The sequence below is a fragment of the Euprymna scolopes genome, chromosome 25 (assembly GCF_053919585.1).
Source record: "Euprymna scolopes isolate OS-2025 chromosome 25, ASM5391958v1, whole genome shotgun sequence".
Classification (NCBI taxonomy): domain Eukaryota; kingdom Metazoa; phylum Mollusca; class Cephalopoda; order Sepiida; family Sepiolidae; genus Euprymna; species Euprymna scolopes.
The window spans coordinates 34,634,820-34,778,998 of record NC_136506.1 but is presented as its reverse complement, the minus strand read 5'-3'; the positions used below and the strand labels follow the sequence as shown (position 1 = coordinate 34,778,998).

The 144,179-nt window shown below is 33.9% G+C and overlaps 4 protein-coding genes across 14 annotated transcripts in view; 3 read left to right on the top strand and 1 right to left on the bottom strand.

Moving 5' to 3' along the window:
- Nucleotides 1–6,708, top strand: part of LOC145247326 (uncharacterized) — a 489,868-nt gene extending 483,160 nt beyond the window's left edge. For all 10 annotated transcript variants that reach the window (XM_080108978.1, XM_080108981.1, XM_080108973.1 and 7 more), the window contains one exon: nucleotides 1–6,708. This exon is cut by the window's left edge and continues 10,044 nt beyond it. The gene's annotated coding sequence lies outside the window, so the exon portion shown is untranslated.
- Nucleotides 6,709–29,574: 22,866 nt separating this feature from the next.
- Nucleotides 29,575–92,728, bottom strand: LOC145247324 (glutathione reductase, mitochondrial-like). Of its 2 annotated transcripts, XM_080108971.1 has the most exons (13): nucleotides 92,592–92,728; nucleotides 82,932–83,220; nucleotides 79,329–79,444; nucleotides 73,728–73,797; nucleotides 66,637–66,769; nucleotides 63,596–63,650; nucleotides 61,235–61,334; nucleotides 55,108–55,194; nucleotides 48,298–48,432; nucleotides 43,513–43,624; nucleotides 38,645–38,779; nucleotides 33,685–33,818; nucleotides 29,575–29,807 (listed from the first exon to the last, which is right to left on the bottom strand). In XM_080108971.1, exons 2-13 carry the CDS (start codon nucleotides 83,082–83,084, stop codon nucleotides 29,658–29,660), a joined length of 1,380 nt encoding a protein of 459 aa, XP_079965097.1. In that variant the 5' UTR covers nucleotides 83,085–83,220; nucleotides 92,592–92,728; the 3' UTR covers nucleotides 29,575–29,657. The 2 variants fall into 2 exon arrangements, with proteins under 2 accessions (XP_079965097.1, XP_079965098.1); XM_080108972.1 differs by lacking the exon at nucleotides 48,298–48,432.
- Nucleotides 92,729–98,445: 5,717 nt separating this feature from the next.
- On the top strand, nucleotides 98,446–99,069 carry LOC145247161 (uncharacterized). The gene has a single exon (XM_080108801.1). It carries the CDS (start codon nucleotides 98,446–98,448, stop codon nucleotides 99,067–99,069), a length of 624 nt encoding a protein of 207 aa, XP_079964927.1.
- A 1,372-nt stretch (nucleotides 99,070–100,441) lies between these two features.
- Nucleotides 100,442–121,535, top strand: LOC145247323 (putative transcriptional regulatory protein Cthe_2075). The gene is made up of 5 exons (XM_080108970.1): nucleotides 100,442–101,034; nucleotides 106,108–106,214; nucleotides 106,461–106,591; nucleotides 113,475–113,643; nucleotides 121,265–121,535. Exons 1-5 carry the CDS (start codon nucleotides 100,683–100,685, stop codon nucleotides 121,472–121,474), a joined length of 969 nt encoding a protein of 322 aa, XP_079965096.1. The 5' UTR covers nucleotides 100,442–100,682; the 3' UTR covers nucleotides 121,475–121,535.
- Nucleotides 121,536–144,179: the final 22,644 nt, after the last annotated feature.

Here is a 144,179-nt window from a genome sequence, read left to right as displayed (position 1 = left end):
TTTAATTTTATATAGTGAACACAAGTTTATGTTGAAAGATTAATTTGAATTATCAAGTTGAGTTGGAGGGTGTGTGAATGATTGGGTTATTATATTTTTTAACATATTTTTGAAAGAAATTGGATTGGGGGGGTATTTTAAAATTTTATTTCTCTTACTCTAAATAGTAAATGAATAAAAAAAAAAGTCAATGGTATGCAAATCGATGTGTTATACAAATTGATATGGTAACAGAACTTTCAAAAAAATTTCAATAAAGCCGTTAAATTTTTCACAGTATCTAATGACACCACTGAAATTTTCCCTCGATTCCATCTGGTGTCACTGGGGGCAATAAATATAAAATAAATGAAATAACTGAAATATATAAGAAAGTTAAAAGAGCGAAATTCGTTTTTAAAAATAGATTTACTTTGTTTTGTAAATCAAGCAAAGAATGTTTTAAAAAAAGGTTTAAACATTTAAGTAATTATTGGTATTTTTAAGATTTAAAATAGGTAAACAATTTGACTTTATTTTTTTTATAGGATTTTCTTTTCAGATAAAGACTTGGAACACTTTCATTCTTTTGTTTTATTTGTAAAGTAATAGTTAACTCAACACCGTTGACAAATCGATTATTGATTTAAATTCATCCAAACAGAACTTTTTTAATGAAAATTTCAAACACGGTTATCTGGTGTTTTATTTTTTAAAGCAATTCTTTTCTTGCGATCATTACATTAACAAATCGACTGCTACTGTTGAAATTAAATTCAAACAACTATCAGGATCTTTTTCCATGTATGGTTTTAATTTTTGAAGTAACAACCACTTCTGTATTTTAGGATTTTTTGTTTTTATTTTTCCAAGTTCGACTCTGAACAAGAGGAGCCAATTTTCCAAATGAATTAAAATTTCCAAATAATTTTAAACAGTCACTAATAGAAAAAGTGTTTTCTTTTTGTTTTTTTTTTAAACAGTTTTTGTAATAAATTAAAATTTCGAAATAAATTAAAACAATGAACAAGTTCCAGAAAATTAAGATTTATAAATAATTTAAAACTAATGTAAAAAAATTTTTTTTAAATAAAATGGAAAAATATGATTTAAAAAAAAAAAAAAAAAAAAAAGCAAACATTTTTTGTGATAAATTAAAATTTCGAAATAAATTAAAAACAAAAAACTGTTTGTTTACAAAGAATTACGTCAACTTCCAGAGAAATTCTTGACTAAAGTTCAATAAATTTTGTGATGGTCTCCCTTTGTTCTGAGTTGAACTCTTCAAAAATGAAAACATAAAAAAAAAAAACTAAAACGCAGAAGTGTCAAAATCGACTAATATTTTAAGCATTATTTTTCAACCTAACCATCGGGCAATTTTAATTGCCAATAAAAAAGGTTTATTCTTTTTTTTTTTTTCTAAAATTCTTCTTGGGATGTAAGCATTTATTAAGGGAGTAGTGTCAGAATTTAAATAGGAATTTAAATATTCTGTAACAGACATAGAAAAAAAGGGGATAAATGATATGCTGAATGACCAAACAGATTCTTTGGCAGTGGGGTATCACATGCATTAAATGCAAAACACCTTGAATTTACATTTGGGTAATATTTTTGGGGAAAAATATTTTTTGTACAACGTTTTGGGAGAAAAAAGTGTTCAAATTATGCAAAAATATTGCCTGGTGGTCTTTTTATTTTTATTTTATCGTTGTATATTTTTTTTACTATGCTCTTTCTTTATTTACTAAATTATTAAAACTATTAAAAAAATAGGATAAAAATAAAATTTAATAATTATGGTATTATTGGGTTATGTTTGGTCATATTCCTAAACTATAATGAATTTTGTTCTGATAATCCTTTAAGTTTTTGCATGTAAATAGCTACCAAAACCTTTTAATCCATAAGGATTTGTTAAGAATTTTAACATGTAGCATGACTGTCTTTCTATTCGACATATTAAATGCTTTGGAAGGGTTACAGAGTACAGGGCTCTACATTGCGAGTGAAATAATGAAACGCTTATTCTTTGGCGATTGTAATACTTTCACTGACAATCTTCCAAAACTCACTACTGAGTAAAAATTATCTTTGTTCGTTTTATTTAAAAAAAAAAAAAGTTAAATTGTTTAAACAATAAAAGTTTAATGGAACAATATACGGAGGCTGTTTAAACAAATATCTGAAGAAAACAATGTTTATATCTTCAAGTATCAACATAAAATTTGTTGTATATTTAGAATTACACTTATTAAAACACACACACAAAAAAAATCTTTATGATGTAATACTCGTCACAGAACGAAGATGTCATATTCTAAAAATCAATATTTAGTTGTCAAAGGTCAACTAAAGATAAATTCGTTTGTAGAGCCCTGGAGTAGTTAATCTTTATTTTTCATCTATTAAAATAAATTAGAACGGTTTACTGGTTTATAAATAAACTGAAATGCATTCTGGTAAATTAAAATTATATAAATAAATTATTTTTAATAGGATTTTAAAAAAAATCGTTTCATTTTACATTATTACATATTTCAATTAATAAATTAAGAGTAAATTCAAGGTTTGATTATCAAAGCTACCTTGATCTGAAAATAGTCATATAGAAATTAGTGTTGAGACTATTAATCAGGAATCAGAAAAATCAAAACTTTTTGGAGAATCGATATCAGAATCGGAAAATTCGTGCCTATTTTCCGATGCCAAAAACGATTCCTTTCATTATCTTTTTTTTATTTGATTTTATTTAAAACAAAATCTTCTACTGCTGATTTATTTTATTGATTTAAACTTCCATTATAACAAAAATCTATCGATCACCCCTTTCCTCCTCACAAATGTATTTTTACGTTTAAGGAAATATGTGCACATGTAAGATGTGTTTTTACAGTATTTGGGACAAAATAACCATTATAAAGAATCGGAATTGGTAATTGCATCGGAATCGGGAAAGATATTGGAATCGTCCCATCACTAATAGAGATACAACAATTTTAGCTTTTCCTTGTAAATTCTGCTCTTCTCAATTGTTGAAGAGTTTATAAAACAGTTAATAGCAAAGGTTGTTTTTTTTTTCTGTCTCCATTTTTTTTTTAATATGCGTAACATTACTTTTCAAAATGTCAGCTTTATAAACCTCTTTAAATTCACTTTTGCTTGTTTAATATGTTAACATGAAATGTCTCATCGAAAAATTTCCTAAGTCCAGTATTTCGGAAATTACTAAAAATATGACTAGAAAATTGTTTTTTTTGTTTTTTTTTTTTTATCTAGATATGTATACTGTTTTTACTCCAGAAAAGAATAACCGGAAAGGCTTTATTCAAGTAACAATTCGTTTTCTGTTTTTTTTTTTATCTCCCCAACCTTCCCTAAATATCTTAAATATAAGTAGTATTTTCTTTGAGATGATTTAAACTATTATTTATTTATTTCAAATTAGTTAACACATCTGTTTTATTTCTTTATTTTTCAGTATAGGACATGCGGAAGAGTAAACTTTGATGGTACGCTCATGTTGAAAGAATAGATGAGAGATGTAGAACAGTTGGGTTAGCAGGTCCAGTTCACAGGGGGGGGCATCTGAAAACACGGGAGAAAGTGATAAAATTAGACATGAGGAAAAGAGGGATAAATAAAGACCTGGCCAGAGATAGGTTAGTTTGGAAATCAATTTCTTAAAGATGTCCAATACATGTCAGCGTGTAAAACTGATGTTAAATCGATGATGATGATGTTAAATCGATGATGATGATATCCTAACTTTCTAATTTGGGGTTGTTAGAATAAACGTTATTAATTTAGATATAAAAATGCAAAAAAAAAAATGGTTATAGTTTTATTACACAATAACTTGCCATGGTGTCGACTACACAACATATACCCATCCCTCCCACACATACATTTTGTTGTTCTTCTCCTTAAGTCTGATTTACTGTAAATATTTAAGCAAATGTAATCCCTTAATGTTAATCTTTGTCCAAGAATACCGTATATTATTCTTTATCTTTTAATATCTATTCATGTCTGATTATAAAGTGGATTTTGGCCATTTTGAATCCTGTTTTTGGACAAGTTCTGATAGTTGGCATATAATATATAATATGGTAAAGTTTTAATTCAAAAATATGTTATTACTGACTTCTACCATCATTTGAGAAGATTAATTTAGAAACAAAATTGAAATACTAGATGGGACCAAAATACATGTTAAATCAAAGAAATTTTTTTTTATTGAATTTAATAGTTCTCGCTTAATAAAGTTTTTTTTTTTTTTCCTTTATTAAGCCACTAGCCTCGTTGCACGGAGATGTGTGTTGAGCAAAAAAAAAAATGGTAGTAGGCAGGCTCGAATCTGTGAAGCAAAGGTGGAAAAGAAAGTGAAAGAAAATCTGACGTCTTACCGCTACTCCATGACGCGATCGGAAGTTCGGAACGTTAAAATTAGGCAATGTCAATCCAACCAATATGATGACTTGCAAAAATGGCTCACAAAAAATCGACTCCTCCTTGTAGAAAAGTGCCCAGTTGAGGTTGAAAGAATTACTGTTGTTGGCCAATTTTTCTGATAGTTGTCGTCCAAGACGTTGAACTTCAAAATAATACCAATCTTGTTAAAATCCGTTGCCTCTGTTGAAAGTTTTAGGCAGACATACATACATACATACATACATACATTTAAACAGACGGGCGAGATTTATATTATAGATGGTCATGAAACCGTTAGCAATAGACAGAGGCTACTAAGCTAATTAGGGAATGCATAAGAATCTCACGATAGTTAGCCAATACAGAACTCTGAAAATGTGACAGTGATACATGTTCATTCACACAATGCGAAAAGAGATTGCTGATACATCTCTGAGCAAACACCATGATTATGCAGAGGGTCTAATATGAATGTATATCGTTGCAGGTTTGGTCTGTTCAGCCTCAGCACAGGGCGTTATTTAAACATTGCGGTGGAGCAAGAATCGTGAAATAATCTGTAGGCAACAGAAGCAACTGTTACATTTCGGCGAATAGACAGCATATCTAATCCAAGCAGATCATATACTCCAGAGGGAACAGGGTCGTGGCAGGGAATATGTAGTATATAGCTGATGGCACGATGCTGTAGGCGCTCAAGAGATTCAGAACACTTTCCAAACTCTGTAGTACAATTTTATTATAGTTTAATCAATGTGCAATTCACGCATTATTAAAATTAATGACAAGAAAGATTTAATTAACAGGATTTATTATAAAAGTAGCTACTTTTTTTTCCAACAAATATTGAAAAGAATCTGTTTTAATGGGGTTTTCTATTTGTAGTATTTCAAACCGGTAATCAAGATAAACACATGGTATATTTAACAAAAAAGTGTATTAGCAAAATTATGTTACAGACGTACACGTCATGATTCTGGAGCCATAACTGCCATGAATACCTATTCAATATGTTTTATATTTCAGCACAGTATTGCAGAAGAGTAAACTTTGATGGTATGATCATGTTGGAAAAAAATGAGTTCTTGGGTTAGTAGACGTAAAACAGTTGAGGTAGCATATTTATTTATTTATAGTCTTTGGGTAAGTCTATTATTCCTAAATTGGGTAGATCAGCTTATCTCATAAAACTATTAAACTGGATGTTTTTATTAAAAAAAAAAAATCACTCCATTTCCCATTAACCTGAATTAATGTCCGAATTAAGGGAAACTTTTAGATGTAAATGTAGATATTTTTGAGCCTCTCATTAATTGCAAACTGGCAGGTAATAGATTAAATATTGAAAATGTTTTAATGAATATCCTATTAAACTAAGTTTCTTATCAAAGTAGCTTGTTTTTTTTTTTTTCTCCTTTCTGCCAGATATTGAAACGAATTAGTTTTAATAGGTTTTTCCATTAAAAATAGTTTGGTATCAAAATAACCTATTTTCTCTGCCAATTATTGAAGAATTAGTTTAATTGTAACATAGCGTGGATACAAATGCATGCAAAGTGACGTCACTGGTGGTGGTGTGGGGGGGAAAGGACTATAACAAAAGAGAACGATCATGAGATAACGTTCGAGATCACTTAGGTGACGTCACGGCTGTACCACTGAGGAAATAAATGTTGTTGTTACAAAGAACAAGCTAGTTAGTTATTCCCTATTGTTTGTCTTGGTCTCCTTTGTGATTGAAACTGCATACAACATGTGTTGGTCCGCGGACAAGGTTACATAATGAACATTTCCATAAAACTAAGTTTATTATGAAAATAGTTAAATTTTCGATTATGTATTGAAAAGAACCAGTTTTAATGGCGTTTTTCATTAAACTGTGTCCATTATTAAAATAACCCAATACTTTTATTAAATACCGAAAAATAGTGTTGCTTCATTTTTTTTTTTTTTTTTTTTTTTTTTTTTTTTTTTACTTTTGTTTGGCTCAAATGATGGTAAATGATTCTAAGATTGTGAAAAATTTTCTTTGATAAAAATCTGTCAACTATCTTGACTTATTCAAACTTGATTTGAAAAAAAAATCTGTAAAATCAAGTTTTAATGTATAATAAATGCCCTTTTTTAAATCAAAAACTCCGCGTCCCACTCCTATGTGTCACTAATTATTTAATCACTTGCACAAATCTGTCTTCTTTGTAATATTTAGTTTTGTGATGAGCAATGTACAGTGTGTATTTAATTATTTATTTTTTTTGAAAACTCAATACAATATTGGATGTGAAACTATTATTTTTTGTTGGCGTTTTGCTTTATGATTTTTTTTTTTTTTTGAGTTATGTTTTTTTTTTTTTTTTTTTTTACTGAGATGTTGAAATATTCTGGAAAAAGCTCATTTGTAGACATTTATGCAGATGACACGACAATCTGTGGTGACACTTCAAAGGCTAGCAATGACAAAGGTCTTTCTAATTCTCTCTCTTCTGATATTGAGAATGTGATGCAATGGGGAAAAAGGTGGTTGGTTAATTTTAATGCATCAAAAACCAAACTTCTCTTCTTTCATCATAATTGCTCTAATCCCTACCATGCCTGACCTGAAATGAATGGCTCTTGTCTTGGAGAAGCCCTGTGTCTTGACAGTCATCTGGGATTGACTTTCACTCCTGATCTGAAATGGAACACATACATCAAATTGGTTGCCAAGATCGCTACAAAGATGGTTGGATCACTCTACCACTCCACTCACTGTACAAGAACTAGGTGTGCCCTACAGTGGAGTACTGTTGCCACATCTGGGCAGGAGTTGCTCGGCACGCCATATTCTGCCTTGATAGAGTTCAAAACTGGCTTCGAAACCTTCCTTGCAACCTCTTTCCCACAGAAGAGATGTCGCAAGCCTGTCTCTGCTCTATCGCTATTTTCATGGTAGGTGCTTGTCTGAACTCCGATCTATGGTTCTCACCTTGCCAAACTTTCACAAAAACACTCGACTAGCTAAAACCATTATGTACGATTTTCGCTACTCTATCTGTGCCTAAATGTAAATGCAGATTCCATGAACAAAGCTTCTTTCCCAGAACTACTCGCCTTTGGAACACTGTTCCGCTGGTATGCTTCCCGGCTAAATACATGGTAGCCTTCAAATCTAATGTAAACAAGTTCCTGTTAAATCGTCCTCATAAATAATCAAATTCCACCCAATTTACATCGTTAAGGATTACTTCACTACCATCTTACATTCATTAACCCTTATCCTCGAGTAGCCTTCAGGCCTTGATAAATGGTGACCTTCAAGTAAAAAAAAATGGCAAATATGATTATGATAATTGACTAGAGTTCAAATCAAATCTGTAAAAAAAAAATAAATAAATAAATTAAATAGCCAAGTGCAACAAGTCCTATAAAGAGATTTCAATACGTACTTGCTTAGTAGTAAAATATGCTTAAATATGATATTTTAGTTTATGCGGATTTCGTATTCTTTATTATAGAGCCAATTCTCTATTGATTATTATATTGTACCCAATATATAGTAGTGATTTCAAAAGTTTTAAAAAGAAATATGACTTGGGTGGCATTGCTGGAATCGAAACCAAAACATTTAGCTATCGGGTAAGTGCTGTATTTAAACACTAATGTATTAGTTACAACATGCATCATGCAGGCGTCTTAGCTAGATTTAAATGTGATAAATACATTAAGAATTAAAATTAAATTTACAAGCCAAAAGATTCTGTTGACTTACAGCAAATATTAATATTTATATAGTAATCCCAACCAAATAAAAACACTCAATACAACCAAAATAGGAAATAGAGTTTGTCATTAACAAACATAATTTAAGACTGTAAGTTATACTAGTCTTAAATTGTGTTATATCTATATTAGGCTGGTACAAAAATAATGTTTTTTGACGCTCAACTATATATATATATATATATATATATATATATATATTACTATAATAATTAAATACCTACAGACACTAGTGTTTCATTCTTTTGGGAATATTCAGTGCAGGGTGTCACAATTAACACCAGCCGAACGATTAAAACTCGGCAACACGAGACATCTCTAGCTCGATTAGCAAAGATCATATCCATTCGGCTACCATTAACCGCATGAAATAACGTTGAATTTAAACATTTTAATTTTAAATGTTCTTTACGTAAGTTAGACAGTAATCTAATCGTTATATGATGATCTATGCATAAGAGCTAAATTGACCGACTTAATTCAACTGAAAGTGCTCAACGATAAGAAACGAGTTTCTTAAAGGGGCTGTCATAAATACATATATAGTGGATAATTATATTTTAAAAATAATATATATACCGCTCCCCATGTGGGGGGGTACCAAATTGGTTAAAGGGAAAATTATTCCCAACTCGCATTTAGGTAAAAATGTACTTTCGTAAATAATTGAATTCATTCAAGACATATCGCAAAAACAAATTATATATATATATATATTCAAGCAAGGACGCCCAGATGGTACACATAGTTTCATAATTATTAAGTTACAATCTGAATGTTTGTTCAGGGTTACTTGGTGCTTTTACTTAGATGTTGAAGTATTCTTGAAAAAAAAAATAGGCGAACATGATTATAATATTTGACTATATTTCAAATCAAACCAGATTGTAAAAAAAAAACGAAAAATTAAATAGCAACGTGCAACAAGTCATATAAAGAATGGAGTATATTTACATGCATATACAGTGTGAATGTTACTTTATACCTGAATATAGTAGTTATTGTCATGACTAACACAAACAAAGGAAGTTGCCTTTCTTCTATTAAGAGGAAAGCAATGATGATACACATTTTGTGAGTGCTCAGCAGAAACTGCCATTTGGCACTGAGGCAAAAAAACAAAAAACAAAATTCCTCCCATGACTGAGGCAGCTGAAATAAATATTTCACGACAGTAATTAAAAACGAAATCATTGAATTTGAAGAATGGAACTTTTATGGATTTTTTGGCGTTGCTTTCTCTTCTACCTAAAGTGAGGGGGAGGGGGTTCCGGGCTATAAATATTTGGAACCCCCTTCACCCCTTTCATTTATCATTGATCCTAAATAATTCTCTACGCGTGTGGCTCACTATTAGACTTCAAGCCAACTGTCTACTTCTATCATCACTCCCCATCCTTTGTGAGCCATGTTATGTCACGTCCACTTTTGGCTGGTTAAGCTGACATTTTCACTGACTCAATGATACCAATATGCTGTATACGTTTGAACTCTGCACTGGGAAGCCAAATCATCAGCAATGTATCGATTACTATTTAACATATCCACCTTTTACTTGGACTTTTTTTACAAGTCTCCAAGCTTGGCAGTTTTTATGACCAATTCCATTTTTTTTCCATTGATCCTTGTTAATAGCTTGAATTCATCTTTTCTTGGGTGATCCAACTTTCCTTTGGTCTTGCATCACATTATTTTAATCAAGAATTGCTCCTCTCAGCATGGTTGAATCAACACGACCATCTGGAACTCCTCAAGCTTTGACATATTCGACCTTGCCAACAGAATTTGATGCGACCCAACATTGCATATCAATCTGATTATTGCTCTATCATTACAACTGAAGATGGGCGAGTGAGAACTGAGAACCTAGCACTCACCAGGACACAGCATTCTAAGACAACTGCTATACATCCTATCCTCTGGTAATGACAAGGATATCTCGTAATGTTAGTACTGGTTGAAATATAACATGCCCTTGTCGATTTTACCCTAATGGTAAACTTGCCACCATCTTCAGCACTCAGCATATTCCCAAGATAACAAAAAAAAAAAAAACCCACCATTTCACCTAACATCAATCTCTATATGCGATACATAGATAATCAAATATTCCAGTAAAGGTATCCTTTACCTCTCAAGCACTAAGTTAGTAAAGAAGTTGAGAACATAATTTTCCTATCCCCAATCGACCATTTCAAATATTCTTGGGGTCTCTTGGTCTTACTGGATTTCAAGACAAGAATTTCCCTTGTCTGGTGGAGTATCCAGTTTCATGCTGTCACTTAAGCTAACATCACTTGGAAAAGGTGCAACAGTCCTCGAAAAAGCCAGTGTTGGCTAGCCATACTGATATTTTTATCTGGCTCGCAAATACTATGTGATTTTGAATATTTAGTCAGGGTTTACTTGTAGGGAAAAATATTCTCATGTTGGGTTGTTAGAGACGTTAGATACTCGAGGATAGTATAGAGTATGCTTTTAAGCTCTCTCAAGTATATAATACTAGCTTGGGTACCTGGCATTGCCCGGGTGTTTGGAGGTGTGTGTTGAACAAAAAAAAAGTAGGCAGACTCGAACCCATACTGTGAAGGAGGAAAAGAATGTGAAAAAAAAAATGTGACGTCTTTGCCGTTGCATCCAGTACTCAACCGAGAGTAGCGAAGGTTTAAATTAAGGCTAGTCAATCGAAAAGAGAGGATGACGTTCGAAATTGGCAGCAGAAAAAAAAGCAAGCCTTCCCTGTAGAAAAGTGCCGAGTTGAAGGTGAATGAACTAATGTTTGTAGCCAAATTTTCGATATTTGTCATCCAAAGGGTTGAGCTTCAAAACAATGCTGATCGCAGAAAAATCTGTCGCCTCTGTCGAAGTTTTAGGCAGACATATAAACATGCATCCATATACATACATACATTTAAACAGACAGGTGAGATTTATATTATAGAAGTATAAAAAATAAACATACAAATAAAAAGCATAGCATGAAGATATTCTTCGATTCGTGTTGTTGACAGAAGAGAGTCTCAATAACAAAAGGTGGTACAACTCTTACCTGTTATTGGTATATCTGTTACTAGCGGGGGTGTCTGGTGTTGCCCAGGTGTTTGTAGGTGGGTGAAAAAAAAAGGAAAAAGTATTAGTAGGAAGGCAGGCAGGCTCGAACCCGTGACACGAAGGCGGGAAAGAACGTGAAAGAAAACCTGACACCTTACTGCTACGCTATGACGAGACTGGAAGTGAAAAGCGTTCAAATTTAGCGATATCAATCCAAAAGTTGACTTGCACAAATAAGTTAACAATCACGCACATGCAGAAATAGATACGATGTGTGTTCACAAATTGCAGATATTATAATCTAGGGAGCATATAAAAAGTTCTAAAACATAGTAATATATATATATAAAGATAGATAGATAGATGTTTTTTTTAGAGATAATGGACTTCTATATTCATCCTACTTTTTATCTTTAGATTCAAATATTAATAACTACATTTTATTTCAGTATTTAATTTATATATTTATTTTCTGATTGCTTTATTTAATGCTAGCGTTTTTCTCGCCCATAAATGTTGTTTATTTATCTTACAAGTTGATTGCTAAAATAGATTAGGTAATTGTATTCATTTTTAATTCGTGAGAGGAATCTATCACCATACTTTCCCTTAAACATGCCAGTTGGAAGTACAATGGTTAATAATTTTTTTAATTTTTTAATGGAGAGTAGAAAACGCATTGTGGATGCGTTATCGGCAGCTCCCATTACTCTCGCTTCTCTCTATTTGTCCCTCAGTCCTCATTTTTAAAATGAGTGATTTTTCTGACAAAGGGAGAAGAAAAAGCTGTATTCTAGGTTGGCAGTATTTTGCGTGAACAGTCGGCAGAGATGGCGGAAATTTTCTGTTTCTATGTCTATCCTTGTAGCCATGTCACTAGTAAGGGTGCTGGAGGTAAACGTTTTATTCTGGGCTGACGTTATTTGCCTGATAGTCAGGGACCTGAACCTTGGATTAACCACTAAGGAGGCTGTCCTATCAGCAGGTGCAAAGTACTGGGGCTGCTGTATTGCCATTTGGTGAATGGATTCTGGACCATGCAGTAGCTTCTGGTGGGGCCTCTTGATGCCATATTAGTGGGTAATTGGTACGGCTTTACCTTATGTTCTACAAAAAAAAAATTCTTCGTTTCTTTTTCTCTATTAGTTTTCCCTCTCTGTCCTGCTCTAAGCAAATCTGACGACCTAGTCCACAAATTCCAAAATTTCATCATGACAAGTTTCAAGAAAAAATACACAATTAAACCGGGATCTCCAACTTCCAACATAGACCACTACTACCATGTCTCCTTCTCCAACACCAGGGGTCTACGTTCTAACCTTCCAGAAGTTGAAACCCAATTACAGGAGACTAAACCAGACCTTTTATTTTTAAGTGAAACTAGCATTGGACAGGCTATTTCCCTAGATAAGTTCGCAATTAAAGGATACTCTAACTTAACTTCTAAATCTGACCCCCAAAATCGCCATGGGCATGGAATATGTACCTATATAATAGATGGCTTTCCATGTGGTAGGGACATCTCCAGAGAAGATCCTAACTTACCTTATATGTGCTTCCGGGTTGTTTTAGCTCACACTACTGCATTTATATTTACTCTCTATCGCCCCCACAACAGCGGAGTTACTATCTTTAAAAGCATATCTGAGAAAATTGACCAAGTCCTATCTGCTTATCCTTCAGCTAACATTCACGTATGTGGAGACTTCAATGTTCACAATGTGGAATGGTTGACCCACTCAAACAAGACTGATGATGAGGGGGGTTCTGTCATGATTTCTCCATTGCTTATGATCTCACTCAGATTGTTCACGAACCCATCTATGTGCCCAACAATTACGGCCAGTATGCGAGTCTCCTAGACCTTTTTCTCACAACTTGCCCTGAACTATGTTCAGTTTCTGTTCTGTCTCCTCTTGGATCTTCCGACCACTCTGTTGTATCAATTAAGATAACAATGAAATGTAATATGTCCCCAGACGTACCTCTCCATCGTACAGTGTATCGATACACTATAGCTGACTGGGATAGCTTCCGTACATTTATATCGGATCTACCTCTGCGTTCCATTTAAAAAGGATGTATCCTCTATAGTATTAGACCTAACGGAATGGTTAATTGTAGGTATAGACCGTTTCATACCCTCGAAAAAGTTCCAGCAAAAACCTAACAGCCAGCCATGGTTCTCTCTAGAATATGCTGCGGCCATTGCACAGAGAAATCACTTTTTCCACTGCTTCCAACGTACTAGATGTATGGAAACTAAAGCCACTTTCCGGACTGCTAGCCACCATTGTAAGAAAGTAATAAAGAACGCAAGAGAGTTGTATGCTCAGTCCGTAAAGTCCAAAGTAGCTTAGCAGCGGCTTGGTTCCCACCAGTTTTGGCAAATAGCAAACAGAATCCTGAACAGAAGCGTGTGCTCTATCCCAACTATCATCAATGGACCTGAGGTAATCTTGTCAGCATCAGACAAAGCCAAACGCCTTGCCAAGAACTTTGCAGTTAATTCTACCCTTTGCGACTAAGGCCGCCAACCCTCAATATTTCCTCCTGTATCAAAAAACACGCTATGTGATATACATATATCTGTACATGATGTTGCCAAGCTAATCAAAAACCTTGATTCCAGTAAAGCAACTGGCCCTGACGGTATTCCAATTATAGTACTCAAAAAACTTCAACTAGAGCTAGCGCCCATACTTACAAAACTGTTTAAACATTGTCTTAAGGAGAATTGCTTCCCATCACTCTGGAAAATCTCATCAGTATGCCCTGTATTTAAGAATTCAGGTGATCGTTCATCCCCCTCTCAGTACAGGCCAATAAGTTTCCTGTGCGTCATGAGTAAGTTACTGGAAGCTGTGTTAAATACAGAAGTAATCAACCATCTCAGCAAAAATAATCTTCTTAGTGACACAGTATGGTTTCCGTTCTGCTAGATCTACAGCAGATGTGCTTACAGTTATATCTCATAGGATTAGCAAATCTCTCGACAGAGGCAAACTTTCTAGGTCAATTGCTCTTGACATATCTCAGGCCTTTGATAGGGTATGGCATAAAGGTTTACTTCACAAGATCTCTAGCTATGGTATATCTGGAAATGTCTTCTCAATTATTAAATCATTTCTTTCCAATAGGTTCATAAGAGTAGTAGTTGATGGGCAAAAATCAGAAGCTCACAGTATTAATGCTGGAGTCCCTCAGGGGTTCATCCTGGGCCCAACTCTTTTCCTGATCTACATTAATGATCTTCCAAATCACATCCTTACATCATTTGTAGACATTTATGCTGATGACACTACCATTTATGGTAGCACATCTAAGACAGTAAACGACCAAGTTCTCTCCGATTCTCTCTCCTCTGATCTTTAGCACATGGTACAATGGGGAAAGGAGTGGCTGGTTACTTTTAATGCATCTAAATCCAAGCTTCACTCTTTACATCATAAACATTCTGATCCACATCTGGCATCAATTGAAATGAATGGCTCGCTTATTGAGGAGGCCTAAAGTTTTGACAAGCTTCTGGGCTTGACCTTTACTCTCGATCTTAAATGGAACTCGTACATCAAATCTGTTGCCAAGGCCGCTGGAAAAATGGTGGGATCCTTCTATTGATCCAGTAGATATCTCACTGCTGATGCAATTCTCTATCTATATAAGAGCCAGGTACATCTAAGGATGGAATACTGTTGCCACATCTGGGCAGGAGCTGCTAGAAAGGACTTGTCCTGCCTTGATAGGGTTCAAAATAGACTTCGTAGCCTCGTAGGAGATGTCCTTTTCTCTTCCCTGCAACCTCTATCTCACAGAAAAGATGTTGTGAGTTTGTCTCTGCTTTATCGTTATTTTCATGGAAAGTGTTCGACTGAGCTTCAGTCTATGGTCCCTCTCGCCAAACTTTCACAAGAAACACTCGTCTAGCTGAAAACACTATTAATAACTCCCCCACTCTTTATCTGTGCCTAAACCTAAACGTAGATTCCATGAACAAAGCTTCTTTCTTAGAACTGCACGCCTGTGGAATTGTCTTCCGTTTTCCTGCTTTCCAGCTGACTACAATATATTTGTCTTCAAGTCTAATATAAACAAGTTCTTGATTAGCCGTTCCACTTGTTAACAAATTTACCCAATTTCCATTTACTGACGATTACTATATTGTCCAATTTCTACTGTCCACTCCTTCACCCTTATCCTACTCTACACTCTTTAACCATTATCCTCGAGTGGCCTCTTGGCCTTGATAAGTGGTTATGCCTATGTAAAAAAAAAAGATAGATAGATAGATGGGTATAATCATATGGGAGTACATGCCTATTATCATTCATGGCTTCCATCCAGTCTTGATAAACGATGGATATCCCCTGTAAGAGTGTCTGCAAGTGTAATTGTTAAGCAAGGGTTGCACAATCCCTAACCACATTTGATACTAGTAGCAAGTCCAGGATGACTGAAAACAATGCTGAGACATGTCAAGAGCGCATCAAGAACCTGCTATTCCTAAATGGTCACCCATTTAATACTGACAAGGATCAAAGTTGCTTAACTTTACTGATCTAATGGGAACTGGTGTATCGACGTAATTATGCCGTGTATCCAATTAACATAAAAGGAAAAAATAAAATCTAACTTTATATTAAGTTCGATACTTGGAGCAATGCCGTTGAAAATTAAGGTCGGAGAATACAAGTTATCAAGGCCAAAGTGATGCTCAGTGTTGGTAAGTTTCCCAGTGTTGGGAAGATAGTCAACAGATAGAGTTTTTTTTAATATGTCAGTTTAAGCAAAAACAACTTCTGTCGAAAATATTAATATATACAAAAATTCATCGAATTACTGCTATTGTGGTTTTAGTAGAAAAAAAAAAAAACTCCATCGTTATGGTCTTAAAAAAAGTTTACCATTAAAGTGTCGAAAAGGTAGATAAGTATTCCCCTGTATTTGCAATCCTAAAGGTGTTTACATCTAGATAAAAGCAATTCCCTGAATTTTCCGTAAAAAAATACTTTTAACTATCAATAACTTTCTCCTTGATGAATTCTCATAATTTTTTTTTATATATTACTATTTTCGTCATGACAAGTAAGTACTGTTGTTTTTGTTTAATACTTAATAACAATCAATCTGTTGACTCTTTCTAAACAAGTACCAGTTTCCCTTTCTTGATTTATAGGAAGTTAGTTGGTAACGACTGGATTTTGTAGAAAGTGGCGTGCAACCACAGGTTGAGAGATGATGAGCAGTTTATCTACAAGAAGTGTTAGACAATAAACACGGATGAAAACTCTTGTGTGGAGAAAAGAGAGTTGGATGGAAAAACTATTGAGGTTGTTCAGAAATATTACATGTGTGACTAAATAAATTTTAGCTATCTAATAAGGTTTTTTTTTTGGAGGGGGCAGATCTTAGGTTAGTGCTGTCCATTGCTCACATTCCACACTGTAATTCCGCTTTAGTACATCATTAATCTGAGATGCAGACAACCAACAGGCCGAGTACCTTCTTTCAAAACACCATGTAATACATCGTGAGGTAGGCGTTCACATGATATTTGGTTTACATGGCTTGCCCACTGAAGTCTCATAAACTTAAGTCTTAAGGAAAGTGCACCTGTTCATCAAGAGCTCTTTGTTTGTCATTCTGTCCTCCTATGACACGCTAATGATTGATCTGAGACATTTTTTATGGAAGGCATTTACCTTGGACTTCTGAGGTCGATACGCAGACCACTTCACAGCCAGATAGACGACACTCAACACACGCTTTGTACACACAGACTCTCAGCATTATGGTCAGATGCTTGTTCTTCCAAACGTGCTGCATGAGCCTCTCTAATGTGGTAGAGGACAAGTCGTGTGCTAAGTTCAGGTCAAGAGTAATGTTTTTGGTGATGGTTGCACCAAGGTATACATATTCTCCAGTTTTGTATTATCTATGACAAAATTAACACTCTCTTCTGATGATTGGGAGAGAATGACGGTTTTCTTAAAACTGATTGTTAGTCCGAAATGTCTACATGAGTTTGAGAAAGAATCTAGAAGTCGTTGAAAATCCTCAACGGAAAATGTGCAAAGAGCATCATCATCAGCATAGAGGAGATCCAGTTCCTGAACACTCGATTTGGCTTTGTATCGTGAGAGGGTAAAGAAATTCTCATCTTCACGGGTAAGGATGAAAACCCTACAGAATTATCGACATTCTGATATGCTTGTTTGAAAACAAAGGAGAAGTACATCCCAAACAGGGCTGCGGCGAGCACACGGCCCTATTTGACTCCACGATTGATAGGAAACTGGTCAGACAAGTCTCCCCCATACTGAACTCGCCCATGCATGTTCTCGTGAAATGCTTTGACGAGTGACAGCAGGGTAGGGGGACAGCGTGCTTTCTCAAGGACGAGGAATAGAGCTCCTTTGTCGACCATGTCAAATGCTTTTGTCAGATCTATGAACGTCGTATGTAATCATTGTGGCTGTTCTTGTGCCTTCTCCTGGAGCTGTCTCACACAGAAGATCATGTCCGTAGTTGCCCGACCTGCCCTAAAACCACATTGCAATTCAGGATACACGGTTTCGGCAATTTTCTGTAGACATGAGAAGAGCAGACGGGCCATCACTTTCCCCAGTTACATTGAGAAGTGGGATGCCACGGTAATTGTTGCAATCCACTCTTGAACATTTGTTTTTGAAAAGTGTAATTTTTGCATCTTTGAAAACTTGTGGAACAGTTTTGTGGGCCCAACAGCTGATGATAAGCCGATTGATACGTATGTATACAAGTATACATATATATGCATGTGTACATATGTGTATATATGTATACATATGTATATATGTATGCATATGTATACATATGCATGTGTGTATATATATGTATATATGTATACATATGCATGTATATATATGTATACATATGCATGTATATATATGTATATATGCATGTATATATATGTATACATATGCATGTGTATATATATATGTGTATATATGTATACATATGCATGTGTATATATGTGTATATATGTATACATATGCATGTTTATATATATATGTGTATATATGTATATATATATGTGTATATATGTATACATATGCATGTGTATATATATATATGTGTATATATGTATACATATGCATGTGTATATATATATGTGTATATATGTATACATATGCATGTGTATATATATATGTGTGTATATATGTATACATATGCATGTGTATATATATATGTGTGTATATATGTATACATATGCATGTGTATATATATATGTGTATATATGTATACATATGCATGTGTATATATATATATATATATGTGTATATATGTATACATATGCATGTGTATATATATATATATATATATGTGTATATATGTATACATATGCATGTATATATATATATATATGTGTATATATGTATACATATGCATGTATATATATATATATATGTGTATATATGTATACATATGCATGTATATATATATGTGTATATATGTATACATATGCATGTATATATATATGTGTATATATGTATACATATGCATGTATATATATATGTGTATATATGTATACATATGCATGTATATATATATGTGTATATATGTATACATATGCATGTATATATATATATATGTGTATATATGTATACATATGCATGTATATATATATATATGTGTATATATGTATACATATGCATGTATATATATATATATGTGTATATATGTATACATATGCATGTATATATATATATGTGTATATATGTATACATATGCATGTATATATATATGTGTATATATGTATACATATGCATGTATATATGTATACATATATGTGTATATATGTATACATATGCATGTATATATATATATATATATATATATATGTATATATGTGTACATATGCATGTATATATATATATGTATATATGTATACATATGCATATATATATGTATATATATGTGTATATATGTATACATATGCATGCATATATATATGTGTATATATGTATACATATGCATGCATATATATATGTGTATATATGTATACATATGCATGCATATATATATGTGTATATATGTATACATATGCATGCATATATATATGTGTATATATGTATACATATGCATGCATATATATATGTGTATATATGTATACATATGCATGCATATATATATGTGTATATATGTATACATATGCATGCATATATATATGTGTATATATGTATACATATGCATGCATATATATATGTGTATATATGTATACATATGCATGCATATATATATATGTGTATATATGTATACATATGTATATATATATATGTGTATATATGTATACATATTCATGTATATATATATATATATATGTATATATGTATACATATGCATGCATATATATATGTGTATAAAAGTATACATATGCATGTATATGTATATATGTATACATATGCATGTATATATATATGCATACGTATGTATATATGCGTATATATGCATATACACATATGTATACATATACATATGCATGTATATATGTATACATATATATATGCATGTATATATATATAGATATGTATAAACTGCATCAATCACTTTATTGCAGATTAGTAAAATATCAATATTTCACTAAATATACGTCACAACCAAATGAACATTTTATCATTAAATGACTGCTTTACTGTTGGTTATTTCCAAAACTTTTATCCAAATTCATACGATATTCACGAACTTATGACATTTTATTCTTTATCGTTGAATTTCCAATGTCCATCGCTTTATTGCAAGTTTTTAAAATGTTGTTTTAAGGCAAAAATACAATGTCTTATCATGCAAACTTTATTTTTTTATATTTTTCTGACAAAGAATAATGAGAAAAAGCACATCCTAGGTGCTAAGCCTGAACTAATTAATTAATTATCGACATATCCACTATTTTTTAGATAACTTAAAACAATTGTTTGTTCCCCCGGGCAGTCAATTGTTTGATCTCAAAAAGGAGTTATGGCTCTAGCAATGTCAACTATGTTCTCCACAAGGCATCTTTTGAAGTAAATTGTTCTCCTCCCTCATAAACACCTCTTTTTAATATTGACCAGAGATATTCAACGGGGTTAAGGTCTGGACAACACGGTGGTTAGGTCATGAGAGTTTCTCCAAAGAAGCCCATAGATTCAAGGAAGGCTGCAGTCGCCCTAGCAGAATGGGATGGTGCATTGTCATGCATAAAAATCATCTGAAAGCCACGTGACAATGGTAGGTTATCCAGCCATGGAGACAAATGTTTATCCAAAAAGGCCGTGTTTGCATTGCTGGTAAGTTTTATCCCCTCTGGAACTCGGAATGGTCCAACCAACTTATCCCTAATTATTCCTGCCCAAACATAATTCCACCTCCTCATTGGCGATGAATTCTTAAAGGGGTTGGAGTTCTGTTAGAGTTCCAAACTTTGGCCCATCCACCCGGACCGTCAAGAGTAGCACGGATCTCATCTGTAAATAGGACACAGATATCCATTTTCATGTAATTCTGTGCCCAAACCTTTCGTTTTTCCTAATGTTGTTTGCTCAATGGAAGCCTTGGAATAGTTTTGATCTTCCTTGCCGTCTCATTCAACATATTAAATCGAGCCTGTCTGGATCTTGGAGCGATTCCAGCTCTTGCAAAAATGGAAGCAGTGGTGCTGTTTGAGTTCTGGTTTATTTCCCTACAAATCTTCCGAATATCAGGATGTGAAAGATTTCTCCTAGTGTCTTTATACTTTCTGGATTTGGTGTTGAGGTTGTTCATGAATGAAATCAAAGTTCTTGGATCCCTTTCCAGCTCCATAGCTAAATCTTTGATGAACAATCCTTCTGCGAGTCCAGCAACAATCCTTTCCTTTTCGATAATCGTTAATCGCCCCTTTTTTTGCATTTTAAAAGACATGCAATAAAGCGATGGACAATATAAATTACTTGATAATAAATAAAATGTCATAACTTCGTGAATATCGCATGGACTTGAATAAAATTTTGAGAAATAACAAACCTTGAAACAGTCATTTGATGATACAATTTGCATTTTTGTGTGACGTATATTTAGTGAAATATTGATATTTTACTAATCTGCAATAAAGCGATTGACACAGTATATATATGTATACATATATATACATATGTATGCGTATGTATGCATACGCATACGTATACGTATCTATATAACATATATATATACATATGTATGCGTATGTATGCATATGTATACGTATACGTATCTATATAACGAGTATTTCTGTTCAGAGCACAACTGAAGCATGATATTTGACTTTTGCATTTTAAACTTTAATTCAAGCTTGTATATATAAAAAATAATTTTATAAAATCAACAGTAGGTTCTCTACACTGCAATATGGACTACAATAAATTGTGAACTATTTCTTTTCCCACGATGGGTCCCCAACTAGAACAATCAATCAATTTGATTGAAAAATGGTCGATTTCACAGATTACGTTGATAATAAAAAACATGGGAGTGCGAAACATTCGCGGATCATTATTCAATCCTGAGTAACGTTGGGTCTCCCTGCTAGTTAATGGTAAATTACTAATTAGAACAATGAAAACAGATTATTTTTTTTGTTTTAAACATAACACAATTCCAAAACTAATGCATATTTCAGTTTTTGTGTTTATAGTACATAAAAAACAAGCATTAATGAACAATAAGTTTTAATGAACTGCAATTTAATTTTTTTCATGTGTTTTATTAACTTTTTTTTTTTTTCGTGATATTATAAGACAAAAATGAATAAAACAAAACGAGGAACCAATGTCTAATCCTGATAGCCAGGGTGGGAATGATAAAAGAACACTGAATAATCTCTATTTATCTATAAATACTATACTTTTTATTTATCTGTTAATTTATCTGCTTTTGTTTTTTTTTTTAATTTTCACTCAAACAATTCAGTTGGTTAATGCAAAAAAAAAAAAAAAAAAAAAAATCGGATTTATGTGAGCTTTACAAAACCAAGGCCACAAGAGCAGATTAATTACATTGACAATTTAAGATGATTATACTAATCGCGATTTTGGTGTGGTTACTTTTGGACAACGAGGGAAACAAATGGTGCTTCTCAACTTCAACGAGACAAATTAAAATCTATAGGTTACTAAAAATCCGTGGAACGTGTCATCTTGCTTGTTTCCGTGCACTCTGAATGACATCACATAGGGATTACATTATTCATTTAAAAATGGTTGAAGACACTCAAAAGATTCTTTATGACGTCATAAATGTTGAAATAATAAAAAGATAATGTTCCTAATTACTTGTCTCCCCACAAGGCCGGTTTTTAATGTGGGGAAACTTCAGCTCCCAAAAAGGCGGGTACTCTGGATAGGAGCAAAAATAAAAATTGCCTCAGTCTAGAAGAAAAATAAATGAAGTGTAGCATCAGAACAGATACTACACTATGCCTTTAAAACAAGGATTGTTGATGAACCAGGACCTGAATGTCGATTAGACCTCTATATGGACAGTGACATATGCACATTAATCGGAGAAATCCTAATGACTAAAGAAAGGATCAGTTCACAAACATAATTGGTCCCTTGAAAAAGGAGGGATTTTTGGTCCCTTGAAAAGGAGGGATTGTTAGTCTCCCGACAAAGGAGAGATTGAACCTAGTAATTCACTTTCGTTCGTTTGTTCAAACTTTTCTCAATAACCACGACTTGTTTTTTTTTTTTTAATTTTGCACAAACAGTAGTCATGATGAAAGTAAATTTTTGCCAGAATGGATTTTCCAGGATAATTCTGGTTGCCTCCAGTAGGGGGCATTATCGGCGTAAAATTGACCCCAAATCATTTGTCCATTCGTTTGTTTGCACTTTTCTCAATAACCATGCCTTGGACTTTTTTGAAATTTTGTGTAAACATTAGTCATTTAACTTGTGGAGGGGGGACCGTCGGGTTGCTTGTTTTATTGTTATTTCGACAAAAACCTATATATATATATATATTTTTTTTTATAGGCAGGCAAGAAAAAATATTTATATATATTGATAAACTGTTCTATTCAAAGAATTAATTTTACCCTTTAAAGGAAGGTGTTTATATCTATCCCGTCTCTCTCTCTCTCTCTCTATATATATATATATATAGAGAGAGAGAGAGAGAGGGGAGCAGTAAGTAGTAATATATACAGGTATGATTTAAGACTGCAGAGTTTTCGCGTTTCCTAATTTTTTTTATTACTTCCTTGACACAGTGAGCAAGTTTTTAGGTTTCTAGTGTACTTTTGGCAGGCGAAGACGAAAACAAACCAGAGAAAATAATAAACACACAAAACAATAACAAACTTATGAAATAAAAACCAAAAATCTCCTAACGACGATTGAAAGCATTTGAGATGGTTGACAAAAAAAAAAAAAAAAAAAAAAACCCTCGGAGCCGTACTAAACCAATTACTAACTCTAAACCCAGCAAGAAATTAAGACACTTCTGCATGTCAATGACACGAGACGTCCGAGATGAGTTATCGACCCGTTCTTTGAATGCCCTCTGTCGGCCGTTCTGTGAACCTCAAATATAAACAAATGTCTCCGAGAATACAAAAATATATAACAACGAAATAAAGAACAATAGAATATATGACAAAACATTTATTGTGTAAAAACTGTAAATAGTATTTCTTTACATGAGTGATTTATAACTGAAAAAAAAAATATGTAAAGAACATGAAACATTTACAGATTGTTTTTAGAATCATTTTTTTTATAGTATAAAAATATATTAAATATAATTTTATTTTGTCAATGGAGCAAAATATAATTTTAAAAACATGAAACATTTATTAGAATACTTTTTTTGCATAGAAAGTTTTTTTTTTTTCACATTAAAATTGTATAAACATCAAAATATAATTTGTTTGTCAATGTAGCAAAATTGGTTCAATTTTTATGATATTTTCAGGGTCAATGTGAAATTTTATGCTCTTTCCAATAAACCAAATATAATATTTTAGACAAACGTTTTTTTTTTTCAAATCTCCGCCCCCATTTTGAAATGTCTATTAAAATTTTAATAATTAATTTATGCACCAAAATTTTATATATCACAAATTGAAGATAAAAGATCAATAAAGAAAATATTCTAATTTAAAAAAAAAAAAGAATAGTTTTTTGGAAATTTACCTGTAAGGTACAAAGTGTAAAACCTTTTTAAAAAAAAAAAAAACATGTTGATTTTTACGCTGACGGCAAATTTTTCTATTTCATTCAATGTTTTCTTTTTTTAGATATTTAAAAAAAAAAAAAATTAGTCGATAAAAAGTATTAAAATATATGATTCAAAAACTCGTGTATTTCATTAAGAGAATAAAAAAAAAATCGGTGAACTGGATTTTTTGTTTTAGGGGGAAAAACTTATAAGTGAATGTGCGTTTCTTTTTAACTAGGGAGGACGAAAAATACTAATTTTGGTTAACACACGCAATAAAAAAGAGACATTATTTATGTCCCTTTGACGAATATTTGATAAATTTCATAGTAGCAGAAGCTCTTTTAATCTTGGCGCTAACCACGTTACGAAAATGCAATTTTCTACAACCCTCGCTTTAAAAAATCCTTTTATTTAAAATTGATTTAAAATATAAATATGGATAAATTCTTAACAATGAAGAATGGAACTACCCATTTAATAGTATTTTTTTTTAGGTAAGTTATTTTTTGGCATTTATATATATATATATACATACATATATTTATAAGCAAGTCAGAATATGTTCATTTTCTTTATATATTTTTTTTTTAAAGAAAACCGCTTTAAAAAACAAATATTGCATAATTTGCTATTAAACCTGTTATTTTTTTAAAATCTGGTCTTTGCTCCTTTAATTGAAAAAAAAATAGGGTTTGAATTACATTTTTCAAGTAGTTATAAGCTTTGAAAAAGAGTAAGTTGAATTATTAAAGTTCTGATCATCATTTTAATGGCCACTTTCTGATACACTTACAGACACACACACACATTTTCACTTTTATAGATTTATAGATAATTTTAGTTTATCAATGTCACAAAATACAATTTTAAAAACATGAAATATTTATAGAGGTCTAAGAATATATATTTTTGTACAGAAATTTTTTTTTTCCACAGTAAGATTGTAAACGCCTTCTACTGGCCATTCTTGAAACTAAAATGCATACATTCGCCTCATGTTATTGATATGCAGAAGTGCCGAAATTAATTTTTAAAAGAAATTATGAAATTCAAAAACTTAGTAGCCTTCAAATAGTATGCACGCGTTTTCAGCGTTTAATATTACTTAATTGGTCGAAAGAAAAATTACTGGTTAAAATCTACATTCACTGCGGTTTCTACTGCCTCCTCGAATGATGTAATTTTGAAACCCAAAATTTTCTTTAATTTGTGTTATTCTATGTCTTGGATCTCAGACAGTTTAAAGTTATGGTCAATCTTGATTCTAGAAAAATTATAAAAATAGGTAGGAAAAAAAGTTAATGGTTAAAAAGCAAAACTCATTAATTTGAATTGTACATGTGAAATACTGAAGTAGTATTTTTGTCGGTCTTAAAAGAATGACGTCATGCTGAAATATATGAAAATATGATATATTTGAAAATGTTTGAAAAAAAAAAAAAAAAAAAAAAAAGTCACAAAAATATTTTATTAAATGATTGAAATCAATTTTTTTTTATTTGAGACTTTAGATATAAGACATCTTCAAAGAATTTTTTTTTTCTTTTCATTTTGCTGGTAGTATGAACCCTGATGGGTCAGTCCTGCATGGAGTGAGGAAATGATGTGCTTGATGTTATTGACAGTTGTTTTCAGTCTGAAATCGATAGTTGATGTGAATTTTGAAGCAGGAGTCTGGTCACGTCTTTGAAAATATTTCGTAAGGTTAATTTGAAAATTTTAGAAAACCAAATAATGTTATAAAATACTAGCAGAGGCGCCTGGCCTTGCTCGGTCGCAAAATATGTTTAAATATAATATTTTAATTTAGGCAGATTTCATAATATTACATTGTCAATTCTCTATTAATTATTATATTGTACCCAATTTATAGTAGTGATTTTAAAAGTAAAAAACAAATATGACTTGGGTACCATCAGCTAGAATCAAAACCTGAACCAAAACTTATGAAGAATTTTTGGTAAAATTATTTATTACAAGATTCAAGCAAGGACGCTCAGACAATCCAGAGTTTTATAATTATATATATACTAGCAGTTCATCCCAGCTTTGCTCGGGTCCTATGTACTGTTCATAACTTGCCCTACGTGTGAATATACTTTATGTAAGATTTCAAATTTTTAGACCAAAATTTGTCTGAGTAATTTCGTAAAGACTGCAGAGGTCAATTTTTTTTTTAAATTTTGACCCCTGAACATTTAGTATTTTGGTCTCAAATCGAAATACAAAGTTTTACCCATATCCAAGTTCATCTAAAATTTCAAGTCTTTAAGACTCCAAATTGGCAGAGAAATTTGGTAGAATCTGCAAAGATCAACTCTTTCAACTTTGACCTTGTGGCACCCAAATTTTCGCCCCAAAACTGATTAAAATGCTTGCCACATGTCTGAATATCTGTTATGCATTTCAAATGTTTAGACCTAAACTTGGCTGAGTAGTTTGCTAGACACCGCTAAGGTAAAATCTTTTGAACTTTGACCCCTTGGCAGCTCAAATTTTCGATCCAAACCGATTAAAAAGCTTAACCTATCTCTAAATACCCTTTATGTAAAATTTAAAATGCTTGGATCAAAAATTGGTTGAGTAATTTGGTAGAGACCGCAGAGGTCAATTTTTTTAACTTTGACCCCATAACATTTATTTTTTGGGGGCGCAAATCAAATTAAAAAGTTTGATCCATGTCAAAGTAACCTACATTTCAAATTCCAAGTGTTTAGACCCAAAATTGGCAGAGAAGTTTATTAGGTCAAATCGTTAAACTTTGACCCCTTGACAGTCAAATTTCTTAAAATTAAAACCGATTTAAAAGATTTTTCCAAATCTCAATACTCCTTATGTCAAATCTAGAGTTTCTAGGCCGAAAATAGACAGAGTTATTTGTGAAATGTACACAGACAGACATTTTCACTTTTATTTATATGCATATATATATATATATATATACTAGCAAAAGTACCCGTTATTGACTGGGTTCAACAGCAGCCTACAGAAAATAGACTCTGGTTTACGAAAGTATGATAGGTTATGAAAAGGAAGGGTTGTAAATTTGGGTTGAATTTGGGGGTATCGAAACCAAAGCAAAATATGATGAAAGTAAAAATAAAATAGATAAACCCCATAATTTATTATACCATACCTGTTCACACTGAAACACTTATCATAATATTCTGTGGATCTATATTAAAAAAAACCTTGTTAAACCTTGTGACATATTTCTATTCTATGGAGGTCAGGTGCGAACGAACACTCCATAATTTTATTATACCATATTTCTTCAAACTGAAACATAATTATCAAAGTATACTTATGCAGATAGATATGAAAAGTCTTTATTAAAGTTTATGCCTATTTCCATTCTATGGAGGCCAGGCACGAATGCAGACCCCACTATTTTATTATACCATCCCTATTTAAGTTAAAACATACTTATCAAAGTATTCTTATGTACATCTATATCAAAAACACTTGTAAACGTTTTTTTTAAATTTTTTATTTCCATACTTTGTGGACCAGGCACGAACGCAGACCCCACAACCTTAATGAACCACTGTTCTGCCAGATCAAACATACCCGTTCCTGTGTCTCGATACATCTTCTATCATTATATGTAATCAGTTTTTTAAAATAGTCAACCATATAGGAGCCTATTCGTGACCACACACACACACACACATTCAGCTTTATATTATAGATATATATAAAAGTTTGTCAATGTGGCAAAATATAATTTTAAAAACATGAAACATTTATAGAGGCTTAAGAATACTTTTTTTCTACAGAAAGATTTTTTTTTTCACAGTAAGATTGTATAAACAAATATATATATATATATATTTCCCCAAAACCTGATTTTGTTTATTGTTGTTGCGGTCATCGCATAGTGATGAGCTCCTCGGCTGAAGTGGGATGTATCGCCACAGTTTGGTCAAATTGTGCTTTTGTAGCACCCATATTTACGGCAATACTTGATGGAGAGGTGACAAAAACTTACTGCTATTATGGAAGTAGGGTACGATTATGAATATCTCCAATATCAAATAAGCGTTATACACTGTGAAATTTAATTTATGTATGAAAACCAAAGAGAGGAGATATAGCATATGAGAAATATTTGAAATAAAATCTCCCCTTGCTGTTATTTCAGATCATTTGAAACTAAAGCAAGTTTTTGTCTCCCTCCTCCAACCCATCAAAGCCAGAGATTTGAGGTAAATGTCAGATATTTTGTAATTAATATGCAAAACTAGGAAAACAAATGACTATGAAGTATTGGCAAAGATGCAGTATCTTTCCACCCACGGAAAATCCTTTAAAATTATCACTATTGTATGTTTTTGAGGATGTTGAAAACGAAAATAACAGTAAAAAAACCCAGGAAACAAGTAGTTTCCAAAATATGAAGAAATTATTAAGTGGGGGATCACTTTTCTATATTAATTTTACATAAAATTTATATCCACTTTATAGCCAAAGTGGCCATAAAGTGGGTGCTCATTTTACGTAAAATTAATATAGAAAAGTGATCCCCCACTTCTTTAAATAGTAATGTGCGACCTTACGGGCAAATGTCACATAGCTCACTACACAATTCAGGCCATTAGCTTTCCAACGAGACTTCATTTGTTAAATTCTAACCAGTAGTTGCCGAGATTTCCAACTTAAAAAATTGCCCAAAACCGTGGTATGCATATATTTATACTTGTTGCCAAATTGAATATTGAAATGTTCATATCTTTCGATCTATGGGCCGAAACCATGTAATACTATTTTATGGTTAAAATTTTATGAAAATTGGTAAAAAAGAACTTGGATTTTCAAACCAATAAAATATGCCCAAATTAGCATACATTTATATATATAATGTCATAGCAAGCCAGCTTTAGATTTGCTGCTTTGGAATGAATTTTGCTTCAGATTTTTTTGCTTGCTTGTCTCCCTTGTGGCCTTGCCAAGCCACTAATAATATACACTAGTGGGACCTGTGGAGTTTTTTAAAACTCATAAACATCATGCACCTCAAATGTTTCTTGAGTAATATCATGTTTTAACGGCTTTCACCACCTCAAACAAAACTGTGACATTAATCATAGCGTCATAGATAACTCGAGAGAAAATCAAAACAATAAGATTAATTTTCAAACTATCCACAATTGTTAAAAATATTTATTGAAATAAATTTTCCATCTTCAGACCGAGTGACTAAATAACGATTTTGTTTATTGTTGTTGCGGTCATCGCATAGTGACGAGCTCCTCAGCTGAAGTGGGATGTATCGCCACAGTTTGGTCAAATTGTGCTTTTGTAGCCCCCATCTTTACGGCAACAGCAAATCCCTGCAGCATTTCATCACTTGCCAAGCCGACTATGTGCAAACCAATTACCTGAAGAAAAACAAACATATAAAAAACAGTGACATTGTATGCACATGTCTGTGATATGAAAATAAAAAGTCTCTTTTTGTCCAAAGTTGGAATATTGCTGCCACATGTGGAGAGGTGCCATACAGAGCACTTTTTCCCGCCTTAATCTATTAGACACATGGAGGAAGAAAAGATGAGTTTTTGCTGAGTGTCTTTCATGGAGGAATGATAGACTGGAGCTTAGTACAGTACCTTCTATGGAAATAATGATAGAGTACCTATTTACTTGGCCTCCCCACGGACAGAGTTAGACACCAGGGTCATTTTTTAACCTGGAGAAAAGGAACAAAAATAAAAATTGTCTCAGTCGTGAAGGATTTCTCCTCCACCGAAAGAGAACAAGAAATGGAAGTGCAGCATCTGAAGAACAAATGGCATTTATTTGCTTCCCACGAAATCAACTTAGACACAAGGTCGTTTTTTTAATGTGGGGGAAAACAAGCTCCCCCAAAAAGGGGGCACTCTAGCAGTGTCCAAATAAATAGTAATTGTCTCGGTATGGAGGGTATCCCTACAATGACCAAGGACACATTAACTTAAGTGAAGCATGAAAACATACTACACTTTGATCTATTAAATCTTTTATTCAGGCAATGTAAATTCAACATGAACAAAAAACTTAGGCACAAGGCCAACTGAAAAGGAGGGAAAATGGGGGTCGTTGGTCATTGTTATCACTCCAGAACTAAACAAAAGTTTCTCTTAGCTAGTATCTTCTTCCACCATAATACCGCATTCACCCTTTTGTACTGGGAGACGTCCTACTTAGAATCCAATTGTTTAAAACATTTTTTAATGATGTGTAAAAACAAAAAAGATAATAATGATAATACAATACTACACATTGATTCTGGCCCAAAGGCGAAGAACAAAATAATGATGCAGTAGAAAGAAAGGTGAGAGAAGAAATCACTTTTTCCTGCTTTAATAATAAAGTATAAAATAGACTTTGAAATCTAGTGGGAGATGTGATTTCTCTTAATTAAATAATCAGTTTTCTAGAGGATGAAGATTCAAACTTAGATACAAGTGATACTAAGAATATAATTAAGAAATACTTGAGAATTCTACTTGGTCATGGCTGATAGAACAAGAACAATCTATCCCAATAGATTAATTCCCTTATTTTGTATTTTAGTCCTCACATTCTATGAGCGATGTTTTTTGCAAACGAGGAAGAATTTTTGTTTTATGGATTGAAATCTATCCATCTAACACTGACCCATGGCTAGTTTTTGACCTTGAAACAGTATTTAAAATTTTTTTTTTTTTTACATCAAGTGGCTTCATGCATTGTCTAGAACAATTTTTGTAAACATATTACATTATACATCATTATTCTTTGAGGGGTACAAGATTTATATAATGCAATCATGAAAGGAAGACTTAAATTCACAATTAAAAATATTTAAAATAAAGTCAACATTTAAAATAAAGTTCACGGGGTGAAGAGAAGAGAAGAAAAAAAAAATGGGGGAGTCAGCTGACCAGTTTCGCCCTCACTTTATCAAAGCTGTATCAAGGGATTTGTTTTGGAGAAAAATAAAAACGAATGGGAATCGAAAATATGTACAAATAAAATCACATTGCGTTACGTTATGTATGGGGCTCCCCCTTTTTTTCTTCTTTTCTCTCCACCCAGTGAACTTTATTTTAAACGTTTTTACTCATGAATTTAAGTCTTCCCTTCATGATTGCATTGCATATATATATATATATATATATATATATATATATATATATATATATATATATGGATTCAGTTTGAAATTCCATGCAGATTCCAGAGTTCAACGAGATGCACGTATAGAAGGTCATAAGTTACATCAGCCAGAACATTATGAGATAAAAACACTAGATTCAAATACTACAAATTTCATTGGGCAACAATTTTTTTTTTTTTACTTATCAAGGCCCGAAGGCCACTCAGGGATAATGGTTATTGCGTGTACAGTAATCAATGAGATAGTATTGTAGTAATCATTAGTATTGGGGGTTTTGATAGAGTATCTTACTTAAGGGGGCGGTTTGTCAGGAGTTTGTTTATGTTGGACTTGAAAACATCCAAGTTGTAGTCAGGTGGGAAACAGGCAAGCGGCAGAGAGTTCCACTGGCGTGCAGTTCTAAGAAAGAAGCTTTGCTCATGGAATCTACGTTTGGATTTAGGCACAGATAAAGAGTGGGGAAAATTATTGACAGTAGTTTCAGCCAGACGGGTGTTTCTCGTGAAGGATTGGCGAGGGGGGACGAGGGATTGGAGCTCAGACGAGCACCTGCCATGGAAATAGCGATAAAATTTTGCTATGTTTGGAATGTTGTTTAGATTTCTACAACTGGTTTAAGATATTTTGCACTGATGAATCGGGAAATGGCATCCGTTTCTCTCCATCAGGTCAAGTTGATTTTGAAAAGGAAAAAAAAAAAAAGATTATCAACGCGTTTTTCTCAACACATTTTATCCTAAATATGTTTTTAAGAGAACAAAATGTTTTGCCAACAACATGTATTGATTACCTGATAAGAAACATTGGTAAAGCCAAGTACATGTAAATTGCATGTTCAAACTTCACGGCTTAAATTCCCGTTTCTTCGAACTCCTGGAATGCTCAGTAGCAGTGACGTCTCTCTTCAGATTCCAACAGTAGTCAGCCATCATGACTGCATCCCAGCGAACCTGATACCTGGTCTCCATCTCTTTTAGATCGTGATGGAATCTCTCTCCCTGCTCATCACTCATTGAACTCACATTCTCAGGAAATCGTTCCCTATATGAAAATAGGTAGTGCATCTTGACGCTCATGTTGCAGCCTAGGTTTCTGAACGCAGTCAGCAAGTTGCTAACAAGTTCTGCATAGTTTCTGGCCTTATTGTTGCCAAGAAAGTTTCCAAACTTTGGATCTCTGATGAGCTGGCGGATTTTAGAACTTTCAAAGATGCCAGCTTCCAACTTCCCCATGGCCAATCCTGGAAAAGCCAGGCACAAGTAAGTGAAGCAGTCACCATCTTTGTCCAGAGCCTTGGTGAACTGCTTGATTAAAACTGAGCTTGATGTGCAACGGATGGAAGAGTCCAGGAGAGGGTCGTTGATGACATTCCTTTCTTTGCATTAATTCCTCTCACACAGGCCAGTCCTTCTTCGTGTAATGCTGAGCACCAATTTTTGGAAGATTTTGAGGTTTTATGACTTCGAACTGATCCCTTTTCGAGATAATCACTCAAAACTATCAGACCTGAATATTTCTTGTCATAAAAATAATCATTTCCAATCAAAACATGGCATTTTACCTCCACCAACTTCTTCTAAAATGCTCCACGCATACATACATGTAAACGAAATCTTAAGAAAATGACATATGGCCATAATTAAAAAAAGAAAATAGACTTTATTGAGCAAAATGAATGTGATTTTTGGATTCAGTGCATCAGATTTGTCTCGAGTCAGCTGAAAAATGCACACAACAAATTTGTTGACCCGTGTTATCAATTTCCATCTGAAAAATTTAAAAACAACTTTCTATTATTTTAATTGGAATTCATTATTGCCCATGCCAAAGTGTATAGAGACGTTGAATCTCAACAGTTCAAGGTGAGAATTGTCTGAAGATAGCGGTTTCAATCCTAGCCAAAGCTGGCCAGAGGCTTACTTGGCCAAAACATGGTGAGACGACAACAACTATGGAAGGCAGTAATTGCTGAGAATGCAGTTAGGAGATTCGGAGTTCCTATCCGGTTGCGGTTACCACCTGACGAAGGCCAGAGGAATATTTGGCCGAAACGTTGTGAAAAAAACAACAAATAAAGATGAGGATATTAGTCTGCAATAAATGAATAAACTTACTTTCTCTTCTGGCAAAAGACAAACCAATTTCATGTGGCATTTCTCCTTCCTTTCAGTAATGGCAAAATACATTGGTGTGAAAGCAGAATGATAAATCTTGATGTTCTCTCGACCATATTTGCTTTCAGCTTCGCCTGGAAAAACATCACAAAGTATTTACCATATAACAACATATTTGCCATTTTACAATCAGGCTGAATACATTAAAAGATCTTTGAAATGTTAAAAAAAACAACTGTATACATGTTAAAAATAGATTCATAAATTTTGAATAAACAGAAATTGCCTTCAAAGCCATGTTTAAGATGAATATCTTTTATTAAAAAAAATCATTAATTTAAAAAAAAAAATCATTAATTTAAAAAAAAATCATTAATTTAAAAAAAAATCATTAATTTTAAAAAAAATCATTAATTAAAAAAAAAAATCATTAATTTAAAAAAAAAATCATTAATTTAAAAAAAAATCATTAATTAAAAAAAAAATCATTAATTTAAAAAAAAAATCATTAATTTTTTTTTGAACTTGACATTTTTTTTTGTGTTGTGATGGAGACAGTTGGGTTAGATGTTGTGACACATTGTAAGGTGGATAACATCTCTTTGCTATGAAGTTTTTTTTTTTTTTTTTTACTTGCCTCCCCACGAAGGCAAAGGTCTTTTAATGGGGGGGGGGGGGGCAATCTGGTTAGTAACAAAAATAAAAAAATGTATCAGTCATGAAGGGTTTCTCCTCCATTCACCGAGTCCAAAGAAGTGTAGTGCAGCATCAGAACAGATACTACACTTTGATCTTGATCTAAAGGCCAAGAAAGAAAAGAAAGGCAACTTTTTTTTCTTTTGATTAGGTTGGTGCAAAAATAATGCTTTTTATCCGATACATATATACATAAAATAACGACATTATTTTTGCACCAACCTAATATTTGCTATGAACTGTTTTTAGCCGCGTTGTTGTCATGGTAGCGTAATGAGATTTGGTAAAAGCTCTTAGAAGATGCTTCACGAAATTTCAATAAACAGACAAAATGCTATTAAAACAACATTTAAGATGCAAGTAATTTATTAAAAATCATTAGATTTTTTAAAACTTAACTGTTTTTTATCACTGTATATTTTGGCATATAAGACAACCCTTAAAGTTACAAAATCATCTTTAAAAACCAATATTTCATAAAATACTGGGTATTGCAATCTCTACCTAGGCTTAACAAACATGGTTTCGTGATTTAGCAGTCGTCTTATACAACCGATATATGATAAACTTATTAAAATTTGCTTCAATTTTGTACCTTGTCTTATGCGCCGAAATGTATGGTATTAATTTTAGTTAGTAAAATATCAATCGTAAATTTGTAAAAGATGCTATTAAAAACTTTTGCCAAATCTCATTTCATGACATCATATATTAATAAATTATATATATATAGGCATGGCTCAGAGGCTAAGGAATGAGGGTGGAGAGTTGTATGTTTTGGTTTCGATTCTTGCTGATGGCACCAAAGTCATATATATATTTTTTTTTAGTTTTGATTATTAAATTATTATATTATATAATATTATTATATTAATTAAATATATATTAATCAAATATATATTAATAAATTATATTAATTAAATATACATTAATTATACATTAATTAAATATAAATTAATTAAATATACATTAATTAAATATACATTAATAAAATATACATTAATAAAATATATTAAATATATATTAATTAAATATATATTAATTAAGTATATATTAATTAAGTATATATTAATAAAATTATATATTAATAAAATATATTAAATATATATTAATTAAATATATATTAATTAAATATATATTAATTAAATATATATTAATAAAATTATATATTAATAAAATTATATATTAATAAAATTATATATTAATAAAATATATGTTGCTTCATTTGGAAAATTTGTTTTTGGATCAACTAGTTTGATAGTGTTTGACTCCTACGTCAGTGTTGTATCTTAATAATGGTAATAATCTGTGGACCGTTCTTACTTGCTTGAATCTTGTCTTCGACAATCAAGCGATTCCATCTTTTAAAAAAGGAATGATAGGTAAATTTATACATATAGGTATGGCTCAGAGGCTAAGGAATGAGGGTGGAGAGTTGTATGTTTTGGTTTTGATTCTGCTGATGGCACCGAAGTCATATATATTTTTCTTTTTTAGTTTTGATCTCACTATTATATATTAAATTTTAATATAATAATTGATAGAGAATTGTCTCTCTCTATAATAATACATACATAATCTGCATGAATTAAAACTATCATATTAAAGCATATTTATGACTGGGCAATGCCAGACAGCCTGCTAGCATATATAAACACACACACACACACACACACACACACACACACACACACACACACAGAGGGTGGCCCACTTAAAGGTAGCCTGATCTCTCTAATCTTTCTCTTAACGACCAACTGACACCACAAGACAAAATGCAATTCTTTTTCCAACAAGATGGCGCTACATGCCACACGTCTCACAGATCACTGACATGAGTTCATGACATGTTTACGGAAAAAAGAACAATATGCAAAGAATTATGGCTACCATGTTCCCCGGACTTGTCATCATGTCATTTCTATTTTTGGAGAACTTGAAAACAAAAAGTTTATGCAAATAATCCTCACAATCTAGACCAACTAAGGGAGAACATTACCAACGCTATCAGGAGAATCACCAGAGAAGATCTACAAGCAGTATCTGCAAATGTGAAACGTGCCCAGAAACGCATAGATGTCAGCACTACAGGTAATTTAAACAATAAAAAAATGTTCCTTCTCTCTACTACATTTTCTGGGCTACTTTTAAGTGGGCCATCCTGTATATGTGTGTGTATATATATGAGAAGAAATTGGTTGATCTTGTCAGGTGACTAGATAGAAATTTGATAATTAAAAATATGCAGTTTGGAGGTTGAAAAAAATCTAATGAAGAATTTCTTATTTTTATATCCACAATACATAAAAAAAACAAAAAAACTGGTCTCTGAAAAGAAAAAAGAAACATCTAAATATCTGTGCATCACAATTCCTTTAAACATAATAAATAATAAACATGTTGCAGAATTTGTCTCATTTCGAAATATCAATATATTTCAGAATAACCACATTTCAAAAATGAGAAATATTGTATTAATAGAAAATAATAAGTTCCTCACAAATAAAAAGAATGCCATGACTGGAAAATAAAAGCTGAAACCTTATTTTCAGTCTGAGATTCTATCAACTGACTTATTTAGACTTTCTCATGAATAAAATTTAAAACCTTAACAAAATAATTATGTATTCAGCATTATGTCATAGATTTATGATTTATGTCATGTTTCAAAACATGAATTCAAATATATAAAAAAAAAATTAATGGATAAACATTATCAATAGTGTTGGAATTTATTTGAATTGTATAAAACAATTTATTTTGCTTTAATTATGTATTGGGATTAAAAACAATTTAATATTTACTAGAATCTGAACACCTAATTATAATACATTTAAAAATAAATTCATAATATTAAGCAACATACAAGTGTACACCATCTGTCAATAAATGATGTAAAAAAAAAAAAAAAAATAAATAACAAAAAATGCTTTGCCTGTGTTTGCACTTGCTATTTATCTAAATATATTACTGAAATAAAATATCTGGAGAAAGGTGAATAGGCATCTTCTGTCTTTGCAGTAATTATCCATTGTTCTTAATTAACTCTTTACATAAAGTGGTTTTATGCCTTGTCTGGAGCAATTTCCATAAAAATAAAAAAAAAATAAAAATGAATAAAAGATAAGTCGTATTTAGTTGATGACCGTTATCGATTTTTATTATTTCTAGGATTTTAGTTAAAATGTGTTTTGGCATTTTTTTTTGTACTTAACGGATCACCATTTATCAAAACCCAAAGAGGCATTTGAGAATAAAGTCTAATGGGATTGTCAGTTCGATGATGAACAACATCACGAGAGGATTTAGGAACAGCGGGTAGAATTAGCAAAATTTGATTATTTAAGAGGATAGCTTGACAAGAATTTGTTGACATTAGAATTCAAGACATTCTCAATACACTGCAGCCATTTTCAACCTTTCCTCCATCATTGACCGCTTGGCTTTATGTATTTCTCCCCCCCCCCCATTTCCATACAAAAATTCATAGCCATCAAAAAGTGACAAAAAAACAAGGTAAAAAAGAACTTTTTTATTGTTTAGGATTTTAAGTTTTTATTTTATAAAATTAGTTTTATACATTTGTATCGCAAAAAAAAAAAAAAAAAAGAAAATCGAACTTTTTTCTAAATAGAAAATTATAAAGTTAATTTGTATTGCATTTCTTAAACATGACAAAATCTGAACAGAAATAATTATTCTTAAATTATCAGGTACTCGACTATATAATTTTTTTACCCCTAAGTTGAGAACCTTTGCTATACTGCCTCCACTTAATTCCGTGGATCCATTGGAACTATTTCTGTCTCCAGTACACAAATCTGGACATGATGCAGGATGCTCCCTCTTAACCAATTGCTTTTAAAGACATTGTTGGTTTGGCCACACTGGATGCCACGATACAGGTAGAGTTCACCCATGAAGCAATAACTCCAAGATTAGTGAAGACGTGGTTACACATCATCAAAGCTGATGTTGAATCTACCTGTAGTCCACAGTGCTCGCTACTGGTTCCAGGACTGGCTGGCCATAGCTATCTTCATTGTTGTGGGCTGTCACGCATGGTCTGCTTTCATTCCTGATGCTGTGTGTTGCATGGGAGGAACTGGCTTAACCCATTCCGGGTAAATACTGCCAAAATTACAACTAAAAAGAAGACATTTTAGATGCTGTTTCTTAATTTTTAATTGAATTCTTAAAAAAAAAAAAAAAAAAAATGATTTAAACAAACAAACAAACAAAAATAAACTCATGTTGATCTGACCTTGTGAGATTCCGATTGTTCCTACGGGAGGATGAGAGAAAATCACTGTTGGAATATCACTGTAATCCATTTTCACATGTTCCTTGCCTTTGTCAAAAAGACGATGAGCTAACAGACGTCCTGCTGCTATTGCAACTGAAATAGAAAATTATTTCATTAAAAAAAAAAAAATGACAATTAAGACACAAGAATCTTTCTATTAAACTCAGAAATCTTTAAGTGGAACCCATAGCACAATGGATAAAGTATTTAGTAAAATTCATAACATTCCTGGAGATTGCAGGTTCAATCCTCAGTGTGGGCAACCCAAAAATACAACTGCGAATTAGGCTGATGGAACGAAAGCATGCTAATCCCATGGATTAAATAAATGGTTTCGTTTGAAATTTTGTGCAGATTCCTGAGTTCAACAAGATACACCTAAACAAGAATGGAGGTTACATTGACTCAAACGTTGCGCAAATAACAATCGGGATGAGAACAGTAGTTCAAAGAATCGAAATGATAGAAATTAACGAATTGCTTATAACTTTTACCCGATCATGACTGACAGAACGAGAGCAATCTACCTTGTAGATTAAATAAAAGGTTCATTTCAAATTTCCATACAGATTCCAAAGGTTAAAGATCCGAGAGTTCAGCAAGATGTACTTGAACAAGCTTCGAGGTTACATCGTTCGAAGCGTCGAGAAAATAACATCAAAAATAGAAGTAGGCTGAATAATCCAAATAACACTTTCGGTTAGGAGCAAAGTGTAGCATCTGTTTTGAGATCACATTTCATTTATTCTGCGTTTGGTCAGCGAAGATGAAATACTTCTAGATTAAGGTCATTTAAATTTTTGTTCCAATCCAGAGTGCCCCTTTTGGGGAGCTGGATTTTTCCCCACATTAAAAACTGACCTCGTCAGGAGGCAAGTAAATAGGAACACAAATAATTTTTACTGTCAACATATTAAATGAAAGTCGAAACGAAGTTGAAATAACTTTTTATATTTTACCATAGTTATCGCCCTTTGATCAAGATTGACGAGTTATTGCCCTTTCATGTATTAGCATTAAGTAATAATTTCCAATTTTGAAACTGTACGGGCTTAGGTTATCATAATCGTAGGAGACAAAATATTTTATTGTTTACCCGATACTTTCTAGTCAGAATTCTTTCTAGAAAGACATTGGGCATTTACAAGAGGGGCCGCAAGAAGGTTGTAAAAATGATTTTTGTGGAACGAACTGGATTCAAACTTGTTTAGGGGAATTTTTTTAGATGTTTTAATTTGGGTGATGTATTTTAGGATGAGTCGGTTTTGAAGAAATATTTTCAATGAAAAAGGTTTATAGGGTTTATAATTAAATGCGAAAAAACGAGAGACATGTTATACAATAAATAAAACAAAATAATGAGTTCAGAAGACAAATTCACAAAAGAGATATTTTATATGCGTTTAAAATGAAAGGTTTACAGCAATAAAAAAACAATGTTCATGAATATTTTTAGAATTCTCATAAAAAAAAAAAAAGAGGGTTCATTAGTTGAGATATCGAAAAAGTCAGAGATGATATTTAAGAGCCGTGCATTACAGGGGTCAGAAAATCGTAATCAAAACTTCTCCGCTCAATTATATAAATTATATTTCATTAAAAGTTGTTAATAAGAATTAATGCTCATTGTTTTTAAGGTCAGTGAATATTTCAATGCAAGAGTTGGTTATAGATGATAACTAAGGGATTAAAGAAGTTTCTGTGTGTTTGTGTGTGTGTTGTGTTTTGTAAGTGTGAGCATGTGTTAGTTGACATGCCAACTAGCTCAAAAGTATAATAGCGACACACCGAGGATGCTGGTCCGTGGATTCTGGATCAACCAGTTTATTGAAGAAAAATCTGGCTTTTTAAGGGATCGAAGTGGCTCCCAGAAAGACCATTTCGAATAAATTGAGAAAGTTTTGAGTGGTTCAAAATTATTTGTTTCATTCAGGATAGTAGACAGACGATGTGCTTACAAATGAGTTTATACATTTTGATTTTGGACGCTGAGGGGTAAACATCGGTGACCCGACTTGGAACACTCAGGTCATCAGTATGCGTTATTAACCAGTAGACCATCGTCACCTACCATTGACATTAGTATCAACGCCAAACATCTTGACGACATAATTGATATACTAATGAGCATTGGAGAAGACAAACGACTCTGGAGAGAGACAGTGAGGACACTTAGACAACAGAAAAATGTGAAAGAACAATAATTTTGTTGTCTCTGACCTAATCCACACTCACCCTCAAGGGCTGATTGCAATACAAGGTCAATGACTATGCTTGGCCTTAGTAAGAGAATCCTAGAGTTTTTTTGTCTTTTGTGTGTGCGTATGCTTATTTTTACTGTTCAGTCGCCCGTTATCAAAGCCAAGAGCCACTCGAGGATAAATGTCCATGAGATGATAGAAAGACTGTCAATCGAAAGATTAAAAGAACAATTAATGGTATTAACGAAATTTTATTAATAATGGAGATGTTTATGACAACATTTATTGACAGTGGATTTGGAGACAACTGATGCAATCTGTAAGGAAGCAGTCTCATGATAATGTGTTTCACAGACAGTATACCCTTGCAAAGAAGCTCTGTCCATGAAAATGTTCATGTGACACTAGACACATGAAGAAACAAAATCGAAAATCATTTTCTGTTGTGATAGAAAGAAGAGTTATTGCTGTGAATATCTTACCAGAAGGAACCAGAGATTTGAGCTCCAAGATGCTGACTCGCCACTTTTTTTTTTCACATTGGCCGCATCAATTGTTTTATTTTTATATTGGAAGGACATAATCCACTCTCCAAACTTCACACCCCATTTTATTTCCTTCTACTCTAATTTAAAGATCACTTGTTTTCGGTTCTAAACAAACTGGAAAACAGTAAGAATCATATTCTAACTCCTCAGGTTTTTGCTGTTACACTTTCTATTTTGGTTGTTGTTGTTGTTGTTTTTGTTTTACAGCATATCAACCTTTTTGGGTTTTTTAATACCGTATCCAGTGATTTTGAAGAACAATTTTTTAATAGAGTATATTTGTTTTTTAAGTCAGTTTCTATTTGTAGCAGAAGTAGCAATAACTAAAATGAGGGAAAAAAGAGCTTACCTCGAGTACGTCTGTTGTGTCACCGGTTGGGGGGAAAAGAGAATTCCAAGATGGCGTCCAGGGGGTTTTATTAGCGTTTACCCCATGCAACTCTCGGAAAATCACGTTTCTTTCTCATGTGATTATGCAAATAGATAATTCCCGGCCACTATAAAAGCAGGAGGCTAGAAACGAGTCGGCAGTGTCCTGCAAATTGTGTGTGTGGGTGTTTCTGGCGATTGGAGTGTGTCTTCTTTTACCACAGTTATCATGGACAGGAGTTCCCTCTCTTCTGGAGGTGGGCGATATTGACTATTTTGAAGTTGTACTGTTGCTGACAGAACATTTATTTATTTTTTTTTTGCCTACCACATTTTTGTTTCACTATTTAACCCATAGTTGGGACCCTAACAGGTCCTACCACTCTGGGTCAGAGTGGACCTGGGAGCAATGGCAATTAAAGGGTGGCTCCACACTCCCCAAAGCCCGCAAGCTGGGGCCTCACCATCGGATATAGATTAAGGTCATATCCAGGACCTCCACTTTCTATTTTATTCTAATGAATTTGTGTGTGTGTGTGTATATATATGTCTTGGAAATTTTTCAATGTTTAAAACTAATATATATCTCCAAGTAGTCATGCGAGATGGTCCAGTAGTAGGAAAGAAAGATTATAAACATTGAACAAAAACTCATGATGGGGTCCCGATTTCGAATCTTGCTAGATTCAGCCACTCTGATGAGTCATAGACGACAAAACACATGTCAGTGAATAATTATATTTTAAAAACAATATATATAAAAACCTTCTATCCCAAGACCTCCTTTGCCAATTAATCTATTAGCCATCACTCCTCAATGTCACTAAACACTTATCAAAGAAAGGTCCTCATTAGTAATCACATTTTATTCATTCCATTAATCATTTTAAATTCTCACATAATATTCTTCATCATTCAATTGACGATTAGCCTTGATTAGTGTGTAGTGATTTATCATACGGATGGATCCACTATTTTTGAACAGTCAAAGGGAGATAACCTAATCAAAATTATTTTCAAGGCGTCAGTTCTAAGAAAAATACTACTTCACCCACGTAAAACAAATGGCGCAGTGTTCAATGCATTCTCTGTCTCAAACCCGTGTAAATACTATATGAACTAATTTTTATCTATGCGCATATGGATACTGTAAACAGGCCAGAACATTTGAGAATGTTGTAATCGCGACTATAAATACCATTTCGCAGGAAAAAACAAATCTAGCTCTATCGTAAGATGTAAAAAAGTTTTACCATAGATTTTGCATGTCCCGAAATTAATGCACAAGGACGATTACCTTACCAGGAATTTCTGCCTTATCAACAATTTTCTTCCAAATTTTTCTCTTTTATCCTGATACAGGATTTGTTCGTGAACTTCATTAAATATTTACTAAATATTTCTGGACATTCTCTAAAAAATATGGACTTTAAACAAAAACTATCCTTACTAATCTTATAATCGTCTGGGTAACCAAAAAAGAGTCTATACTCCATCTCTATATCCAATAATTATTGTCGTAAATCATTTTTTCATACATATGAACAAGGTAGTTTGAGTTGATTGATATTTGTTGGTGTTGTCCTTGAGTGTTGCATTTTATTTTACTTTTTTAATTATAAAGAGTCTATGATATTTGAATGAATACTTAAATATCATCGATACCCCCTTTATAGGTGGTTACTCATTAATAAATTAAAAATTTTACCTGGTGTGAGGAGAAATTTTCCGCAGACGTCACCCAGGGCGTAAATATTTGGGTTTTTTGTATTCTGGTATTCATCGACAATAATATGCCCCTGCTTGTCACATTCAACAGTCTACAAGAATAAAAGTGTTCTTTTTTAATTTTGAAGATATTTTGGTCCATCAACATATGTATGGGTTATATAGCACCGTGCATAAATATTAAATGAAAAGTGTACATCTGTTACATAACAAGTATGTCTCTTGCAATGTATGTATAAAAGACAGTATGGCTGTGTTTATTAAATAAATGACAAATTCTTTTATGTATAAAAACAATTGCACTATATTTTACAACGGAAGTGTGCTCTTTTTGAAACATGTGGCATCACCAGGGAGTTTTGTTACTTCAATTCTTGTTTATTCCAGCTGATCCATTATTTAACACATACTCCATCAAAAATGACAAAAAAAAAATCCTCTTTATCAATCGGTACACTAATATTTATATTGATACAAGCAGCTCTGCATGTTTTTGGTGTGTGTATAATTTTTCTATATGCTTCTATTTCCTTTTCACTGTAATTTTAATGACACTACACACGTGTTTGAAGTGTGGCTGTGTTTATCACACAAATGACAAATTCTTTTGTCTATAAAAACAATCACACTTTATGTTACAACCAAAGTGTGACATGTGGTGGAGAGAGAGAGATTGGCAGTGACTCTTTGTTTTTATTACGATTGCATAACTCTGCATCTACTGTTCCTTTGTTTAGCATTGATGTTTCCAACTTGCGTTATAGGACAGAATGTGAGCTGCTTTTTTCCACACTTGCTCTTTTTAGGGCATCCGGCATCGCCCCGGAGTGTTATTACTTCAATTCTTATACTTGGCCAGTCTGGCATATGGCTGGTCCCATTATTTAACATATTCTCCATAAAAAATGACAAGATTAAATCTCCTTTTACAATCGGCATACTAAGATTTATATTGATACTAGACGAGGTACCCTATGTTGCGCAGGGCAAAAGTGTAATATATTTCTATTAAAACATCTCTCTACTTCTCCTATTTATTCCTCTCTCTCCCCAAATCCACTTTCTCCTCTGCCCAGCCCATTCCTGGATAAACACACACTAACATAGAGGCAACTTTCCTTTATGTAGTAGATTCCTTGTAGGATTAGCCAGCATTTTTTTTTTCCAAATTAATAATAATAGTAAAAAACGAACCCTTCCCGACAAAACCTGACCCATTAACTCACCAGAGAAATAATATTTTCTAAAATTTAAATGAGAAATTTGAAAACTTTGAAGTATCAGAAATAATGAGAAAATCATTTTTATTTACTTTTTTTTGTTGTAAGCCCAATATTTCACTAAAAATAGCTTTTCATGAGGGTAGGAAGTTCGGTCCGTGATTTTTTTTTTACTTTTCTTCATTTTGGTGTTATGGAGGAGATAATGTCTTGGAGTAGAAGAGAAGAAAAATATATGTGTTGTTCCGGTGGTTCCACGTGTGTTTTGCTCCAGTGTCGAGCGGGAAATTTAAAGTAAAAGAAGTGTCTTTTAAAAGTGTGTGCCCACCTTTTACTTTAAATATTTTCTAAATTTTAAATATTATTTATCAAGGGTAATGCCAAAGAAGAAGAATACCAACTTAGTAGGTGTGTAACATAATGCATGTGAGAGTGTGGGAAAGTATCAGCAGCAGCAAAGAATGACTGCTTGCAAAGAGATTAGCAGCAGCAGCCAAAAACGTGCATATGCAAATTAGGAAATGTGCGTGAGAAAAAAAAAAAGGAAAATAAAAAAAAAAGAACAGCACCTGCTCAGGGAGAAACAGAGTCAGCGTAAAAAAAAAATGGGTGTGTAAAGATGCAGGCGAGAAATGGCTGGATACGGCTGCCATGAAGTCGCAGAAGCAAAGTGCATGTGGAAGAAAATGGACATGTAAAAGCAAGGACGACAATGGGCCGGCTGTGACCAGCAAGCGGTCGGAAGGAAGGAGAACCGTGTTCCAGCTAAACGGACATGTGGCAGTGAGAGACTTTATAAGTGGTGCCAAAAGTAATGGTAATAAAAATGTTTTGTAAAAACGAAAAAAAATGCTGACCTGGATTTTTATTTATTTCTCTTCTCTTGTTTGTATGTAATGGCAAAATTACAGGTATTTGCTTTGTAGTTTTTGATTTTTAGCTGGACATACAAATATACACATACATTTATCCTTTATGTAATAGACAAAATGATTTGGTTCTTGTCTACATTAAGAAAAAACCCTAAAAATATGGAAAAATTAGTATGATGTAGGCACCCATGACAAAATGAACACATCATATTTAAAAAATCCTGTAAATTGATCTAATAGTTTTATTTTTAAATAAGAAAATAAAACTTTTATGAGAAAGAGAAGAGCAACGTTCTTGCATCATAATCTTGAAAATAATCTCAAGAAACAAAGGAGATAATTCAACAATAATTTAAACTTTCAAGATTGTAATTCTAAGAATTATCATTAATCACTTAAAAATGATCATCTTTATAAAATAAAACCACTTGATTATGGAGTTATCTCCCTTGTTTAAAATATTTTTTCCACCTCCCAAAATGACAGGCACAACAGTTACTCCTCCAATACTCCTAAAATTTGATTTTCTTATCCTATATATAATATTTTGATTGCAGAAATTCCCCTCTGGACCAAATTACCGTAGATTTGCAATAACAAATGCCATATACAATTTTATTACGTCTAAACCCATCATCTTATGTAATTTTTTAACGCCGTTACATACACATTCAGTCGTGATATTAAAATACCACATTTCATCCGTGGAGAACAACCATCACAATCGCAATATTATAAGAGGAAGGATCCCTGCATATCTCTCTATATATTTAGTCCGAGCAGTGCTACCAGTTGTCACCTGGTACTATCCTGCATTTTTCTACTACAGTGAGATTACACCCTCCGTAACTCAATGCTTACATACACAGCACTAACATATTCCTTCCAATTATCTGAATCGAAATTAATAACTTCTCCCTGACAATGTTCCAGCCATTACGATTGGCTGAAACTGGACATTCTCATATTTCAGAATGAACAGAATTCCTATCTAAACGAACATGTCTAAAAGTTGCCAAACATGGCGTCTCCCTCCACTAAAGCTAACAAGAACAACACTTAAACAATATTACCACCCAGAATCCGACATTTACATATTGCTAGCCTCATATAACGCAACAGTCACAGATAATAACTTGCATAACTATGGTCATACTTTCATACATCGATTACCTACGCTTATGTTGCTATCCACAGGACACACTAGCGAGCGCTAAAGAAAATGTAAACTATTAACCGCTCATAAACATACAGTTAACTACTGATAGCATTATTATATTGAACTAACATGTGCAAGTACATTCACAGTCTTTTCCATCTATGCTTCCACATCAGGAAATCTTGAAACAAATCTGAACACACACATCGTTTACAAATGTAAACATATTCGGGTGATTGTCGATATCGGATTACCCTGGTCAAATCATTGATAAAAAAATCATCCACGTCCATCATCATACTTAAACATTTAATCGGAAACTAAAAAAAAAAAAAATATAAATGCAATGACCTTCATTTTTATTATGAGAATTTGCTAAGAATTGTAAAGCCATGACTTCTTATTCGACAGTTTAAAGGAAGGAGTCATGAAGTAAATATTAGCAAATGATTAAAATATGTTTACAAAAAATAAACGAAATAGATGAAGTCTTTAAACTGTCAAATAAAAAGACATGACTTTAAAATTTCTAGCAAATTTTCATTTAATTAAAACATTGAAAGTTTTGGGAGCTTTTTTTTCATTAGCCTTCGGACGAAGATCACTTAATTCTTGTTTATTACTTATTTGTTGTGTTATTTGACCAATAAGGTCCTTTATTTATTTATTTCATTTACTGTAAATTTTTTTCAGGTACGCATGAAAAAAAAAAAAAAAAAGAATTAATAATTATGTTTCATTTCAGTGAGAAAGATAACAAATTAGTAATTCGGTATTACTAAAACAATAACAAGGAAAATGCATCTATTTTAGTAATAATAAAAATAAAGTTCATTTTATTTTGTTTTCCAGTTTCCAATTCAATGTTTAAGTTTTATAAACACGGATGATATTTTTAGCAGTGATTTGGCCAGGGTATTCCGATATCGACATTTACCCATGCCTGCCACATTTGTACTTGTGTGCACAATACAAAAATCCACTTCTCTCTTATCGACACTGTCACCAACCATATCATTTGCAGGTGGGTATACTGCCTACGATTTTCACGATTAAATTTGTATGATTTGTTTATCTACCACCCTCAATGTCTATTCTGAAAGCCGTTCTTAACATGGGGAGTTTCCATCAATCTAAACAGTTCATATACAGTGCGAATCCCTAAATTCTAAAAATTCTGTTTATATTTTCTATTTTTATTTTAAATGGACCATTTTTCCTAATTTTATTATTGCATACAGATTCACATATTCCCTTATTTGCTTTTTTCAGATTCAAACAGTACCTGCAGGTTATCAACAACTTTAGTTTACTTTTTTTGTGAGGGAGGGGGAGAGGCTTCCACCGGGCAATGCTGGTTAACAGGTCCTGCTAGTTTAAAAATAAAACTACTTCATTAATTTACATAAGTTTTGGGACATGATATTTTCACTTTGTCATGAGTACATACATCATACAGATCTCTTTCTTTATTTTTTAATATAGGAGAAATTCTGAATAAGTATAAAACTTACCAGATTTTCTAAACCAAGACTCAAAGTGTTCGGTTGCCGTCCGATTGCCCACAATAAACAATCGACGTCATTTATCTCACCATTATTTGTCTCAATTGTTAAAAGACCATCGGATTGTTTCTTTATATTTTTGGCCTGAAAGAAAAAAAAAAGATTAATTTTTATTTATTAACTAGCGGGGGGGGGGTATCCATCCTTGCAGAGTCATAAAATACACTTAAATATATTTTAATTCTCTACTGAATAATATATTACAACTAATATATAGTAGGGAGTTCAAAAGCTTAACCCCCCCCCCCAAAAAAAACCGATTTGGGTGTAATCAGTTAGAATCAAAACCAAAACATTTAGTGCTCCAGCTGAGTCTCCTATTGATGTAACTATCAAGAGATAGGTAAAAAAGACTTAATATTATGCGACTTGAAAAAAATGAATTGAATTTGGGCATGTGCAGAAATAAATATCAAATATGTCGGCAACTTGAAATGAACATTTTGCATTTTAACTTGTCGATATATGTCTATACGTGTCTGTATGCATTATTCATCCATCCAAACAAAGATTTTACTTGTTATAAACCATCATTGGTATATGATTACTGTTTCCTGTTAATTTCAGTGTTATGTGACCAGTAGTTTAAGAGTTTATTGGTTAAATATTTACACACATACACACATATACATCTACTATTTTATTTATATAGAAATAAAATAAAAATTTATATAGAAATACAATAAAAATAAAATATTTATATAGAAATAAAATAAAATAAAAATATTGACTATTCATATTAAAATTGAACAAGCTGAGCATGTGGGGTCCCCCTCTATGAGTGAAAAATTTACTTTCACCATGACTAATATTTGTGCAAAATTTTTTAAAAATCCAAGATGTGGTTATTGAGAAAAGTTTGAACAAATGAACCGACGAACAATTTTGGGGCAATTTTACCCCTATAATGCCCCCTAGGGGGGTAACCAAAGTTATCCTGGAAAATCTGTTCTGGCAAAAAATTACTTTCACCATGACTAATGTTTTTGCAAATTTTCAAACAAATCTAAGGTGTGGTTATTGAGAAACATGTGAACAAACAAACGGACAAACAAAATGACTCCAATGACGTAGACAAAATGATGTAAATAGTAGTGATGGGACGATTCCAATATTTTTCCCAATTCCGATACAATTCCCGATTCCGATTCTTTATAAATCTCTAATTATTTAATTATAAGATTTTTGTAAAAGCACATGTTAAATATGTTCAAAATACACTTATGGAGGATGATCTATCGATTTTAGCTTTACTTGTATTTTAAAATCAATAAAAATTTACTAATTTATCAATATTACTAGCAATGGAAGATTTTACTTTGAACAAAATCAAATGAAAAAGACAATTAAAAGAATCGATTTGGCATCGGAAAATCGGCACCAATATTTCCGATTCCAACACCCCCAAATGTTCCGATTCCGATTCTGATTACTCTTCATAACAATTCTTGTATGGCGGACCCTTGAGGCATATTTCTTTACTCATGGTCACCTCTAACAAGGCATATCACGACTTGGATGTAAGGAGCTATTATTTGAGTCCATGTTAGGAAAAATTAACAAGATGTTGATTTATGTTACATTTAAACTTCTGCATATCAGTACAGTCAAGGAAGCAGGTAGTAGGAAGGGAATTCCAAAGTCTAGCTGTTTGAGGAAGAAACTATAAGAGTAGAAAGCTGTCTGGAATTTAGAGACCTCAACAGTGAAGGGGTGTGATTTTGTTGCTAAGCAGGTTTGTTGATGTAAAATGTTTTTGACTTCTAATGGGGTATGAGACGAATGGATTCGCCAATCATTTTTATAACCAACGGCTGTGCTAAACAACCAATGAAAACGTCCCAAAATTATTATAAAAATTGTCGAATTTTGGATTCAATCAGTTCGCTATTTACTACGTCACGGACTGCATTTAATTCTTCGCCGCCATCTTGGTTACTGATCTGAACCACGCCGCCATCTTTGTTCAACACAATATCTCAGAACTTAAGAGGTTAACTACGGCACGGACCGCATTCGATTCTTGGTCGCCATCTTGGTTACTGATCTGAACTACGCTGTCATCTTTGTTCAACACAATGTCTCAAAACTTAACAGTTAGGGATATGTACATCAAGGGGGCACAGGTGCAGTGAGTTTATCAGAGCACATTCCACTAAAATATTTGTAAAACAGGTACAGAGATGCAACATTGCGGCGATGGAACAAGGGGTGGAGCTTAGTTGACAAAGTGGGATATATTAGATTGAAGACTATTTTGTACCCATATCCAAGAGGGAGTGACTAGTGGTAGATACATGAGCCCAGATGTGGCAACAATACTCCATGCATGGGCAAATAGTGGCCTTGTAGAGGTACAGGATACTTTCAGGTGTGAGTATTCTTCTAGCAAGATAGAGGGAACCCACCTTCCTTGCAGACCAAAACATATGCAAAATGCATAAAACTGACATTATCATGAACACACAAACACATATGAACTTCTAACTCTCTCACACAAATACAAATTTTCAAGTACAGACACAATTACCCTCAATATTTCATGTAAATATACTCTTCAGTTTCAACTTTGTGTCATAAAATCAAGTTGCCGTCATTATTACAAAAATACATGAAAGTTCATGATTATCAGCAATATCTTACTAATCTATTGTTCTTAAATGCACTCTTGTGTTATCCTTCCAGACTGAGGGAATCTTTTCCTGAAATCAAAATTCCTTGTTTATATTTCTAAAAGGACTAAAACTGATGGAAGATAGAAGTTTTATTCAACTTGATCTTTATTCAAACTCATGGAGCAGTGTGGTAAGGGGGGGGGGTGATGGAAAAAAATCGATAATCACTAATTAGTTATATTTTATCAACTCATCGACTATCTCATAAATATTACATTAGATATTCAATGCATTTTCTGGTGTTGCGTTTCAATTTCTTTTCATTATTATAAAAATACAAAGTTACATAGTTTGTTAACTGCTTGTTCTTGTATAGTGGCGCAGATTGCTGAAACGACCATTCACTTGGTGCTTGTATCACTAAGTCAAAGATTCTTATGGAATATTGAGATAACCTGCCCCACTATATACGTACTCTCTCTATGATCCTTTCAAACTAAGAGCTTGTCATTGTAAAGATAAAGCTCATTTATACTTTTAAAAGGATCAAGTCAAGACAAAACTGGTGGAAAACAGAGGAGATTTCTTCGATTTGATCTTCGTTCCAAATAAATGATCAGTGAGAGACAGAGAGAGATTAATATTCACTGTTTAATCATCCATGTCAATGCATTGCATTTTTTTATGTTCACACTTTTGCTTGCTTCCAAGGAAATAACTCTTTCCCTCTATTTGAGTCATGTGATGTCATATCAATTTCTATAAATTCCCTCTCTCTCTCTCTTTGATTAAATGGTTATTACTGACCAGCCACAGTACTCTTCATGAATCATCATCAATGATTCTGTGCCTTTGTGAGCAATTCAGCCATGCTAATGTCCGTGATGTCCTTCATGTTGTCTGACATTCTTGTTTTTGGTCTTCCACATCCTCTTTTGCCAGGGGTTATACCAAAGAGCAGATCTTTTGTTATGCTGTTTGTCCAGCATTCTTCAACAGGGTTCAATCAACTCATTCGTTTGTATGTTTGTCCAACCAGTTTACACGATGAAGTCTACGGTAGCACCACAATTCAAAATCAGCAATTTTCCTCTTGTCGACTTTCTTCAAGACCAAACATTCTGCTCCATATGTTGCTATTGAGAATACCAAAGCTTGCAGGAGTCGTTTCTTTGTGTGTTGTGAAATGGATCTGCCTTTCCAGATATTGTTAGTGTAATCATTGCTGTTTGTGTCATTGCAATACGTCGTCTTACTTCTTTAGTGCCATCTACTTTGTTTGTGAAAACTGCACCTACGTAGTTGAAATCTTCTACATCTTGAACATTTTGATTGTCCACAATTAGGTTTTTATCCATTATCTTTGTTTGGCTCGACACTGCTAATAAATTCCGACAGTGCAATAATTCTAACCTCTAGTTCAGCAAGTTGACCCTGTTTGAACTTGCATTTTCTATTATTTACAACTAATCAGTGTATATACTAGTGGATCTCTTCTCTCCCAATATCTATCACACCGAGGGATATGCATGTATAACCGATACTGAAGCAATATTCTCCCGAAGTGGGTTAAACCAACTTCCTCCAAAGGAGGAAGTTTCATAGGAGTATAACATTCACAAGTGGTTCCCCAGCTGCATGTAATTCCCATTAGAGGAGATGATAAAATTAGGTTTTGCAGCTTTTGCTTAGAGATGTCAACGTCCTCCTACATACAGTGTCTGGTATTCCTAAATGGTCACACATCTGGTACTGACTGCTTAATTTCGGTGAATATGCCGTATAAACGTATAAGCACATGGATTAATTACTATCAATTTGCCAAAACAGTTTACGACATGTAGCATTTGCTTCTTTGCTTCCAATTATGTTTCCGGTAGCAACTGATATTATCTCAATCACAGTAGATGCAGAACAGCTAAATGGTAGAGGAAGGCGAACTAAAACACAGGAGAAAGTAATAAGAATGAATTTAAGAGGAAGAGGGCTAAATAAAGATCTGGCCAGAGATACGTTAGTTTGGAAATTAATTTCTAAAAGCCGCCCGACACATGCCAACATGTAAAACAGATTTTAAACTGATGATGATTTAAGGTTAGAAGCTTACTAAACAAGTAATATTGCAAATAAGGTGCAGGACAATCATAGGATAGGTTTTCATAGTGACTTATTCAGCCATGTTAGATTTAGTGCAATGTTGGTTGGTTGGTTGTTTTTGTTTTACGGCATATCAACCCTTTTCGGGTTATTTAATGCCGAATCCAAAGATTTTGAAGAAAAAATTTTTAATAGAATATATTTGTTGTTTTCAAGTCGGTTTCTATTTAACCCATAGTGGAGACCCTAACAGGTACTACCACTCCAGGTCAGAGTAGACCTGGGAGCAATGGTAATTAAAGGGTGGCTCCACATTCCCCAAAGCCCGCAAGCTGGGGCCTCGCCACTGGATATAGTTTAAGGTCATATCCAGGACCCCCATTGAGGGACTTTTACCCTCTGCAGGGAGGCAGTCAGTGTATTCTAATGCCCCACCAACAGGTCCGTAGTGCAATGTTATGTGGGAAAATCTTCCAATCGCAACAGATTGTCAGTCAGTTTTGTCAGTGGAAGTTTTGTAAACACATTGATAGTTGCAGAAGTCATCATCATAGTAAGTTCAATTGACCTGCATCATTTTTTTCTCTCTTCATCTTCTCTACTGTTAAAAGCGAACATCATAGTTGTGACGATGTGTGTGAGGATTGCTTTCTTCTACATTGTTTAATAATCCAATCACCACTGCAAAGAAACTTCCTTTCTTCATGTACTTAACATCAAATAAAATTTTCATGTGCTTAGTTAATAATTTCTATTTCATGAAAGTAAATTATTTAAAGTTGAAAGAGCACACAGAATGGCCACTTTGTATTCATGCAGCTAGCCAGTTTATTTTCTTCTGTTTTTTTCTATTTTTTTTTTTTTTTTTTTTTTTTTTACACGGTGGTCACCACTTATCAAGGCCCGGAAGCCACTCAGGGACGAGGGTTATTGCAAGTACAGTACGTTAGTGTGAAGATTTAATGAAGTGTTTACTTAAGGGGGCGATTCATTAGGAATTTGTTTACGTTGGACTTGAAGACATCCAGGTTGTAGTCAGGTGGGAAGCAGGCAGACAGAACAGAGTTCCACAGGCATGCAGTTCTAAGAAAGAAGCTTTGTTCATGGAATCTACGTTTTGATTTAGGCACAGATAAAGAGTGGGGAAAATTATTGACAGTAGATTCAGCTAGACGGGTGTTTTTCGTGAAAGATTGGCGAGGGGGAACCAGAGATTGGAGTTCAGACGAACACCTGCCATGGAAATAACGATTTAATAATTTCTTTTTTTCAACAACAGGAAAGACGTTTACTCTTAGTATTAGCAGCAGCAGTAATTCTTTCTTCTCTTCACTGACAATCCAAACAAACAAAAGATAAACTGACATAGGTTTAAAACACATGCAGATGACGTGGAAGCAAAAAATGAACTCATCTCTGAGCAAAAATCTCAGTCCTTTGACTTAGCCATTCTGGACTGCCAACGGCATCCCCCTTTGCATAATCATGACCCTCACCTCAAAATTCAAACGGTTCCAGATTTGTGGTCATAATTTCCTTACGGCAGGCACATGCTAATTGTGTCCACATATCCCTTGGTCTTTCTGCATTGTCATAACAAAAAAAAAAAAACAAACAAAAAAACACCTCGACATGGTTTCAGGCTTGCGCCCACTGTTTCCTTGCAGCAGAAAAATGCTAATTGTCTCAACTTATCCCTTGGTCCTTCTGCACTGTCATAACAACAACAAGAACAACAACAACAACAACAAAAAACACACCTCGAAATCAAATGGCTTCAGGTTTGTGTGTGTGCAGTCCATTCTCTTACAGTAAGCACATGCCAATCATTGTCGCTCTTCTTTGATGGCTACAACTTGGTAATCTTCAAATGCTATGTCAATAAACACTTGTCACAAATTGTTCCATTAACTAATCAAATCATATCACTTCATTATATTCAACCCTCTCATAATATCATCCTGACAATATATTTATCGCATTAAATTTATCCTTGAGTGAATTTTAACATTGATAAAATGTGACTCATCAAGTAAATGGTTCTTACATGGGTTTGTTTGTAGATATGGATGCCCGATTCTTCAGCATGTGTAGTTACAGAAGTACTGATCATGTCATCAAACGACCTGAGGACCTAGAAAATAAAATAAAGATCATTTAATGATATGCAATCTACAAAGTAAAGAAAATAACTTTTTTTAAATCCAGTGAATAAGAAAGGTTCCCTGTCAAAAAAAAAAAAAAAATCACATAAAAATGTCTATATAATAAAAATGTCTATATAATAAAAATATCTATATAATAAAAATGAATGTACATGTCACTACAAAAATCAAGTGTGCAGTTCTAGTTTTCATGAGTAAACAAGTGGCAGCTTAATCTTAATAACATCTAATAATAATAAAAAAGAAAGAAAAGAATAATCATGGCTGCGAATTTAATTTATGAGAAAAGAAAGAGAGGCTTAAACTTAATAACTGATAATAAAAAGAAAGGAAAGAAAATTTTCTCTTATTATTAGTAGTAATAGTAGTATTGTTAGTAGTAATAGTAGTATTGTTAGTGGTAATAATAATAATAAGAGCAGTAATATTATTATTAGTAGCAGTAGTAATAGTTGTCAGTGGTAATATTAATATTATTAGTAGTAATTTAATTATCTTCTTTTACTTTTAATATAGATACAAAAATATTCCCTCATTATCAGTTGTAATAATAGTATTGTTAGTAATAATATTATTATTAGTAGTAGTATTAGTAATTTAATTTTTCTCGTTTTTCTTATCGATTAGTTTTATTCTATGGGACTTATCTAGTTTATGATACAATCTCTGACAACTTTGTGTTGGCATCTTCCGGCAGGTTACATAAGCAGCTAGAAGATGCCGAAGTAATTATACAATTAGTTGTCAGAAGACAACAAGTTTCAATGAAACTGTGAAATTCATTTAATGAAGAAAAATTTTTTAAATCAAAAATCACTTTCAACATGCTATGTCCATGTGAGATCTCTCCCCTAACTCATGTTAAGAATGGCTTTCTAAATAGAAGCCCATTCTTAACATGGGGAATGATGTGTATTGAATTAATTATTTACCAATCTTTGTTTCAGCATCTTGCAGCTGCTTACATAACCTGCCAAACACAAAATTGCTTGGATTATAAATTGGATAAATACCTGTCAATTAGTGTTTTTATCCGTTTTCTTATTGATTAGTTTCATTTCGATGATTTCAAGTAGTTAATAGGAATTAAATTGTCGCGTGATAATAAAAAGAAAGGAAAGAAAATATTCTCTTATTATTAGTAGTAGTAGTAGTAGTAATAGTGAACAACTGAAGCCGGCTAGTTTTGGATTGCAATAGAAAAATGCGAGCATGAAAAGTAATATGGTTAAGCTTAAACATGGAAGTTGGTTGTTTTTGTGTTATGGTATTGTCGTGACTCAGTCTTTCTTTATCGCCCTCACCCTTCCCTTTCTTTGGAGGGGACAACTTGTGAATCTTCACCGCTAACACCGGGAACTGGCCTTTCTCACTTTTCCATGGGTTGACAACCTCGAGGGTGTAACTGCTATTCGCCTCCACCTTTCTGTCCGTGACGTCAGACCTCCGCTGTAAGTTTTATCCTTTATTTTGTTTCCACATTAGGACTTTGATTAATTCTCATTTTCTATTTTGTTAGTATTTTGGACTTATTCAATTTCGACGTATTTTAAGCACTTTCTGCTTCCCCCTTCCACACTGAACTAACCTCACACTAATACTACTTTATTCTTTCTTTCTGTTTTTCAGTTTTTACCTTCTTCATTGTTAATAAACCTGTTGATTCAACGGCAAAATGTCTTCAGAGTTTTAATTTTGGAGAAGTGTTTATACTTTCCCTCGTAAGATTTAAAACACTCTAAACAATGGAGTACATGGTCTTTGCGGGATGGAACAGGTATATAAATCCTTTTCAGATTATTTAATGCCGAATCCAGTTATTTTGAAGAAAAAATTTTTAACAGAAATTATTTGTTTTTTTCCAAGTCAGTTTCTATTTAACCCATAGTTGAGAACCTAACAGGTACTACCATTCCGGGTCAGAGTGGACCTGGGAGCAATGGCAATTAAAAGGTGGTTCCACACTCCCCAAAGCCCGCAAGCTGGGGTCTCACCATCGGATATAGTTTAAGGTCATATCCAGAACCTTAAACATGGAAAAGTAAAGGACTAGTTGTTAAAGCTGGGAAAGCAAAGGACAAGATATTCTAGTAAAAAATATAATAAATTTATAACTTAAAATATTGCAGCATTAAGAATTGATTATATAACGTTCAATTGAATTAAAAAAAATTCTAATGCTGCAATATTTTAAGTTATAAATTTATTATATTTTGTACTAGAATATCTTGTCCTTTTCTTTTCCAGTTTTAACAACTAGTCCTTTACTTTTCCATATTTAAGCTTAACCATATTACTTTTCATGTTCGCATTTTTCTATTGTAATCAATGATTTTCCAGACTTCCAGTAAATTCACTTGCTCTTTGTTTTATTTCAGTCTTTTTTTTTTTGCCCCATAAACATAACATACACATGTAAAACAATGTATGGCACTCGTCTGCTTTCATTCTCTCTGTTTCACTTGTTACTTCTCTTTTTATGACAGCAGTGAATTAGTAGTAACATTAGTCACTGAAGCGACATTGTTGCTATGGAAACCAGTCATAAAAAACGTCGCTCAACTTCTTACAAATTTTTACGATTTTGAACACCAGAAAATTCATCATAACTTTTGTTTTACTGAACGAAAATTAAAAATTTTTTTTTCACAATATAGCTGAGAAGGTGATCTATAATCTGTAATAATTGTTTGAAATTTGGTCAAAAAATGAGTAAGCGGTGAAGCTTTAAAGCAGTTCTAAATGACTAAAACTGCCACTTAACCACGTGTTTGAATGATTAAGTACATTTTAACATTTTAATTCATACGTGTTGAATCCTGAGGAAATTCCACAATTTATTTTCTTCTATTTGCATGATTTACTGTTAATGATAATATCTGAAATAATTGTAATGCATGAAAGTACTGCTTATACTCTGGATTTCCATAGGACAACAAATGCGATGTACAAAAAGCCAAATGTTAACCCACTTTTTAGCAACCTTTAGCTAACTCAAACTTTGAAGGATTTTTTTTTTTTTTTTTTACATGGGGGTCATCACTTATCAAGGCCCGAAGGCCACTCAGGGATAAAGATTATTGCATGTACAGTAATCAATGAGATAGTATTGTAGTAATCATTAGTATTGGGGGTTTTGATCGAGTGTCTTACAAAAGGGGGCGGTTTGTCAGGAGTTTGTTTATATTGGACTTGAAGACGCCCAAGTTGTAGTCAGGTGGGAAACAGGCAAGCGGCAGAGAATTCCACTGGCATGCAGTTCTAAGAAAGAAGCTTTGCTCATGGAATCTACGTTTGGATTTAGGCACAGAGAAAGAGTGGGGAAAATTATTGACAGTAGTTTCAGCCAGACGGGTGTTTCTTGTGAAAGATTGGCGAGTGGGGATGAACGGATCAAGTGCTACAAGTCTTCAATAAAAACCACCTTTAATAAACACCATCTTCACCAGTCATCGTAACTGAGAGTAAGCTTACAACAAAAGCCGGCTATAACCGAGCAACAGACACCAAACCGAGAGAATGGCTCAAATATGCCTGTTTATATAATTTGAGTCCAAATTGTGATTGTTTACTTTATTCATTTATTTTTTTTTTAACTTTAGTTCACCCCCAAAACAAGGCAAGTTTCACCGAGGCGTAAAGACATGAATTAAAGGAAATATTGCTAAGCTGGGAGTTGTGCAGTGAGCTACGTTCACACTGCATTTAAATTTCTGCATATCCCAAGAGTCGGAAAAACAGGGAGCAGGAAGTGAATTCCAAAAAAAGAAGAGTAGGAAGACCTCCGACATTTGAAGACCTCGACAGTGAAGGCGTGAACTCTTTATATCTGACAGGTTGATTGGGGGCATTTACATAGAAGGGGAAACCAGTGCGGCACACTCATCAGCGCACATTCCATGAAAGCATTCGTAAAACAAGTACAGGAATACAATGCCATAGTGATGAGACAGATGCTGGAGCTTGTTAGATAGCATGAGACCTATTTAGATTAGAGACGTTTATTCGGACTGTCCAGACGGAAGAGGCTAGTGATTGGTGCACCAGCCAAGATGCGATAACAATTATTTAAATTATTTGCATAAATGAATGTGCTTCATTTCACTGTCCCGGATGTTTGTCTACAACCACGTCTTTCAGATCGTCACTGACCCATTTCTATTGCAGACTTGGCATACAAGTCAGTTGTGTTTCGATGTGTGACGAAACAAAACAATCATATTCCGAAAATCATGTAAAGTGATCAAATATTTTTATTTATATAAAGAAAGTCGTTTTAAATCGATTAATGGAATTCGTAGACATTACAATACCTCGTAAGTATGAAGCAATGCTGAGTTATCTTCCCTTTGTTTGAGTAATTTTTAAAAATGGCGGGAGAGACAGTCATTTTTTGAATATTCATAAAATTTGATTATATGTGGAATTCTGGACAAGAACCAAAGATTTAATGATATTAAGAAAAAAGAATATCTCTTCTTCAGCAAAAATAATTGGTACTCATAGAATGGGCGTTATCACTGGGGGCAGTAAACAATTCATTATTCATATAAGCTCGACTGCAATAAAAGGTTTGATCCTTGCACAGAATTGCCCCTAAATTAAAAAATGTTAAAAAACAAACATCCAGTAAAATCTATATGATGTACTTATCTGTGATGAAACACAAATATCATATTCCAAATATCATTTACATCGAATTCGATTATATGAGGAAAAAATTGTTCTTTCTTCAATAAAAATAGTTTGTAGAATGGCATCTACACTTAGAATTGCGAGTTCTAGCTAAGAATGTATTCAATGGTCGCTATATTATGTTCTTTGTTAACTATTTTTTATTTTGGCAAGAAACACATTTTCTTTTGTTTATTAAAATGTTAGATGAAAGTACAGAATAGTTAACAAAGCCTTTCTCTTCATGTTAAGAATAGCTTTCTAAATAACCATTTAGAACACTATTCTTAAAATGGAGGGTGGGGAACTATGCTAAAAATATTTCATGAGCATTTATAAAAAAAGAAATCATTTTAATTATAATACATATATTTGCAATAAAAAATAAAACAGTTTTCAATGAAAAAAAAAATTTCCTAATTTCTTAAGTGTTGATCAAGATTTTCGTATGTGATACAACAAAGTGGTTATCACACTTCACTGCTGAACACATTTTTAACTAGAAATAGTAATTCTTGATTGTTATGCTATTATAATTGCCATTATCAGTTCACTATCTCTTAAATAATATTTTTTTATTTTATTCACTTAAAATGGTAAAGATTAAATGTGTATTAAAATTACATTAAAATAAAGAGAATGCAAGTTCTCTTAAATCAATAGGATGACAGAATCTAAAACCTCTTTTGTATTTTAGGTCATCAAATTGTCATATCAAGGGAAATAACTTATCTCAACCTATTTTAGAATACTGAAACCCATTTCATTCGAAATATACAAGAATAAAACCAGAATTAACCAATATTTTTTCCAATTAAAAATTGAAATTACTCATTGATTATGTAAAATCGGCGCTTCTACACTATTGAAACGAAATTTCGGAAATCATCAAACTGAATTTCACAAAAACAATGGTATGTACATATTCCTCATATTTTTAAAATGATTATATCAAAAAATTACAAAAATCGATAAGGTAATTATTTATTAAAGAAAATGAAAAATAGAATTTGATGACAACGATTGTAAAACACAAGAGAATTCAAAAAGGAGGTTATTTTCCGTTTTGATTTAAACAAGATGTTAGAAATTTTTCACCTGATAACAAAGTTTTTTTGTTTAATAATTCACTAATATTTAAGTAATTCCGACTGCATAATTTGGAAGCTACCATTGTAACTTATTAGAATGGACAAAAAAAATCAGTTGAAACCATTGTTTTTTATCTGGAAAACTCCATTTATCGACTACAAAATCTCGTCCCAATTCTGTAGAAGCGCCGTAAAATCTATTATAATGTGACAAATCTTCTCCTCATATATGAGACTTGCTTACCTTGTCATGGCGGATTAACATGGATGTGTCTGAACCCAAAGCATTAAAAATGCCAGCAATTTCAATTGCAATGTAACCAGCACCAACTACAACGGCTTTCCTGAAAAAAAATTAGTTTTAGAAAATAATCTTGTTTGTTGGTATGTTGAAAACTTCAGATGGTGGAAAGATGGGAGAATGAGAATAGGAAGGGTTAAGTGGTTCAAGGAAGGGGAAGCGTGGGGAGCAAGAGACTAAAGTAACAGCTGCAGTAGAGGAGGAGAGTAAGAGAATGGCATAAATGAGGGAAACAATGGATCAACAAGCCACGAGTGTGTGGTCCCCCTCTGGTGCTGCATGTGAGATGACGCTACAAAAAATAGTGAAGAAATGATGAACGTGAAACGTGTGAAGGACCAATGTTGTCTTCACATTTTGGCCAAGTTTCAGAAAAATGTAACGGATGGGGCAAAAGTTATGGGGTAAAAAGTGTCATTTTTTTTGCAATTTTGGGGCCACGGTGAAAAACCATTATATATTCAGACATATCAAGTTTTTGTTAAGAAATATGAAAAAAAGAGCCACAAAAAGGGGCGTTTTTAGCATTAAAAGTCCCCGGGGACGCGAACCAGAATTTTGCCAGGGTCATCCATATTGGATTTATATTAAGAACAATGGGCTCCACATTTTGGCCAAGTTTCAGAAAAATCTAATGGATGGATCAAAAGTTATGGGGCAAAACATGTCATTTTTGGTCATTTTTTTTTTACCTCTTTTGAACCCCTGGGGACGCAATGGAAATTTTCACAAAAACATTTTTTTCACTGTGCACATCTATTTAGCGGAATACAATTTGTGGCAAAATTTCAGGAAAAACTAATGGACAGTTATCTGGCAATCGTCCGAACTAACGGACGCATGGATACATAACAGACGCCACTGAAAACATAGGTCCCTCTCCGACAAATCAGGGGACCAATATCTAATCGGTTGTCTGTCTGGTTAGTTACCATGGCTACAAGGGTTTTGATTCAATAATATAGTTTTATAGTTGATGTAGCAGGGTTAGTTGCCCTGAGGGAGACCAAGGAAAGCATGGAAGTATGAACTTTAGAGAAAGAGGGAAAAATAAAGACGTGGTCAGAGATAGGTTAGTTCGGGAGTCAATTTCTAAAAGCTGTCCAATGCATGTTGGCATGTAAAATGGACGTTAAACCAAGCATGATGTTGAAGAAGCTAACATGGTTCAATCCATTATCCTACTATTTATTTCTAGAATGTGTGCTGGCACCAGTCTGTCTGAGAAACTATATTGTTTTTCTGCTATAAATGCAGCACGTAAGGTGTTATCTCTTTAATCAACAAGGACGAGGGGTACTGCTATTGAACGCAGTGAGCAGTTCACTTCGTATTTCATTTTCACTATGTAAGAGAAAAGCGGTTTCAGAATTTTTGAGATGAGGCTTGATAAATTTGTATTATTCGGACTATCATTCCCATTTTTGACAACTAGAAGGACTTGTATCTTGACATTGCCTGGGAGGATCGTAATAAAAATGATTTCACAATATAGGACATCCATACGTCTCACTTCTTAAAAAAAAAATTATAATATTACTAAATTGGAAAAAGTTTTCATTTGTTTTTGTTAGTATTAGCACGAACCACACCAAGTGGTAACAGTGTAAATGAATATATACTCGAGAGTCAAAACAATGAAAAGAATATTGTGTTGTCATAGCCGTATATATCATTTTATTATAAATTATTTTTCACTGTAGCTTAGTCTTAGTGTGATTCCACATTTAACAATGCACTTATTTCCTTTCAAAGAAAAGACAATTTCTGTGTAGCCCAACTCACAATCAGAAATATTTTCAATTTCTTCTGTGCCCGCTTTTCCTTTGGTTGGATACAACCAGCAACGTTTGCCATTCACATGCACCATTAAAAACATACAGCACCAGCACATGTTTACACTCTGGAGGTTCCAAAGTTCAACTATTAGGTTCCTAAATTCTAAAAAAGATACACTCGAAGAAGATCAGAGGTTAAATCGACTGAAACGTTGAGAGTACAGTGTAACCCGGATATAAGAGACCCGAATATATATATATGTATATATATATATATAAACCGGATATAAGAGAGATTTTCTCTAGTCCCAAATTAGAGCCTGTCTTAATGTACAGTGTAATCCCGATATAAGAACCCGGATATAAGAGAGCTGGAGAGATTGGAGAAGTAGTCTCTTATATCTGGGTTATATTGTATAACAATCAAGATGAGGATAGCCATGCAAATAATCTGCAAGCAAAGTTAACAGTGTTTAAATGAATTCTAAAAGTAATGAAGAGGAAAGCTGGTTTTAAAAATACAAACTTTGGTAATTGTTCCAACTCAAAGAAACCATCACTCGTGATTCCATATTCAGCACCTAAAAATAGAATTAGATTATATAAGACATCAAAACATAAACCGTTATATAATAACAAGAACGTAAGTTAGTCATGAGACTCGATACATTTGCCTGACAATGTAAGGATGGACCACTAAATTGTGCATAGTCGTCATTATTATTAAAGAGCATTACATGTATGTATATCAAATTTGAAAAAAATCGAAGGCTACAATTCTGAAAAATTTTGACCAGGATAGAATTTTGCAAGTTCAAGGTAATACAGGGTGACCCCAAAAAAAACCAAAAGCTAAATAGAGGCCATCTAGAACATATGCAGTAGAACGGAGAAAAAAAAGGCCTAGTGTTTTGATGTGATGTTTTGAATATAATAAACTAGTTATGACCAGAGTTTCATTTCATTTGGACAAAACACTAAGAAACGGGGCCTAATTAGAGTTGGGGCCCGTTTTTTTGGGTCACGCTGTATAAGTTGTATTAAAAAAAACAAAAAAAACAAACAAACTAATTCTCTTCTTGTTCACTCATACTATTCAGAAAGTAATTCGCAATTGTATTTTTCAATCAATTGTATTTTTCAATCAATTGTATTTTTCAGTCAATTGTATTTTTCAATCAATTGTATTTTTCAATCAATTGTATTTTTCAGTCAATTGTATTTTTCAGTCAATTGTATTTTTCAGAGAACTGAATCTTCAACCTTCAGGAGAATATCACTTTTATAACTGATTTTTTTCAAGCACCATTTTGTACTTCACTTTTTTTATTTTCTTTCTTTGAAGATTGTAATGTTGAGTATGGGGCAGCTAAACCAGCCGCCAATATTTCCCTTGCTTTTTTTTAAACCAACCGAAAGCTCTTTTTAGCATTCCTCATTGTCCTTTTAATTGCCCCTTTAATTTTTAGTATTCCTCATTATCCCTTGAACATGATATGGGAACCGTTAATTATAAATAATAGATAATATATACAGTAACAAGTAAACAATAATAACAACTATATATATATATAAAAATCAAAGTGTCTGTCTGTGTGTCTGTTTGTGTACATTTCCCTACACAATATCTCTGTCAATTTTCAGTCTACAGACTCGAAATTTGATATACAGGGTACTGAGATTTGAGAAAATCTTTGTAATCGGTTTTTGGCCAGAAATTTGGCTGTTAAGGGGTCAAAATTCAACGATTTGACCTTTGAGAACTCTATCAAACTCCTCTGCCAATTTTGGGTCTAAAGAATTGAAATTTTAGATATAGGTTCCTTGGACATGGATCTAACTTAACTTGATTTGAGCCCAAAACAATAAATGTTAAGGGGTCATAATAGGGGTCAAAGTTTTAAAAATATTGACCGCTGCGGTCTCTACCAAATTACTCAGACAATTTCTGGTCTAAACATTTGAAATTTTACATAAAGAGTATTCAGAGATAGAGCAAGCTTTTTACTCAGTTTGGGTTGAAAATTTGAGCTACTAATATATAAATGTATGTATGTATGTTTGTATGTCTGCCTAAAACTTTCGACAGAGGCGATGGATTTTCACAAGATCAGTATCGTTTTTTTAAGCTCAACCCTTCAGATGACAAATATCGAAAAATTGGCTAAAAACATTAATTTCTTCACCTTCAACAGGGCACTTTTCTAATTTTTTGCCGATATTGTTGAAAGTCATCGCCTCTTTTCGATTGTCTAGCCTTAATTTAAACCTACGTCACTTCCAGTTTAGTGGTGGTCGTAACAGCAAAGATGTCACATTTTTTTCGCGTTCTTTTCCTCCTTTATGGTACGGGTTCAAGCCTGACTTCCTACTACCACTTTTTTTTTGTTTTTGCTCACCATACACCTCAAAACACCCGGGCAACGCCGCGCTGAAATGCTAGTATATATATATATATATATATATATATATATATAGTGATAATAATTAGTAAAAAATAGTGATATATACAAGTAGAAATAAAATACGTTTAAGGCTGCATCAGCAAACACAGATTATAAATTGCTGGAAATGTCAGAGTTTGTGATATGAAAGGCATCCAACCAGAAAAACATGGCAGCCAGTGAAAAGTTTAGCAGACCTTAAGCAGTGGCAAATATACACAGTAAATCGCTACAATTGTGACAAATTTTTATAAGCATTTGTAATATGAGGAAAGTGGGGGGGGGGGCTTTGTTGATGTTTTTTTTGCTTGAATTAAACCGAATTAAATTGGCGCCAAGCGTTTTCACTGACAAAGTTCGTTTTTATTTTTAAACAAAAGTACTGGATGAATTTATATAATTTTTGGTATCCTATCTTTTTTTTTTTTTAACCTAACAAGTAAGTACACAGTAAACTTTTTTGTGCTATTTTCTTTATTTTACCTTTTATTAACAGTTTTTACTACTGGAGGGAAATTAGATATTCACCGAGATTTCTTTTTTAAAACAAAATTTAAATCTTTATAAAATATGTCAGGTGTGTTTGAAAGCCAAATTATGTATATTTTTTTAATATTGCATGTAATTTGGCTTTCAAGCGCACCTGACGCTTCTATAACGGAACTTACACGCGACATTAAATCTTTATATTATCATAGATGTTAAAATTATGAACACGGCTGTGATACATTAAATAATAATAATAAAAAAGCAATTTCTTGAATAATGTATTCAACAGTAAACATGAGGCTGGAGACAGAACTCAAGCAGTGGTGAATGGACACAGTAAATCTCCACAATCGTGATCACTAGTAATGGAAACTTAAAATTTTCTTATTTGTATATGAAAATCGCTCCAGACAAGGCGTGAAGCCATTTAATCTAAGGAACTAAAAAAATAAAAAAAAATAAAATATACTTCAGGATCAAAATCCAGCCAAGGATAAATGTAAGATGGATAGATCCCAACCTAGAAAGCAGCAATTCTTCCCCCTTATAAAAACAGTCAGTGTTGAAGCACTATCAAAGGAAATGTACATGATAAACCTGGATAGTGAGTGACTGAATGAAGCGTGTACCTTACCTGGTATTGCCGGAACAGTGGGGTGACCTCCAGTCGCAATAAGGATGTGAGGAGCAAAATACTTTTTATCATTTACCTCCACACATCGATCTTCCGTAAATTTTGCATGACCAAGAATTTTGTCCACTTTCGACTGAAATCAAAAATAGTCGACATGATTTAACTTTTGATAACCTTTAAATTAAGTGATAATAAATGCACTCTACCTCTATAAGAGCCAGATACGTCCTAAAATGAAGTACTATTGCTATATCTGGGAAGGAGCTGCTCAGAACACACTATTTTGCCTTGACAAAATTCAAAACTAGCTTCGAAACCTAGTAAGTGATGCCCTTTTCTCTTCCCTGCAACCTTTTTCCCCACAGCAAATCTCTGTAATCCTAAAAGTAAACTAAAGGCAGTTGTTTGTGTGTTTGTACAGCTAAAAGTTAAAAACTATTAAATAAACAACCACAAAGTTGGTATATTCTTGATTAGCATGCCCTGGATGAATAATATAAAAATTTTTTTTAAAAATGATTTATTTTTTGTGGGGTTAACTTGGCTAAATTTTATCAGTGTCGGCCATTTCACGTACTTATTTGGAAAGAATATGCTGACTCACTCTTCAGGGAATCTATTATATAAAGCAAAGTTATGTGTGTATATGTCTAGAGAGGAATGGGTTTGGCAGAGGAAAAAGAACACAGGAAAATGAGAAAGATAGAGAGACAAGTAGAAAGAGTTAAAGAGAAAGAGGAAGAGATTAATCTAAACATGACTATGCAATTCCTACAGCTACATACCTAGAAAATAAATCTATTAAACCTGACAGCGATATGTGATAAGTAGCAGAGAAAAGCAACCTTAGTAGAAGTTAGAATCCAAATATACCCAATGAACTAAGTGCAAGATACAAACAATTGCACTTAAAGTGGCAGTTAGAATCTTAAAAAGATCCCTCAGTTGGAATATATGAATATTTAGCATCTGGTATGATGCCCCATCCCTCAGCCAACATTCACATCTGTGGAGATTTTGTTATGATTTCTCCCTCTCTTATGACCTAAATCAGATTGTTAATGAACCTATTTGGATACCCAATGCTAAGATTTTTTTCTAACAACAGGCCCTGCAATGTGTTCATCCTCTGCTAGAATTTTCTGATAACTCAGTTGTCTCAACAAAGATAAAAACAAAGTATAACAAACCCAAATTTCCCTCTCCATAAAACAGTGTACTTGATGACTGACTGGGACAGTTTCCGAATGTTCATATCGGAACTACTCCTACACACTATGTTTAAAAACAATGCGGCTGATATAGCATCTGACATAACTAATGGTTTAACTATCGGCGTACACGGCTAAAGTAGTATTTCATCAGTTGCGCTTTATTTTTATTATTTTATTTACTACCATCTTCAAAACAGTAACTATAATAATAAGCTTGTTTTCGGGCCAAGGCTGAAAGTGTAGTATCTGTTCTGATGCTGCACGTTCATGTTAACATAACGAATATACAATATATAATAAAAACACAGACACATGCACACACATACACAAAGCAAAAACACACCCATGCAAGAAAAAAAAGCAAACACACACGCCATTATAGAGATCTTTTATAATCAAGCTATGTCATCTGTATAATATGCTGAAGCATTTTGTGTACAATACAACTCTTCACCACTTCTTTAAAAAATGTGATTGTCTGATCGTCAAAAAATGTGACGTAAAAAAGCATGTAAAAAAAAAAAATTCATGAACATCAAACTAAATTAAATACACTTTCTTTACCTTCAGGCAAAGTGTATTACCAATTCTTTCTGATACAATATTATGATGGAGTCTGTGTTTACACTGAATATCCACAGAATGAAACTATGTCACAAATTCCTACAAGGCTATTTTTTGAGATAGACCAGATATATTCTGAAATTATATTAACCCAAATACACATAAGCATGTTCCTGCTTGAACAAAGGTGCTACAATATTATTATGAGGTATGTGTTCATGGCGAACGTCCATAGAATAAATATATTTGACAAACTTGTACAAAAATATAAATGTACAATTTCCACAGTTCTCACTATGTTTAAATAATATGCTAGTACATTTCATACAACAAAAATGATTGATTTGATGTTGCTAAGGTAAAAAAAAAAAAGAAAATCGATTTTATCCATTTTAAAATGAATTTCTCCAAAATCAACTTCTATTGTCGTGTTGACTAAAACAGTAAAGTTTTAAATAAATACATTTTAAAAAGGTGTTAACGCTTCTTCACTATAAGAGTGAAATTCAAATATCAAAATCTTGAATTTCATTAAAAACCGATAGTATCTACTACTATCAGGTTGGCGACTCTCTTTTGAACTTTGTTTAGGAGTGAGAGACTAGGAGCAAATGTGTACGAGCCTTTTTCAAGTCTCACACAAAACACACATTCATATTTCAAGCTGTCATATACATACGCGCACACAAACATACGCGCCCACGTCCACACATGTACACATATTCACGTTCGCGTACATACACTCACATTCACGTATATATACACACACGCTTACGTATACACATGTACTCACACACGCGAACACAAACACACACATGGACGACGTCACTTCCGCTTTCTAAGGAAATACACATGCGCAAAAGACACTCTAGAAGCGAGTATAAAACATGAGACAAGCTGTTTCTAATCCTCTTTTTAGGACCAACTCTCAACTAGAGAGGTTGGGCGAACAAGCCGCCGCCGTTTCGGCGCGCGCGCACGCGCACCTCACACCCACTTCCTACTATGTATGGGGCACGAGCTAATGACTGTATGTATACATTCTCCCTCTTTCTCTCTCCATCTACTACTGGCCACTAAGAACACCTTCGCGTAGCTGACTACTAACTGATGACAACTCTAATATCCACTCGTTGTCTACACGCTGGACTACCATTCTCAATTTTCCTACAACATTTATTTCTCTTCCCACGCGCGAACAAACAATAGTGACCCGAACTTGAGATGAAAACACATTTCCTATTCTTGCTACAACACCAGTCCTGCAACGGACATTGGTTACATACGCGCGGACATGTTATAACTAAAATGTTCATTTCTTTCAACAGCAAATAAACGACGTTTATCTTATCCATTACTTGAGTCTTTGTTTCCTTCAATTCCCATTCATTTCATTATTCTTTTGTAACGGGATTGGGGTATTTATATATCCTAGTCCCCTACAAATGCACCAGCCCAAATGTGATAACAGTACTCCATACATGGGTGAATCTTTCAGCATTGTAGAGAAAGCCCACCTTCTTCACAGCAGCCTTGGCAATGCTCTCAATGTATCTCTTCCAATTCATGTTCCATGTGAACGTTAGACCGAGGAGTTTAAAAGAAGTACTTTCAGGTAATGTGTTTTTGGTCATTGCTATTGGTGGTAGAGAAGATTTCTTGTGATTATTGAAGGAAACAAGCAGCATTGAATGTGACCAACCATTTTTGTCCCCATTCCACTACGGATTGGAGGTCATCCTCTAGTGTTTCTGCCATTTCCTTAGATATGTGTTCATTTGTAGTCCCCTCGTGCCTATTATAGAGCGTGGTGTCATCAGCAAATATACCCATCCCAGAGACAATTTTATCATTATTATGAATATTAGGAGTAATAAAGGTCCAAGGGTAGACCACGGAAGTATCCACATTAATATCATACTGCTTAGATATACAACAGTCGAGGACAACCTGGATTCTTCTCTTACTTTATGTATTCTTAACAATAAATATTATTAAAAACAATAAATATTATTATTAAAAGTCAATATCATTATTAATAAATATTATTATTAACAGTTATCGTCTGCTCATCCTCGTATCCAAGCATTGGGTCCTGTCGTCAGGTGGGTGGATGCCTATGTGATACATGGCTGTATAGTGTGATTCTATGGCGGAAGAGCCACGGACAGTGCTCACAGGGGAGGGGAGGGAGATGGGTTTGCTCTTGCTCCCTTCTCCTTTTCCCAGCCTCTTCCCTTTTTCTCCTTTCCTCCTCAAAGTAAGCACTGCCACGGTGTACAGCGTTCCTCCACGCCTTCCTGTCCCTGATAGCCTCTTCCCACAAGGAGTGGTCGATGTCAGTTGCTGCCAGAGTGCATTTCAGCTGGTCTTTGTAGTGCATTTTTGGTGTTCACCGTGGTCTGGTTCCTTTTGCCAGTTCTCCGTACATCATTCTCTTGGGAAGCCTTGAATTTTGCATTCTGTGAACATGGCCTGTCCAGCGGTGGAGGTGGCGGATAATAGTGACCTCAACACTTGTGATTTTGGCACGTTCTAGTACCTCAGAGTTGGAGGTATGGCTCTGTCAGGGTATTTTCATAATTTGCCTTGATTTTGTTTGTTGGAAGCGTTTCAGATGTTTTATTTCACTTCTGTCCACGTTTCACAGGCGTACAGGAGTGTGGAGAGGACAGCTGCCTGGAACACCATTATCTTCATGGTCATTGTAAGTGCGTGGTTGTTAAATACGTGACAGTTGAGTCGTCCAAAGGCAGAATGGGCTGCCCTTATTCTGTTCTCCATGTCCTTCTTACATGTAAGAGTAGATGTTCAAATGCTTCCTAGATAAGAGAATCGATCCACCTCCTCTAGTGATTGGTTGTTAATTGTGATAATAAGAGCTGGGAGCATCTGTCCGGCAGATGTTGAACGAGGGTCTTGGTCTTGTCCGTGTTGACCTGCATCCCAAACCTTTCATATGCAGAGTTATATGTGTCTGATAACGACTGCAGGTCCTCTGCCGTCTGACCTGGAGTGGCGTTGTTGTCAGCATATTGTTGTCCTCGCACTTCGCATAAGGTGGTTTTGGCACAGAGTCGTGCGAGGTTGAAAATTCCTCCATCCAAGCGAAATTGCAGGCCAATTGAGGGTATGTCTGGTGGAATCTCGCTGAGCATTGCTGCGATGTACAGCGAGAAACACGGAGTCAAAACACACCCCTGCTTCAGACCACGGTTGATGGAGAATGGGTCTGAAAGAGAGTTCTGATGACAAACTCTTCCAACCATTCTGTCATGGAGGTCACGCACCAGTTCAACGAAGTCGGGTGGACAACCGTATCTTGCGAGGACAGCCCACATGGCAGGTCGTGGCACTTTATCAAAAGCCTTTTTAAGGTCCCAAAAGACGAACATCATGGGCTGTTGCTGTTCAAGGCTTTTCTCCTGCAGTTGCCTTACACAGAAAATCATGTCCACTGTCCTCCGGGAAGGTTGAAACCCGTACTGGGTCTCTGGCAGGACGTTCTCTGCGAGGATGAGCAGGCAGTTAAGGAGAATCTGAGCGAAAATCTTACTCGCGATACTAAGCAATGATATTCCCTGGTACAGGTCTCCCTGTCCCCCTTCTTGAAGATGGTAATGATATTAGTATCACAAAAGTCGCTGGGGAGAGTCTTGGGCTCCCATATTTTTAGTATCAGGAGCATCAAACGATTTCTCAGCTCAGGGCCACCGTGAGTGAGGAGCTCCAGTGGGATGTTATCTGGCCCTGGGGCCTTACCCGGGCTTCATATGTTTCAGAGCCCTGTTGAAGTCCTTGCTGCGTAAAAACTGCGCTAGTCACGTTGGTCAGCGAAGCGCTGGATCTCAACAGTTTTTCTTTGCCACCAGATGTTCTAGGCTTCACGAATCCCTCTTTGGCAGTCTGCTACAGATACCTTGTGAGCACGTTTGTTGGCAGCTGTAGGTTAGCTCTCTGAAATCAGACGTGCTTGACGTTTTGCTTTAATGAGACGAGAGATGATGGCGTCATTCTCATCAAACCAGTCCTGCCTTTTCTTGGTGGTGTAACCCAGTACCTCCTCCATGGCATGGGTCAGGGCGTCTCTGAGGGTGGTCCGTTGGTGCTCTACTGTCGCCTGACTCATGGTCTCTGCAAGGTGTCGTTCACAGGCCTCCCTGAAATACTGTGCCAGCTGTGGGTTGCGGAGCTTGCTACAGTGGAAACGTCGGTTTGGTACGCTATTGAGTGTCCTTTTGAGTGGTCAAATGGTCATCATGGAAAGTCGGGAGATCAGGAGTCTGTGATCCGTACAGCAGTCATCCATCCGGGGCATGGATCGCGTGATGTGGACATCTCCTTGGTCTCTGGCTCTGGTCAGAACGTAGTCCAAGATGTGCCAGGATGTGTTTGGATCCACGTAGTCTTTTGTCGTTTAGGTAGCTGGAAGATGGTTGCCACGAGTTGATGTTCTGCACATACACCTAGTAGGAATTGGCCATTGGTGTTGCAGCTTCCAATGCCGTGGCGGCCAATGATTCCCTTCCACAGGCGGTGGTCCCTGCCTATTTGGGTATTAAAGTCGCCCAGCACAACAAGCTTGTTATTGACAGACACTGCCTGGATGGTGCGGTCAAGCTGGGTGTAGAAGGCAGCTTTGTCTCCATCAGTAAAGGTTAAAGTCGTAGACTGAAATGAGCGTAAGGTGTCTATCCAGCGTGATGGGGATGCAGACAGTCATCAGGCGCTCACTGATGGCTTTGAGAATGAGGTTGTGCTGCTGTACCAGCTGGGAACGGATGGCAAAGCCGACACCATGGATGCGTGGTTCCTCTTGGGCCCTGCTTCTCCAGAAGATGGTGTAGTCTGTTCCAGCCTCCCTAATGTTGCCCTCTTCGGGTAGTTGGGTTTTATTTAGAGCCACCACATCAAATTATACATTATATTAACAGTTATAATTATAAACAATAAATATTATTATCAACCATATGACTATAAACAATAAATATTATTATCAACCATATGACTATTTACAATAAATATTATTATTAACAGTAAATATTATTATTATAAACAATATTATTATTAACAGTTATTATTATAATTATTAACAATAAATATTATTATTAACAATAATTATTAATAACAGTGAGTATTATTACGATAAATAGTAAATATTATTAACAATAAATATTATTAACAGTAAATTATGGTTCAAGCATCATAGAATTTCTATGTGGTCTGACTAATTATTGTTTATTTTAAAAGAATAAAATGGTCACTTTCAGTATATGTTGGGATAATAGGTACATTAAAATATTTAACACTCACATTTTCCAGATTCTTTGCATAAATCTTGTTCAATCTTTTGATGTAATCATCTCTGGCTTTCTTCAGTTTGCTACCAAAAATAAATAAATAAATAAATAAATTAAACAAAAACGAAACTATATATATATATATATATATATATATATATATATTGATGTCTCCGTTCAGTCTCAAAAGACAAAGGATACCCCCTGTAGGGGCGGCTATGCATGTGATTGTGAGGCAAGTGTTGTGCAATCTCTAACTACACCTTTCCTGAATTGGCACAGTTTGATTCCAGTGGCAAGGAGAAGTCCATGATGACTGGAAACAATGCTGAGATAAGCGGAGAGCACATATAGCACCTGAAAGTCTCAAATGATCACGAATTTAGTACTGACCAGATTCAACATTGCTTAATGTCGGTGATCAAACAAGAACCGGTGTGTCAATGTGATTGTGCTGTATAGAATTTAATATATGCAGTTATATATAATGTGTGTATGCAAGTAATTATATATATATATAAAATGTGTGTATATTTACAATTATATATATATGTAATATGTGTGTATTATATACATAATGATGTGAAAATTAACATAATTATATGATTGTTTCTGCATTACAAAACAGATACTGTATAGAGTTGGACATTTTGACATGTGGAAAAAAATTAATTGTAAGATGAATAACATCTTAGAAGTAATAAAATAAAGCTGTTTTGCCATCTATTTATGTATGTTACAGTTAACATACATTCATAAATAAAAGTATTGGTATAAATAAAAGAATTGGTATCAATAAAAGTATTGGTATCAATAAAAGTATTGGTATGAATAAAAGGTGAAATATCATTGAACAAGCATATTTTCCCCATAAACATTTTCTATAAAGAATTACAATTAAGCATACAAAGATAATCCAAAACAGCAAACTTAAAATATATAATAAATATTAAAAACTTAATATTAATAAAGTAATCCTAACCAGATGTAAAAGCTCAATAAAACCAAATAAGAAATAGAGCTTTTGATTGCAGCTTACAATCAGCCTCGGCAGCAGTATGTTTTTAACATTTCTTCATTCTCCCAGCAATTTATCTTTCTTTTTATAATAATATCTCGGACTAACGTTTTCTCCTTGTACCCATTCGTGAATTATTTCACAGAATTCTGTCTTTTGGAAAGTCTGCGATAATCCACTTCTTTTGTGTTTCTTTTTTGAAAAATAAATGTGGTTTTAATTTTATTAATTCTTTGTTTCTTATATATATATATATATATATATATATATATGAGCAAAAAGTTAATAAAACATGTTAAAAAACACTTTGAAAAAGAGTTAAAATCATATTTAAATATATATATATATTTATATATTTAAATATATTTTTTTATATTTATGTCTTGGCAGCAGTGATAAAAGCATATCTTATTTTTCTTTTATTAATATTATTGAAATTTTTCCCCTTTTCCCTTGTACATATTTGTGAATTATTCCATGGATTTTGGCCTTTGGATTATTTTGGACCATCTTCCAATTACGGGATTTCCTTGGATTTTACTTATGCAAATGGAAATTTAATTAACTTTCTTGAAGTTATATTTTTGGATTTTACCGTCATTGGATTATTTATCTTTCACCAGACTATCCATTCACGTGTAATCACCTTTTTCTTCACCATATTCCCTCTGCTTCACTTTTTTGTTATCAAGTAAGATCTTAGACTTACTTGTTTCATCAAATACTTTTGTATGCAAAATTCGATCCTGCATTTTGCTAATTCCTACCCTCTGATGAGAAGGAAAGTATTTCTTCGAAACTCTGTGGATTAAGGACTATCCACTTATCAAGTATTTCCTTTTCAGTTGAAATATGTTTTAACTCTTTTTCAAAGTGTTTTTTTTTAACATGTTTTATTAACTATTTGCTTCTATTATAAGCTCTATCTCCTATTTGATTTTATCGAGCTTTTACATCTGGCTGAGATAACTTCATAAATATTAATTCTTTAATATTTACAATATACTTTAGTTTTACCATCTTGAATCATTTTGGTAAATTTAATTGTAATTTTTATTTTTTATATATATATATATATATATATATATATATATATATATATATATATTAGCAGGCCACCCGGCATTGCCTGGTCATAAAATACGCTTAAATATGATATTTTGATTAATGCAAATTTCGTATTCATTATTATATTATATTATATTGGACCTAATATATTGTAATAATTTTAAAAGTTTACAAAAAGAATTATCCATGTGCCACCATGAAGAATCGAAACCAAAACGTTTAGCTTACGGTTTACTTTTTTGACTGTACTATGAAAACATGTTTGCTGCAAGGCTAAAAATTAAAACATAAACCAATAGCTTTTACGTTAGGCATGCGTATCTGGTCAGTACTAAATTGGTGATCATTTGAGACTTTCAGATGCTATATGTGCTCTCGTTCGACCTTCACCTGGCAAATTTCATTTTTTTTAATTTTCACACTTTTGCACTTTTCCCTTGCTAAAATCCAAGTATAAAGTTTTGCATGGGTTAGAATACCCTATATATGAATTTTCATGTCTGTAGACCAAAAACTGATGGAGGAGTTTGGTAGGCAAAGTTTTTTAAACAAATATATATATACGCATACATAAATTTGTATAGAAAGAGGTTTGTATTTACTATAACCTTTTTACGCAAGTATTTCACAAGTATAAATCATGTAGAATATCCGCATGAATATAATTGTATGTAATAGGTAACTAAAGATGAATTAATAGGGAACTAATTAAAATGAATGTTTAAAAGAATATGCAAATTAGCTAGATCTTTTGCCGATAAGTGCAATTCCGCGACCCATATATAACAAAGTTGTGTTTTCTCTTTAAATAAATAGAAAAAAGTGTTTTCAATATGAATATCAATACACAAAAAAATTATAGGAGTGTGTGTATATATATGTATATATATATGAACAAATGATTAATAAAATATGTTAAAAGACATCTTGAAAAAGAGTTAAAAACATATTTAATTTTAAAAAAGGAAGCACAAGATAAGTGGATAGTCCTTAATCCGCGGAGTTTCGAAGAAATACTCTCCTTCTCATCAGAGGGCAGGAATTAGCAAAATGCAGGATCGGATTTTGCACATAAAAGTATTTAATGAAACTACAAGTAAGTCAAAGATCTTACTTGGTTAAAAAAAGGGTGAGGTAAGGGGAACAGGAGGAAAAAGATTTCACAAGATTTCAAAAGATTTTAAAATTAAATATGTTTTTAACTCTTTTTCAAGATGTCTTTTAACATATTTCATTAATCATTTGTTCATATTATAAGCTCTATTTCCTTTTCGGTTTTATTGAGCTTTTTATATCTGGCTGAGTTTATTTTACTTGTAAATATTAACTCTTTAATATTTATAATATATTTTAAGTTTACCATTTTGATTACCTTAGTAATCTTATTGTAACTTTTATTATATATATATATATATATATATATATATATATATAAATTCAGGCAAGGAAATGTTTACCCCATAATAGCAAGTGTAAACTTAAATCTAATATAAATATGAATATTTATATAGTAATCCCAACAACAAAAAAAAAAAAAACTCAATATAAACACAATAGGAAGTAGAGCTTGTCATAAGGAAAACAGCCTTGTAAATTTTAATTTGCAGTCTTGATTTGTGTTAGTTACCTTGTGCCTTTTTCAAAGTTAGACCTAAATAGCAATCCCTCCTCTAACATATGAACTGGAAAAAGGCTAGTTTCTTAACCAGGATCCCTTGGCCTTTGGAATAGCTTTCCAAAAGAGGTAATAAATGCAGCAATTCAGCGTGAATTTGGACAATTGCTGAGCTACTTGTATTCTCTTCTGTGTAAATTTCTACCACCCTTTCCCTACATGGTAAATGAAGCATGCTTATTTTATTTTTTGCCAAATTAATTGAATTGGATCAATACTTGATTCAAGCTAGCCTATTTTTTGTTACTTCCTTCCACTATCTTATTAATATGAATATATTTAATTTCCGTTTAGTTTTTTTGTGAAAATGTTTACTCTGGCTAAGAAAACATTTAGAGTGGATATTTTAAAGGTGTGACTAGACTCATGAAAAAGTATTTCAAAAGCTACTAGGTGAACAAAGTGCAAGAGAGATTTAAACAATTGCACTTAAAGGGAAAGTTATAATTTTGAAAAGATCTCTCAGTTGGAATGTTCGAGATTGCGGGTAAATGTCTAGCATCTAGTAGAATGCCCCATGCCTAGCTTGACTAAAATAAGAAATTTGAAAAAAATAAAATAAAATAAATAAAGTATACTGCACAAGTCCTTAATAAGATAAAAAATATGTGCACTAAATACAATGGCAAAAACTTACACTTTCTTTATGGCATCTTTTAAAAACCATCATTAGCCTATACGTGGAATATTGTTGCCAAACCACTAGTCTCTTTTTCTTGGCTAGTGTCAAAAAAAAAAAAAAAAGAAAAAAAAGAGCCTCAAACATCCAAAGGTCTTACAGTGTTTACCAAGCTCCAACTCCATCGCTGCAATGTTGCATTCAACTGTTTGCTTTACGGGCACTTCCACAGAATGCGCTCTGATGGACTTGGTACACTTGTATCCAACCCCCAATGAAGAATCAACTCCGACCCACCTGTTCACTGTAGCGACCCCAGAAGACATAAGATATCTAGGGATGTGATGGGATATGTACGTACATATGCATTGCGATACTCATCCCAGACTGGTTGAACTGGCTTCCTCAAAAGGAAGACGTTTCATGGGCATATACAAATTCACAAGCAATCCTCAGTTGTATGTAGTGATAAGGTGGGATTTAAGGGGCCATTTGTTTTCGAAATTCCCTCCCTGTCTCTGTTTCCCTAAATGTACCAACATGTAGAAATTTTAATATTATATGGATAAACATCTTGCTACTCAACTCCCTACTTAGGTTGTTCTATATAGTAGTAAGTAGCTCATTATATTTCAGTGGTAAATATGCGTAACACTAGCAATACACATGAAAAATTGAAATTGTTTAAAATATCTCAATAATGGCATGCATAGAAATAGCTTAATGAACTAAGATTATTTTTTTTTTTTTTTTAAATCTCATTAAAAATAAGGAAGCTATGACTTTTTGTGCCAAGCATGTTTGGATATCTTTCCCTCTTTAAGACCATATGTATTCTGTAATATTTTTTAGACTAGTGTTTTTTTTTGTTTTAATAAAAATGTTATATCTTTGTTAAAATACAAGATTAAGCAATGAAATTTGTCATATAAATGTATTTCTGATTAAGAAAGTACATGGTGGAAAAAAAAAATCCTTTCTGCAGAACAAGTAATGAGGAGAAATTTTTTTCTTGACTGTATGTTCATAAAGGTGTTTCCACCAGCTTCCATGTTGGTCATGAGATTTAGAGATTCCTGTTATTACTAAGGGGCACAACTCTAGCCCATAATAACTTCTCTCAAAGAGACATTATTCTGATGGTTCCTACATAATAAATCTTGTCGTGTTTTCAACAATAGAAATGATCACATTAAAGAAGTAATTGCACTTAGTGTATCCCAAAATTACTTACGCAAAATTGAATTCTTTCTTTTCAACATTAAAACCATAATCTTTGTGGTCTCGGATATATTCAGCATGAGCAGCAGCATTGAACATTACTTTCTTGGGAACACAGCCGACATTTACCTGAAATGGAATCGGAAAATTTATATAAAACTAAAAGGGCTATGCAGTATTGTCCGGAGTTAATGGCTAAGTTGGTTGGATGGTTGTTTTTGTTTTACGGCATATCAACCCTTTTCGAGTTATTTAATGCCAAATCCAAAGATTTTGAAGAAAAAATTTTTAATAGAATATATTTGTTGTTTTCAAGTCGGTTTCTATTTAACCCATAGTTGGAACCCTAACAGGTACTACCACTCCGGGTCAGAGTGGACCTGGGAGCAATGGTAATTAAAGAATGGCTCCACACTCCCCAAAGCCCGCAAGCTGGGGCCTCACCACTGGATATAGTTTAAGGTCATATCCAGGACCCCCATTGAGGGACTTTTACCCTCTGTCAGGGGGAAGTCGGTGTATTCTAATGCCCCACCGACAGGGCCAGTTAATGGCTAAGAAAATGGAAGAGCTAAAAATAAATGTAATCTTTCAATCTAAACAGTTACATTATTTCTTGAACAGATACAATACTACTAAACCTTATATTTAGAATCCTCATTCATATTTTGATCAAAATTCAGTTAGATGAATTTGATTCAAGAAAATGTCTAAAATTTAAGAGGTCTTAAAAAGATATTGAAGATCAGGGAATTTTGCTTGATTCGTGACTGCATGCATGCAGTGGCCCTACTGTTTTAACAGTGTTGGCAACCATGGCTCTACAATTTGGCGAGCCATGGTAATCTTGGGAAGACAAGTAAAATTTCTACAACTTGGTGTGGTACATACAGTGCCTAGCCTTTCCAAATGGTCACCCATCTGGTACTGGCCAGGCTCATCGTTGCTTAACTTTGGTGATCAGACGGGAACTAGATATATCTAAGGCTTTTGACAGGGTATGGCATGAGGGTCTCCTCAGTAAAATCAGATCATACGGTATCACTGGTAGAATACTTAACATAATTAAATCCTTCTTAGATAAGAGAAAAATCCAGGTAGTCCTCGACGGTCGCACATCTAAACAATATGATATAAATGCGGGAGTGCCCCAGGGTTCTATCCTTGGACCTCTATTGTTCCTGATATTCATAAATGACCTCCCCGACAACATTGCCTCTGAGATGGGTATATATGCTGATGACACTACACTCTATGGCAGACACGACAGGAAGACGAATGAACACATTTCTAAAGAAATGGCAGAAACACTAGAGGAAGACCTCCAATCTGTAGTGGAATGGGGACAAAAGTGGTTGGTCGCGTTCAATGCTGCCAAGACTAAACTAGTTTCATTCAATAATTACAAGAAACCCTCTCTACCACCCATAGCAATGGCCAACGACTCTTTATCTGAGAGTCCATCTTTCAAACTCCTTGGCCTAACGTTCAAAGGAAACATGAGTTGGAACAATTACATTGAAGGCATTGCCAGGGCCGCTGCAAGAAAGGTAGGCTCTCTCTACCGTGCTAGAAAACTACTAACACCCGAAAGTATCCTGTACCTCTATAAGGCCACCATTCGCCCATGTATGGAGTATTGCTGCCACATCTGGGCTGGTGCATCGGCTACTAGTCTCTCGCTCCTTGACAAGGTTCAAAAGAGAGTCGCAAACCTGATAGGCCCTGAACTGGCATCTAAGCTTCAGCCTCTGTCCCATCGACGAAATGTTGCATCCCTCTGCCTTTTCTACAAGTATTTTAGTGGTGAGTGCTCTGACGAACTGCAATCACTTGTGCCCCCACGACGCGAGCACCCTCGACAAACCCGACAGGCTACTAGATCCCACCCCCACACTGTAGAGGTCCCTAGATGTAAAAGATCTTTTTACTCCAATAGTTTCTTCCCCAGAACCGCAAGACTCTGGAATTCCATTCCAGGTCCCTGCTTCCCCAACAGTACTGACATGCAGAAGTTCAAGTGTAACGTGAACCGACACCTTGCTGCCCAAATCCCTACATAGTACCCCAGTAGTTGTTGCCCCTGAGAGTAGCCCCCTACACCAAAGTGGCAATTTGCCTTGTTTGGGGTGAAAATGTAATAAAAAAACAAAAAAAAAACAAAAAAAAACTGGTGTGTCAATGTGATTGTGCCATGCAAGTGGTGATTAATGGAACATAAAAATACCAACAAAGCTTTCCTTGTACTCAAGATAATATTCTCAACACGTGACAACCAAAACATAAGATCAGTTCGGTATATAACTTTAAAACATTGACTAAATAGCAAAGAACATTGTTTCTTTAACAGATAAAAATAAAACTGAAAATTTTAAGTAAAAAAAACAAACTATTCCTGAATTTTTTATAATTTATATTATCCATATCATTTAGGCTACTGTTCTCATCTTGAGTGTTATACTTACAACATTTCAGCCGATGTAACCTTTGATCTTCTTCCACAAGCACCCAAGTCGTAACAGATAAAGTACTAAATAAAATTAAGTACCAACTGACATTCTTCTGAAGGTTGATGGTTCAATCCTCAGTGTGGGTAGTACTTAGAAAACAATTGCGAATTACTTAAGACTTCTACCTAGTCATGGCTGATGGAATGAGAACATGCTACCTCCGTGGATTAAATAAACGGTTCTGTTTGAAATTCTGGGCCAATTCCTGAGCTTGATAGAAAACTTCCTAGGATTAACAAAATGCACCTAAAGATCGGAGGTCACATCGGCTGAAATGTTGTGATAATAACGCTCAAGAGGAGAACAGTAGACCAAAGAATTCAAATAATAAAAAAGAAAGACTGTTTCTATAAAATGATCTTTTTTTCCAAACACAACTGCGCTAACATTTTCAACTGCTAAACCTCATATCATAAATGTTATTTTTTTAAACTTTTCTTTCAAGACAAAATCTGTAAATGTGATTATATTTGAAATTAACAAGTATGGCGTAGTTTGCTTGAAGCATTGTTAAAGAATAAAAGGTATTTTTGAAGGCTTAAAATGCAGGAATGTACAATCGTTATGAACAGATAAATAAATAAATTCAATAACATTTTTTTTTATATTATTTTTTTTATTTACCTACCTGCATTTTTTTTTTTCAACTGTGGATGGTATTTATTCCAAAGGTCCTTTCGAGTAATAACCCATCATCAGTGGAGAAACAAATCCTCTTTCTAGGCTTTCTGTCATGGTATTTATTTGCTTCCCCACAAGGTAGTTTACAATTTACGGCCTAGAGAGAGGATTTGTTTCTCCACTGATGATGGGTTATTACTCGAAAGGACTTTGGGATAAGCACCATCCACAGTTGGAAAAAAAAAAAAAAAAAAAAAATTCAGTTAGATAAATAAATAAAAAAAAAAAAAAAAAAAAAAAATTATTGAATTATTTATTATTTATTTATCTGTTCATAACGACTGCATGTTCCTGCATTGTAAGCCTTCAAAAATACCTTTTATTTGAAATTATTTTTTCCTAGGAAACTTCCTGTCAAGTTAATACACAATACAATAATAAGAAGAACGCCTGTTTTTTTTGCTATAGTGAATAAAGAAACTTACACAAGTACCACCCCACGCTCCTTGTTCGATGATTGCCACTTTCACTCCAAATTCCGCCGCCCTTCGAGCGCTTGCTAATCCGCCGGATCCTCCACCAATTACAAGATAATCGTAAGTGGCCGTTGTCATCGCATTTAAAATACGAGACATCATTTACACTTTGGTTTCTTGATGATCGTCGATTTTATTTATTTTTGCCTTCTTTGTCCACTTGTCCTGTTAGTTCACATGAAACCGAGATGAAGTCCACTTGTCCTGTTAGTTCACATGAAACCGAGATGAAGTCTAACTGTAAAAAAAAAATAAAATAAAATAAATAAATAAAATTTAATTGGTTTGATTTCAAAAGTGGCCAAACAACTCCCATGACTACTTTGGTATTTTTTGCAATAACAATTTTGTGTTTTTTGTAGATTTTTTTTCATCTAGCAGGAAAATGACATTTTCAACTTCTAGTGAACATGTTTTTTATTTAAGACTAGTAGGAGTACCTGGCGTTGCCTGGGTGTGTCAAGTAAAAAGACAAAATAAGTAGTAGAATCAAAACAGTAGGCAGTTTGGGTGGAGAGAAGTGTTAAAAAAAAGAGTGGTAGTTGGAAGGCAGGCTCGAACCTGTAATGTGAAGGAGGAGAAGAAGGTGAAAAAAAAAGTGACGTTTTTGCCGATGCGTTCATGGCAAAACCTGAAGTCGCGAACGTTGAAATTAAACATAGTCAATCGAAAGGAGATGATGACTTGCAAAAATTTTGGTGGAAAAACCGACGCATCCTTGTAGAAAGCTGACGAGTTGAAGGAATTAATGTTTTTGGCCCATTTTTCAATATTTGTCATCTGCAACATCGAGCTTCAAAATGATACTGATTTCTTGAGGATCTGCTGCATGTGTTGAAAGTTTTTGGCAGATGTACAAACACACACACATTTTGCCTTTTATATATATAGATTTGAGATTATTCTGCTGCCATTTTTTTCTTAGAATTACAAAGAGACTGTCAAATATAGACTAACATTATTTTTAGCAGTTTCTCGTATGGCTATTCTCTATCTTTACAAATAAACTATCAGACCATGTATGGATTATTGTTGTCATATTTGGGCTCGTGAATTTCTGTCCTATTTAAGGGTTCTTGATAGAAACATATCTGTAATTTGATTGGCTCTATCCTTCCTTTGCTGCAACTTCTCTTTCACAGATGCTATATTGCTAGTCTCAGTCTTTTCTATAAATATTATTATGGCATGTGTTCTCCGGAATTGTCTGATCTAGTCCTTGCTTCCTTGTTCCAGCTCGTTTGACTTGTTAGTCTAGTGGTCTCCATGAATTCACTGTTTTAATACTTCATTACAAATACAACTTCTTATTCCAGTAACTTATTTCCAAGCAGGAATGGGGCCCTATCTTCCTGTTGACTATTTTCCTCCTACTTATAGGCATCTTCTGTCTTTGCCATAATCATATTTAAACTTGTTAGCAGTTTACATCAAGTGACTTCATGCCTTGTCTGGAGCGATTTCCATAAAAAGTCATCTATTTGGTCAGTGATTAGTAAGGCTAGGACAACAGCATATTTTTTTCATTGTTTTGACTCTCGAATGTGTATCCGTTGATATTTTATATGCTTTTATATAGAGTTGATTAATTGTGTCTGATATATACTCGAGAGTCAAAACAATGAGAAGAATATGCTGTTGTCATAGCCCTAGTGATTAGTTCAGGCAACTAGTAATAACTTCCATCTCCTGAAAGAGGAGGTAACGCCTGGGAGGATAATCTCCTTGGATAGCACCACACCTGATTCAGATGAAAAAAGGTTCCCATTTACTTACCTATCTACAAGGACAGAATTAGACACAAGATTGGTTTTTAATGTGGAGAAAATCTTGCTTCCCAAAAAGAATAGTGCAGTACAATAAAAATACGATTAAAAAATAGTGCAGTACAATAAAAATACGATTAAAAAATAGTGCAGTACAATAAAAATACGATTAAAAAATAGTGCAGTACAATAAAAATATGATTAAAAAATAGTGCCGTACAATAAAAATATGATTAAAAAATAGTACCGTACAATAAAATGCTATTAAAAATAATGCGGTACAATAAAAATACGATTAAAAAATAGTGCGGTACAATAAAAATACTATTAAAAAATAGTGCCATACAATAAAAATACTATTAAAAAATAGTGCCATACAATAAAAATACTATTAAAAAATAGTGCCATACAATAAAAATACTATTAAAAAATAGTGCTGTACAATATAGATACTATTAAAAAATAGTGCCGTACAATAAAAATACTATTAAAAAACAGTGCTGTACAATATAAATACTATTAAAAAATAGTGCCGTACAATATAAATACTATTAAAAAATAGTGCCGTACAATATAAATACTATTAAAAAATAGTGCCGTACAATAAGTGTATAAGCACTGAAAATCCTATCTAAAACAAAATAGCACAGTTCTTTATTATTTTGCACATAAACAAGAGTTGGAACAATTACACTGAGAGCATTGCCAGGACTGCTGTGATGGTAAGCTCTCTCTACCATGCTAGAAAGCTACTAATGCCCGAAAGTATCCTGTACATCTATAAGGTCACCATTCGCCCATGCATAGAGTATTGCTGTCATATTTGGGTTGGTGCATCTCCTACTAGTCTCTCTCTCCTTGACAGGGTTCAAAAGAGAGTCGCCAATCTGATAGGCCCTGAACTGTCATCTAAACTTCAGCCTCTGTCCCATCGACGAAATGTTGCATCCCTCTGCCTTTTCTACAAGTACTTTAACGGTGAATGCTCTGACGAACTGCAAGCACTTGTACCCCCCCTCGATGTAAATACCCCCGACAAACCCGACAAGCAGATAAATCCCACCCCTACACAGTAGAGATTCCTAGATGTAATAGAGCCTTCTATTCTAATAGTTTCTTCCCCAGAACTGCTAGACTTTGGAATTACCTTCTGGGTCCCTGCTTCCAACTCTACTGACATGCAGAAGTTAAAGTGTAACGTGAACAGACATCTTGCTGCCCAACTCCCATACATAGTACCCCTGTAGCTTATGTCTCTGATAGTAGCCCCCTACATCAAAGTGGCACTGTGCCTTGTTTGGGGTGAAAATGGAAGTTAAAAAAATTTTTTTAATTTTTTAATAAATATGCATTGGATGATTCAGTATTATTTTTACTTTCTTTCCTCCTCAGCAGTTAAATTGACAACTTTATAAGTTTTCCGGTATGCTGAAAACTAATATTGCATTCAAATTTAGGGCAGACAAGTAGTTTTCTTGATATTAATACCTTTATTATCCAATGTAATCCATTATGTCCTTACTGGCGGCCATGTTTTTTTCCAACTGAAAAGTATTAATGCACATGCATGTTACAAAACACTCACCTCCTCCCAATGTTAAGAATAGCGAACGCCATTGACATTTATTAAGTAATACATTGGAATAAAATGTCTTAATATCCAGAAGACTATTTGTCTGCCCAAAATATTAATGTGAAATTCGTTTTCAGCATACTTGAAAACCTTCACAAGTTGTCATTTTAAAGGTGAGTGTTAAGGCGGAAAAAGTAAAAATTTAATGACGATTTTTTGGGTGCTTGTTCAGATTGGCACTTATGACTGCATTTAAAATTAAAGAAAATACAGAAAAGTCTGTATGATGTACTACTAGTCACGGAACGAAGATGAAATATTCCAAAAATTACGTAATTTGATTAAGTACTTTTTTTAATATTCAAGAAAATCAAATTTTACTCAGTATTTATGGGTCCTGGATATGACCTAAAACTATATCCGATGGTGAGGCCCCAGCTTGCGGGCCTTGGGGAGTGTGGAGCCACCCTTTAATTGCCATTGCTCCCAGGTCCACTTTGACCCGGAGTGGTAGTACCTGTTAGGGTCCCAACTATGGTTAAATAGAATCCGACTTAAAAAAAAAAATATACTCCATTAAAAAATCGTTCCTCAAAATCACTAGATTTGGCATTAAATAAACTGAAAAGGGTTGATATGCCGTAAAACAAAAACAACCAACCATCAGTATTTATGAGTGGGGAGGGGGAAGAGGTAGCGATGGTAAAATCATAATTCAAACGTGATCTGACATGTTTAAGCTTCAATAATGAACTTTTCTTCGAGACCTTGATACAAAACCTGCATGATTTAGAACTCTACTGATTGTATCCTTGCTCACATTAATCCCAGCTTCTCTAAGGTCGGTTTGAATTTCACCACGCGTAAGAAAAGTCTTTTTTTGTACCTTTCTGCTTACCCACCTTGATTTTTTTTTCGTTTAATTTCCTTAGCCAACCACATCTTGGAAGATTTGCAACAGCTTCACCAGGGTTTTTAAACTTTCTAATAATGTTTCCAAATGTACTAAGTGGTAGATTAAGTTCCCTTGATATTATTCGATACCCTTTTCCGTCTTTGTGCTTATCAATGATTTTTTGACGAATGTCTATTGACAACTCTTTAGTTTTAGGCATTTTTATAAATGAACTGGTTGACTTTGAAGGAGTGAGCCCAAACTAGAAGAATTTTATAAAATTATTTTAATATAAAACACTCTGATTGGTCAGTGATAACTCGTTTGCCTTATTGCAACACGCTAAGCAAAAGTCATTTAAATTTATTTCAGAAAAAGAATTTGTTTTAAAGTGTATCCAATAATTTTGCATTTTTAATTCATATTTTTCCTTAAATATAAACTTTCTAAACTTTGATTTTGTAATTACTACTCCAAATATAATTTAGAATAGTAATAGGAATATACAGACCAAATTTTAGGTAAAATCTTGAACCCTATGAAGAAAAATGTAATGTATCCAATACTTTTGCGTGGCACTGTATATATATATATATATATATATATATATATATATATATATATATATAAGGTAAGGTTACCACATATACCTCTTAGTCTTTATATATATATATATATATATATATATAGCTGAACGTCTGTGTGTGTCACAAATAGGCTCCTATATGGTTGACTATTATAGAAAACTGATTACATATAATGATAGATGTATAGAGACACAGGAATGGGTATGTTTGATCTGGCATAATGATGATTCATTAAAATTGTGGGGTCTGCGTACATGCCTGGTCCACAAAGTATGGGAATAAAAAATGTGAAAATTTTAAAAAAAAAACGTTTACAAGTGTTTTTGATATAGATGTACATAATAATACTTTGATAAGTATGTTTGAACTTAAATAGGGATGGTATAATAAAATTGTGAGGTCTCCGTTCGCACCTGGCCTCCATAGAATGGAAATAGACACAAACTTAAATAAAGACTTTTCATATCTATCTGCGTAAGTATACTTTGATAATTATGTTTCAGTTTGAAGAAATATGGTATAATAAAATTATGGGGGGTTCGTTCGCGCCTGCCCTCCATAGAATGGAAACATGTCACAAAGTTTAACAAGGTTTTTTTATATAAATCCACAGAATATTGTGATAAGTGTTTCAGTGTGAACAGGTATGGTATAATAAATTATGGGGTTTATCTATTTTATTTTTACTTTCAACATATTTTGCTTTGGTTTTGATACCCCCAAATTCGAAGCTATCTCTTTACAACCTTTCCTTTTCAAAACATATCATACTTTCATAAATCAAAGTCCATTTTCTGTAGGCTGTTTTTGAACCCAGTCAACGATGGGTACTTTTCCTAATGTACATAATATGTGCCTGACGTGTTAGAGGTGGATGTGTGTGTGTGTAGGTGGGTATGTATATATGTATGCTCCTACATATATTTCTATGTATATGTGTGTGTGTATGTGTGTGTGCCTACGTGCGTGTGCATGTGTTCATGTACATGTATGTATATGTATGCATGTGTGATTGTGTGTGAGTGTGTGCTATACATGGGGAAAGAAAATCTTTAAAAAAAAAAACCCTAAAAAAACCATAAAAACCTTCACCAAATGGACCAAAAGCGCCCTCTTTGAATCTAACTTTGACCGGACACTTTGAACACTTACGGTTGGAGACAGAATGTCTGAGACCACACATCACTCTGAAAAACACATTTAGTATCAGCGCAGGTAAAAATAACTTTTCAAACTCCCATTTTAAAGAAAAACTTATTACGAAAACATCTGAAGAGAGCACACCCTAAGCTCAAAACGCGTTATAAAAATATTTTAAAATAAAAATATGATGAAAACCTTATAAAAAAAAAAAAAAACCCCAAAAAAACCACAATTGTTGATGGCTACACTCTTTTAAATATACATCTTTTTCTCTCGTTGGAACTACACAACCATCACTTTAAATATATATATATATATATATATATATATATATATATATATATATATATATACTAGCATGTGTGCCCGGCGTTGCCCGGGTATTTGGATGTGTATGCTGAGCAAAAAAAAACGGTCAATTTTTTTTAACTTTGACCCCTATTATGACCCCTTAAAATTTATTATTTTGGGCTTAACTCGAGTTATTAAGTTAGATCCATGTCCAAGGAACCTATATCTAAAATTTCAAGTGTTTAGACCCAAAATTGTCGGAGGAGTTTGGTAGAGTTCTCAAAGGTGAAATCGTTTAACTTTGACCCTTTAACAGTGACATTTCTGGCCGAAAACCGATCACATCGATTTTCCCAAATTTCAGTACCCTTTATATCAAATTTCGAATCTGTAGACTGAAAATTAAAAGAGTTATGTCGAAGGAAAATATACACAGACACACAGACACGTTCACTTTTATAGATATATAGATATACTAGTATGGGTGCCCGGCGTTGCCCGGGTATTTGGAGGTGTATGTTGAGCAAAAAAAAAAAAAAAGCAAAAAAAAAGCGGTCAATTTTTTAAACTTTGACCCCTATTATGACCCCTTAAAATTTATTCTTTTGGGCTCAACTCAAGCTATTAAGTTAGATCCATGTCCAACGAACCTATATCTAAAATTTCAAGTGTGTAGACCCAAAATTGTCGGAGTAGTTTGGTAGAGTTCACAAAAGGTCAAATCGTTGAACTTTGAGCTCTTAATCGCCAAATTTCTGGCCAAAAACCGATCACATCGATTTTCCCAAATCTTAGTACCCTGTATATCAAATTTCGAGTCTGTAGGCTAAAACACGTTTATGTTATTTTAAACCCCATTCTTCCCATGTTAAATAATAATTTCAAAATAATAGCGTTAATATTTCAGTGCGCAGGTTATGCACGCATGTGCAACCGGATGTCGTAAACCGGAAAGTGGGTTACATACATTGTTACAAGGTCATTTGAGTTTTATAATTATATGGATATAGTGAAAATGTGTGTGTGTGTCTGTGTACATTTCCCTATCAAATAACTCTGTCAATTTTCGGTTTAGAGACTCAAGATTTGACATAAGGAGTATTGAGATTTGGGAAAATCCTTTTAATTGGTTTTTGGCCAGAAATCTGGCTGTCAGAGGGTCAAAGTTCAACGAGTTGACCATTGAAAACTCTACCAAACTCCTCCGCCAATTTTGGGTCTAAACACTTGTAATTTAAAATGTAGGTTACTTGGACATGGATCAAACTTTTTAATTTGATTTGAGCCCCCCCCCCAAAAAAAAATAAATGTCAAGGGGTCAAAATTGGAGTCAAAGTTAAAAAAAAATTGACCTCTGCGATCTCCACCAAATTACTTAGCCAATTTCTGGTCTAAACATTTGAAATTTATACATAACGGGTATTCAGACACGCGGCAAGCATTTCAATCAATTTTGGGGCGAAAATTTGGCTGCCAAAAGGTCAAAGTTGAAAGAGTTGACTTTTGCAGATTCTACCAAACTCCTCCACCATATTTGGGTCTAAAGACTTGAAATTTTAGATGTAGGTAACTCGGACATGGGTAAAACTTTGTATTTTGATTTGAGACCAAAATAATAAATGTTACGGGGGTCAAAATTGGGGTCAAAGTTAAAAAAAATTGACCCCAGCAGCGGTCTCTACGAAATTACTCAGACAAATTTTGGTCTAAGCATTTAAAATCTTACATAAAAGTGTATTCACACGTAGGGCAAGTTATGAACAGTACATAGGGCCCGAGCAAATATATATATAAGTTATATATAGTAAGTACATATAGTAAGTTATGAAAATATATATAGCAATTAAGCTATAAAGAATATTCCGCGTTTCATTCTTTTGAGAATTCGTCAGGTGTAGCTTAATCGCCATATATATTTTCATAACTTACTACCTAACTCTACCCATCTATTGAGCACTGTTGAAGTAAATGCTGAAAATTTACGCATAAAATTATATCTTCGTATATCAATATATGTGATTAAATGAAGTAGTCTCAGAGAGAGAGAGAGAGACTGCTAGCTCGAAGTGAAATATGGGTTAAAAAAAAAAAAGAAAAAAAAAAGAACTTTGGGAGTGGCCGACCTCATGAGTTGTTTATTTCTCTACCTGGCCCACAAGGATTTTCTAGCTTAACGGCAAAAAACACCCGAGAGCAAAATGAATGAACAGCAAGGAGAAACTTTAACAAGAAAATAGGCATATTTTTAAGCCTTACAGCCAGAAAAGAAAAATATACCATCTTAGATATTTTTAAGAGGGGAAAATTTTATAACAATTATTTCCTCGGCCCTAAAATCAACATTCATTTATCGTGTGTGTGCGTACCTAGTTTAAAATTCTTTCTTTTATCTGGGACTTAAATAATATGGGTTAGTTGTGAGGGTTATTTCAAGAGATTTTTTTTCTCTCCAATTTTGTTTTGTTTATATAATATTTAAGTCAACCGTACTTTTACAGATTTTGAATCGGAATATTTTCTCATAACCCTAAGTTTTATATTTAGTTCGGTTCAAATTCTGTAGAAGCACCAAGCCATCAAACCAAAATACTAAGTTCTCTTTGAAAAATCGATATTAAATTAAATCTTCGTGAATATTTGTTGCTTCAACTTAAATTCTTAAAACTACAAATCGAAGTACGAGTACGTATGCGGAATACGGATCGTGCTAATTTTTTTATTTAAAAAAAAAAATCTTTTTAGGATTTTCAAGTTAAATTCATCTTTTGTTCATTACACTGATAGATGAAAGTACAAAGTAGTTAAAAAATGTCAAGAATGGGTTTATTATTTTAGTATGGTCGATAAACTGCATAAGTATCCAAATTATAGAATAATTGTCGGATACTTTTTAACGTCTTTAGCAATTTGGAAGTTTTACTCATTGTTCTGAGGGAGGCAAATATTTTACTAAAGTAATTAAAAAAACAATTTTTCTTTCAATTACTCGAATGCTGTAAGAAAAATTACAATATCATCGCATTTTACTTTTTTTGTTCTTAATGTCATAAAACTTTGTCACATTAAATAAAGTAGTTGAAACAAAAAATTTTTTTCTTACAATTCTTACAACAATGAGTTAAGCTTCCGAATTGCCACATTTTATAAAAAATCTGTTAACTACGAATAAAAATATAAATTGTTTTTTTTAAACGAGAATTTAGGATGTTGGAAACGTAAACAGCCTAAACCAAACCGTTTTCTTCAGGAAGAAAAGGCCGCTCCCTAAAAATGTGTACATATTCACAAAAACAATAATAAATAAGAAACAACAGTTAAAGAATCCATGTCGTTATTATGGGAAAATATTCTTACTTATTTCTTCGCCGTCCTGTCGTTCTCAGGAGACAGTTTTTAAGTATCTTCTGGCATAGGCGTATAAACTAGAGTTTGTTTTGTTGATACGAAATGTAAATGCGCTTACAAATTCAAATAAGTTGATAAGAGTTACTTCCCTTGGAAATTTCTCAACCTAGAAGAACTTAAGGTGCATAATAGTTAACAAAACCTCTCCTTTCGTGGCGCTTATTCAAATTGGCACTTATGGCGGCAACTAAAAATAAAGAAAATACAGAAAAATCTGTACGATGCAGATGCACGTACTCGTTAAAGAACGAAAATGTCGTATTCCAAAAGTCATGTAAATCGATCAAATGGTTTTATTTAAAACTAAGGAAATTAAAATTTGCGATTTTACTGCTAAACTGCAATACTGCATTGAACATAAGGCTTATTTTTCACCTCGACACGTCGATTTGAGTTATCCCCCTTTTTTATTTCAGCGGATTTAATCGTGGCCGACGAAAACACTGGCTTAGTCATAAAATTTGATTCTATTGAATAATAATAATAATAATAATAATAATAATAATAATAATAATAATAATAATAATAAAAACAGTTGATCAAATTACGTGATTTTGGGAATATTTCATCTTCGTTCAGTGACTGGTACGTACATCATACATCCTTGACCTTGCGAAAATAAACCAAGATCCTGTGAAAATTAAATTAAATTAAATTTAAAAAATATCACTTAAAAATAAAAGTTGTTTAAAAGTTTTTTTTAAATTATTTGTAATTTAAAATTATGTATATATATATATATATATATATATATATATATATATATATATATATATATATATATATATATAAAATGTTGTTTAACAGTTGTTTAAAGCCTAGATGACAGTTCAGGACCTATCAGGTTGGTGACTCTCTTTTGAACCCTGTCCAGGAGCGAGAGACAAGCAGCAGATACACCAGCCCAGATGTGACACCAGTACTCCATACATGGGCGAATGGTGGCCTTATAGAGGTACAGGATACTTTCAGGCGTAAGTAGTTTTCTAGCACGGTAGAGGGAGCCAACTTTCCTTGCAGCAGCCTTGGCAATGCTCTCAATGTATCTATTCCAGTTCATATTCCCTGTAAACGTTAGGCCGAGGAGTTTAAAAGAAGTACTTTCAGGCAATGTGTTCTTGGCCATTGCTATTGGTGGTAGAGAAGGTTTCTTGTAGTTATTGAAGGAAACAAGCTTAGTCTTAGCAGCATTGAATGTGACCATCCATTTTTGTCCCCATTCCACTACAGATTGGAGGTCATCCTCTTGTGTTTCTGCCATTTCCTTGGATATGTGTTCATTTGTTTTCCCCTCATATCTGTTATAGAGAGTGGTGTCATCGGCAAATATACCCATCTCTGAAACAATTTTATCAGGGAGGTCATACCAGCGTTATTCATCTCCTGCACACATTCTTACACTCTAACAAGAGTCAGGCAAATAGAAACGAATTGCTCTTCACAACTATACACGTATTAACAAGAACAAGGTAAACCAACACACATACACAATGCCATGTTGCCAAATACTCACTCTGTGAATATATTGATTTGTGACTATTATTTACTTAACTTTCTTTACCTAAACACGTGTTTGTACCATGAATTTCACATGAAAACAATAGTATCTACATAATCCTCGAATTTTTAAGATGATTATCTCCAAAAATTACGAAAATCGATACTGTAGAAAGTTATTTATTAAAGGAAATAAAAAATAGAATTTGATGAAAACGATTATAAGACACACGAGAGTTCAAAAGAGAAGTAATTTTCCGTTTTGATTTAAACAAGATAGAGGCAATTTTTCACCTACTAACACGATTAAAAAAATTTTTTTTTAATAATTCAGTAATATTTAAGTAATTCCGACTGCATAATTTGGAAGCTACCATTGTAAGTTATTAGAATTGACAAAAAATAATCAGTTGAAACCATTGTTTTCTTTTATCTAAAAATTCCATTTAGCGACTACAAAATCTCATCCCAATTCTGTAGAAGCGCCGATTTCTATGCTAAAACATAACTTTGTAGGAGTGAACCTAAGTGACCTCAGGCCACATACTACTACCATGAAGAAAAGACATTGTTTCTTTAATCCTCTCTTTCTCTAAAAGAACTCAACTAACCAAGATACCCAAACATCTATTCTCTTTTCTCTTCTGCTGTTGCTGCTCGCTCACCCACACTCTCTCTCTCTCTCTCTCTCGCTCTTTGACCGATGATTGACCTAAAAGGATGAGTCAGTCTCCAGACTTCTACGTTGTCACACGTGTCCTGCGAAGAGCAGACACAGAATTCTAAAAGTATGTAAAAACTAAGAAAAGAAAATATTTCTCTCAAGCTAATATTTGTATCCGCTTTGTCAGTTATAACAACCAATAAACAAATATTACAATGGTGACCCGACAAAAAGGACATTACAACCTCAAGAAACAAACTAATTTTACCCAGGACTGAAAGAAAAGAAACACTTTTTGGAGTTGTCAGGAAAATTACAAGCAACAGTTATTTCACATCACAAACATTTTCAAAGAGAACCTTCGATGTAAGTAAAACAAACTATATTTTTTTTCCACCTTTCTTCGGTTAAAAGAAAAATACTAGAATATATTTTTACATACACACACAAAAAAAAAAAAAAATTAAAATGGAAGAAGCCTCCTTAAAACAAATTACAATAAAACCGTCGGAATTCATGGAAACAGCAGTGAATGGCTGGTTTTCCATTCTGGAAGCGCAATTCCATCTGCGGAACATTACAAATTTGACAACAAAATTTTATACGGTCATATCAGCTCTGCCTGGAGAGGTGGTAACAAAAATACCGCTTCATATTTTAAACGAAAAGGACTATGAGGAACTGAAATGCTCCTTAATTGAAGCGAATGAAAGAACGAAGCCTGAGTTGCTAGACAAGTTAATGTCTACAAACACAATAACAGGCCGTCCATCAGCATATTTACAGGAGATGCTCTCTATAGCAAAAAGGATAGGCGTCGGCGAAGAAATTGTTCTTCATAAATTTCTTCAGGCCTTACCTGAAACAATTTCCCCCGTCATTGCCTCTCAAAAAGAACTAAATTCACGTCAACTTGGAAAATTAGCGGACGAATTAATGCCCTTATTAAATAACATGAACGGAACAGCAACAGCATTCACCACTCAGCAGCAGCACACAGAAAGGAATAAAAACGTCCGTATACCGATAGGAATAAAACCCTATTTCCCAGAACAAAAAACTAAAATATGCAGAGCGCACCTCTACTTTGCTGAGCAGGCAAGAACCTGCAAACCATGGTGTAAATGGCCAAAGAAACAGAACATCAAAATGTTATCAAGCTCGCGTCCACCTACACCATCACCAACAGCCTCAGAAAACTAGTAGCGTGAACCATGTCAGTCCCCTTGAGTTCGCTGCTACTACAAATCAAAGCAAGATTAGGGACAACAATTTTACAATTTATAGTAGACACTGGTGCAAGCCTCTCAATAATACCGACGTCCGCGTTAAAAGGCGTGACATTATACCCAACACCAGTATCACTCACCACTGTCAACAGAGATTGCAATACCAAGCTTAAGAAGGACCTTTTCATGGACATTCGTGGTCGCTGATATCACCAATCCCCTCCTCGGAATTGACTTTCTAAATAACTTTTGCCTCACTATCGACTGCAAAAACAGGACAATTTATGACCCAACAACAACCACTAAAAAGAAGTTGTTATTAAACACTACTGCTCCTGTAAATGTGGTCATAAACGAAGCAAATATACACACATTTATTAAAACCAGCTTGGATAAATACCCAGAAATTATCTCTCCTCACACCAACAAAAACAATAACTACTGTGGTATTTATCACAGAATCAACACAGGTAGTCACTCACCACTTTTTGCTAAATCCAGTCAACTGTCTGCTGAAAAGCTGACTGCTACAAAAGAAGAATTTAAGAGACTAATAAATGAAGGAGTAATCACCCCTTCAGACAGCGAATGGTCAAGCCAACTACATCTAGTACCTAAACAGAGTGGAGGATATCGCTGCTGTGGAGACTACCCCGCATTAAACAGTATCACTAAAAGTGATAGATACCCCATCCCTAATATTAATTCCTTTACTACTAAACTCACTGATAAACAACGATTTTCAAAAATTGATTTAATTTCAGCCTATCATCAAATTAAAATGCACCCAGATGATATTCCAAAAACTGCAGTTATTTCGCCAATGGGACTATATCAATATGAATTTATGCCGTTTGGATTAAAGAATTTTTTGGCTACTTTTCAGAGATATATGGACAGAATCTTTCAAGATATCGACTGTGTCTTCATATATATCGATGATATACTCATTTTCAGCAATGACGAACAATCCCATAAAAAGATATCAACAGAGTTTTCCAAATCCTTCAAGAAAACAATCTCAAAATATCACTGTCCAAATCGATTTTCAATGTAACTGCCCTTGACTTCTTAGGCTTTAAAATTAACTCAAAGGGAATTACACCAACTGCAAATAAAGTAAAAGAAATAGAATCCTTTCCGTGCCCTAAAAATGCTAAAAGCCTACACAGATTTCTTGGTATGGTAGGATTTTACAGAAAATTAATACTAGGATTTGCAAAGTTTGTTTTTCCTTTATCTGAGAGAATTCGACTAACACCGAAACGATTAATCACCTTGAATACATTAGAAAAAGAATCCTTCTCTACCTTGACTAAAATATTGGGTAAGTTAACGGAATTACCCCATCCTCAACCAAACTGCACACAGTATCGACTTGTCACGGACAGCAGCAAATATGCAGTAGAGGCTGCCTTACATCAATTCGTGAATGGAAGCCCTATACCAATAGGATTTTTCTCGAAGAAACTGACAGCAACACAGACAAGATATTCTACTTTCGACCGTGAACTTTTAGCAGCTTATTCGGCTGTATTACATTTTCGCCACTTCATTGAAAGTTGCGAAGTACTACTTCTAACAGACCACAAGCCAATATGAGGAGCATTTCACAGTTTAAAACCAGCAAAATCGGATAGGCAACAAAGGCAACTAGCCATAATCACAGAATTAATCGCAGATATTGCCCATGTGAAGGGTGATCAAAATGTAGCAGATTGTCTATCACGCCCAACGCTTGCTCTACAGATCGACATGTACGACCTCCCAGCACTTGCAGACGCCCAAACAGCAGATACTGAAATACAGTCCTTCCCAGAATTAAAAATATACACAATATCAGGAAAAGATCAATTCGTGCTATGTGATATATCAACGTCATACCCCAGACCTTTTGTACCATTCGCACTACGGAAATCCATCTTCGATAGTTTGCATTCAGTGTCCCACCCAGGTATAAAATCGTCTATAAAAATGATTAAGGCTAGGTTTTACTGGCCTAACATGGATAAAACCATCAAAGAATTATGTGCATCATGCACAGCTTGTCAACAGGCGAAAATATATAGACACACAAAATCGCCAGTACAAACGTTGGAAATACCATCGTCAAGATTTCACACTGTACACATCGACATAATTGGACCTCTACCACCAGCAAAATGTTCAAACAATCCTTACATCAATCCATGTCGATATATTTTAACATGCATAGATCGAACCAGTCGATGGATAGAAATGCAACCCATAGCAGATATTATAGCACAAACTATTGCACAAGCTTTTGTAAATACGTAGATTACTCGCTTCATGTCATAACAGACAGAGGCACACAATTTGAAATTGAATTATTCATGATATTATCAAAAATTATCGGATTCTATAGGCTAAGAACAACATTGTATCACCCACAATGCAACGGACTTATAGAAAGAGCTCACAGAACTATCAAAGCAGAGCTATAATGGTCCGAAAAGAATCTTGGATTTCAGCCCTACCAATTGTTCTTTTGGGAATTCAAAGTATGTCCAACTGCTCTAATTTTTCCCCTTTCTATGCAGTCACAGGTGCAAAAATGTTATTGCGACACCTAATGATAGATTCGGAAAATCCAGAAACACTCACACAAAATTTTACTAAAGAACTACATAAAACCATGGCAAAATTTGACTTGACTGAATTTTCAAACAGAGAAAAATCAACACAAAAATCTTACATAGCAAATCAACTGCAAACCTGTAAAAAAGTTTGGATAAAGATTGACCGCGTTCGAAAACCGCTAGAAGCCCCCTATTCAGGTCCTTACACTGTACTCGAACGAACACCTAAATATTTCCTTATAGAAACCAACCCAAACACGCGTACACAAGTTTCAATAGGTCGTTTAAAACTTTACATTGAAAACAAGCAAAAATGTACACAAAATACAACTACCAACAAAAATAAAGAGCCAGATATTTTTCCGCCTGAAAAAGTACAAGAACATAAAATAAAAACAACAAACTCTGGCAGGAGAGTCAAATGGAAAAAAAGATAATGAATAGTTTTATCATTAAAAAAAAACAAAAAAAAACACTCCGTTATCTGGTAGGAGAGTATTGTAGGAGTGAACCTAAGTGACCTCAGGCCACATACTACTACCATGAAGAAAAGATATTGTTTCTTTAATCCTCTCTTTCGCTAAAAGAACTCAACTAACCAAGATACCCAAAAATCTATTCTCTTTTTTCTTCTGCTGTTACTGCTCGCTCACTCACTCTCTCTCTCTCTCTCTCTCTCTCTCTCACACACACACACACACACACACACACACACACACACACACACTCCCCCTCTCTCTCTCTCTCTTTGACCGATGATTGACCTAAAAGGATGAGTCAGTCTCCAGGTTTCTACGTTGTCACATGTGTCCTGCGAAGAGCAGACACAGAATTCTAAAAGTATGTAAAAACTAAGAAAATAAAATATTCCTCTTAAGCTAATATTTGTATCCACTTTTTCAGTTATAACAATCAATAAGCAAATATTACAACTTTTATGCCGAAATTATATTAATTGTTACTGTGGTTCTTGGCAATTTTCACGCTTACCGAAGTCACACCTTAAAACGCATGCCACCCATGCGCCCATGCGGTGCCAATCAATCAATTTATTCTTGCAGATCTGTTTTAAGCCGAGAGTGATTGTAAAATATACTCCCCCCCGCCTTTACCGATACCGATCGAAACAGTAATTGTGGGCGAGTTGAACCGGCTTACTTTGAAGGAGGAAGTTTTATGGGAATATCAAATTCACAAGTAGTCCCCAGTCACTTGTATATCCCCGTATGGAGAGATAACGACGGTAGGTCTTTGTTTTTGTCGACGTCCTCCTACATACCCAAATAGTCACCCATCTGGTACTGAGCAGGTTTAACGTTGCTTAACATCGGTGATTTAACGAGAACTGGTGTGTCAACGTGATTATGTCGATGACAGAACAGATACTTTACTTTGATACTACTAGCCTAAAGTTCCGAGGAGGCCACTCCAACTCCACTACCAAATAATAATCACGGGTAAAATTTTACTTTAAGGCCCGTCTCACGTTCGTATAGAAGAAAATCTTTTTTTTTTTTGTAGATTCCAGTGTGCTGAAAAAGAATATGAAAACCGTTTCCGTCGGAAATTTACCGTTTGCATGGTATGAACCCCGGAATGCTGGAAGTACGCGCGTACTTCCAGCATTCCGGGGTTCATACCATGCAAACGGTAAATTTCCGACGGAAACGGTTTTCATATTCTTTTTCAGCACACTGGAATCTACAAAAAAAAAAGATTTTCTTCTATACGAACATGAGACGGGCCTTAAAGTAAAATAATACCTAATCACGAACTAGGCCGAATTTATAAAAAGGGATTCAATTTCGAGAACACCGTATTTTTGTGAGATTATGCACCGGCGGTAACTTTAGCATGCTTAAAGGTCATAATAATAACATTTAAGGTACTTATAAGTAAAAACAAAAAAAACAAAAAACAAAAAAAAAAAACAACAAAAACAAAAACAAACAGACAAACAAACAAATGGTTTATCTAACAAGAACATTAGACAGTGCTTAGTATATATATATATTCTGTATTTAATTTTTAATTTTTTTTTCTTTTTACGATGAGTTTGCGGCAGTTGAGTTGGTTAACCGCACGCTTCGAATGCACTGCAAGTCTCCATCGTCGACTCCGATCAACAAAAACATTATTATCACCTATCCTTGCGAATAGGTTATGGTCATATGATCGATTATATTCCTGCCCAGGTTTTTCTGGGAAATTTTGTTTACAGTATCGAGCCGATAAAAATGCGATCGCTTTCCGAATCCCTACGGACTTCGTCCCGGTTTCCGTGCGTGGAATGGCCGGACATAGCAAATGGCAAAACATTCGACACATCAAAGGAGCGAAAGACAAACAGAAATCTGACATTTCCTCACGATTTGCCCAGCGCTTACGACTTGCAGTCAAAGGTAAGACGACAAAGGTGAAAGTATTTTGGTTTTTATGAATACAAAACAAAACATCGAAACAGTACTTCTGTAGGTGTATCAGAATTTTGGGGGAATTTTGGTATTATTATACAAACACCGTGACAGCGTTAGGGTTGGGGTTAGGGTTAGGGTTTAGGGTTAGGGTTTAGGGTTAGGGTTAGGGTTAATTCGCTGTCACGGTGTTTGTATAAATTTACCGGAATTTTTGACACCCCTAACAGAAAACTGCGAATAAAATATAAAAAACTCGTAATTTCTCTTTCTAAAGTGGGTTATTTATTTTCTTTATAGAATATACTTCCAAAATAAACTATTTAAGTTGTTAAAAAAATAATAGAAATATTATTTTTCATTTTTTTAAAAAACAGTGTTTACAAAGTGCGTGCGTGCGTGCGTTCAGGCAACCATTTTTTTTACGTAATGAAATCAATTGATTTTTACGAGCTGAATATTTTTCAATTTTTAAACTTTAAAAATCTATCAAAATTTTTCTATTGGTTCAATTTTTACGGTTTTTTCAGGGTTAATGCGAAATTTTATGCTCTTTCCAATAAACTAAATATAATATTTTAGACAAACGTTGTTTTATAAATTCACCCCCCATTTTGAAATGTCTATGAGAATTTTAATAATTAATTTTTGTGCACAAGTTTTATATATCACAAATTGAGAATAAAACATCAATAAATAAAATAATCAAATTTAAATAAAAAGAACAGTTATGTGCAAATTTACCTGTAAAGTCCAAAGTGTAAATCCTTTTTTTTTTTCGATAACCACGTTTTTTTTTTGTTTTTTTTTTTTAAGTGGAAGCTTATTTTTTGTTTAGAATTTTCCAGTCAATATTTTTCGGTCAGTGTATATTTTTATATTTAATTCCTGATTTCTTTTTTTTCGATATAAAAAAAAAGACGATACCGAATAATGCAGATTTATAGTAAAATCAAAAGTTCAGGTATTTCTTTGAGATATTAAAAAAAAAAAAAAATTACATTTACTATGCTCATTAATCTGTAATCCGTGTAAATCCAAAAATAAAAGATACCAGTTTTCACGTACGATAGCATAAAAACGCCAACAGTAAAAAAAGGACGAAAACCTTTAAAAGTGGAAAATTTGAAGGAATATAATCCCATATCGAGATTACTAACATTTCATAATTAGTGTTTTTTTTTACACTTATAGGCTTCCGTAGATAACAAAGTGAGAATCTTAACATCCGGTTTCTTTAATGGACGATAAACTAGTATTATCGATACAATTTACCGTGACATGTGGTTGAAAAATGCTTCCATTTAAAAAATACATGGATTATAATACATAAATATGAATAAATTCTCATACAGGAAGATTAAAAGAAAGCATATCTTAGTCATGTGGAACAGGTAAGTGATGTTTTGCCAGTTAAATAAATATCATAAGATTCAACTCGTGTTATTTGTTCGACATTCCGTGAAATGTTAAGTGAAGAAATCCAAGGAAAAAATAAATAAAATTGTTTATTTCTCTATTAAAGCTTTTATGATATTAAAATTTGGTCTTTGCTCGTTTATTGAAATAAAATTTATGAGTTTAAATTACATTTTCATATTGTTATAATCTGATAGACTATTCAAACAAATGTTTGTTATGGCGACTTGGCCAAAAATTCTGATACACCTAAGCTGTTTACAAACCGTGCTGAAATAATAACTTTATTATTTAAAAAGCCATTCTTAACATGGGGAGGGTAGGGTGTTTTGTACCTATTCTGTAGCTTAACCTTACAATTGAATAAAAAAACATATGAAACTTTAAGGATCTAATGCAGAGAGTGATCCGCGCTATTTTTTTTTTAAAATCGTATTTCCACGTTTAATTAAAGTTTTATGTTTTTTTATTCAGTTGTAAGGTTAAAGTACAGAATACGTACAAAACACCCTCTCCTCTCCATGTTAAGAATGGCTTTTTGAATAATAACGTTATTATTTCAGCACGGATCGCTCTCTGCATGAGTACCAAAAACACGTTATTAACGGGAGTTGGGTGCTTTGTTTACTATTCTGGACTTCCACCTTAAAATTTTATCAAGAAAAGAGGGTTCTTGTTTAGAATTCTCCTGTATTAAAAAATAAATTAATTAAATAAATAAAGACAAATCTGTTTGATGTACGTACCTGTGATGGAACAAAAATACCATATTCCAAAAATCACGGAAATTGATCGAGTAGTTTTATTTTTAAATAAGAAAACCAAATTTTAAGAGTAACAGGGGCGGTTGCTTTAACCGCCATTTTGCAAACAAGCTAAAACAAACAAAAAAAAAAAAAGGGCAAAGGGAAATAACCCAATAATTAAAACTTGCTATATTTATGTTATAATGCCTATGAATTTCCATTAATCTCTCCAAAATAATTTCCTTTATAAAAATAAAACTACTTGACCAATTTATGAGACTTTTTGAAATATCATATTTTCCTATCTTAGGTACATTGTCATTATACAGATTTTTATTTTATCGTTTTTTGATATAGAGGGAATTCTGGACAAGAGCCTAAAATGTACTTCTTTAGTTAGTGACTGTGCTTGAATAATAATATTATTATTTAGAAACCCATTCTTAACATGGGGAGAGCTTTATTAACTATGCTGTACTTTTACTTAATAATTTAATAAACAAAAGATACCGTAAAAAATTGAATTCAACTTGAAAATAGTATTTAGAAAATAGCATGGTTCGTAAACTGCATTGTTTAATAATAATAATAATAATGATAGTTCTGAATTTTTTAGATGAGGGCTGATTGTTTGTATTACTTATTTTGATCGGACTATTGTTCTCATATTTAGTTATTTGTCCAACGTTTTGGTCGATATAGCCTTCGACTTTTGTCAGGCATGTTGGTTGCCATCTTGAAAAAGAAAAAGGAAAAGTTACTGACTCTGAAATTGGTTTCGTATTCTTGGAGTTGTTTTTGCTGCTTTTTTCGCCATGGTTTTATATGTGTGAAAAAAATTTGGTTGACAAAGGGAGGTAAATATAAATTTTGACAGGGGATTATCCCTCTTTTAATGTTGAAATTTTAAGGAGGGGTTGTACAATTTTGGTCTTGCTTCATACAAACCCCTTCTTAAAATTTCAACTATAAAAGGAAGCTGATCCTGTCAAACTTTATTAGATTTACCTCTCTTTGTTAACCAAATTTTTTCACACATACGAAATTGAGGTAACCCCCCCCCCCCAAAAAAAAAACAAAACAAAACAACTCAAAAAATACGAAATCATCTATGGGACCAATAACTTCTCTCTTTTCTTTTCTAAGATAGCGTCCAACATGCCTGACGAAAATCGAAGGCGACATTGATCGAAATGTTTCACAAAAACGTTTAAGATGAGGACAATAGTCTGATGAAAACAAGTAATACAAATAATAATACTTTTTTTGGTTCGATAATATTTTGTACCAGTAAAACTTTAGAACGAGACCGACTGGGTTAAGATGAAATAAAAAAAGCTAGTTTGTTAATTTTTTTTTTTTTTTAGGGTTAGGGTAAAAAAGAAAAAAGTGTTTTACGTTAGGTTTGCATAGTTAAAAACGTTGTCAGCTCCTGATAACAGAAAGTACCCATGGAGTTATCTCCCTGAGGCAAGAAGTAATCAAGGAATGATCTCCCCTGATAGCTAGCTATAGAGGACAAATGAGGGTGGCCAGTGGCTTTTCGTGTTGTTCTTAGCAATGGAATATGAGGACACGTTTTCCCACTTTACAAGGTTGGAAAAAAAGTTGTTTTTTTTTAAAAAAAAGTTTTTTTTTTACTTTCTTTCCACCTTAGCACTCACCTTTAAAAGGACAACTTTTATAGGTTTTCAGGAATGCTGAAAACGAATATTACATTTAAATTTGGGGCAGACAAGTAGTTTTCTGGATATTACGACCTTTAGTATCCAATGTAATCCATTATGTTTTCACTGGTAGCCACGTTTTCTCCTATCTGAACAAATACTAATGCGCATGCATGTTACAAAACAACCCCTTCCTCCCCATGTAAAGATTGGGGAGCATTACTGACATTTATTAAGTAATATATTGGAAAAAGTCTTAATATCCAGGAAACTACTTGTCTGCCCCAAATTTTAATGGGATATTCGTTTTCAGCATACCCGAAAAACGGGAACCCATATCGACCCAAATGTTTCCAATTGCAATTTTCTGAATAGACAAGAATTGGCTCAGCCATTGCCAAACAGTTAATTAGTACCAATATTATGTGACAACTGTTTTTCTTTCTTTCTTTTTTTTTTTTTCAACCATCTCTCTTCCCTCCTCCATGTAAAGAATGGGCTTAATAATTTACTTCAGATCAATAAAGGAGTCTTCGTTATTTTTCGCAGACCAGTACTAAGGAAAATGAATTTGGAACGCAATCCAAAATGTTAAAGCGAGTATGCTTCAGTTGCGATGTAGCGAAAGGATGATAGAAATTTATACAGAAGAAGATAGAGTAGCCCAGTATTTGTCCAAATTCACCTTGAATAGTTAAATCACACAGCATCAGGTCAAATTTGGTTGCCATCTTTTTTGAGTTCGCTTATTGCATAATACTAAATGGATGTTTAACAGAAATGAACAAAAACAATATAAAACTATTTGTAATCCTTAAACTTTTTTTATGTTGTTACATGGTCGCGACCTTTATACACTGCCAAAAACATGCAGCTCTGAAAAATCCTTTAGCAAGTACTTTAGTAGAACCTGCTCATCGACATGTGTGTTGACACAATGTAACACAACCACTCCCTATTATTGTGCCGAAGATAATGAAAGATATGACTCGCACAAGTGGCAGCACTTTGCTAAGTGGTATGTTTGGTTCTCAATCATGTGGCGAAGCTCCCCTTAGAGAGTATGCTATCGTTTTTATCTGTTTATTTATTATCGTTTATGTGTTGCATTTGTGAGACCGAGCACTTAGATTTTACGATTCCACCTAAAAGTCAGTCATCAGATTCTCCATGTATTAAAGTTTCCAAGACATGATCCATAATTACTTTGTTTCTTTTATTTATTTCAGAGGGCGGTAATGACCCGAAATTTAATAACAAACTTGAAAGGATCATTGCCGAAGCTAAAAAAGCAGACATGACGACTACCATGATAGAAAATGCCATTAAAAGTGGCGTAAGTATCGTTAAATCTGTGATTTAGTTTTAGAAAATTAAAAAAAAAGGAACAAATTCCAAAACGAACCATAACACAAATTATTTTATCAAAATATTTATCAATAACTTCTATATATTTGAGTTGATGTGAAATATTTTATCCAATATTAAGAATAATAAGAATTTTGACTTTTGAAAAAAAAAAGACAATGAAAAAACATACCATGTAATTTCGTGCTATTTAGTTATTACGTTTCTATTTTAGAGTGAAATGCAATCCACTTCATCAATAGCAGAGGTCAAATTCATTGGTAATTGTGTTCTTGTAGTCGAGATCTTCTCAAACAAGTTGCAGCTTGTCAGGAATGAAATCCAATCAATCTGTAAGAAACATGGGTAAGTTACCATCTTCATCATCATCATCAACATCATTATTGGCTTAATGTTTGTTTTGACCTCCATATTAACCTATCTCTGACCAAGTCGTTATTAATCTCACTTTGTCTCAAATTCATTCTTATTACGAATAAACTTGAGATTAATAAATTAATGATGAGAAAATTTCAATATTTTTCTCAATTCTCATACAATTACCAATTGTGTTCTAAATTTTTCATTTTGATACAATTACAGATCTTAATTCTTTTAATCTTTAATTAATATCTGTAAATATATATAGCTATAGGTTTTTTTTTTAGATTACAACACAAACAAATTCCTGATGAACCGCCCCCCCCCCCAAGTAATGACACCTTATCAATTCTCTAATACTATTGCTACACTATCCCATTGATTACTGTACACACAATAACCCTTATCCCCGAGTGGCCATTGGGCCTTGATAAGTGGTGAACTCCATGTAAAAAAAAAAAAAAATATTCTTCTAGATCTACAGCAGATGTGCTAATGGTTATATCTTCTAGATTTAGCGAATCTCTCGACGGAGGCTTCTTTTCTAGGGTAATTACTCTTGACATATCAAAGGCCTTTGATAGGGTATGGCATAAAGGTCTACTTCACAAAATCTCCAGTTACAGTATAGCTGGAAATGTTTTCTCAATTATTAAACCATTTCTCTCTGATAGGTTCATAAGAGTAGTGGTTGATAGGCAAAAATCAGAAGCTCACAGTATTAATGCTGAAGTCCCTCAGAGGTCCGACTCTCTCTCTGATTTACATTAATGATCTTCCAAATCACATCCTAAGATTATTTGTAGACATTTATGTTGACAACACTACCATCTATGGCAGCACATCAAAGGCCGTAAGTGACCAAGTTCTCTCTGATTCTCTCTCCTCTGATCTTGAGCACGTGGTTCAATGGGAAAGAGGTGACTGGTTACTTTTAATGCATCTAAAACCAAGCTTCTATCTTTACATCATCAATGCTCTGGTCCCCATCTGGCATCAATTGAAATGAATGGCTCTTGTGTTGGGGAGGCTCCATGTTTTGATAAGCTTCTGGGCTTGACCTTTACTCCTGATCTGAAATGGAACACATACATCAAATCCGTTGCCAAGGTCACTGGAAAAATGGTGGGATTCTTCTACTGCTCCAGTAGATATCTACCTGATTATGCAATTCTCTACCTATATAAAAGCCAGGTACATCCAAGGATGGAGTACTGTTACCACATCTGGACAGGAGCTGCTAGAAAGACTTTATCCTGTCTTGACAATTCAAAATAGACTTTGTAGCCTAGTTGGGGATGCCCTTTTCTCTTCCCTGCAATCTCTTTCTCACAGAAGAGATGTTGCAAACCTGTCTCTGCTTTATTGTTATTTTCATGGCAGGTGCCCATCTGAGCTCCAGTTTATGGACCCCCTCACAAATCTTTCACGAAAAACACTCATCTAGCTGAAAACACTATCAATAATTTCCCCCACACTTTATCTGTGCCTAAACCTAAACATAGATTCCATGAACAAAGCTTTTTTCTTAGAACTGCAAGCCTGTGGAACTCTTTTGTTTGCCTGCTTTCCAGCTGACCAGAATTTGGTCGTCTTCAAGTCCAATGTAAACAAATTCTTGATGAGCCGTAATGAGTAATCCAATTTACCAAATTTCCACTACTACCGGTTATTACAATATTATCCCATTGACTACTGTATACTCATTAACGCTTATCCTGGAATGGCCTCCTGGCCTTGATAAGTGGTAACTCTTATGTGATTTTTTTTTTTACATATTATATGTACATATGTATTCGCAAATGCAAATGTTTAAAATAAATAGTTATTTTATTATTAGTACCAACAATGGAACATTTTCTTTTTGTTGTGTCCAGAGAAATGGGATATTTGAGTAATAAGTAACCAAGCTCATTATAAGTTAAATACAATTTCTGAATGGCAGAAACATTAACTATTTACAGAACGATATGGATGTGTTAGTGCAGCCGCCATATTGTCTATCTCTCTCTCTCGAACTCTCTACTCTTTTCTCTAGAATCTATAAAAGGGGCGATAACTCTTACTTTCTTTATTAGAGTTATTTCCCCTTTTGCTTTTGATCGCTATAACACCTTTGAAATACGGTGCTTGTAGGATGTTTGATGTGGGTCTTTTTGTAAAGTTGAAGTTGGTTTGCACCTTTGTTGAGTTCTTCAGGTTAGACCTTTCTTCTCAAATTTGCTTTGTTTACTGCATGTTGCTTGAAACACTGTGGTAATTCAAATGTGCTCAATAAAATATTTAATAAAATGCTTGTGTTATTTGATTGTATCTTTGGCAGATATGAGTGATGCAGTTAATTTGCATGTCTGACCAAAATAGATGATTGTACATCCACATCATAGATTACATTACCAGAACGACGTACTATGTGACCTTGTGCCCTTTTTTTTTTCGTTGTGGTAGTCTTTTGCCAATACAGGTTGTCCTGGGAAGAATTTACATGGCCTTGCTCCATGATGGGGATTGAATTGGTTTTCCATCGTCCTGTTTCTCTTAGGAAGATTATTTGATGATGGATGAATAGCGTGCATTGATAAACATATTTTTCTGTTCATCAATGCTTTAGCAAGAAATTTTCCATTTGGGCAATTTGTATTTGGAGTAGCTCTGTAGCTCCTTAGAAATATTTATATAGTCTCTCGAGCAGTTCCTTCCCCTTTTAACTTCAAGAGTGCTCTCTTAAATGTGTCAACAAAGCATTCAGCTTAGCCATTTGATTGTAGGTGGAAAGGTGGAGATCTGAGATGCAGAATACTGTTTTGTTTACAGAAGTCTGAAAATCTGCTGAGATAAATGCAGTACCATTATCAGAAACTAAGATTTCAGGAATGCCCAATCTACTGAAAATTTCTTGTAGTTTCTTTACAGTTTCATTTGATGTAGTATAGTTTGGATTTCAAGGTCATGAAAAAAGAGAATTCTTCTGGGAAGAAGAGGCATTTTGTGAAGATCTTATCGGCATTAAAATTCAGGGCATTTTTTTTATCTTCGTGAGGCAATAAGCAAATGCTTGACTTTCAGGATCAAAACTGCATTTCAAGATGGTGTATTGGCGATGCACATCTAATCGGAGACCTTTTAGTAGAATGTCGATTGGATGCAGAACTTTTATTGTTGTCAAATTTTCACTGTCTTTTCTGTGTGTTTTGTAAATGGAAAAGAGATCACCAAATGATTTCCAGTCAGGTATTTCTCTACCAATTTGATGTTGTTAGAAACTAATGTGTTTTGTTGTTGCACCATTTTGTTGTGTATTGTTTTTGATCGATTAGTCGTTGACATTCTGTGGTCAGAATTTGTACCATTATTTCTTTGTCTTTTTCAACCATAGATAGTAGATGTGTGCAAATGTCTGCCTCTTCTAGAGATTGTACCTATTTACTATGCCTCCCCCCCTCCCCACGGGACAGAGTCAGACACCAGGGTCGTTTTTTAACGTGGAGAAAAGGTACAAAAACTAAAAAATTGTCTCAGTCATGAAGGACTGATCCTCCACCGAAAGAGAACAAGAAATGGAAGTGCAGCGTCTGAAGAACAGATACTACACTTTGATCTTGACCAAAAAGTCTGGAGATTGTAACTGCGATGAAAATGAGGCATTTGAATTGATCCTCTGTCAGCAATTTCAGCTGAAAATTTTCGCATTGTAGATTAACAATCCCAGCATATTTGACAAAATCATTTGTAGCATTTTTCTTTTCACACAAATGTAACGGATGTTAAATAAAGATGCTGACTCACCAAAATATTAAATAAAGATGCTGACTCACCAAAATATTAAATAAAGATGCTGACTCACCAAAATATTAAATAAAGATGCTGACTCACCAAAATATTAAATAAAGATGCTGACTCACCAAAATATTAAATAAAGATGCTGACTCACCAAAATATTAAATAAAGATGCTGACTCACCAAAAATGTCCGATAATGTGCTATCGTTTTATCAAATTTGAAATCTGTTTTTATCGGAAGGATATAATTTGAATATCTTTCATGTTCTACTGTGCCCAGCTTACTAAGTAGTAAACGTATTTTCCATGCTTCATCTGTAAATGTGAACTCATGTTGAGATGTATCCTTTCATTGCCCGTACCAAGCAGTAAAGGTCTGTTTTAAATCCGGATTGAATGAAAGATCCGTTATTGTGCTTGATATGGCGTCCAGAGAAATTGATTTTGGGTGTGTCCATCAATTGTTTGTGAAATTGAACCATTGAATTTTCAATTAAATTGTTTTGAGCTTTTAAAAATTCTTAGTGCTGGTTTTGCAATATTTTTTTTCAATAATTTTGGATCCATGATGTAAATAATCTGATCAATACAAATAATTTAAACAATCAGCTCTCGTCTTGAAAATTCAGAACTTTATTAACAAGTAGACTTTCACCATTTCACAGATGAAATCGTCAGCATAAAGAATCTCTTCTCGACATTCATTAAATGGATCAGTTTGTCTGTAGTGACATTCAGACGACCAAATGTTTGCTCTACAACATCCAAGTAAAAACTTATTTAAAACTAGCCTAGGTGCACGGCATTGCCTGGGTGTTTGGAGGCATGTGTTGAGCAAAAAAAAAAAAAAGTGGTAGTAGGCAGGCAGGCAGGCTTAAACCTGTACCATGAAGGAGGAAAAGAACACGAAAAAAAAAACATGACGTCTTTGGTGTTGCATCTATTGCCAAACCGGAAGTGGCGAAGGTTTAAGTTAGGGCTAGTCAATCAAAAAGAGGGGATGACTTTTGAAAATATTGGCGAAAAAAGTGACCCTCTCCTTGTAGAAAAGTGCCTAGTTGAGGATAAAGGAATTAATGTTCTTAGCCAATGTTTCGATATTTGTCACCCAAAGGGTTGAGCTTTAAAAAAATAAACAAGCATACATACATACATGATGGCAGCAAATTCGTTTTCGAGCATTGCCATTACTTGATATAGCATAAAAAAAAAAAGGTATACAGAAACAAGAAAACATTAAGTGATAGGCCGCACTAAGGTGGCTTTTAAGCCCTACTAAACTCTGGCATTCCTTGGCACACATTGTACAGACATGTGCGCCACTAGCAGCACGTTCTTGATGTTCTCTCTTTTGTATGATCAGATGCCGTTTCAAACCACCTGCTGTTTTGTATGTCTGTCCGCAGTTGACACAGGTTAGCTCTGGCAATACATACATACATACATACATACATACATACATACATACCTACATTTAAACAGAAAAGTGAGATTTATATTATAGACTAGCGAGGGGTACTCAGCGTTGCCCGGGTGTTTGTAGGTGTGTGTGAAAAAACCCCGAAATGTGAAAAAAAACAGGTGCCCGTGAAAAAAAAACGAAGCCTTGACGCACAGTTGGAAAATAGTAAAGTGTGAAAAAAAAAACAGGTGCGCGTCTTTGATTGATGTGACGGCGATAGGTATTCAGCAGTTAGCATTTTGTGCGTGACAGTTTTTAATGAGGTCACTAAATTGGTTTGTTTGTTTTTAAAAACCCGCTCCCTGTTTATTAGGGGGAGCTTCTCGTCTCGAAATGAAAGCTACCGTCTGATATGACGAAGTCGACATTGACCAAACGTTACTTAGCTCTCTAGAGACCACTGGCTTTTGGCCAGTAATTAGAGTCGAGTTTCGCTTTTTGTTTATACCGAAAACCGAATGTAACGCGTGCCGATGTGGGAAATGTCGAATAATTAACGTTTGAAAGTCAATAAAATTAAATAGACAGGCAAGCTCCGTGGTTAAGTGTGAGATATTACAATTTATAGATGATACAAAAAGTTTTAAGAAGTTGTGAAGCAAGCGAGCGCTTCTCTGAAAGAAGCCTTTTGTGGATATCGAGGAAAAGCGTACATACATACATACATTTTCGCTTTTATATATATAGATGGTTCCTACTCAAGTGAATGCATGTAGAATATCCAGTAAAAAACAATGTAAAACCAATCAAACACACATCCACTTCAAAACAACTGTGTGTTTTCGCAAACCGACCAGGGACATACAGAGAACTTTTTCAGAGCAGCTGCTCAAGTAAAAAAAAAGTGGCATCTCAGTGGGGGACAGGCCTATAATACATTCCTCTGGGAAGGGCACTTTTAAAACAGGAGTAAAAGCGGCAAGTGCTTGGGCACCCCTAGCACTCCACTTCTGCATGTTCCTGAAACTGATTTTCATTTTCATTAGAACATTTTCAGTGAAATGACAACGAAAATGCTATCTGTGAGATATATTCTGAATATAGGAGGTCTTTTAAGTGAATTTGAATCAGATATTTTGAATTCCTCAAAGTTAGACCTTGTACGTTTCTACAGTGCGACCTTCTATCCAATGAATTTGTCTAGAAAATACCTTTTCATATTCCTTGTATTTCTGACTTGCAAGTTTTGGTGTTTGTTTATATTGGATATCTTTTAAACCTACACATTTCAGGTGAAAACATTATTACGTACTTACATGTTATGGCGAAATTAGTATAAATTCCAAAATCACAGAAAATGATTTAGTAGAAAAATAATTACAAGTAAAAACAGAATTGAATTATCAAGTTTAAGCATACGTTTTAATGTGGGAGAATTGTATGACCAGTTCAGTGTAACAGATAAGGGAGGTAACTCTTGGTTTAAATTAATGGGCCGCCATCTTTAAACATTATATCTGGGAGGTTAATTGGGACAGATTTTTTTTAATTTAAAGTACTCCATTTTTTTAATAAGTTTTTGAATTTATCCTAATTTCGTCATGACACGTAAGCATGTAATAATGTTTTACCTGAAATGCATTGATTTTAAACAGTCTTAAAATTTTTTAATATAATCTTCTTTTAGGGGCCGGATTGAAAATGGCTGTAGTGAAAGCATCTTTGACAAAAAAGGGATCATCCATGTAGCAACAACAAATGAACCAAACTTGGAAACGGCTTTGGAATTGGCCATTGAAGTCGGTGCGGAGGATGTGTCGGTGGAATCAGATGAAGACAATGCACCTTTCTTACAAGTAAGCATTTCTTGCAGACTAAAGAATCTGATTGCAGTGTAACTCGGGTAGGTTGAGGAATTGTCAAATCTGATATAAAAAACTTAAGATTATTTTTTGCTGAAAATCATTAAATGTTCTCATGGCATCCTGCAGAATTATTTTTTTTTCATAGAAATCGTTCCAGACAAGGCATGAAGCCACTTCATGTAAGGAGCTAAATAACATACTATTTCAAGGTCAAAAGCTAGCCAACCAAAAGTGCTGTATATTCCAACCCAGAGTCTGTTGCTCTCTGATCAGTCTGTCTGAAGATACTATGTTCCTGATCTAAAATGCACCAAACATTGATGTCATTGTTTTTTTTTCTTTTCCCTTTGCAAAACTCAATCATGTTCTGCAAAGCTAAAAACAATAAACAACAATTTTTCTTTACAAAACAATCAAACCAAACACCACGAATAAATATTTGAAGATATAAAGAACTTTAAAAATAAACACTTAAAAAGAAAAAACTGGATTTGGCATTAAATAAACCCAAAAGGGTCGATATACCATAAAACAAAACATCCAAACCAAACTCTGTGAATAAATATTTGAAGATAAAAAGAACTTGAAGCATAAATGATTTTTACCAAAATGATTGGATTTGGCATTGAATAACTTGATATGCTGTAAAACAAAGCAACCAAACCAAACCCGACCAAGAAAACAGCAATTTGTCAGAAACATTGCTCATAGAATGTGAGAACTAAAGGACACAAATAAGTGAAACAAGAGTTGCGAGATTTTCTATAATAAACCCATTCTCTACTTTCTACTCCCCTATGATCCATCATGTCTTGTCTTTCGTCATTTTATTTAGCCGACTAATTGAACTGGAAGTTAATGAATATACATTATCATGCCATCTTCATGGTTTTTATTTTTTTGGTCCTCTGACAAAGGAAGGATCGGACCTAGTAATTCACTTCCGTTCATCCGTTTGTTCGTCCACACTTAGTTCACACAGGCCCAGATGTTGTCACATCTAGGCCTGTGAGAGACAGGTATTTGAGAATGGCTTTGTAGAGATACAGGATACTCTTAGGTGTGAGTAGTTTTCTATTTCGGTAGAGGGAACCTACCTTCTTTGCAGCAGTCTTGAATCTTCAAAACTCTATGAAGTGCTTGTAAACAAATGGACAAACATCAGTTAACACTTAATAAAGTGTTAGTCTCTGTCTGTTCGATGGAGATGCTGAAGTCAATTACTAAAGGGAAAGTGAAAAAAATTTTGGTTCTTCATTATTTTAGCGAAATTCAAAAAATGAAATTTTGAATTTCAAGTGAAACCAATGTTCTCTACTGAATTATCATGGCACACTGTAGGGCAGGTCGATTTGCAACTTTTTTCAGAAAATCAACATGCCACTGGTGATGGTAGTTGGGATTTGATGTGATAAGAACAGATACAAAAAATTAGATTCCTATCTTTAAACGTTTTTCCTTTTGAAATAATTAAGCCTAAATCGTAATGTTTTCAAATTAAATAATAAACAAACATTAATTTTCAATATCAATAATGAGCGTGTTTTGCGACGGTGAAATCTAAAATGTTTCCACCCCAAAAAAGTTCCTGAAATGAAAAAGCGAACTTTGGTCGCTATTATTTAAAATACATAATTTTGCTTTAAAGTTAATATTTATTTTATTAATTCATTATCCTCACTCATTTTATTTAAAAATGTAGTTTAAAACATATTCTTAGTAATGATTTTATTTTCTTAACAGTACGGTTTGTTTTGATGACGGGACGTTCTTGGTAATTCACTGAAAAATTTTTAATAGCTTCAATTTTTCAACTTTTAAAATCATTTCCTCAAGCAAAGATAACGATTTTGAAAAAAATATTTCGTGTAGGTCTTTTCTATGTCAAACCCCAACTATCATCACCATTGCCTCACCGGGGTTCCAAAATCAACCTGCCCTAATGGCGCAGTAATGAACATATTCAAAATTACCAAAAAACGATACGGTATAAAATTAATTATTAACGTAAACAGTTTTTGAAGACAATTAGCAAAAATTAAGTTTTGCTAAATTGGCTAAAGATTTTGGCCCTCTTGCACTTTAAGTAAATGGAAATTAGGAAGATAAAAAAAGGACAGCAGTCGTTTGACACCGGTTGAAAGAATGCAATTTGATTGGCTAGAGAAATATTGACGTCATTACTATGAAATATTGATAAAATTTAAAATTGAAATTGTTGAAAAAGAATTGGAAAAGAATTTAATAACTAAGTATTTAATAATTAATAGTATTTTTAGAATAAATTTTTTTAAGTTAAGATAGAATTTAAGAATTGAAATTATTGTAAAAGAATTTAATAAATATTTAATAATAGTATAAAAATAATTAATGTAAAAGCATTTTTAAAAGAGTTAAAGTCATTTAAGTAATAATTCGATCGCTGATTTATAGTGAACTATTTTACTTATATTTTAAATTAAAAAACGTTGCGTAAACAGTTTTCTTTTAATGGTTGCTCCCTGAAATGCGCAAAAAAGTTTTTTTCACTTTCTTTGTATTTATCTCATAGACCTTTTTTTTTTTTTTATTTATCATACGTGAATTTATTTCTAAAACAATCATTTATTAAAATAAAAAATTGTTTTCTAATATTGTCAATTTCAATATCGTTTCTTTTTATCATTTCTAATTAATTAAAATTACGCTTAAAAAATTGTTTTTAAAAAATCCTGCATTGATAAAAATCATCTATTAAAAAAAAAATCTGTTTTCTAATATTGTCAATCCATTTTATTTATAAAATGACGTCATAATTTCTCTATCCAATCAATGGCATTCTTTCAATCGGTGTAAGACGACTGCTGTTCCTTTTTATCTTCTAATTTCCATTTAGTTAAAGTGCAAGAGGGCCAAGATTTTCAGGTTTCAGAAAATATTTACCTCCCTTTTTGTTACAATTAGAACTCTCCATTTTTTTTTTCTTTTTGCAAGTCTCTATTTTCGCTAATTGTCTTTGAAAACTACTTTAGTTAATAATTAATTTTCTACCTTATCGTTTTCGAAATTTTTGGAATATGTTAATTACTGTGACATGACAATTTAGTAGAGACTATTTGTTTCACTTGAAATTTAATATTTTAACTCGAACTCTTGGCCTTTTGGACAAGATCAAAGTGTAGTATCTGTTCTTCAGATGCTGCAAGCTATGACTAGCTATGACTAGCAAAGACCAGATGTGGGGGCAACCCCACATGCCTGACCTTTAACCAGCTCCCATTTCCCACCTCTCGGGAGCTGTTCCCCTTTTTCCCTTCCCCCTCCCTTCACTCCTCACATTAAAAATCGGCCTTGTGCCTAATTTGCTTGGTGGGGGAGCAAATAAATACCATCTGTTCTTCAGATGCTGCACTTCATTTTCTTGTTCTCTTTCGGTGGAGGAGAAATCCTTCACGACTAAGACAATTTTTATTTTTGTACCTTTTCTCCACGTTAAAAAACGACCCTGGTGTCTAACTCTGTCCCGTGGGGAGGCATAGTAAATAGGTACAATAATGAAGACGAATAAAAATTTTAAGAGTTATCTTCTCTTAGTTTTAATAGATTTGTCTCCCTTTGTCACTGTCTCTCTTTCACACGCACTCTCTCTCTCTCCAAATTTGGTTGAATGTTGATAAAATTAACAAACATGTTTGTTTCTGGAACAGCTAGGACATGATATTAATATCTCAGATCATCGAAGAATTTTGTGTTATGATCTCACCAGAGTCTAAGCAGAGAGTGTTAAAATCAACTTCTCTATTATTTGCATGAGATACCTTCAATAAGTTTCCAGACTTTTTTCATATGGGCACTTTTATTAATTGTACACACATGAAACTCTATTTCCCTCTGAAGTAATCTCCTTTGGCTGCAATGCACTTGTACCGTTTCAACAACTTCTGGAAGGTCCCATGGAAGTCCTCTTGTATGTGCGTGTCAATGACCCTCATCACAGCCTCTTCCATCTCCTCAATTGTCCCATAGCAACAGCCTCTAAAGTTTTTCTTGAGCTTAGGGAATAACCAAAAGTCACAGGGAGCAAAGGCGAGGAACTGTCTTGATGCCCATCTTGGTCATAACAACGTCTTTTTTTTCTGGTCTTCTCTGAGCACCTTTGGGACAAACTTTGTGCAAACCCTCCGCATCTTTAGTTCCTCGCGAATAATTGTGTGTACAGTTTTCACACTGACATAAAAACATGCACTTATTGCCTCTATAGCCACACAACGGTCTATATCCATGAAATTCTTTATTTGGCCAATCAACTCTGGTATCCTGACTTCTTTACTTCTCCTACACCTTTCATCATCCCTCACAAACACCATGCCTTCCTTGAATCTCTTATGCCACTCAAAAACTGATGCTTGATTACTGCAAGATGGTCCAAAAGCAGTCTAAAACATTCCATACTTTTGTGTGGCATTTTTTCGAGTTTAAAACAGAATTTTATTGCATATCATTCTTTTAAAGTGTCCCGACATCCAGATTGCATTTTTGAAATTCACCAACTGTAACAATCAGGCTTTCATAGAGTGTATTCCAATTCCTGCTGTAGCTGTTCATTTGAACCTGAAATCGTAAAAATCGGTTCGTCATTTCATAAGATGTTTAGAAATGTATAGAATTCTCAAGAGTCTATGACAATTTTAAATGCATATACAAGAAAAGTCTGGAAACTTATTAAAGGCACCTTGTATGCTGTCACATGAAGGAACAACAAAACCTGTTTTTATAAACGACAGTGAAAAGGTGTTTATTCAAGTTACGTATAATGTCAGGTATAGGTTTAATGAACTTGGATGGCGTCTAAATGAAAAAAGAAGAATAAGAAAATTCTTTAGCTGCCAAAAGTGAACTTGTCAGCTTGTAGAACTCTATACCGCTGGACTGCTTTCTAGCTGACTACAACATAGTGTTTTCTAAGTTCAATATAAACAGATGCTAGCATGGATTAGATAGGTTCATAAAAATAACAAAAAAAATTAAGATAGTAGTATTCATGGACATCCAGTGGACGAAGACAGGAAGTGTAACGGAATGCGTGTGGGCGCATGTGAAAATATCAGCAGCAGCCAAAGGATAGTTGGCTCATGGAAATATTAGAAGCAGCAGGCATTAAAGCACGTATGCAAATTAGCAAGTGTGTGCGAGCTTGCGTCACAAGGGAAGGGGACAAAAATACTCCATGTGGTTAGCAGAGAAGCAAAGTGCACGCAGGGAAAGATGGACATGTAAAGACGAAGGCGAGAAATGGCTGGTTATGGCCAGCATGGGGTCGGGGAGAGAGACTTTTTTAAAGCTCATGTGTGAGCGAAGAGACTTTGGAAAAATAATAAAACGCGTTGTTTTGGAAGAACCACAAATAAATGCATTTTCATTTGCACTTTAAAAAAAAACTGAAGCAGATTTATTTATTTTTGTTTGTTTCTTTGCGACGGTACGAGACAGCGTGGAGGGTCTGAGAGATGTTTGAATTTGTAATGACGCAGTTAAAAAGTTACGGCCGCACTACATTGTTTGCCTTCAGGAAACTCTGATGACTAATGTATCTCCTAAAAGGGTTTGGTGTACTTCTTAAGGAGACAGATGAAAACAATGCACTCTGTAAGCTGATTAAGTTCTCTGATCGAGGAAACTATTTATTATATTCATAGTCATTATTTATGACTGTTTCATTTATGTTGATATTAAGTGCACGATAGATACAACATTGTATCCATTAATATCCTATGGCATAATTCATGAAGCCTTTATCTAATATTTTATTATTTAAGAGAACTGTATGTATTTTTTAATTTGAATTCAATGAGATGAGTATTCTTTACTAATAGATATTTTATTTAATTTATATAATAAAGAATACTCATTTCAGTGAATTCCAATTAAAATTCGGTACGGACCTGACCATGGAAGATCAGATAATGAATAAAAATGGATTTGTAAGACCAAAAAATCCAACCTTGATCGCCCTTCGTGGTGCAGTGGATAAAGACGTTGAATCTCTACGGTTCCAGGTGAGAATTGTCTGAAGATAGTGGTTTCAATCCTACCCAAAGCCGGCCAGAGGCTTACTTGGCCAAGAACATGGTGAGATGACAACAACTATGGAAGGCAGTAATTGCCGAGGATGCAGTTAGAAGATTCGGAGTTCCTATCCCGTCGTGGTTACCACCTGATGAAGGTCAGACGAATGGTTGGCTGAAACATTGCGAAACAACATATAAAAAAAGATGAGGATAATAGTCCGCAATAAATAAATAATTAAGAGAACGGCTCAAAAAAAAAAAATTATTGATATTGGATTTGAAAATGACCATGTTATAGGCAGCTGGAAAGCAGGCCAGCAGCACTGTGTTCCATAAACAGGAAAGAAATTTTCCGCATGGCTGTGTAATTACTGTATACAGAGACACATTCACACTAGAAGTACAATTTCACATTAATGTTTTTTTTTTTTTGCTATTTTGTATTGAGTTTAAGTTTGTTGTTTTAATATATATATTCTTTGTTGTTTTGATATATATATTCTTTGTTGTTTTGATATATATATTCTTTGTTGTTTTAATATATATATTCTTTGTTGTTTTGATATATATATTCTTTGTTGTTTTAATATATATATTCTTTGTTGTTTTGATATATATATTCTTTGTTGTTTTGATATATATATATTCTTTGTCGTACAAGGATCGTTCCAAAAGTAAATCCTCCTTATTTTAACTCAAAAAGTTGAAGAGCTACATAGACAGGAGTTGTACGATTAAAACGAGCAACCTTTTGTGTCCCAGAATTTATTTTTCTACATAGTCACCACCATTTCCAATGTACTTTTGCCAGCAATGAACGGTGGCTGTCCATGAGTGTCTGGAGTGTGCTTTGTCATACAAGGGTCATTTTAAAAGTAAAGCCCCCTATTTTTAAAAGTTTAAGAGCTACATAGACAGGAGTTGTACGATTAAAATGAGCAACCTTTGTACCCCAGAATTTATTTTTCTACATATTCATCAGAATTCTCAATGAACTTTTGCCAGGAATTCAATGACACATCTCTGCTTCTGACGCACGTCCATGACAGTGGTTGCAATTTACAATCTCCTCTGATCGGTTCGGGCGAATTAAAAAAATAGTAGGCATTACTTTTGGAATGCTCCCTGTATATATTATTATTTATTTTATTATTATTTATTTTATTATTATTTGTTTTATTATTATTTATTTTATTATTTATTTATTTTATTATTATTTATTTTATTATTTTATTATTATTTTATTATTATTTATTTTATTATTTTATTATTATTTTATTATTATTTATTTTATTATTATTTATTTTATTATTTTATTATTATTTTATTATTATTTATTTTATTATTTTATTATTATTTATTTTATTATTATTTATTTTATTATTATTTGTTTTATTATTTATTTTATTATTTTATTATTATTTATTTTATTATTTATTTTATTATTTTATTATTTTATTATTATTTATTTTATTATTTTATTATTATTTATTTTATTATTATTTATTTTATGTGGAACAAGTGTAGATGTTATTCTTAAATCAATTATTTGATATCTTTTGCAGTTCATTTGCGGCCCAAGGGATCTTGATAAGGTGAGGAAAGCATTGGAAGTCGAGCACTATAATGTGACTTACAGTGAATATGAGTACCTACCAAATCTTACGTATCCACTGGACGCTAACGGGATTGCTATTCTTGAGAAACTGGTCAACAGACTTTATCAGCATCAGGATGTTGTCAAGATATTTGACAATGCGGTTCCACTAGAATGAATAAAAATATTTTTAATTGAGGAAACATTTAGGGAAATAAAATTTAAAAATAAAACAAAAATTTTAACATTTTTTTCTTTTCTTCCTTCCAATAGTTATGGCATTTTCAAGACTGAGGTCAATAGGTCATCTTTTGCCATTGTGATAGATATATTATGATCTTTTTAGTTTTTTGCATCAAGTGGTTTTATGTCTTGTCGGGAATTACATCAATATGAAAAAGAATAAAGATGATTTGGATTATCTGGATATTCAGATTGCTATTCTCGTCTTCTTTTAACATTTGTAATGAAGCCACGGACATGTATATAGCAGCAGTAGAAGTGCCAGTCTGACATATGCAAATGACCAAGCCATGGTGCAAGGTGACGTAGCAGCAGAGGAATAGAAAAGAAAGAAAGAGAAGAGAAAAAAAACATGTGGCAGAGAAAAAGACTTTTAAGCATGTGTTGATATGGCAAACCTTTTTTTAACCATGTGGGAGCACGGCAAGTACTTTTAAACACTATGCAAGACGCGCTAATCCTCTGGACTTTTGCCAGGTTTTCAGGCAGCTGTGAACTGTTAAATGAATTACATGCATAACAGCTGGTTATATCTGCAAACTAAAAAATAAAGACCAGTTAATTGACCCAGAGCAGGGAAAAGCAAGAATGCTACTATATTGTTGCTCGCTTGGGAAATATGTGTGAGGCGGCTTGGTGTGGAAATGCATAATAATAAATTTTATTTTATGTAACTACAACATTACAATGTTTCCTCCACATCAAATGCGGATTGCATTTTTCCCATGAATCTGTATCATTTACATTGGTTTGTTTAACATAATCTTTCATCAACTCATTCCAAGTCTTTCTAAGCCGTTTTCTACTTACTTTGAGATGTAGATAGTTTTTATTTAATTAGTGCTTCATTCAATATAGGTTCTTAGTGTTGCTTTGCCTGGGGATTAAATCTTCAATCTCTAGAAAGACCATTTATTAAGTCTTCAGTCTCTAGAAAGACCATTTATTAAATGTTCAGTCTCTAGAAAGACCATTTATTAAATGTTCAGTCTCTAGAAAGACCATTTGTTAAATGTTCACTCTTTAGAAAGACCATTTATTAAATGTTCAGTCTCTAGAAAAACCATTTATTAAATGTTCAGTATCTAGAAAGACCATTTATTAAATGTTCAGTCTCTAGAAAGACCATTTATTAAATGTTCAGTCTCTAGAAAGACCATTTGTTAAATGTTCACTCTTTAGAAAGACCATTTATTAAATGTTCAGTCTCTAGAAAGACCATTTATTAAATGTTCAGTCTCTAGAAAGACCATTTATTAAATGTTCAGTCTCTAGAAAGACCATTTATTAAATGTTCAGTCTCTAGAAAGACCATTTATTAAATGTTCAGTCTCTAGAAAGACCATTTATTAAATGTTCAGTCTCTAGAAAGACCATTTATTAAATGTTCAGTATCTAGAAAGACCATTTATTAAATGTTCAGTATCTAGAAAGACAATTTATTTGTTCAATCTCTAGAAAGACAATTTATTTGTTCAATCTCTAGAAAAACCATTTATGAAATGTTCCATGTATCCATGCCTCTGTTCAGTTTCGAAAGACAATGAAAAATACCTCGTAAAGGATAGCTGCATGGATAATTGTGAGGCAAGAGTTGTGCAATCTCCATCCACACCTCTCCTGAATCGGCAAAGAGAAATGCTAGACATCTGAAAACAATGCCAAGATAAGTGTAGAGTACATACAGCACCTGGAATTCCCAAATGGTCACCCATTTTAGTACTGACCAGGCTTAATGTTGCTTAACTTTGGTGATCTAATGAGAACTAGTATGTTAACGTGATTATATCGTATATTAAATCTTCAATCTCTACAAACACCTCAATCTGAAAGAATCATTCATGAAATCTTCAATTTCATTCATAGTAAGAAAAATCTGAAAGTGTGGTAACCAACCCACATAGCCAGGTGAAACTAATTAACTGTAATTATTCACAGGTAAGTTGAAATAAAATGCAACTAGAAGATGAAACGGATTAAAATATGTGATACCATAGAGTGCTCTCACCTTAACAGCTAGGATCACTATGAGAAATTAGCTATGAAATGACTGGTAATATAAAACCGACTGAACGATTGAAATTCATAAAATAAGGCCATTAACAGCCTAACCGAAAAGTGGGGGTAGCAGATCAGGACAGAGAAATTTGAAAAATAATAAAAAATTTAATTTTCAATTGAAATCCAGTTAGTAAAAGGGCCACAGTCAATCCTTGATGAGATCCCGAACTTTAGAGATGGGATGCTTAACGCAAATGCAGAGATTAGCAGCCATGTCAAACAAGTAATTTGTATACAACGTCTGTATTTTAAGCATATTTTGTTAAATGAAATAGATATTTTTTGTTTATTCTGTTTTTGATCGTTTCCAACTTCTGAATAATCATCTTCATTTCTTGCAGGAAGTAGCTGATATGATCGCCATATTTGTAAGTGCAAGTATTTTCGAATCCAATTTAGGAAGATTTTAATTGACAGCACATCTATACCTGAAACGACCAATAATAAACGGAACTTGAAATACTAAAAGCATTACTAATAAAATCTAAAAACCATACAATCAATAAAATAAACATCCAGAAATGTTTGTAAAGTTATAATAATAATTAACCAATGAAATAAATATATATGTTATTATAAAAAAAATTATATAAATTGTTCAAAACCAGTTAGATTAAGCTATCCATGATGATGAATCCAGAAGGATTGGAAAGTACTCAGACTTACTACAAATATGGTGATTACATCAGCTAGTTCCTGCCAGAAGTGAAGGCCGTTATTTAGAAGTTAGTAAAGTGTTGAAATTAAAGCTTTGTTTTTGAACTGCCGAATACCGTTAAAATGTTTGTGCAAAAAAATAAAAAGAAAGCTTTTCTTCAGCTTGAAATGTTCTCGGCACATACAAAAATGATAATCCTTTTTCTTTTCCTCTTTCGATGTTCATAGAAAATCCGTATTTCTTTCTTCCCACTGACACGTGGACTAACTGTACGTTCAAACCACTTTAAGTCAAAAAAACAATGTCCTCACTAATGAAAAAAATATTAGCTTTTATATGCCCAAATTGTTTTAATTTGCATATGTCACTTTTCCATTTCCTATTGGTCGGGTTTCGAGTTACTTTTTACAATATGCCTTTGGACGCTTGCTTCCATGATTATTGTCACACCTCTCCCTGATCTCTTGATCACACAAGTAGCATCCTGGCAGTGGTCATCTTTATTGGGTGCTTCTTCGCAATTGTGGGATCTCTTTAGAACTGTGGGCTTCAACAGGAGCGCGCGGGTTTAATTCTGCCTTATGACCATCTTCCGACTCTGTTTCGTCAGCAAGTATCAGACTTTATTACCTGCTATCCGAAGATGTTATGTTGTTGGAATCTTCTGATGAGAGTACACTGATTGGGGTGCAGATCCTTCATGTGTCGGGGCATCCCATCCACCAAGATGGACTGTTGACTATCTCGGTTACTCGACCCTGGCCAAATCTCGTGGTACAATGACTCTTTGGTGCCTTCATCCACACATAGTCTCTACCAAACTGGAGACTATGTTTGGGGCCTGCTACTGGTGGCATAACATCGATTCCTTTCACTTAGACCTTGTACCAGTATATAGCATTGCATGTTTAATTTACGGCTTTCCATGCACCAGTTCCCACAAACTGGATTATTCTGTGATAGAACCCTGCCAACAATAGCTTTCATAATGAGGGGAGCCATGTTCAAGCCAAACACCGAATGTGTCAGACAGTATCTATTTTCATCAACCTCTATTGTCTGGTATGGCCACAGTGTCTCGGAGATCAAGCAGCGACACGTTTGCCCCTTTGTGGCACCACTCACACATCTTAGCAGTGCAAACATCTGCATTTGACATGAATACATCTACATGATTGTTAAATTTTTGGTAGTTCATCACTGGTAGCATCTTCACTTTATTCTGCTGCATCATAGTCATGAATGGAATTAATCCCTTGGGAGGTCTGAGTCTTTCTTCCGAGTATAGCATAAGCCAACCCTGTCCATCCATGCTCATAGTTCTTGATCATAATCTGGTCGAAGTTTCACAGCCACTCGATATTCTGGCGCTACATTACGCAGTCCTTCAGGTGGATAGTTATCTGCCTATTTCCATGCCGCAATTCATGCTTGTTTCTGATGGTCAAACATAGCAGTAAAGTTTGATTCACTGATGGAGATAGCCACATACGTGGAGACTTCTCAACGCCAATCTGGACTGCATCTGTAAATCCAACAGGGTGCAAAAGAAAATGATGAAGCAGCAATACTGAAAATTATCAGAAGTATAGAAGCTGAAGAAGTTTTAAAAAGTCAAAGATTAAACGTGTGTAGTGTGTACTACAGTTGCATCTTTTCCAAAAATATAATTTAATAAACAGTTTTTAAATATTTTGAATCTTTTGAAATGTTTTTCACATTTTTAACATCGATCACATAACAAATGCGTATATATATATATATATATATATATATATATATATATATATATATATATATATATATATATATATATACTAGACTACCCGTCAGAATGTAGGCCTTTGACGGGTAAGAGAAAAAAATGTTCAAAATAAAAAGTAATTTTGAAATTATGTTGTATTTTATTGTCTTCAAAAGACATTCTTTAGTGACGAGTAAAAAAGAAAACTTAGGAGGTCTCCAGAGCACTATTGCAAGCATTAATTTAAATTAACGAGGTCTCCAGACCACTACTAAAACTAAGTTTCTACCCCTCGCCCCAGAAGAGAAAATATATTTTTAGGGATGACTGAAAAATGCAAAACTCAAGATGCCAAAGAGTGCTACTAATAGCACTACATATAATTATAAATCTATATATATATAAATGTAATTCTTGGTTTGTTCGTTATTAGTAGTCTAAATAACCACTGGAACGATTGCTTCGACATTTTGGTATAATATGTTTACTGTACCCATGCGTGTTTTTATATATATATATATATATATATATATATATATATCTTTTTAATTATAACATTATACTTAATTTTTCTTTAATAAATAGGTGGTTTTCTTTGTACATGGGCCATTTTTTATTTGGAAACATATTTATTTATCACCGCCTGCCATCACGTGACATCACTTAAAGGAATTTTTGGTCTCACCGCGACAGGCAGTGGTCTCGCTTAATGTAAACAAATTCTTATCACGTTGTATGAAATAATTTTTTAAAATATCAGATTCTCATCGGTAAATTTTAAATGGATTTAATCACGTGATTATTTATAATGTAACCATGTGATTGAAACTTAATTTAAATTAACCACATGTGGTCGCTTTCCTACGGGCAAAATGAATGCCGACGCTCAAAATGTATAAACGTTTTGACCCCTCATTTTACTTAAAAATCAGGAAATTAACCAATTTTAATGAAATTTTCAGTATTTATCAAATAATGATCGCGAAATTTTTTATTTTTGTTTTGTTTAAACAAAAAATACGTTTACTAAAGTTATGGTTTTCAGTAGTAAATAAAAAACGCAAGAATTTATTTGAGCTTTTTTGTATAAATAAAGCATCGTAATTTGTAACAAAAAAAAAAAATTTACAGGAACATTACGAAAAAAGCCCCTAAAGTCCGTATTAATGAATTCGATATAACTCGAAGAAAAATGAATTTCTCGAACTACCGATATTATCATTGAATTAAGCATTTGTCGGAAACCTACAAAAAATTATGATAAATCGACTTTCAAAACTAGGTTCACCTATTCTTTGTTTATTTTTGCCCGTACCTAAAAATGGATATTAGCAGCAAATCGACCATTGTGGATCATCTTTTTTACTGTTCAGGAAATTAAAGATTCAATTAGATTCTTACTTTAGTCACCTAAATTATTTAGTGTGAAATGAGTTTAGGGATTTATATCCAAACCTAAATAAGGTAAATATAAGGAGACGTTACAATAGAACACCGACCACTCTAATTTGTTTTTTTTAGGAGTAATCGAGGTCGTTGACAACGAATCTGATAATCAAACCTGGGGTAAATTTACTGTTTGCATGGTATTAACCCCTGAACCCACGAACTACTTTCCGCCATTTTACAGCTTCCATTTACGCTGGTGCTTATGTTTTTGTAAACCACTTGTGAAAACTTTGTTTAAAATGCATTAAAACTACGTAAGACAAAAAAAAAAAATCCCCCCAAAGTATGTTGCATAGAGGTTTCATTGAGAGAGAGTCTTAGAGATAAAGTAAGAGTCTTATTATAAGTGATGCTTTTTCTTACTGTTTGTTATATAGGGGTTATTATTATTATTAGACGAAGGTACCACTTGTGCGCGTATGTTACGTGAGTTCTTATTAGTAAAGATACGAGTCTTAAGTGAGATGAGAGTCTTGTTGTTGTATCTTAGAGAGACTTGTTCGTTTATAACGATTCTTATATATTAAATGTTCTTTCTTAGATCTTGCTGATGGAAGAAGAAAGAGCTCTTTGAGTGAAGACATAGTGTCACAGCACCAAAATATGTATATGTTATATAGGGGGGTTTGATTGAGAGAGTCTTATTGAGAGATGCCTAGAAAGAGTCTTATTGAGAGATGCCTAGAAAGAGTCTTATTGAGATATAAGTTGTATAAGTTGTTGTACGAGAGACTTAGAGAGATTGTTCATGTTATGAGAGATTCCTATATTTTAAATGTTCATTCCTTAATTGTGTTGAATGGAAGAAGAAAGCTTCTTGAGTGAAGGGATAGTGTTCAGACTGTTCGGACATCATGATGTTGAGACGTATATGTAAAGACATATAACACAAATATATAATACAATTGGACTTTACCTTTGTATAAGAATCATAAACACAAGACGAGCTTTACAAAAAACACTTGATGGTTTATTCTTCATACGGCCGTGATTCCATCATCAAGAATTCAAAGTTTCACATTTTTTCTTGAAGTGACGTCTCGCTTCCAGACGTCTGACTGTCCCTGAGTTTTCTCACTGACTCTCTAACTCTAACTAAAGTTTTTCTCTATTCCTAGAACTTTCAATTTTCCGTGACGTCATACACATGTTAAAACATGTGCATTCTTTCACGTGTCCTGGACATACGTGTCCAAAACTTTTCCTATTTCTCAGTAACCTATTTCAATATGTTAAAAACATTATCTTATAAGCTGCATTCTTTCAATCTAAAATTTCATAACAAACTTAATAGTTAACATTCTTCCTTGAAATATTTATGAAATGTTTGTTTTACATTTTTAAATTCACACACGTAATCTATTTCTAAACAAGATTACGAGGTTCGAATTTCGCCTATGCTGTTTCATTTTCATTTTAAACTAAATTCTCCATTTTTATACTTACATGAAAAGGGGACAGCCCTTATCATGTAACAAGTACTGTAATGTATTTTTTAAAATTTTGTTTTAGCCAACTTTTTCTTGGAATTTTAAATTGTCCGCCAATGAGAAAAAAAAGAATGTTTCCAACATTAGCCCCTCCCCTCCAACACTTGGATTGCTTTTCTTCTTTTTCATATAATTTTAAATGTCCCACAAAACATTCGTAGACCATGTAAAAAGGCAGTTTGATACGTGAAAGCACATTCAACAGCCGTTGTTTATGTTACCGCGCGCTCGTGCGTAGCGTAAACGGAAGCTGTAAAATGGCGGAAAGTAGTTCGTGGTTTCAGGGGTTAATACCATGCAAACGGTAAATTTGCGACGGGTTTGATTATCAGATTCGTTGTCAGTGACCTCGATTACCCCTAAACAAATAAATTAGAGTGGTTGGTGTTCTGTTGTAACGTATCCCTATATTTACAAAAAAATAAATAAATAAAAATAAATAAAATAAATAAATAAAATAAAATAACATTAATACACTAAGTTCGGTAAAATTTGCATAGAATGCTCTGCTTTACGGTTGTTATAAAAATGGAATGGAAATTTAAATTTCGTTCCCTTTTAAATTCGGTACATTTATACATTACGTCCAACTCATCGTTCACATTCGACATGTCAACTTTTATAGGTTTTCGGGTATGCTGACAAGGTTAGGGGTGTCTATTCCGAAAGCCGTTCTTAACATGGGGAGGTTGGAGGTGTCTATTCCGAGAGCTGTTCTTAACATGGGTAGATTGGAGTGTTTATTCGTTGTAAACGTACCCGACAACCTATAAATGTTGACATTTCCAATGTGAATGGTAAGTTGGACTTATGTAAAAAATCACAAAAATATATACCAAACTGACTTTTTTCGTTTAAGCATGGAATTATTTCCCTTTCATTAATAACTTAAAAATATTTTGTGTTTTATATATATAAAGTACAATTGTTGAATGTTATTCTTTTGATTATATTCGTTTGTGGGGGGCACAATTAAAAAAAGATTAAAACGGAACGAAATTTAAGTTTCCGTTCCATTTTTACAACAACTGTAAAACAGCGCATACTCAGCAAGTTTTATCGTAACTTAAATTATATTAAAAGCCGAGCGACCCATAAAAGTCTGGTAGCTGAGTGTCAAATCTGCTTAAAATATTGGAAAAAAAAAGGAAAAAGATAGAACCTCTCCCAAACATACTGGCAATAATTTGATTTCGTCCTTCCCTTGAGTGTTTCCAATAACGGGGATTGATTTACTAGGATTTGTATTAGAAGCTGAGCAGTTTTTAAAATTATTTAATTGTTGAATTTGCATTGTGGTTAAATTTGTTAGTTTGCAATCGCTGATAGCCCACTCAAAAAATTGAACAAAAGATGAAATTAAAAAGAATGGTACTCATGCAGAATTTGACCCGCCCTCGGATTCCAATTATGGTTAGGGTTCGATCGGCAGTCACCGGATTCAACCGAGCTAGTTAATTATTGTTATTGCATCTAAAACTGGAATTAAAATACAAATCAAATAATCGTGTTAAACAATTTCGATGCCTCAGTTCAATCTCAGAAGACAAAGGATACTCCCTTTTAGGGACATCTGCGCATGTAATTATGAGCAAGGGTTGCACAATCACCAACCTATTGGAAGTCCCAAATGGTCACCCATTTAGTACTGACCAGGTTTAACGTTGCTTAACAGGTGTGTCAACGTGATTAAACAATTTCGGACGCTAAAAACGTACAATGATATTTTTTTATGAAATTCTAAATTTCTATCGATCGCCCTTCGCGAGATTTGTGACTAATTTTCTCATTTTAAAATAGTAAATCAAATGTTAAATCTAAGAGAGCGGTAGAGAATTAGAAGGGGAAATGTCTATTTTGGAAAAAAAAAACAACAAAAAAAAACAAACCAACAAACAAACAAACGAAAAAAACCATTGCAAGTGAAAAAAATGAGAACAAAACGATTTCTCAAAACAATCTACAAAGGAATAACAATTGATTATAAAATGAAAAAAATATAGACGTTAAAAGAAAAAAGATGTAAAATTTATGGGTTTGTAAATTTAATAAAAATAAATGATCATTATCTTTTTAATCAACAGAATTTTTGAACCTGGAAAGTTATTTTTTAATTATCCTCAGTTTTATTTATTTATGTATATTCGTTTTGTTTATGTTAGAATTCTTCAAAAAAAAAAAAAAAAGGTAAGTAAAAAAAATGAAATATATATATAAAAAAAAAAAAAAATTTGTAAAATGCTGATGTAAAAAAAAAAATGGCATTTACGGTTTTTTTTTTTTTTTTTTTTTGGAACGAGTATGTAGCACCCGGCTGGAACATTTCATAGCGATCACCGCTTCAACGTATGAGGAACGAGTAAGAACACGATGTTGTGATGCGACCATCACACACAAAATAAAAGGAACTCTGTTACGCTCCCTCGCGTAGAAATACAGTAAACAGGCTGGAACGTTCGAGAAGGCCTGTATATAAAAGATTTGCCCCATATAATCAAATCATTTTTCCTTTTGATTTCTCAAGAACAGCACATGTTCAGAATAACCCCGTCATTGGGAGACCTTAAAATCACCCGTATTGAATTTATGCGCTATGCAAATGAACTTTAATTCCAATCATGGAAAGTTACCACATCGAACGAGAATTTAAATCTTTTTTTAAACAATTTTATTTTGAACTACTGTTCTTACGATATGAACATATACACACGCATTTGCTTATATACGGACTGTTTTTTTTTCTATGAAAATAGCCGCATTAACGTGTGACACACTTATAAAAATCAGTAATTTCAAACCTTATGCTATTCTCACAAACTCCTCACTTCATTCATCCTTCATTATGAACATTCACTTGTGTTGGAACGATTTAAACTAATATTCCTAACATTAAAATAAATGTTGTTTATTTCATGTTAATATAGTGATTTCGTGTTCTTGTTATGCTCCGGAGTTTTTTTTCATCTTTTATGTAAGGATGTGGATTAGTGAAACCTTTCTATTAATCGGCGATCCCGTTAAATTTACCATTAATGGTCCCGCAGATGCACTCCTACTTTCGACTTCAATAAGATTTGGGACACGCACAATCACGGTCCTAAAAATTAATAAATCCCGATTATAAATTGGTTGTGAGAATTGGTGGGAGTTGACTCCAAAACGGAGGTGGAGAAGTCAACAGTCAGAGACGAACGTCTCGGGCGCACCAGAAGAAAGCGCAGGACTTCCGAGTGAAGAAAAGAAGGTCCGAGAAGAGGATTCGCCTCGCTACGCCAGTGAACATACCGACGAAATTTGTCACCCAACCTAAAGAGATGAGGAAAAGGGAATTCGCCCCGCCACGTCAGTAAATGTACGGACGGATTCTGTCACCAAACTTTAAGAGATATAATGAAGAAAAAAGGGGGGAAAAAGGGCACCAGTGAACTGAAGCCGATTACGTTCTCGTGTATGGGCCAACACCTTCAAATACTAAATGCTGCCTAATTCACACAACCAGAAAAGGAAGAAACCGAAGTAAATTCAAACCAACTTTGTCTCCACCTAAACCGATAAGTACAAACCAAATGAACATTCTCCTTTTGTGGATTTCTCTCTTTACGTCGACTTTTCTCACACACATCCACGAACATTCTCTTCTGCTAATAAAACGCTCTCTCTCTCTCTCTCTCTCTCTCTCTCTCTCTCTCTCTCTCTACATACATCCCACTAATAAATAAAGTTGTTTTTTTACCCTTAAACTATAATATCTGTTTTATTTATTTCTATGGAGCCAGATAGTTAAACACAAACCTGAGAAACCCACCACATCAAAACCCATACATTCTTACAAATTGGTGAAGCCCAACTCATTTCCCAAAGGTATGTCAAAACTCTGGAAATCTACGCACGTGCAGAATTTTTGAAACGCAGATTCCATGAACAAAGCTTCTTTCTTAGAAGTACCCGCCTGTGGAACTCTGTTCCAGTTGCCTGTTTCCCACCAGACTACAACCTGGATGTCTTCAATCCAATGTGACCAAATTCCTGATGAACCGCCTCCTTAAGTAAGACACTTTATCAGATCTCCAACATTAACGTACTGTACACACAATAACCCTTATCCCCGAGTGGCTTCCGGGCCTTGATATGTGGTGACTACCTTGTAAAAAAAAAAAAGCAGAAGTCGAAAAAAGGATAAATCGTTTTATCAACCAAGCAAGCTGGTCCGGGTTATATATATATATATATATATATATATATATATATATATATATATATATATATATATATATATATATATAGAGAGAGAGAGAGAGAGAGAGAGAGAGAGAGAGAGAGAGTGGGGCAATTAGACCGGAAGTCTAGAAGAGCAAAGTTTAATTTAATGTATTAATACTTCAAAGGAAGAGTGTTGACGAGGAGACATATTAATAAAAAACATTCATTGTAATTTATTGTCAATATTAATAAAATGAATATCGTTTCCGTTTTATTTCTCCTTTTGAAACTGATTCATGATAAAAAATATTAATCTTTATCTTCTCTCTCTCTCTCATATATATATATATATATATATATATATATATATATATATATATATATATATATATATATATACTAGCAAAAGTACTCGTCGTTGACTGGGTTCAAAAACAGCCTACAGAAAATGGACTCTGATATATGAAAGTATGATAGGTTATGAAAAGGAAGGGTTGTAAAGAGATAGCTTCGAATTTGGGGGTATCAAAACCAAAGCAAAATATGATGAAAGTAAAAATAAAATAGATAAACCCCATAATTTATTATACCATAGCTGTTCACACTGAAACACTTATCACAATATTCTGTGGATCTATATTAAAAAACCTTGTTAAACTTTGGGACATATTTCCATTCTACAGAGGTCAGGCGCGAACGAACACCCCATGCTTTTATTATACCATATTTCTTCAAATTGAAACATAATTATCAAAGTATACTTACGCAGATAGATATGATATGCCTTTATTAAAGTTTGTTCCTATTTCTATTCTATGGAGGTCAGGCGCGAACGCAGACCCCACCACAATTGTATTATACCATCCCTATTTAAGTTAAAACATACTTATCAAAGTATTCTTATGTACATCTATATCAAAAACACTTGTAAACGTTTTTTTTTAATTTTTAATTTTTTTATTTCCATACTTTGTGGACTAGGCGCGAACCCAGACCCCAAAATTCTAATGAACCACCGTTCTACCAGATCAAACATACCCATTCCTGTGTCTCGATACATCTATCATTATATGTAATCAGTTTTTTTAAAATAGTCAATCATATAGGAGCCTATTCGTGACCACACACACACACACACACACACACACACACACACACACACACACACACACACACACACACACAGACATTTAGCTTTATATATATATATATATATATATATATATATATATATAATAGAAAAATCTTATTATTGAAAATTTCAGAATTATATTATTGAAAGTGCTTAATTTCTCCCGGTGATAAAAGGTGGCGGTAGGAGGACTTGATATTTAGAGGAAAAAATAGGATCGACTTCCTCTAAAGATGGTTGCAATTGTGATGATGCTCCTAGGATGCAATGTAGGATTTTATTATAACGACTAAAGGTGCCTAAAATATCGTTCTAAAGTTACATGATAGATGCTAATAGTCTAGACATAATAAATTTGTATGTGTCATCTTGGTTGTTGCAAAACTACGGTCCTTTGTTCCAGAGGGAAATTTCTGCAATCAAAATATTATATATGGAGATTAATGCAGATTTCGTATTTATTATTATAGAGCCAATTCTTTATGGATTATTATGATACATTTGACCTAATATATAGCAGTGATTTAAAAAGTTAGAAATAGAAATAAATGACTTGTGTGCCATCAGTTAGAATCGAAATCAAAACACATCAACAGCATTATACCATCCCTATTTAAGTTAAAACATACTTATCAAAGTATTATTATGTACATCTATATCAAAAACAGTTGTAAACGTTTCTTTTTAATTTTTAATTTTTTTATTTCCATACTTTGTGGACTAGGCGCGAACGCAGACCCCAAAATTTTAATGAACCACCGTTCTGCCAGACATACCCATTCCTGTGTCTCGATACATCTTCTATCATTATATGCAATCAGTTTTTTAAAATAGTCAATCATATAGGAGCCTATTCGTGACCACACACACACACACACACACACACACACACACACACACACACACACACACACACACACACACACACACATTCACACGTATGACCTAACTAAAAAAGTACGAAAAATAACGCTGTTTAACCTATAACATTCAATTAACGTAAGTAACAGGCGAAGGTACATGCTTTCTTTTTTAATACCGGTCGAAATATCCTATATATCAAATTTCAACTCTGTAGACAAAATATTCAGAGGAGTTTGGTAGAGACTTTCCGCATGCACATCGACAAGGTTTCTTATATATATATATATATATATATATATATATATATATATATATATATATATATAAAGAAAGAAATGTCTGCCTTAAACCACTAAACTAGTTTTAAAACAGATCCTTTGTTCGATAAAATGCATGCCCATTGGCTGATAGGAAGGGGCGCGGTGGATACTAGAAAGCTGATTGGCTAACTAAAACCCTCAACAGAAGAGGACCATATAAAAACAATAAACAACCACAGAATTCGCGCATAAGCCTGACGAATCATAGAGTGGATGAAACGCCGAATATTCAGTGTAGCTTAATCGCCATATATATTTTATAAATTACTAACTAGCTCTACCTATGTATTGAGCACTTTTGAAGTAAATACTTAAAGTTTACGCATAAATCTATACTTTCGTATATTAATTTTATGTGAGTAAATGAAGTAGTTATATATATATATATATATATATATATATATATATATATATATTAGTAAGTTATGAAAATATATATGGCACTTACTACTTAGCTCTACCTATGTATTGAACACTGTGTAAGTAAATACTGAAAAACTTACGCATAAAATTATATCTTCGTATATGAATTTATGTAATCATAACGGTTAGAAGCTCCGACTGTCGTTTGGGCGGTCGGATTTCGAGCCTGGCTCGAGGTAGTTGCTTGTCTAGCCGCACTGATGAGCTGTGAAATACCATTAGCGTATTAAGCGATGCTCTTGTGTAAAAAAATTGAGCTTAGGTATTTGGACAATGTCAAAACATTGTTAATTCACTGCCCGCATAGCAGCAACCGAATAGCGCAACGATTAGAAGCTCCGACTGTCTTGAGGTAGTTGCTTGTCTAGCCGCACTGATCTGATGAGCTGCGAAACAGTACTGTATATGGATGACTATATATATATATATATATATATATATATATATATATATATATATATATAAGTAACGTTATCGTTTTTAAAGGAGTATACAAAAGAGTTAATCCTCATGTAGTCGTTCGCATATTAAGTAGATGACTGAGTATATTAAGACGTTCGCTTTAATAATTTTTAACTCGAAAAAGTAGGCATTTAATATCAATGTCAGAGCGAGAAAAACAACTGAACTTTATAGGTAGATAGATAAATGAAGGCATTAGTGAACTATTACTAAAACATAATTTATTATGCTTTTGTTTCCCAATAAAACAACACGTTAATATTCATCGTAGTTACTTATTCTCTCATACAAAGATGGAGAATCTAAGCAAAGATGGAAAGTAACTTATTTAGGTATTCTACCAATAAGGAACGGGTATAGTTCTTTTTTTAATTCGATTTTTTTTATCTGTGTTAAAACACCTCAGAATCACTTCATCGTTGGCAGTAATTTTTCTCTATTCGATTATAGTTAGGATGTAAAATTTGACTGGTTCACTTTTCGCAAATTAATTTCTCCACTGGATTTGACGTTATCGTGAAGATCGAACTGCGCAAATCATAGCCAATTTTAATGCATGCCAATCAATTTCACAAGAATTGCAATTGTTTAACTGATTGACCTGTCAGTTTGGAATTCATTTTCAGGCAGCCTCCGCGTTCAACAAGCTCGCTCGGCGATAAAAACACCGTCATAATGATTAACAACAGCGTATAGTTAAAGGGACGAGAAACGAACTGTGGTAGTTTAAAATTGCGTCTGAAGAGTCACAAAAAGCATGGAACCACCTTTTTCCTTCGAATTCATTTGATACATAAACGAAGCGTAGAACCATGTTCGCCCCTAATGCTCTTGCCTTAATCCAAATGCCGTGTTGTAAAGAGGTACCACCGCAAATGGACAAATAAAACAAATAAATAAAAATTGGGGTGAGCATTTTTTCTTTTTTTTTTTTTTACAAAACGTTTTTATTACCGTTAATTCCGGCAGTCTCTCGCTGTCAACTGTCTTTCTTCCGACCACATATCGGACACAGCCGGCCCATTCTCGTCTGCAACTTCACACGTCCATTCTCTTCGATGTCCACTTTGTTTCTTTTCTTTTTTTTTTACCACGTAGTGCATTTTTCTTCTTTTTCCCTTTTTTCTTGCGCACACTTTCTAATTTGCATATGCACGCTTTTCGGCTAGTGCTACTGCTAATCTCTTCACAAGCCAGCCATCCTTCGCTGCTGCTCATATTTTCCGACGATTTCATATGCGCTATGTTAGATAGTGTCATCTTTTACAATATCATAACCTTAATTCGAATCTCATGTAAACTTAAAGGATTAAAAAAATATATATGCCCGTGCTTTATACATTTTATGGACATTATGTATAAGCGATTGCTAAACATGGAATGTGTAAATGTCGTTAGGGTCTTGTCGCTAGTGTTTCTACATCCAAGCTAAACTTATCTCTCAAGTTTAGGATTTCTAAATAGCTAGCGTCTCTTGAATATATATATATATATATATATATATATATATATATATATATATATATATATATATGTGTGTGTGTGTGTGTGTGTGTGTGTGTACTTTTCTCCGAAAATCAGGTGTCCGTTTATAGAAGGGTTATTAATCTGCTGTTAAAATTCGTTAGACCAAATATCGACCCTCTGGTGTTAAAACTCAACTCCCAAACTAGACACTCTTCTATCAAAATTCAACTCTCAAACTCGACACTCTTATGTAAAAACTCTCAACTCCAAAACGCGACACACTGCTGACAACACTTGCTGCTCCAACATACACATCCAAAATCAACTCTGTCTCTGAAAACATCAGACTTTTTATATCCAATCTGAAGCATCTCATTTGCATCTTAGGCGACAAAATCGCAAGCATATAAAGAGAAAAGACGACGATTTTTTCTTTTTTCGTCATTCTTTTTGTTTGCACAGGACTCTACAAGCTGCATAAAAATAGGTTTGTACCAATTTTTTAACACGTTTAATCACAGAAGAGAAACTTATTTTGCTATTTTGTGGGACAGAGCGTTACAGGTTAAAGCCTGGCTAATGCGGTTAATTTTTTTTCGCTCGAACAGGTACTTGCTGCTATTTTCATTTTTAGTTTTTTTTTGCGCTCGCAGGGCTCTGTTGCTGAATAGCATTACTATGCCACACCCGGGCAACAATAGTCTAATATATAAAAGGCAAAATGAGTTTGTATATCTCCCCAAAACTTTAGACACATGCAACGAACACTGACAAAATCAGTCTCATTAGGAAGATCCATCTCTTGGACGACAAATATCCAAAAATTGGTCCCAAATATTAATTCTTTGACCGTCAACTGGGTCGTTTTTTCCAGAGAGGGGTCAGTTTTTAGCGTCGACATTTTTGCAAAATTATGCGCCTACCGATCTTGACCTACGTATAAAAGACATTATTTCGAAGACCCGTGACGTCACAAGTGGCGTGGGCGAGACGACTAAAGCGTTTTCTTTTTTTACCTCCTTTTCCTCTTAGCGTTACAGGGTGGCTACTGTGGCTAATTTTTTTTTCATTTTTTTTCTCTGCTATTTACTTATACCATTACGATAAAATCTTTCCACACCCGAGCAACGCCGGATACCCCCGCTAGTCTATTATATAAATCTAAACTGTCTGTTTGCGTGTTCGTGCGTTTGTGCGTATGTTTGCCAAAAACTTTGACTCATGCGTTGGGCAGGATTGAGACCGGTATCATCTTAAATAGCGATGTCTCGGTTGAATAATATGTGATAATTAGAAGGAAAAAAGGTAAATGTTTCGTATAGAAATACACGTTTAAATCAAGGGAGGGTATGAAAACTCGCGCCTTTCGAAAACCATGCATGCACAGTCAAACATTATTTTTTAAATTCCTTTAAATAACAGAATTTCCAGCGTTATTTTGATCTCAGTCTCGTGGGTTAGTGGATTACGAGGTTTTGTAGTAAACTATAGTTTTCACGTTCGAGTACTCATAATAGTGTTTATTTTTAAACGGAGTTGCTTTGTAATTTTAAATAACAATTTTCTTATTTCAAGTTTTAAAAGAAAGTATTAACATTTTATCAGGCTTAAAAGATTTTTATTTGCCATAATATTTTTCTGATTTCGAGGGTTACGTGATGTGATTTTTTTAACTAATCATTTTAATAACGGTTATTTCGCTTAAAACTGAATTATTTTCACCTTGTTGTAGACTGCTTCTTTTTCTGCCCGATTACATTTTCCTGTTTTTATCCGTTCTTTTATTTTCGAGTTAGGAGCTGTGTCCAAACACTACTTCACTACTTCAACGCCGGGTATCCCCGCTAGTTTAAAATAAAACTGTTGCGTTCCGTTGTGGGCGAAAAAAAGGTGGGAGAGCGATTAAAATAAAGCAACGTTATTATAATTTTCTCGAAGATCATAGAGACAAATCACGCTCAAACCTAAGAGACATTCCCTCTGTTTGCAGAGAGAAAGGCGTTCTCAACCGAACGTGAACGGTCTCCAAGATCTTTAAATGGAATATTGAGTGAGCACGACTCAGAATTGAAAATGAGTTCGTGCTGAAGTTCGCTGCACATGACAGGTTTTTAATGAGATGGTAAGTTATTGAAACCTGTATGTGCTGGCAAATACGTCGGCTGCTTGGTATGATTTTGCTAGGTACGTGCTGTTGGATTCTTACATCGAATCTCGTTGTCGTTCGACCCATATATATATATATATATATTATATATATATATATATATATATATATATATATATATATATATACTAGCAGGGCACCCGGCATTGCCCGGTCGTACAATAAATACACTTAAAAATTGTATTTTGATTAATGCAGATTTCATATTTATTATCATGCATATTATATTGGACCCAATATATAGTAATTATTTCAAAAGTAAAAAAAAAAAAAAAAAAAAATGACTCGTGCGCCACCACCGAGAATCGAAATCAAGACATTCGGCTTAGGATTTATTTTTGCCTCTCCTGTTAATGACTAAGCTATGAAGACATTCTTACTGCAAGGCTAAAAATTAAAATATAACCCTATAGCTACTACGTTATGCTTGCAATAAATTCAAGGACGTAGCTGAAAGAATATTTATTGCAAATCAAAAATTGAAAAAAAATATCCAAAACAAAGATATTCAGTGAAAACTTATCCTAATTGATTATCTTTAATTATTTTTCAAATGTAACTCAAACGATTAGTTTCATGTGATTAATTCAATCGGAAAGTGACGACGATGTTCATAAAACAATCGCATCGAAGAATAACAACAAAAATAATAAAACAAACAAACAAACAAACAAAACAAAAAAATATCCGGCCGGATATTTAGTTGTGTTTCGATGCAATCTGAAAAAGAAAAAAAAAAGTAAGAAAGCTTTTGATTATCGAAGGATGAATACCAATTTTGTGCAAAAGGAATTTTGTCTTTTGGATCATTTTGGACCATTTGGAACTTACCTGTTGGATGGGAAATTTTTAATTCGACCGTGTTTGGATTTTACCATTCTTGGATGTTTTACCCTTCACCGGACTATCCATTCATGTGAAATCTTTTTATCATTTTTCTTTTACCTCCTATTCCCCTTACCTCACCCTTTTTTTTAACCAAGTAAGATCTGTGACTTACTTGTAGTTTCATTAAATACTTTTACATGCAAATCCGATCCCGCATTTTGCTAATTCCTGCCCTCTGATGAGAAGGAGAGTATATATATATATATATATATATATATATATATATATATATATATATATATATATATATATATATATATATATATATAGAGAGAGAGAGAGAGAGAGAGAGAGAGAGAGAGTGAGAGAGTTATAATTTCTTGGAAGCACTATACATGTGAACATGAATATATATATATATATATATATAGAGAGAGAGAGAGAGAGAGAGAGTTCTAATTTCTTGGAAGCACTATACATGTGAACATGTAAATTCAAAATGCGGCAATAAGATATTAAACGGTGATTATCGATCTCTATCTGTTTCATCCACTGATCATTGATCTTGGAACTAAGAACAAGTCGAATATTTCTCGTCTGTCTTCCAACAGTTTTATTTTCTTTAATCCTTTTGATAGGATAAATGAGGCGTTTTGATTTCAGCCTGGAAGGATCACAATGAGGCTGCATACAATGACACAAATATGAAACGGAAGCATATAATCAAATATATTCATTTAATTGAAACATTAAGGGTAATTGTGTATGTGCGCGCGAATTTATATTCGTGTGTGTGTGTGTGTGTGTGTGTGTGAGAGAGAGAGTTATAGTTCGTGTTTTTGTGTGTTAGTATTCATGATAATATCAGAGTTTTGTGTATATGTGTACGAAAAGTCTGCCTTACTGTGATTGTTTGCATGTATGAGTTAATTAGTATTATATGGTATGACAGCTTATCAAGACCCGAAGGCGACTCGAGGATAAGGGTCTAGATGGTAGACGGCCTACTATTTTCCGGCTTGATTCCCCCCTCCCCCGAAAACAAGCACGTCTATCTTTAAATGAGGCTGAATTCTACAGTGTGTGTGGGGGGGGGTATAGAAAATAGGGTGAGAGAGTTGGGGGATATGATGTCACTCCAAGATGGAAATAATAAAAGGGTGGCCAGGGACGAAAAGGAACATTGGGGCATGGGCATCTTGGAGGTTTCCTATTGGGAGGGGAACATTCACTCGACTAGCTAAGAACCCAAACTAGACAAAAGGGGTTACCTGAAGGAATTTGGGGTCCGGCAGGACCTGGGATCGTGTGTGATCAAGCGGGAGAACACATACTCCAACTTGGCATCTCTTCATACACGCGTTCGCTATTTTGATCAATCTTCTGTCACAGGCTGCGGGATGTAATCTTTTTCTATAACATCTGATCTTATCCTTCAATTGGTGCTTGAAGAACATGATCAGATCCTGATCAGCAAAAGATTAAACCTCACGCTTCTCATTCAGTTGCGATGTCTACAGCACCATTCTTGCTATGGCTAGGATCATGAGAAACACCAGTCATCTCTCCCTGTCTCACGACGGCTCAGTGCTGTGGATGACGCAGAATGTGTCAAGCGGACGGGAATGTTCGGGACTGATGTGAGCCGTCACCTTGTTGACATATGCCCAGTACCGGCAGAGCTTGCTGCAATCAGAGAAAGCATGTTTCGGCGTTTCCTCTGCTGGGGTCCCACAGGGGAGACACCTGCGCTACTCCACTAATCTAGCACTGTGTTGTATGGCATTGAGAGGTAACTCATTTCGAATCAATCGCCAGGTCAAGGAAAACTCTGAGTTGTTAAGATTACTCGAATATGGTGTCCAGCTCCACCAGAAGCAGATCTCATCATTCGACAACCTCAAACGCTTGATGAGCGTGTCGTCGGCGACTGCCCCCCTCACTACTTCCCTGTAGTTCTTTTCTCGAAAGCCATGAAAGATCACTGGACATTGGGAGCTTCCTGAGCGCAGCTCTACATTCTCTGAAGAACTGTATGTCGCCCTACAGCCTACAACAAGTCTTGACCGAGTGATTGAGGATGAGGTCAGGAAAGACACTATCGACCATGGGGTTCCACGCAGAAGAGTCTGCATGGAACACCATGGTCGATATTTTTTTTCCTGAGAGATTAGCTTTGTCAGGAAAGCTAATCTCTCGATATCTCGATAGAACCTCAAGTCTGGCATTCTCAATCCTCCCTCATACGGATGTTGAACACAGACCTATTTGCAAACTCCGTGCCTCCCTTTATCTCAAAGAAGCAAGGACAGGAGGCCCTAGAGGGTTTTTATATAATTTGGAGGCAGAGGAAGTACGGGCAGTTGGTAGAGGATGAGAGGAAAGACGTAAGTGATGCAGGCTCCTACTCTACCCATTAAGGAAAGTTTCCTTTGAACTCATGAATCGACCGTGGCTTCGGCCTTTGACTATCTCAGTCCAAACCACATGCTGAGGATCCGAACCGAGTCATCTGACCAGCTGAAGGGAGCTAGAAGTGTATTACCACTCTTCTATGCCCCAACCGCAAACCTATTGACTTGCTGCGGTTGGTTTTGGCTCCTGTGATCTTTTCGTACTGTGTGAGCGCCTCTGACCTTGCCTCAATATCTCGGAAGCACAACACAAATACGATAATTCAATTGGCAAATGTGGAGAACCTGACTCTCGATCCACCAGGCAATGCAATCCTGCATAGGACCGGATTTGCCTCCTTATGCCTTAGCTTGCAAAGTAGCGGCTCCAACACTAGGAGGTAAAGCGAGGGTGACAGTGGACAACCCCGACGCACCGACCGGGAAACGGCAAAAGATTTTGAGCACTTTCCATTTACTTGTACCATTGCCATCGTCATGTTCAGAAGGCTGGTTTAATTTGGTGGTCTCTAAAACATATGCCAAAAAGCAATGGTCGACTATATAGATCCAAGTATTGATCAATGCAACTTCCATGGTGTCTTCTATTCCTCCTTCTAAGATCGTACAACTTAGGTGCAAGTCGTTTTGAAACGATCTCCCTTTCACGACAGTCGATAGAACCATTAACAAAATCTTTAGCTCTGTGTTTCGCAGAGCTATGACCCTGTAGTTATCTAGCTCTTCCCTGCCATGCCTATCCATCTTCCTCAGGAATGTAAGCACTCCCTTGGTGACTTGACCTAGGACGGAATCCCTGTGAAACCAATAACTGAGCACATCCGTCAGAAGCAGTATGAACATGGGTGACAACCTCAAATACAGTTCGTAAGGCAGACCATCAAGTCCTGACAATTTTTTGCAGCCGACCTGTCTCAGTGTAGTCAGAACGTCCACCAATTCTGATTTGAGGCTGGTGGAG

Excerpts from the sequence above, each read along its gene's own strand:
- LOC145247324 (XM_080108971.1), bottom strand. The coding sequence starts at position 83,084 with ATGATGTCTCGTATTTTAAATGCGATGACAACGGCCACTTACGATTAT. Across the intron at positions 63,651-66,636 it reads CACTGTTCCGGCAATACCAG|GTGCTGAATATGGAATCACG; the intron begins GTAAGGTACACG and ends TTCTATTTTTAG. Across the intron at positions 55,195-61,234 it reads TGTTAATCCGCCATGACAAG|GTCCTCAGGTCGTTTGATGA; the intron begins GTAAGCAAGTCT and ends TTTATTTTCTAG.
- LOC145247161 (XM_080108801.1), top strand. The coding sequence starts at position 98,446 with ATGCAACGGACTTATAGAAAGAGCTCACAGAACTATCAAAGCAGAGCT.
- LOC145247323 (XM_080108970.1), top strand. The coding sequence starts at position 100,683 with ATGAGTTTGCGGCAGTTGAGTTGGTTAACCGCACGCTTCGAATGCACT. Across the intron at positions 106,215-106,460 it reads AAAATGCCATTAAAAGTGGC|AGTGAAATGCAATCCACTTC; the intron begins GTAAGTATCGTT and ends TTTCTATTTTAG. Across the intron at positions 106,592-113,474 it reads TCAATCTGTAAGAAACATGG|GGGCCGGATTGAAAATGGCT; the intron begins GTAAGTTACCAT and ends ATCTTCTTTTAG.